This window comes from Erinaceus europaeus (genome assembly GCF_950295315.1).
Source record: "Erinaceus europaeus chromosome 6 unlocalized genomic scaffold, mEriEur2.1 SUPER_6_unloc_10, whole genome shotgun sequence".
Taxonomy (NCBI): domain Eukaryota; kingdom Metazoa; phylum Chordata; class Mammalia; order Eulipotyphla; family Erinaceidae; genus Erinaceus; species Erinaceus europaeus.
In genome coordinates, this window is record NW_026647115.1 from 702,915 (window position 1) to 847,093 (window position 144,179).

The window sequence follows — 144,179 nt, forward strand, 5'->3', positions numbered from 1 at the left end:
ACAAAAACCTCTCTCTCTTCAGTGTCTTTACATCTGAAAATAAGAAAAGTGACCAAGGGCCAAGGAGAGCTACAATGGTGTCAACATTGAGTTGTGAATCAGAATGTGCCAAGTGTTTTGCACAAAATCACCTGTGCCACAGTGATTCTGTTGTTCTCTCTGTCTCTCTCTTCCTCACACACACACAAAAACACACACTCTCACAGTTACACACACGCACACATACACAGAGGCACATGCACAGACATAATTATACATATGCACACTGGACAGCTTCTGCAAGGGTTGGTCCGGCGTGAACCCTGCTTCGCACTTCCTGGAAGCACGCCCAGACTTTTAAGGCTAGCTCTGAGCTCCCATTGTCGGGCTTAATTCAGAAGGCCTGCAGACAGGGCACCAGCCATGCTCTGATATGCCAGAGGCCTAGGCCACGCCCAGAACCCTTGCCAGCAATATCATTGGCCAGTGTGCTAGGACACGCCCAGGAGGTTCAAGGCCCCTAGTCAGTGTTTGGACAGCAACCTTGAGCACCGTCCACAGAGCCCTGCAGCACGCTCATTGGGCAGCCTCTGGAAGGCCCGCCCACCAGCCACTTCTGCTGGAAAGAGATGAGAATTCAAAAACCTCCTACACTGTGTTAATTGATGACAGGTTTAATGCTGGCTTGTAGTGATTGTAAGGCAGCAGCTCTCATGCCCACAGATCCCAGACAGCCCCAGCCTTCACCATATGCTGTACTACCAGACCTCACAGTAATGTGTGTGTGTGTGTCTGTCTGTCTGTCTGTGTCTGTGTGTGCTCAGAGCTCACCTATAGTATTCTCAGAACAAGAGTGGGAAGGTAGCCAGGCTCACCTGCAACTTATATACAGAGAACCTAACTGGTCAGGGCAAGCTAGCTAGCCCAGATTATGGCTAAGCAAGAATGCACATGCAAAGGGACTCTCATATATCCCCTCCTCAGTTCCCAATTCAATCTCATGCCTCACTATCATCCACACACTGCCAACGGGGTAATCTGGCTCACCCCTCAGAATTCAAGGGCAGGAGCCTGTCCAGTCACTTTTGGCTGCCTACTCAGCCTCCAGACTCTCAGTCCACTGCTCAGGGAAGCTGATTACAATCACAGAATGAACCCAGAAATAGCTTTGTTTCAACATAGATGGGAACTGTGTTTGACAAAACAATAGTGGATGAACCCGGGCCCTTACACCTACCCTTTGGGTCCGGCTAAGGCAATTGGTCCTGTGGACTCACAATCCCTGATCATGGTGACCTGGTGTCCACACATCACACTCAGAGAGATTCCCAGAAGTAGGCTTGCATGAGTGTCCCATACAAAGTCACTCTGTTTGCAGGAAGCAAACTCTCCCTGGGCCCTTGCTATGGAGAGATAAAATTAAGATGGATGCCTCCATTGGCTGAATTCGGAGCTTCCAGAGGAGATCACAGCCCCACCCCTCACCTGAGGACCTGGCTGCTGCTAATAAAGGCAATTGGAAACACCTTTTGCCACTTGAGGCCTGAGGACATACTCAGGAATCCCTCCAGGAGCTAGCAGGCTGGCAGACCTCCTGACCCCAGGATAGCTGTGTTCCTATTTGGGAGGGCCTTCGGGCCAGAGGTGAGAATATTCCCTAGATACAAGAACTTCAGGTTCCAAAGGATTTGAAACCCCAGGAGGCACTAGGAAAAGACATTTCACAGCCATCAAAACACCCTCTTTCAGAACCCAGGAAGCTTCTGTTTTGCGTGTAAAATCTGGACACTGTTGTGGCCATCAGTACCACTGGCCCATTTGCAACCTACCTATGCATCGTTGTTTGTCTTCACCATTCAAGGAGAGAACTCCTTTTGTACTTAGCTTGGTTGACTGGTGGATGGATGGATGGATAGCTGGATGAATAGCTGGATGGGTGGATGGATGGATGGACAGGTCAATGGATTGTTTTTGTAGAGGCAGAGTACCATCTAGGGGTACTTGAGACCGTTGGTGTCACAGCCCTAGTCTATATCAAATGGAAGACATGAATTCATCAATAACAAAAATGAAAAACCACCTCACTAAATAAATAAATATAAATACTGGGTTAAAAAATACATGGCGTCTTTGCCTTTCTGCATATGGTATGCTGTGAGGATCTTAACAAGGAAAGCATTGTCCTGAGTAGCCCCTTTAAAGTAGTGGAATATTTCATTTTCCTTTTTCTTTTTTGACTTTCCATTTTCTTGATTATTTATTGGAATAAAAAGACAGGAATTGAGAGTGAATGGAGGGATAGAGAGTTTGAGACACAGAGAGAGACAGCTGCAGCACTTCTGCACCATTTGTAAAGATTTCCCCCGGCAGGTGGGGACCAGGGTCTTGAAGCCCAGTCCTCCTGCATTGAAACATGAGTGCTTAACTGGGTGTGGCACCACCTGGTACCCTTGATGGGACACTGTTCTTAGCAAGGAATAGAAATTTTCGTGGCAAGGTAATAAATAAATGAAGAAATAAATAAAAGTGCATTGACATTAACTCAGTGGAAACACACTGGGACATATACATCTCTGTTACCTGTATTACTTATTCATTGATTGATTGATTGCCTCAAGGGGTTATTGCCACAGCTCAGTGCCTGCTCCACTGATAATAGACAGCTCCTGCACTCAATTTGTTCTCCTTTCGCTGCCCTTGTTGCTTGGTCACTGTGGCGGTTATTGTTGCTGTTGTTGTTCTTACTGATACTTGCATCGGACAGAGAGAAAAGGAGAGGGCAGGGGAAATACAGATTGGGAGAGAAACATAGAGCCCCTAAAGACCTGCTTCACCCCCTGTAAAGCGACTCCCCTGCAGGTGGGGGTCTGGGCGCCACATCCAGTCCCTTCCACCTGCCCCCTCTTTTCGTGAGCGCCACAAGGCCTTAACACTCTGACATACCGCCAAACCTCCCTGCATTTACTTTTTAAGGCAATATGACCTGCCTCGTTTTGAATCCTCATTATCTTGAGGATCAGTCCTGGAGACAGTGTCATGAAACGACACACAGAGATATCTGGTATCAGAGATCACCTGGAACAGCAGCTGGGGCTCTAGTGCCAGGGCAGGAGCAACTCCCCATCCACCTTCCATGGAGTCCACCTGCCTGCATTTTGGTCCTTTTCCCTCCAAAATAGGTTTTTCCCTTTTTTCACTGAGAAACAGGCAGCAGACAGGTTACCCAGGCAGGGGAAAAAATAAATAAAAAGCTTTTATTATTTTTTTTTGAACAGTAAGTAATGACCATCTTCTGGGAAGTTCAGGTTTTGATCCTGAAAACTCTGTCTGTCTGTCTCCTAGTCCACTGAAAGAGCCACTTGCCCAGCCAGATCTCACGCTCAGATGGGGTGTTTTTGCTAGTCAAAGGTCTGCACAGCGCACTAGGGATTGGGCGGCCTGAGACCCAAATGTTACATTGTAGATGGACTGTTTGCAGTTCTTGCTCCCCAGGACATGGGACTGTCTCAACTCCCTTCCTTACAGCATGAAAAGACTGTTGACAACCTTCGAGCAAATGGAGTGGGGGCTAGGGGAGCTGGTTGCATGTCTGCGCTGCTCAAGCCCAGGTGTCTGTGGGGTGCCGTGGCAGAGGCTGTTAGGGTGCTAGGGGGCAGAAGGATACTGTTTCAGAGGCAGCTGCAGGAAGGGGAGCCCGTGAGTGTGTGCAGGGCTGTGTGTGGGTGTGGTGGCAGGGGGTTATGGCAGGGCCCCTGCTGGATGGATAGAAGGCAGCTGGGCTGGTCCTGGGCCCCCAGGGCTGAAGGGCAGAAGTAGGGTGGCAGTAAAGTATTGCAGGGAGGCACACAGTAGATGTTAGTTGGGGAGCTGGGGAACAGAGCACAAGGGGAAAGGGGGCATCCCTGAGTAGGTTGCTGGACTAGACAGTGGAGGGAGCTGGAGGCATGGAAGGTCCCTGGAACCAGGGACTGTCAGGAACAAATTCCTGCACCCCCCACTGGATAGAAGCTGCAGCAGCCAGAGCAGGAGCCCTGGCTTGCCTAGGCCAAAGGCCCTGAGTGAGTCCCTATGAGATTGAGGAAGAGGAGGAAGATGTGGAGGAGGAGGCGTAGGAGGCAGATGAGGAGGAAGAGGAGGAGGAAAAAAAGGAGGAGGAACAGGAGGAGGAGGAGGGGTAGGAGGGCAGCTGTCAGTAGGCAACGGGATTAATAGAGGCCTCCATTACGGAGGCATGTGTCCAGGCAGGCACCCACCACCTCTCAGGGGCAGCTCACGGCACCCAGGCACCTGGTGTTGGTGACTCTGTGGCGAGGACTGTCAGTCAGTCAGCAAGACTGTGTGTCGGTGCACATGGTGGGACACGCGCCAGTCGGAACTTGGTCCCCAGCCCTGGGCTGTGAGATGCCAGCCTCTTTCCCAGACACAGACCAATCTGCCCAAAGCCCCTTGGCCCGTCTGAACTGCACCTGCTTTGGTTGGGGCTCTGCCTCTGGTGGCTGGACACCACCCCTCAGGTCAAGTTCAGGGTGGGGGTCATGGCTGCTGCTCAAATGGATGGGCGGGGTCCCCGTGGCCTAGCAACCACAGGAGCCCTCTGTGATGTCCTAACCCCTGGCATTCTGTGCTGGCCACACTGCCAATGGGCAGGCTAACCGCCCTGCCACTAGGTCAGCCAGCAGCGCCCAGACGCCTGGGCCCTGGCACAGAGGGACGGAAGGATGGGAAGACAGTGCTTACTGACGAGGGACCTCAGGGCTGGCAGCCAAGAGAAGACAGGTGGAGGTGTGGCCAGGATCCAGGGAGCCCAAGCCAGAGCTGCCTGCATGCCTGCCTGCCTTCCTGGATGTCTGTATGCTGCCTTTACCAGGTAGGTTTCTCAGGTCCCCTCCACTCCTGTCCTCTCCTGTCCTCACCTGTCCTCACCATCCACTCCCTTATCCTCTCCTCTGCACTTTGCTTCTCACCTTTGTCTGTCCTCTCTTCTGTGTGCAGTGCTCAACAGCTCCAGCACTGTGATGGTTCTCCAGTGACAGCTGTTCGCAACCCCTTCCACCCCCTCCCTGCCCCGGATGTGACCCAGCTCACAGGGTCTCCGGCTCACCCCACCCACACCCACTCCCACCAACACATTCCCTGGTTCAGCCCCTCTGCCCTATTCAGCCGACCTGGCCCGTTTGCAACCTACCTCTGCATCGTTGTTTATCTTCACCATTCAACAAGAGATCTCCTTTTGTACTTAGCTTGGTTGACTGGTGGATGGATGGATGCATGGATGGATGGATGGATAGCTGTATGGATAGCTGTATGGGTGGATGGATGGTTGGACAGGTCAATGGATTGGTTTTGTAGAGGCAGAGTACCATCTAGGGGTACTTGAGACCTTTGGTGTCACAGCCCTAGTCTATGTCAAATGGAAGACATGAATTCATCAATAACAAAAATGAATAACACCTCAATAAATAAATAAATATAAATACTGGGTTAAAAAATACATGGCGTCTTTGCCTTTCTGCATATGGTATGCTGTGAGGATCTTAACAAGGAAAGCATTGTCCTGAGTAGCCCCTTTTAAGTAGTGGAATATTTCATTTTCATTTTTCTTTTTTGACTTTCCATTTTCTTGATTATTTATTGGAATAAAAAGACAGGAATTGAGAGTGAAGGGAGGGATAGAGAGTTTGAGACACAGATAGAGACAGCTGCAGCACTTCTGCACCACTTGTAAAGATTTCCCCCGGCAGGTGGGGACCAGGGTCTTGAACCCAGTCCCCCTGCATTGTAACATGAGTGCTTAACTGGGTGTGGCACCACCTGGTACCCTTGATGGGACACTGTTTTAAGCAAGGAATAGAAATTCTCGTGGCAAGGTAATAAATAAATAAATGAAGAAATAAATAAAAGTGCATTGACATTAACTTAGTGGAAACACACAGGGACATATACATCTCTGTTACCTGTATTACTTATTCATTGATTGATTGATTGCCTCAAGGGGTTATTTCCACAGCTCAGTGCCTGCTCCACTAATAATCCACAGTTCCTGCACTCCATTTGTTCCCCTTTCGCTGCCCTTGTTGCTTGGTCATTGTGGTGGTTGTTGTTGCTGTTGTTGTTCTTACTGACACTTGCATCAGACAGAGAGAAAAGGAGAGAGCAGGGGAAATACAGAGTGGGAGAGAAACATAGAGCCCCTAAAGACCTGCTTCACCCCCTGTAAAGCGACTCCCCTGCAGGTGGGGGTCTGGGTGAGACACCCCAGACCCTTCCACATGTCCCCTCTTTTCTTGAGCTCCACAAGCCCTTAACCCTCTGGCATACCGCCAAACCTCCCTGCATTTACTTTTTAAGGCAATATGACCTGCCTCGTTTTGAATCCTCATTATCCTGAGGATCACTCCTGGAGACAGTGTCATGACACGACACACAGAGATCTCTGGTATCAGAGAGCACCTGGAACAGCAGCTGGGGCTCTAGTGCCAGGGCAGGAGCAACTCCCCATCCACCTTCCATGGAGTCCACAGGCCATTGCTATGGAGAAACAAAATGAAGATGGATGCCTGCATTGGCTGAATTAGGAGTTTCCAGTGGAGATCACAGCCCCGCCCCTCACCTGAGCGCCTGGCTGCTGCTAATCAAGGCAATTGGAAACACGTGTTACCACTTGGGCCCTGAGGACATACTCAGGAATCCCTCCAGGAGCTAGCAATCTGGCAGACCTCCTGACCCAGGATAGCTGTGCTCCGTGTTGGGAGGGCCTTCTGGCCAGAGGTGAGAATATTCCCCAGAAACAAGAAAGAAATTCAGGTTTCAAATGGATTTTAAACCCCATGAGGCACATGGAAAAGAATTTTCACAGCCATCAAAACACCCTCTTTATTAGCATCAGCCAGGCCCTCAGGTGAGGGGTGGGACTGTGATCTCCACTGGAAGCTCCTAATTTAGCCAATGGAGGCATACATCTTCCTTTTGTCTCTCCATAGCAAGGGCCCAGGGAGTTTGTGCTTCCTTCAAGCAGAGCGACTTTGTATGGGACACTCATGCATGCCTACTTCTGGGAATCTCTCTGAGTGTGATGAGTGGACACTAGTACACCATGATCAGGGCTTGTGAGGCCACAGGAGCAATTGCCTTAGCCGGACTCAAAAGGTAGGTGTAAGAGGCCGGGTTCATCCACTATTTTTTGGTCAAACACAGTTCCCATCTGTATTGAAACACAGATCTCTCTGGGTTCTTTCTGGGCTTGTAATCTGAAGCCCTGAGCAGTGCACTGAGTGCCTGGAGGCTGAGTAGGCAGTCAAACATGACTGGCCATGCTCATGCCCCTGAATTCTAAGGGTTTCGCCAGCTTCCCTCAATGGCAGTGTTTGGTTGATAGTGAGGCATGGGATTGAATGGGGAACTCAGGAGAAGGAGACATGAGAGTCCTTTTGCATATGCATTCTAGCTTAGCCAGAATCTGGAATAGCTGGCTTGCGCTGATCAGCTAGGTTCTCTGTACATAAGTTGCAGGTGAGGCTGGCTACCTAGACACCCATGCTCTGAGACTACTATAGGTGAACTCAGAGCACACACAGATACACACAAACAGACAGACAGACAGACACACACATATTACTGTCAGGTCTGGTAGTACAGCTTATGTTGAAGGCTGGGGCTGTCTGGGGTCTGTGGGCATGAGAGCTGCTGCCTTACAATTTCTAAAAGCCAGCTTTGAACCTGTCATCAATGAACACAGTGTAGGAGGTGTTTGACTTCTGGTCACTTTCCAACTCATCTATTTATTTTCTCTCCTTCTGTGTCTCTGACTCTCACAGGCTCTCACTCACTCTGTCTGCACTCAGTAATATTTTACTTATATCCGTATTTTATTGACAGGCACAGATATACAAAGAGAATTGCCAGAGCATTGCTGAGCTCTGGCTTGTTGTGTTGGTGATTTCACCTAGGGTACTGGAGCCTCAGCTTTGTATGTCTCTCTGACACAATCCATATTCTGTCTCCTCATATCCATGGCAGTATCTCTCAGACTTTATAATAAAAATATACATCCATATATATATATATATATATATATATATATATATGGATGTATATGTTTATATACATATAAACATATACAAACATAGTTGGAGCAGGAATCACTACAATTATAAATTATAAGCCTTCCAGGAGCATTTCCAATAGCCTTTCTATCAGTATCCTCATTGTAATTATCATAGCATAGAACTTGCCTCCATTTTCTAGTGTAAGCTTCAATACATATGGCTTTCTTTTCATTCTTGGGAATTCTTAATATGCCTGGACCCTGAAGTGTTAGGGAAGTTTTGAAGCAGCCCTCAGTTTCTCAGCAGACATTTTCTATATTTCTGCTGTAATCAGGTCTTCCTATGGTTTTTGTTTTTATTTTTTTCAAATCCTCCTAGATCATCCCCATTCATTTGCATATTTATTTATTTATTTAGTCCCATGTCACATGAGGGGTCATTTCTTCTTCCTGATAGATTTTCTCTTACAATTGAAGGGAACTTTTAACACACAATACATTTCCTTTTGGACATACTACACACTACAACTACTACTGTACTTTTTTTTGACAGTGACATCAAATGCACAATGGATTATTATTGCATGGCTCTAAAGAATGTTCACTATTTAACCTACAATGTTTTTAACCTCACAAATATTTATTCTGTTCTTTCGCGGGGGATGAATGGTTTACCATGAACAGTTACATGTAATAGTGGGTATGGGGGTTATTTTCCCACTTTCCCTGTATTTCCGTACATCATTTGAATGTACATCATTTGTATGAACCCAGCTATTTCTGGGTTCATTCTGGGCTTGTAATCTGCTGCCCTGAACAGTGGAATGAGAGTCTGGAGGCTGAGTAGGCATTGAAACATGACTGAACAGGCTCCTGCCCCTGAATTCTGAGGGGTGCCCCAGCTTACCCTTTGGCAGTGTTTGGATGATAGTGAGGCAATAGATTGAATCAGGAACTCAGGAGAGGGTGAAATGAGAGTCCCTTTGCATGTGCATTCTTGCTTAGCTAGAATCTGGGCTAGCTGGCTTGCCCTGACCAGCTAGGTTCTCTGTACATAAATTGCAGGTGAGACTGGATACCTTCCCACCCATGCACTGATTCTACTATAGTTGAGCTCTGAGCACACACAGACACAGACAGACAGACAGACAGACAGACACACACTCATTACTGTCATGTCTGGTAGTACAGCATATGATGAGGGCAGGGGCTCTCTGGGGTCTGTGGGCATGAGAGCTGCTGCCTTACAATCTCTACAAGCCAGGTTTGAACCCGTCATCAATGAACACAGTGTAGGAGGTTTTTGAATTCTCATCTTTTTCCAGCAGAAGTGGCTGGTGTGCAGGCCTTCTAGAGGCTGCCCAATGAGTGTGCTGCATTGCCGTGTGGGTGGTGCTCATGGCTGCTGGCCAACCACAGACAAGGGGCCTTGACACTCCTCGTCGTGTCCTAGCACACCGGCCAATGATATTGCTGGCAAGGGTTCTGGGAAGGCCTAGGCATCTGGCCTATCAGAGCACAGCTGGTGCCCTGTCTGTGGGCTTTCTGAAGTAAGTCCAACAATGGGAGCTCATAGCTGGCCTTAAAAGGCTGTGCGTGGGAGTCGGGCTGTAGTGCAGCGGGTTAGGCGCAGGTGGCGCTAAACTCAAGGACCGGCGTCAGGATCCCGGTTCGAGCCCCCGGCTCCCCACATGCAGGCAGGTCCCTTCACAGGCGGTGAAGCAGGTCTGCAGGTGTCTGTCTTTCACTCCCCCTCTCTGTCTTCCCCTCCTCTCTCCATTTCTCTCTGTCCTATCCAACAACAACGACATCACTAATAACTACAACAATAAAACAACAAGGGCAACAAAAGGGAATTAAAAAAAAGGCTGTGCGTGCTTCCAGGAAGTGCAAAGCAGGTTTTACCCAGGGCCCTGCCTTGCAGAAGCTGTCCAGTGTGCATGTGTATAACTCTGTGCCTGTGCCTCTGGATGTGTGCGTGTGTGTAACTGTGAGAGTGTGTGTTTGTGTGTGTTTTGTGTGTGTGTGAGGGAGGGAGAGACAGAGAGAACAACCGAATCACTGTGGCACAGGTGATTTTGTGCAAAACACTAGGCACATTCTGATTTACAGCTCAATATTGACACCATTGTAGCTCTCCTTGGATCTTGGTCACTTTTCTTCTTTCCAGATGTAAAGACACTGAATAGGGAGAGGTTTTTGCTGTGAGGCTTGCACTGGGAACTAGCAGCTGCCCTCTGTGTGTTGCCAGACTAGTAAACTTGTGGTGCCTGTCCATGTGGAGAGTCTCCTGGATGAGTTCCTTCTCTACCCTTTTTAGCTAGGTCCTGTTGGAGCTGCATATAGCTAATGATTTGGAGATTTTACTCCTTTGGAAATTTCTTTTCCTGATGCACAGTTTCTCTCCCGGTTTTAGCAATCAACTGTCTGAATGTCATATCGCATCCATTGTAGAAAATGATTACATCATTGTGTTGCTCTCTCTCTCTCTCTCTCTCTCTCTCTATATATATATATATATATATATATATATATATATACATATATATATATATATATATATATGCAACATGTAGAGGTCTGAAAATATATTTTAGCTAGATACCTGCACAGCTCTGGATTCGGCTAATAATGCGGATACACCTGACCCTTCTGAGCCACAGTCATGAGAGACATCTCACAGAGCCATTCGTTTACCTCTTGTCACTCTACAAATCTCTCTCAGCACAAACTACAGCTGCCAAATCATCTACTTCACTATTGCTCTTTTTGTCCACCGAGTCCTATCCCAAAACTGTAAATCTAAGAAGAAATAGACATAGTGCAGTTGACTGCACACAGGACTGGCTGAGGCTGAACCGGGGAGATGAGATACGCCAGCCTGCATCTTGGCTGGAGCATCACTAAAACTACTTGCAATTTGGAGAGTCAAGGGCAGATTTGGAGAGTGGGCTGCAGGCCAAGTGTTGCTTCTCATAAGACCTAGATGTTCTAAGTGTAACCTTTCCTCACAAACACAGGGTCAGAAATTGTCCTTTTCAGTCACTGTCATTCTGTCTTTCTGACTGTCTCTAAGTGTCTTCTTCCCTGGACCCTTTGTGGAAGTCAGTGAATTCATCCTGAACTCGGGCTTCCTGGTGTTGAAATTTTCCTTTCTTTCACTTTTGATTAGTTAGTCTCGTGTATATGGCGTAGTACAGTGGGGAACTGAGGAGACAGCGTTCCTGCTGCAAGTAACAGGCATATGTCCATCTCCAGCTGCAGCTGTCCAGGGCCACTGTGCTTGACTCCCATTCTCCAGGGCCCTGTGGCTGACACTCAGCCTAAATGAAGCCCTCCTCAATTTCCTGCAAGCATCCTTGTCCTTATTCCACGGAGCCCAGGTCAAGAGAAGTGAAACTCTACCACCCTGCACACACACTGTGCTTTCCCTCTATTGGGCCGAATGTAAAGGCTCTGTGGTACTGATGGCCACACCAGTGTCTAGAATTTCCATGCAAACGGAAGCTTCCATGGATCATAAAGAGGGTGTTTTGATGGCTGTGAAATGTCTTTTCCAAGTGCCTCATGGGATTTCAAATCCTTTTGAAACCCGAAGTTCGTTCTTGTATCTAGGGGATGTTCTCACCTCTGACCCAAAGGCCCTCCCAACTAGGAGCACAGCTATCTGGGGGTCAGGAGGTTTGCCAGCCTGCTAGCTCCTGGACGGATTCCTGAGTATGTCCTCAGGCACCAATTTGTAACAGGTGTTTCCAATTGCCTTCATTAGCAGCAGCCAGGCCCTCAGGTGAGGGGCGGGGATGTGGTCTCCCCTAGAAGCTCCTAATTCAGCCAATGGAGGCATCCATCTTCCTTTTGTCTCTCCAAAGCAAGGGCCTGGGGAGTTTGTGCTTACTGCAAGCAGAGCGACTTTGTATGGGACACTCATGCATGCCTACTTCTGGGAATCTCTCTGAGTTTGATGTGTGGACACCAGAACACCATGATCAGGGATTGTGAGGCCACAGGAGCAATTGCCTTCGCCGGACCCAATGGGTAGGTGTAACGGGCCGAGTTCATCCACTATTGTTTGGTCAAACACAGTTCCCATCTATGTTGGAACTCTTTCTGGGTTCTTTCAGGCCGTGTTCTAGCACACTGGCCAATGATATTTTTGGCAGGGGTTCTGGGCTTGGCCTAGGCCTATGGCATATCAGAGCATGGCTGGTGCCCTGTCTGTGGGCCTTCTGAAGTAAGCCCAACAATGGGAGCTCAGAGCTGGCCTTAAAAGGCTGGGCGTGCTTCCAGGAAGTGTGAAGCAGGGTTTACCCTGGACCCTGCCTTGCAGAAGCTGTCCAGTGTGCATGTGTATAACTCTGTTTGTTCCTGTGCCTCTGTGGATTTGTGCGTGTGTGTAACTGTGAGAGTGTGTGTTTGTGTGTGTGTGTGAGGGAGGGAGAGACAGAGAGAACAACAGAATCACTGTGGCACAGGTGATTTTGTGCAAAACACTTGGAACATTCTAATTTACAACTCAATATTGACACCTTTATAGCTCTCCTTGGCCCTTGGTCACTTTTCTTATTTTCGGATGTGAGGACATTGAACAGGGAGAGGTTTTTACCATGAGGCTTGCACTGGGATCTAGTAGCAGCCCTGTGTGTGTTGCCAGACTAGGAAAATTGTGGTGCCTGTCCATGTGGAGAGTGTCCTGGATGAGTTCCTTCTCAATCCTTTTTAGCTAGGTCCCGTTGGATCTGCATATAGCTAATGATTCGGAGATTTTACTCCATTGGACAATTCTTTTCCTGATTCACAGTTTCTCTCAATGTTTTATCAATCAATTGTCTGAATGTCATATCGCATCCATTGTAGAAAATGACTACATCAGTGTCTTGCTGTCTCTCTCTCTCTCTCTCTCTCTCTCTATATATATATATATATATAACATAGAGAGGTCTGAAAATATATTTTAGCTAGAGACCTGCACAGCTCTGGATTAGGGTAGTAATGCGGGTACACCTGGCGCTTCTGAGCCACAGTCATGAGAGACATCTCACAAAGCCATTTGTTTACCTCTTGTCACTCTACAAATCTCTCTCTGCACAAACTACAGCTGTCAAATCATCTACTTCACTATTGCTCTTTCTATCCACCGAGTCCTATCCCAAAATTAAATCAAATAAGAAATAGACATAGTGCAGTTCCCTGCACACAGGATAGGCTGAGGCTGGACCAGGGAGATGAAATATGCCAACCTGCATTTGGCTGGTGGATCACTAAAACTACTTGCAATTTGGAGCGGCAAGGGCAGTTTTGGAGAGTGGGCTGCAGGCCAATTGTTGCTTCTCAGAGTGGGCTAAGACCTAGATATTCTAAGGGTAACCTTTCCTCACAAACATAAAATAACAATGCCTCTTGTAAGAAGTATGCATGGGAATGGAGGATTTGTCTTCAGTCCCTCTATTGGGCCGAATGTAAAGGATCTGTGGTACTATTGGCCACACCAGTGTCCAGATTTTCCATGCAAATCGGAAGCTTCCAGGGTTCTGAATGAGGGTGTTTTGATGGCTGTGAAATGTCTTTTCCAAGTGCCTCCTGGGGTTTCAAATCCTTTTGAAACCTGAAGTTCTTTCTTCTATCTAGGGAATATTCTCACCTCTGGCCAGAAGGCCCTCCCAACTAGGAGCACAGCTATGTTGGGGTCAGGAGTTCTGCCAGCCTGCTAGCTCCTGGAGGAATTCCTGAGTATGTCCTCAGGCCACAAGTGGTAACAGGTGTTTCCAATTGCCTTTATTAGCAGCAGCCATGCCCTCAGGTGAGGGGCGGGGCTGTGATCTCCACTGGCAGCTCCTAATTGAGCCAATGGAGGCATCCATCTTCCTTTTGTCTCTCCATTGCAAGGGCCCGGGGATTTTTTGTTTCCTGCAGGCAGAGCGACTTTTTATGGGACACACATGCATGCCCACTTCTGGGAATCTCTCTGAGAATGATGTGTAGACAAGAGGACACCATGTTCAGGGATTTTGAGGCCACAGGAGCAATTGCCTTAGCCGGACCCAAAGGGTAGGTGTAAGGGGCCGGGTTCATCCACTATTGTTTGTTCAAACACAGTTCCCATCTATGTTGAAACACAGCTCTTTCTGTGTTCATTCTGGGCTTGTAATCAGCTGACCTAAGCAGTGGACTGAGAGCCTGGAGGCTGAGTAGGCAGCCAAACGTGACTGGACAGGCTCCTGCCCTTGAATTCTGAGGGGTGCCCCAGCTTACACTGTTGGCAGTGTTTGGATGATAGAGAGGCATGAGATTGAATCAGGACCTCAGGAGAGCGAGACATGAGAGTCCCTTTGCATGTGCATTCTTGCTTAGCCAGAATCTGGGCTAGCTGGCTTGCCCTGACCAGCTAGGTTCTCTGTAAATAAGTTGCAGGTGAGGCTGGCTACATTCCCACCCATGCTTTTAGACTACTATAGTTGAGCTCTGAGCACAAAAAGACACAGACAGACAGACAGACACACACACACAGACATTACTGTCAGGTCTGGTGTACAGCATATGGTGAGGGCTGGGGCTGTCTGTGGTCGGTGGGCATGAGAGCTGCTGCCTTACAATCTCTACAAGCCTGATTTGAACCTGTCATCAATGAACACAGTGTAGGAGGTTTTTGAATTCTCATCTCTTTCCAGCAGAGGTGGCTGGTGGGCTGGAATTCCAGAGGCTGACTTATGAGCATGCTGCAGGGCCCTTTGGAGGGTGATCAAGGTTACTGGCCAATCACTGACTAGGGGCCTTGACACTTCTGGGCATGTCCTAACACATTGGCCAATGATATTGCTGACAGGGATTCTGGGCATGGCCTAGGCCTCTGGCATATCTGGGCATGGCCTAGGCCTCTGGCATATCAGAGCATGGCTGATGCCCTGTCTGCGGGCCTTCTGAAGTAAGCCCAGCAATGGGAGCTCAGAGCTGGCCTTAAAAGGCTGGGCGTGCTTCCAGAAAATGCGAAGCAGTGTTCACCCAGGGCCCTGCCTTGCAGAAGCTGTCCAGTGTGCATTGTATAACTCCGTTTGTGCCTGTGCCTCTGTGGATGTGTGCGTGTGTGTACCTGAGAGTGTGTGTTTGTGTGTGTTTCTGTGTGTGTGTGAGGGATGGATAGACAGAGAGAACAACAGAATCACTGTGGCACAGGTGATTTTGTGCAAAACACTTGGCACATTCTGATTTACAGCTCAATATTGACACCATTGTAGCTCTCCTTGGCCCTTGATAACTTTTCTTATTTTCAGATGTAAAGACACTGAAGAGGATGAGTGTTTTGCCCTGAGGCTTGCACTGGGAACTAGCAGCTGCCCTGTGTGTGTTGCCAGAGTAGGAAACTTGTTGTGCCTGTCCATGTGCTGAGTGTCCTGGATGAGTTCCTTCTCGAGCCTTTTTAGCTAAGTCCCGTTGGAGCTGCATATAGCTAATGATTTGGAGATTTTACTCCTTTGAACAATTCTTTTCCTGATGCACAGTATCTCCCCAGGTTTTAGCAATAAATTGAATGTCATATCGCATCCATTGTAGAAAATGACTACATCAGTGTCTTGCTCTCTCTCTCTCTCTCTCTTTATATATATATGTAACATGTAGAGGTCTGAAAATCTATTTTAGCTTGAGACCTGCACAGCTCTGGATTAGAGTAGTAATACAGATACACCTGGCCTTTCAGAGCCAGAGTCATGAGAGACATCTCACAGACCCATTCTTTTACTTCCTGTCACTCTGCAAATTTCTCTCGCCACAAACTACAGCTTCGAAATCATGTACTTCACTCTTGCGTTCTTTGTCCACCGAGTCCTATCCCAAAACTGTAAATTAAAGAAGAAATAGACAAAGTTCAGTTCCCTGCACACAGGACAGGCTGAGCTGGACCAGGGAGATGAAATAAGCCAGCATGCATTTGGCTGGAGCATCACTAAAACTACTTCCTTTTTGGAGGGGCAAGGACAGTTTTTTAGACTGGGCTGCAGCCCCTTTGTTGCTTCTCAGAGTGGGCTAAGACCTAGATGTTCTAAGAGTAACCTTTTTTCACAAACATAAAATAACAATGCCACTTGGAAGACGTACACATGGGCATGGAGGGTTTGTCTTTAGTGCTCTGGCACTGATCAACACAGGGCCAGAATTTGTCCTTTTCATTCACTGTCATTCTATCTCTCTGACTTTCTCTACGTGCCTTCTTCCCTGGACCCTTCGTGGAAGTCAGTGCATGAATCATGTACTAGGTCTTCCTGGTGTTGAAATTTTCCTTTCTTTGCCCTTTGGATTACTTAGTGTCGTGCATATGGCATAGTACTGAGGAGAACTTGGGAGACAGCGCTCCTGCTGCAGGTAACAGGTATATGTCCATAGCCAGCTGCAGCTCTTCAGGCCCTCTGTGCTTGACTCCCATTCTCCAGGGCCCTGTGGCTGACACTCAGCCTAAATGCAGCCCACCTCACTTTCCTACACAGCATCCTAGTCCTTATTCCAGGAGAGCCCAGGTCAAGAGAAGTGAAACAGTATCCATTTGGCACACGCATTGTACTTTCCTCCTATTGGGCCGAATGTAAAAGATCTGTGGTCCTGATGGCCACACCAGTGTCCAGATTTTCCATGCAAAACGGAAGCTTCCAGTGATCAGAAAGAGGGTGTTTTGATGGCTGTGAAATGTCTTTTCCAAGTGCCTCCTGGGGTTTCAAATCCTTTTGAAACCTGAAGTTCTTTCTTGTATCTAGTGAATATTCTCACCTCTGGTCAGAAGGGCCGCCGAACTAGGAGCACAGCTATCCCAGTGTCAGGAGGTCTGCCAGCCTCCATGCTCCTGGAGGGATTCCTGAGTATGTCCTCAGGCCCCCAGTGATAACAAGTGTTTCTAATTGCCTTTATTAGCTGCAGCCAGGCCCTCAGGTGAGGGGCGCGGCTGTGATCTCCACTGGAAGCTCCTAATTCAGCTAATGGAGGCATCCACCTTCCTTTTGTCTCTCCATAGCAAGGGCCTGGGGAGTTTGTGCTTCCTGCAAGCAGAGCGACTTTGTATGGTACACTCACGCATGCCTACTTCTGGGAATCTCTCTGAGTGTCATGAGTGGATACCAGTAAACCATGATCAGGGATTGTGAGGCCACAGGCGCAGTTGCCTTAGCCGGACCCAAAGAGTAGGTGTAAGGGGCCAGGTTCATCCACTATTGTTTGCTCAAACACAGTTCCCATCTATGTTGAAACACAGCTCTTTCTGGGTTCTTTCTGGGATTGTAATCTGCTGCATTGAGCAGTGGACTGAGATTCTGGAGGCTGAGTAGGCAACCAAACATGACTGGACAGGCTCATGCCCCTGAATTCTAAGAGTTGCCCCAGCTTCCCCCATTGGCAGTGTTTGGATGATAGTGAGGCATGTGATTGAATGGGGAACTCAGGAGAGCGAGACATGAATTTCCCGTTGCATATGCATTCTTGCTTAACCAGAAGCTGGGCTAGCTGGCTTGCCCTGACCAGCTAGGTTCTCTGTATATAAGTTGCAGGTGAGGCTCATGCTCTGAGATTACTATAGGTGAGCTCAGAGCACACACAGACACACACATAGACAGACAGACACACTCACACACATTAATGTCAGGTTTGTTAGTACAGCATATGGTGAAGGCTGGGGCTCTCTGGGTTCTGTGGGCATGAGAGCTGCTGCCTTACAATCTCTACAAGCCAGGTAATCAATGAACACAGAGTAGGAGGTTTTTGAATTCTGGTCTCTTTCCAACTCATGTTTTTCTCTTCTCGCCTTCTCTGTCTCTAATTCTCACATGCTCTCATACCCTCTGTCTTCACTCATTTATATTTTACTAATATACTTATTTTACTGATAGGCCTAGATAAACAAAGAGAGTTACCAGAGCACTGCTGAGCTCTGGTTTGTTGTGTTGGCGATTTCACCTAGGCTACTGGAGCATCAGTTTGTAAGTCTTTCTGACACAATCCATATGCTGTCTTCTCATTTCCATGCCAGTATCACTCAGTTTTTATAATAAAGAGATAAATACATATATATAAACATATATATTTATATATCTGTCATTTTTTTGAATTGTCGACCTATGTATTTGACCTTAATTCAGAATTACCACATTTAAAAGACTAGTTTTTCAGAAATAAGTTTCCATATAGTTGGAGCAGGATTCAATACAATTATAAATAATAGAACCTTCCAGTAGCATTTCTAATCCTGTTTCGATCAGCATCCTTATTGTAATTATCAAAGCCCAGAACTTTCCTCCTTTTTCTAGTGTAAGCTTCAATATGTATGTGTTTGTTTTCTATTTCCAGAAATCTTAATTTCTTTGGACCCTGCAGTGTTAGGGAATTTTTGAAGCAGCCCTCTGTTTCTCAGCAGATGGTTCTATGTTTCTGCTGTAATCAGGTCTTCTTGTGGTTTTTGTTTTCATTATTTTTAATTTTTTCAAGTCCTCCTAAATCATACCCATTTATTTTCATATTTATTTATTTAGTCAGGTATCACATGAGGGTCATTTCTTCTGCTTGGTATATTTTCTTTTATAATTGAAGGGAACTTTTGACGCACAATACATTTCCTGTTGCAAATAGTACACACATATGGTGAAGGCTTGGTTTGTCTGGGGTCTGTGGGCATTAGAGCTGCTGCCTTACAATATCTACAATCCAGGTTTGAACCTGTCATGAATGAACACAGTCTAGGGGGTTTTTGATTTCTGGTCTATTTCCAACTCCTCTATTTCTTTTCTCTCCTTCTCTGTGTCTGACTCTCACAGGCTCTCACTCACTCTGTCTGCACTCAGTAATATTTTACTTATATCCTTATTTTATTGACAGGCCCAGATATTCAAAGAGAGTTGCCAGAGCACTGCTGAGCTCTGGCTTGTTTTGTTGGTGACTTTACCTAGGCTACTGGAGCCTCAGCTTTGTACCTCTCTCTGACACAAGCCATATTCTGTCTCCTCATATCCATGGCAGTATCTCTCAGACTTTATAATGAAGATATCATTCCATATACATATATAAATAAATAAATATATATATATATATATATATATATATATATATATATATATATATATATATATATGTCATTTTTAGAATTGTCGACCTATGGTCTTCCTGTGGTTTTTATTATTTTTTAATTTTTTCAAATCCTCCTAGATCATCCCCATATATTTGCATATTCGTTTATATATTTAGTCCAATATCACATGGGGGGTCATTTCTTCTGCCAGATAGATTTTCTCTTATAATTGAAGGGAACTTTGGATACACAATACATTTCCTTCTGCAGATACTACACACTACTACAACTACTACTGCCCTGTTTTTGACAGAGACATCCAATGCACAATGGATTATTATTGCATGGCTCTAAAGAATGTTCCCTATTTAACCTACAAGACACTGAAGAGGGAGAGGTTTTTGCACTGAGGCTTGCACTGGGAACTAGCAGCTGCCCTGTGTGTGTTGCAAGACTAGGAAACTTGAGGTGCCTGTCCATGTGTAGTGTCTCCTGGATGAGTTCATTCTCAAGCCTTTTTCGCTAGGTCCCATTGGAGCTCCATATAGCTAATAATTTGGAGATTTTACTCCTTTGGACAATTCTTTTCCTGATGCACAGTTTCTCTCCAGGTTTTAGTAATCAATTGTCTGAATGTCATATCGCATCCATTGTAGAAAATGACTACATCAGTGTCTTGCTCTCTCTCTCTCTCTCTCTCTCTCTCTCTCTCTCTCTATATATATATATATATATATATATATATATTTATATATATATATATATAACATGTAGAGGTATGAAAATATATTTTAGCTAGAGACCTGCACAGCTCTGGATTAGGGTAGTAATGCGGATACACCTGGCCCTTCTGAGCCAGAGTCATGAAAGACATCTCACAGAACCATTCGTTTACCTCTTGTCATTCTACAAAATTCTCTCAGCACAAACTACAGCTGCCAAATCATCTACTTCACTCTTGCTGTTTTTGTCCACCAAGTCCTATCACAAAACTGTAACTCAAAGAAGAAATAGACATAGTGCAGTTCCCTGCACACAGGACAGGCTGAGGCTGGACCAGGTATATGCAATATACCAGCCTTCATCTTGGCTGGAGCATCACTAAGACTACTTCCAATTTGGAGAGACAAGGGCAGTATTGGAGAGTGGGCTGCAGGCCATGTGTTGCTTCTCAGAGTGGGCTAAGTCCTAGATATTATACGTGTAACCTTTCCTCACAAAAATAAAATAACAATGCCAATTGTAAGAAGTATGCATGGGCATGGAGGCTTTGTCTTCAGTGCTCTGGCACTGATCAAAAGCGGGCCAGAATTTCAGTCCATTTCTGTCTCTGTCATCCTGTCTCTCTGTCTCTACGTTCCTTCCTCACTGGGCCCTTACTGGAAGTCAGTGCATGCATTGTAGACTCAGTCTTCCTGGAGTTGAAATTTTCCATATTTTGCCATTTTGGATTATTTACTCTCATGGATTTGGCATAGTACAGAGAGGAACTAAGAAGAAAGTGATCCTGCTGCAGGTAACAGGCATATGTCCATCTCAAGCTGAAGCTGTCCAGGCCCTCTGTGCTTGACTCCCATTCTCCAGGGCCCTGTGGCTGACACTAAGCCTAAATATAGCCCTCTTGAATTGCCTGCACCACACTTGTCCTTATTCCATGAGAGCCCAGGTCAAGAGAAGTGAAACTCTATCCACCTGGAACACACATTTTGCTTTCAGTCTATTGGGCTGAATGTACTTATGGCCACACCAGTGTCCATATTTTCCACGCAAAACAGAAGCTTTTAGGGTTCAGAAAGAGGGTGTTTTGATCGCTGTGCAATGTCTTTTCCAAGTTCCTCATGGGGTTTCAAATCCTTTTGAAACCTGAAGTTCGTTCCTGTATCTAGGTAATATACTCACCTCTGGCCAGAAGGCCTTCCCAACTTGGAGCACACCTATCCCGGGGTCAGGAGGTCTGCCAGCCTGCTAGCTCCTGGAGGGATCCTGAGTATGTCCTCAGGCCCCAAGTGGTAACAAATGTTTCCAATTGCCTTTAATAGCAACAGCCAGGCCCTCAGATGAGGGGCGGGACTGTGATCTCCACTGGAAGCTCCTAATTCAGCCAATGGAGGCATCCATCTTCCTTTTGTCTCTCCATAGCAAGGGCCCAGGGAGTTTGTGCTTCCTGCAAGCAGGGGGACTTTGTATGGGACACTCATGCATGCCTATCTGGAAATCTCTCTTAGTGTGATGAGTGGACACCAGTACACCATGATCAGGGATTGTGAGGCCACAGGAGCAATTGACTTAGCTGGACCCAAAGGGTAGGTGTAAGGGACCTGGTTCATTCACTATTGTTTGGTCGAACACAGTTCCCCTCTATGTTGAAATACGGCTCTTTCTGGGTACTTTCTGTCCTTGTAATCTGCTGCACTGAGCAGTGGACTGAGAGCCTGTAGGCTGAGTAGGCAGCCAAACATAACTGGAAAGGCTCATGCCCCTGAATTCTGAGGGGTGCCCCAGCTTCCCACGTTGGCAGTGTTTGATTGATAGTGAAGCATGGGATTGAATGGGCACCTCAGGAGAGCAAGACATGAGAGCCCCTTTGCATATGCATTCTTGCTTAGCCAGAATCTGGGCTAGCTGGCTTGCACTGACCAGCTAGGTTCTCTGTACATAAGTTGCAGGTGATGCTGGCTACTTTGACACCCATACTCTGAGACTACTATAGGTGAGCTCAGAGCACACACAGACACACACAGATAGACAGACAGACACACACACACACACACATTACTGTCAGGTTTGGTAGTACAGCATATGGTGAAGGCTGGGGCTGTCTGGGGTCTGTGAGCATGAGAGCTGCTGCTTTACAATCTAAAAGCCAGCTTTGAACCTGTCATCAATGAACAGAGTGTAGGAGGTTTTTGAATTCTGGTCTCTTTCCAACTCATGTATTTCTCTTCTCGCCTTCTCTGTCTGTAACTCTCACATGCTCTCATACCCTCTGTCTTCACTCATTTATATTTTACTTATATACTTATTTTACTGACAGGCCCAGATATACAAAGGAAGTTACAAGAGCACTGCTGAGCTCTGGTTTGTTGTGTTGGCGATTTCACCTAGGCTACTGGAGCATCAGTTTGTAAGTCTTTCTGACACAATCCATATGCTGTCTCCTCATTTCCATGCCAGTATAACTCAGAGATTATAATACAGAGATAAATACACATATATATATAAACATATATATTTATATATCTGTCATTTTTTGAATTGTCGACCTATGTATTTGACCTTAATTCAGAATTACCACATTTATAAAAGCCTAGTTTTTCAGAAATAATTTTCCACATAGTTGGAGCAGGATTCAATACAATTATAAATAATAGAAACTTCCAGTAGCATTACTAATCCTGTTTCTGTCAGCATCCTTATTGTAGTTATCATAGCCCAGAACTTCCCTCCTTTTTCTAGTGTAAGCTACAATAAGTATGTGTTTGTTTTCTATTTCCAGAAATCTTAATTTCTTTGGACCCTGCAGTGTTAGGGAATTTTGAAGCAGCCCTCTGTTTCTCAGCAGATGGTTCTATGTTTCTGCTGTAATCAGGTCTTCTTGTGGTTTTTGTTTTCATTATTTTTAATTTTTTCAAGTCCTCCTAAATCATACCCATTTATTTTCATATTTATTTATTTAGTCAGGTATCACATGAGGGTCATTTCTTCTGCTTGGTATATTTTCTTTTATAATTGAAGGGAACTTTTGACGCACAATACATTTCCTGTTGCAAATAGTACACACATATGGTGAAGGCTTGGTTTGTCTGGGGTCTGTGGGCATTAGAGCTGCTGCCTTACAATATCTACAATCCAGGTTTGAACCTGTCATGAATGAACACAGTCTAGGGGGTTTTTGACTTCTGGTCTATTTCCAACTCCTCTATTTCTTTTCTCTCCTTCTCTGTGTCTGACTCTCACAGGCTCTCACTCACTCTGTCTGCACTCAGTAATATTTTACTTATATCCTTATTTTATTGACAGGCCCAGATATACAAAGAGAGTTGCCAGAGCACTGCTGAGCTCTGGCTTGTTTTGTTGGTGATTTTACCTAGGCTACTGGAGCCTCAGCTTTGTACGTCTCTCTGACACAAGCCATATTCTGTCTCCTCATATCCATGGCAGTATCTCTCAGACTTTATAATAAAGATATACATCCATATACATATATAAATATAAATATAAATATAAATATAAATATAAATATATATATATATATATATATATATATATCTGTCATTTTTAGAATTGTCGACCTATGGTCTTCCTGTAGTTTTTATTATTTTTTAATTTTTTAAATCCTCCTAGATCATCCCCATATATTTGCATATTCATTTATATATTTAGTCCAATATCACATGGGGGGGTCATTTCTTCTGCCGGATAGATTTTCTCTTATAATTGAAGGGAACTTTGGATACACAATGTATTTCCTTCTGCAGATACTACACACTACTACAACTACTACTGCCCTGTTTTTGACAGTGGCATCCAATGCACAATGGATTACTATTGCATGGTTCTAAAGAATGTTCCCTATTTAACCTACAAGACACTGAAGAGAGAGAGGATTTTGCACTGAGGCTTGCACTGGGAACAAGCAGCTGCCCTGTGTGTGTTGCCAGACTAGGAAACTTGCGGTGCCTGTCCATGTGTAGTGTCTCCTGGATGAGATAATTCTCAAGCCTTTTTCGCTAGGTCCCGTTGGAGCTGCATATAGCTAATGATTTGGAGATTTTACTCCTTTGGACAATTCTTTTCCTGATGCACAGTTTCTCTCCAGGTTTTAGCAATCAATTGTCTGAATGTCATATCGCATACATTGTAGAAAATGACTACATCAGTGTCTTGCTGTCTCTCTTTCTCTCTCTCTCTATATATATATATATGTATATATATGTAACATGTAGAGGTATGAAAATATATTTTAGCTAGACACCTGCACAGCTCTGGATTAGGGTAGTAATGCGGATACACCTGGCCCTTCTGAGCCAGAGTCATGAGAGACATCTCACAGAACTATTCATTTACCTCTTGTAATTCTACAAATCTCTCTCAGCACAAACTACAGCTGCCAAATCATCTACTTCACTCTTGTTCTTTTTGTCCAATTCCTACCCCAAAACTGTAACTCAAAGAATAAATAGACATAGTGCAGTTCCCTGCACACAGGACAGGCTGAGGCTGGACCAGGTATATGCAATAAGCCAGCCTGCATCTTGGCTGGAGCATCACTAAGACTACTTCCAATTTGGAGATGCGAGGGCAGTTTTGGAGAGTGGGCTGCAGGCCAAGTGTTGCTTCTCAGAGTGGGCTAAGACATAGATGTTCTAAGTGTAACCTTTCCTCACAAACATATAATAACAATGCCACTTGTAAGAAGTATGCATGGGCATGGAGGGTTTGTCTTCTGTGCTCTGGCACTGATCAACACAGGGCCAGAATTTCTTTCCTTTTCAGTCACTGTAATTCTGTCTCTCTGACTGTCTCTACGTGCCTTCTTCCCTGGACCCTTCGTGGAAGTCAGTGCATGCATCTTGAACTGGGGCTTCCTGGTGTTGAAATTTTCCTTTCTTTGCCCTTTGGATTACTTAGTTGTTGTTGAGGTGGTCTGGTGTCGGGCTGCACCGCAGAGAAGTGAGCGGACGTCCAGAGCAAAGGGGTACACAGATCTTTATTATAGGATGTGGGGGAGGTATGGTTCAGACCACGTGGAGCCAGCCAGCAATGGCCGACCACGGGGGGAGAGCAGGGAGCAAGACCTCAGAGAGGGAGAGCCGAGAGCCCAGAGAGAGCGAGGGGAGGGGTGAGGGGGCTTTTTATTGGGCCACAACCAGGGGTGACGTGTAGGGCCAGGATTGGTTGAAAGGGGGCACTCTAGGATTTTGCGGGGCATAGAAAAACCTGGGGGCGGAGACTGCATCAGAATAAGTCCTCAGCAACATCTCCTCCTATCCCTTTATATCTAAATGGACACAGTAAAGGAAAATGGAGCATGCTTAAATGTTTTAGAGGAATGCCATGCTCAGGTGGGAAGATGTAGGACTTTCTGTGGAGGAGGGAAGGCTTAAATGGCTGCCAACCTTGTGAGATTTAAACGTCCTCCTGTGCTCAACCCCTTTTCAGAGAGAGAGACTTACCTGGAGTGACTCATCTCATAGGTTTAAGCGCAGCCTGCTCAACCATCTCTTCACAGTATCTCTACATCTTTTCTATCTTTCTATCTAGTAATTTCATAAGATGTACAAAGTCTATAAAAGACTATCATGGGGCAGAAACCTTTTGGACATAAGCCTAAATGACATAACAAAATAGGAAGGGACATGAAGGGGAGAAGTGAAAGTCAGTGTGGTGTGAAGGGAAGGATTGGTGTGTAAAGGAACATTCCCTGCTTGAGTGGGGAAAAGGGCAAGGGTACATAATGAGGGGGAGGCGGGAGGCATGACCCACCAAACAGAGGGGCTATTTGGCATTGTATAGTCCTCAAGGCAACAGTCTGTAAAGTCTATGAATTACTCAGGATTAGTCTATGAAAAACCAGCAGCGTGAAGGTAAATAAGCTGCTTCAAAATTGTGTAAAATGTATATAGGGTATGTCAGAAAGTCCGATACAAGTCTCAGTCCGAAGTAGATGGCTAGGGGAGGAATTGGCAGGGGATGCAACGCTGCATGAGGGAGGTCAGCCGCTGGAATGTTGCTCTTTTGTAGATAGCTAGCTGGAACTGCCAACACGTAACAAGCAGGTCAGAAGCAGGAACGGTAACCAGGCATGAAGAAAGTTCTGTCCTTGTAATTCGTGTATCAGGTTCTTCAGATCACGTTGAGTGACATCTAGGGTTTCGGGGGGTGTGCCACGGTAGTCGTGCCATCTAGTGAGTGACGTCAGGGTGTGCAGGGGTTCAGATGGTTTTTCCGGGATTCCTGTGAAAGAAACACAAACAATCTGCTTCTCGTGGTTAATTTGAACTGGTAACAAGTTATAGGTTTGTTATAGTTGGTACCTCGATGATTATAATTGGTTTAGAATCTCTTTATGATTTATTAAAAGGTCATCTAATGTTACCTCCTGTAGCAGCCTCTACCGCAGGATCTTGAGATCAATTTTAGCTAAAATATGTATTTTAAACAGACTCAAATTGCTTAGAGAGTTAACGCATATTCGTGACAATGATTTTAACGTTTACAGTGCCAGATTGATGCCAGATCTGTTGTGGATTAATTTCCACAAGATAGTTTACAGGGCACCTTTGGGGGACCTTCAAAGGTGTCCTGTATATAAAATTTATATAGTTTAGTTTTGGGAATGAATAGTCACGTTGAACATTTAGACTTTTACCTAAATAGTAAGTTACCTTAACAATTAATTTTTACCTTGTCTGGTAAAAGTGTAGCTGTAGGGTTACACTTCTGACTGTTATGTTAGTGTTACCAAACTTGAGACATACCCATAAACATTTAGTTATAACAAACTGGAGGAAAAAGAACTTTTGTTATAAAAACACATTATTTAAAAACAATTTTAAATCTGTCATTAGTCACACAGTTTAAGACTAAACACTTACATATATACCAAAACTATATATAAAATTCAAAAGAGGGAGAAAGAAAAAAAATTTGGAATGTTTCTGGACGACTCCAGAAACTTTGGCTGCGTCCAGCATTTTTATATAAGGCCAATAACCTTTTAGAGTACTCCAAGCAGATGGGTTATGCAAAAAAAAAGAAAAAAAAATTGTCATTTAACACACTCACTCACAAAAACAACTGGCCAGTTATAACATAAGACATACAGGGAAAGGGTAGGAGAGAGGTCTCTGTGAGCCAGACTTTGCAGGTTCTGCCATGTCTTATTACGGGTCCTGGGATGTATCCTGCATCTGGTCCTCTTGTAGTATTTCTTGTTCTTCAGGAATAACAGCGCCATCCTGCGGGTATTGTGGGACATGGCGGGCAGGAACCCAGACAGGTTTAGAGAAATTTTGAGGGAAAATGCATGTGAAACCCCTTCCCATGGTCAATAATGGGTCAGGCCCTTTCCAAACTTTATCGAGTGGGTCTCTCCATTTCACCTTAATAGATGGGAGGGTAGATGGTGTTTGCCAGTGAAGAATAATAGGGGGTAAGGCTGAGTTATTGTAAATATTAAAGATATTTAACGTAGTTAAGGCCTGTGCTAGCTGGATATTGGGGGGATATGTTCCTCATTTATCTTTATTTAGTTGAGCCTTCAGTGTTTGATGGGCCCTTTCGACAATGCCTTGTCCCTGTGGATTGTAGGGAATGCCCGTGGTATGAGTAATATTCCAGAGGGAACAAAAATCTTTAAATTGTTTGCTTGAAAACATAGGTGCATTGTCTGTTTTCAAAAGTAATGGGACCCCCATAACGGAAAAACAAGAGAGCATATTGCTTACAAGCTTTTTAGCACTTTCTCCTGTCTGAGTTGTAGCCCACATAAATTTAGAAAAGGTATCAATTGAGACAAACACATATTTTTGTTTGCCAAAGTTTGGTATGTGGGTGACATCAATTTGCCAAATAGCATTAGCTTTTAAACCTCGGGGGTTAACCCCAAGGGTCTGGATAGCAGGTGTCTTTATGAGATTTGCACAAGAAGAGCATGTAGCAAGGATATGTTTTAACTGTGGTGCAGGAACATCAGGGAATCGAGCTTGAAGGCCTTTAAGATTAACATGGGTTAGAGAGTGAAAATTAGCAGGATCAGAGACAGACTGGGAAAGTTCCTGTGGAGGCAAGGCGGTCAACTGCGGCATTCCCTTCGGACAGGGAACCAGGAAGAGGGCTGTGGGAACGAAGGTGTTGAATATACAGTGGTTGGGTTCGAGAACAGAGCATAGAGGCGATTTGAATCAAGAGAGGGGAAAGTGGGTTGTCATCAATTTTCACATACGAACGAGCAAGCCATGGAAGTAAGTTAACAGTATACACACTGTCAGAAAAAAGGTTGAAGGATTGTGGTACAGCTTTTAGTGCAAGAAAAACAGCATAAAGTTCTTTGTACTGAGGGGAATTATCAGGAAGCTCAGTAAAGAGAGGTTTAGGAGATTGTTTGTCTGGGTAATATATAAGGGCAGCAGCTCCCCTTTTTCCGCCATCAGTAAAGATTGTAGGAGCAGAGGGAATGGGATCCCGAGAGAAAAGTTTAGGTGCTAGTAGAGGCAGAAGAGGTAAAGAAGCTATCAATTTACTAGAAGGAATATGGTTATCTATTTGTCCTGGAAACCCCACTAAGCTTATGGCAAAGCGGGAATGATGGCGTATAAGCCACTCTGTATCTGTGAGAGAAAAGGGCAGAATGATTAAATCCGGTTCTTTCCCTAAGACCTGCACAGACCTATTTCTCCCTTGGCGAACCATGAATGCTAATGCGTCTATCTCAGTGAGGAGTCTTGGAGCTCCTCCTACTGGCATGTGAAGCCATTCGAGAACCCCATGGTCTTGCAACAGTGCCCCTACTACTGTGGGGGTGGAGTTGAAGATTAGAAGGTTTACCGGAGAGGAGGGGGAGAATCGAACAAGGTGCATGTCCTGGAGGGCCTGGTTAACCCTTTCCAGTGCCAAGGAGGCCTCAGGAGTTAACTTACGTTTTGAAGAGGGCTGTTTGTTTCCTTTCAACAGGTCAAACAGTGGTTGGAGGCAGCTTGTGGGCAGATACAGATACTGCCTAAGCCAATTTAAATTTCCTAGAAAACTTTGTAAAGAAGCAAGAGTAAGCTTAGAAGGGAAGGTAACATTAGGTTTTAAGGGACGAATTTGCGTTAGAGAAATCTCTGAACCTAGGAAGTATATTGGAGGGATTAGCTGTATCTTCTCAGGGGATACATTAAGGCCTCTTTTCTTTAATGCAGGAATGAGAAAATCACGTAAGGCATAGAGATCTGTATCTGATTTTCCCCATATTAATATATCATCTGTATAATGAAAAATATTAAGGCCCTTATGAATATATGGGACAAGGGCAGATTTAACAGCTTCCTGACAAATTGTAGGACTATTGGCCATACCCTGGGGCAGCACCACCCATTCAAATCTATCAGCGGGGCTGGCATTAATAATAGACGGAACCGAGAAGGCAAAACGTTTACAATCTCGCGGATGCAAGGGGATAGAGAAAAAACAATCTTGTATATCAATAGCTATGATTGGAATTCCCGTGGGAATTGCAGAAGCAAGAGGCAAACCCCTTTGGGGGGAGCCCCAGACCTGCATGGTTTTATTTACTGCACGGAGATCTTGAAGGAGGCGCCATTTTCCCAAGCGCTTTTTAATCACAAAGACAGGAGTATTCCATGGGCTTTGAGAATGACGAAAGTGTCCCAAGGACAACTGCTCTCGGACGAGCTCTTTTAAAATTTTTAGCTTATCCCTAGGTAATGGCCACTGTTCCACCCAGACAGGCTCATTAGAAAGCCAGCATAAGCGGGGTGTTTGGCTAAGAACAGTGGCATTTAGTATTGGGGGTGCTGAATAGACCTGGTATCGCGGGAATGAGTTTTATGCTCTGCAGAGGCGTCTGTGGATATCCTAACATTAAGACATTCCAGAAGATCCCTGCCCAGTAAGTTGGTGCTAATATTAGCTACCAAAGGGCGGAAGTGTCCGGTAGAACCTTCTGGGTCTTCCCACATAAGCGAGTCTCATGTGCAAATTTCTCTTGTCATCCCTCCTATTCCATGTAAACTGGGTCCAGGGATGAGTTCCCAATCTTGGGGAACGTCTTCTTGCCTTAAAATCGTCTTTGCTGCCCCCGTGTCAATCAAAAATTTAAAAGGAATATTTCCAATCTTTACTGTCATAGAAGGGTGTCCTTGTTCTAAAACAGGAGTGGTCCACAAAATCTCAGGCCCCGAATTTGTACTATTCAGGGGCGAACCATCTTTATGAAATTGGGACCAACAATCTCTCTTCCAATGAAACCCCTTACGACATTTTGGACTAACAGTACGTGGTCTCTGGCTCCCTGACTGAGAGCGGGGTTGCTCTGGCTGGAGGCATGGTTTCCCTGACTGGAGGCGTGGTCACAACTTATCAGGACATTGGTTACGCCAATGTCCTTGGCGACCGCACTGAAAGCAGGCCCTGTTTTGCTTACGTGGGGCAACTGCATAGACCTGCGTTGTAGCGGGTGTCCCATAATTGCCTGATGTAATTTCCAGTGTCGCTAGAATCCAATTATCTGGGTTTAGGTGTTTAAGATTAAGGCAAAACTGATAGAAATGTGGTGTCATGCCTTCCCAGACAATAGAGTGCAGGAGTAGTGTGCAGACGTCAGGATTATAAACCTTTCTCTCTAAGCTTCTCTTCACCCTTGAGATGAAGCTCGCCAATGACTCATCAGAGCCTTGGTGAAAAGAGTTAATGGGAGCTGATGGATCTACATCAGGTGTGGTCACCCTTTCCCATGCTTGTGTTGCACAGATGCATACCTGTTCAAAATAACCAGTTGGAAACCTGGCTTCTGCCTGCTGAGCTCCAGATTCATAAGCTCCTGCTCCAAACAAAGCATCAGAATTCCATTCTATCTGTTTGTTACTATTTTCCTGCGATTGCCTAGAGCACTCATCGCGGAAACATGCCTGCCACTGAAGATAGAGAGGGTCTGGGAGTGCAGCACGAGCCAGTTCTTTCCAGTCTTGTGGTGTATTTAAATGCTGGTAAAAGCTTCTCAAAACGGACTTGGTCCATGGAGAGTGCATACCGTCCTCCCTGACTGCTTGTCTGAGCTTTCCAAGTTATTTCGAGGAATATGGCTGCCAAGCCTGAGGGTTTTGTTTAGAAGGGGCCAAGTTTACAGGGAATGTGTGGATTTGGTCTGGTGGTGCGGGAGAGGGAGCTACAGAAGTGGAAAGTTCAGGAGAAACTGCTGTAGTGGCTGCAGGGGAGACTAAACGCATATCTACGGGGACGGAGCTCCCATGGTGGACTGCACATGGTTTAAAATCCTTAAATGCTGAAAAAATATCCTTTAGCTCTAGTATCTCAGCCACTAGGTCCCTTAATGGTGATGTATCAGCAGGGGGCGGGGTCAGGGACGAGGAAGCCTCAGGCGGAGCTGAAACCGCAGCAGCATGGGCCTGGGTCGGGGTCAGGAAAATGGAAGCTGCAGGCGGAGCTGAAACCGGGACAGCAGGGGCAGGGGCGGGGTTCAGGAACGCAGAAGCTGCAGGCAGAGTTGAAACCGCGGCTGCAGGGGCCATGGGCGAAGCTGAAACCGGGACGGAAGGGGCAGGGTTCAGGAACGCAGGCGGAGCTGAAACTGAAAAGGAAGGGGCGGGGTTCAGGAACGCAGGCGCCTCAGGCGGAGCTGAAACAGAAGCTGAAACCAGGACTGAAGGGGCGGGGTTCAGGAACGCAGGCGGAGCTGAAACCGGAACGGAAGGGGCGGGGTTCAGGAACACAGGCGGAGCTGAAACCGGAAAGGCGGAAGGGGGTGGGGTCAGAGGAGGAGCGTCCAAACACGTGTGCATGTCTGTGGGAACGGAATTCTTGGGTTTAGCCGCTGATCGCTTAGGATGTCTAAGTCTTAAGCACATGTGATTTAACTCTCGTACCTCAGGCTCAAGGTCACTTATCCTTATCGCATACCACGTTTTACATATCTTGAAAGTGGCGACCACAGTTAAAAAATCCAAGGGGTAGCGAAAATTAAACCTTTTATGACAGCTGGAATCTGTCCCTGGTCAAGAGATAATGACTGGGACACCTCCTCATAAAACGAGAAATTTCTCATGGTGGAGGGAAACACGGGGCCACAGAAGTGGGCGGATGCCACTTACCTGTGTCTGGGCTGTTTCGGAGACCTCAGGCCGGGCTTGGTGTGGGTACGGAACACGATGGGCGCCAGATGTTGTTGAGGTGGTCTGGTGTCGGGCTGCACCGCAGAGAAGAGAGCGGACGTCCAGAGCAAAGGGGTACACAGATCTTTATTATAGAATGGGGGGGAGGTTTGGTTCAGACCACGTGGAGCCAGCCAGCAATGGCCGACCACAGGGGGAGAGCAGGGAGCGAGACCTCAGAGAGGGAGAGCCGACAGCCCAGAGAGAGCGAGGGGAGGGGTGAGGGGGCTTTTTATTGGGCGACAACCAGGGGTGACGTGTAGGGCCAGGATTGGTTGAAAGGGGGCACTCTAGGATTTAGCAAGGTATAGAAAAACCTGGGGGCGGAGCCAGGATTGGTTGAAAGGGGGCACTCTAGGATTTAGCGGGGCAGAGAAAAACCTGGGGGCGGAGACTGCATCAGAATAAGTCCTCAGCAACATTTAGTCTCCTGCATATGGCATAGTACAGAGGGGAACTGAGGAGACAGCGTTCCTGCTGCAGGTAACAGGCATATGTCCATCTCCAGCAACAGCTGCCCAGGCCCTCTGTGCTTGACTCCCATTCTCCAGGGACCTGAGGCAGACACTCAGCCTAAATGCAGCCCTCCTCAATTTCCTGCACCGCATCCTTGTCCTTATTCCATGAGAGCCCAGGTCAAGAGAAGTGAAACTCTATCCTCCTGGAAAACACATTGTGCTTTCCCTCTACTGGGCCGAATGTAAAGGATCTGTGGTACTGATTGCCACACCAGTGTCCTAATTTTCCATGCAAAACGGAAGCTTTTAGGGTTCAGAAAGAGGGCGTTTTGATGGCTGTGAATAGTCTTTTCCTAGTTCCTCCTGGGGTTTCAAATCCTTTTGAAACCTAAAGTTCTTTGTTGTATCTAGGTAATATTGTCATCTCTGGCCAGAAGGCCTGCCTAACTAGGAGCACAGCTATCCCGGGGTCAGGAAGTCTTCCAGCCTGCTAGCTCCTGGAGGGATTCCTGATTATGTCCTCAGGGCCCAAGTGCTAACATCTGTTTCCAATAGCCTTTATTAGCAGCAGCCAGGCCCTCAGGTGAGGGGCGTGGCTGTGATATCCACTGGAAGCTCCGAATTCAGCAATGGAGGCATCCATCTTTCTATTGTCTGTCCATAGCTAGGGCCCGGGGAGTTTGTGCTTCCTGCAAGCAGAGCGACTTTGTATGGGACACTCATGCATGCCTACATCTGGTAATCTCTCTGATTGTGATGTGTGGACACCAGAACACCATGATCAGGGATGTGAGGACACAGGAGCAATTGCCTTAGCCGGACCCAAAGTGTAGGTGTAAGGGACCAGGTTCATCCACTATTGTTTGGTCAAACACAGTTCCCATCTATGTTGAAACACAGCTCTTTCTGGGTACTTTCTGTGCTTGTAAAGTGCTGACGTGAGCAGTGGACTGAGAGCTTGGAGGCTGAGTAGGCAGTCAAACATGACTTGACAGGCTCATGCCCCTGAATTCTGAGGGGTACCCCAGCTTCCCTGGATGATAGATAGTGAGGCATGGGATTTAATAGAGAACTCAGAAAATTCAGACATGAGAGTTCCTTTGCATATGCATTCTTGCTTAGCCAGAATCTGGGGCAACTGGCTTGCCCTTACCAGCTAGGTTCTCTGTACATAAGTTGCAGGGGAGGCTCCCTACCTTGCCATCCATGCTCTGAGACTACTACCGTTGAGATTTAGCACACACAGACACACACAGGCAGACAGACAGACAGACAGACAGACAGACAAACAGACACATTACTGTCAGGTCTGGTAGTAGAGCATATAGTGAAGGCTGGGGCTCTCTGGGGTCTGTGGGTATGAGAACTGCTACCTTACAATCTCTACAAGCCAGGTTTGATCCTGTCATCAATGAACCCAGTGTAGGAGGTTTTTGAATTCTGAGACACTGAAGAGGGAGAGGTTTTTGCTCCGTGGCTTGCACTGGGAACTAGCAGCTGCACTGTGTGTGTTGCCAGACTAGGAAATTTTTGGTTCCTGTCCATGTGGAGAGTCTCCTGGATGAGTTCCTTCTGGAGCCTTTTTCGATCTGTCCCCTTGGAGCTGCATATAGCTAATGATTTGGAGATTTTACTCCTCTGGACAGTTCTTTCCCTGATGCACAGCTTCTCTCCAGGTTTTAGAAATCAATTGTCTGAATGGCATATCGAATCCATTGTAGAAAATGACTGCATCAGTCTCTCTCTCATATATATATATGTGTGTGTGTGTGTGTGTGTGTGTGTGTGTGTAACATGTAGAGGTCTGAAAATATTTTTTTTAATTTTTTATTTAAGAAAAGATTAGTGAACAAAAGCATAAGGTAGGAGGGGTACAACTCCACACAATTCCCACCACCCAATCCCCATACCCACTCCCTCCCATGGTAGCTTTCCAATTCTCTATCCCTCTGGGAGCATAGTCGTTGAGTGTTGCAGAAGGTAGAAGGTCTGGCTTCTGTAGTTGCTTCCCCGCTGAACATGGGCGTTGACTGGTCGGTCCATACCCCCAGTCTGCCTCTCTCTTTCCCTAGTCGGGTGTGTCTCTGGGGAAGCTGAGCTCCAGGACACATTGGTGGGGTCTTCAATCCAGGGAAGCCTAGCCAGCATCGTGTTGGCATCTGGAACCTGGTGATTGAGAAGAGAGTTAACATATGAAGCCAAACAATTTGTTGAGCAATCATGGATCCCAAGCTTGGAATAGTGGAGAGGAAGTGTTAGGGAGGTACTCACTGCAAACTCTAGTGTAATCCTGCTTTCAGGTATATATTTTGCAGTAGTTTATGGATACGTGTGCACATAAGCTCTCTCTCACAGAAACTGGTGTATATCTAGGTTATGGGACTTTGTTAGAAAGTGAACTACCTGAGATGAAATTAGAGTGTACTATTAAAGGAAAGGGCTCACCCGAGTAATGAAGCTGAAGGGTTGTCATTCCACACGTGAAGTCTCTGGATACAGTCTGAGGTGAAACATGTTGAGATGGCAATCGTTGCTTTGGTTAGGTTGTGATCGGCGGATGCAATATTATTTGGTTTAGATTGGGAGATGTATACGGGAAAGTGGCCCCTATCCAAGGGTTCCAGGACTGGGGGAAGTAGGGGCTCTATAGTGAAGATGTGAGGTTCCTGCTGTCTTAGGGTTCAAAAAGACAATCAATAGTTAATATTATCATCACATTATTTGTTAATTGGGTTAACTTTGAAAAGTCCCTTTGTTATGGTTTGCTGGACAGTACCCAGTATCTTGTATATAGCTGTGCTATTGGAAGCTTCTAATCTACTTGGTCTAGGCTTTTGAGAGAGTCCGTCTATCAAATACATAGCCTATATATTAAAAAGATTCAGTTTGTGTTTTGAGAAACTTTGAGACATACAATTGATTTCCCCCTCTCATATTAATTAACTACTGATTTATATGTCTACATTTTGCTATATATATATATATATATATATATATATATATATATATATATATATATGTAACATGTAGACGTCTGAAAATATTTTTTAGCTAGAGAACTGCACAGCTCTGGATTAGGGTAGTAAAGTGGATACACCTGGCCCTTCTGAGCCACAGTCATGAGAGACAACTCACAGAGCCATATCGTTTATCACTCTACATTTCTCTCTCAGCACAAACTACCGCTGCCAAATCATCTACTTCCCTCTTGCTCATTTTGTCCACCGAGTCCTGTCCCAAAACTGTAAATCAAAGAAGAAATAGACAGAGTGCAGTTCCCTGTACACAGGACAGGCTGAGGCTGGACCAGGGAGATGCAATAAGCCAGCCTGCATCTTGGATGGAGCATCACTAAGACTACTTCCAAATTGGAGAGGTGAGGACAGATTTGGAGAGTGGGCTGCAGGCCAAGTGTTGCTTCTCAGAATGGGCTAAAACCTAGATGTTCTAAGTGGAAACTTTCCTCACAAACATAAAATAACAATGCCACTTGTTAGAAGTATGCATGGGAATGGAGGGTCTGTCTTCAGTGCTCTGGCACAGATCAACACAGGGCCAGAATTTCTGTCCTTTTCCGTCACTGTCATTCTGTCTCTCTGACTGTCTCTGCGTGCCTTCTTCCCTGGACCCTTCGTGTAAGTCAGTGCATGCATCGTGAAATTCGTCTTCCTGGTGTTGAAATTATCCTTTCTTTTCCCGTTGGATTACTTAGTCTTGTGCATATGGGGTAGTACATTGGGGAACTGAGGAGACAGCAGTCCTGCTGCAGGTAACAGGCATATGTACATCTCCAGCTGCAGCTGTCCAGGCCCTCTGTGCTTGACTCCCATTCTCCAGGGCCCTGTGGATAACACTCAGCCTAAATGCAGCCCTCCTCAATTTCCTGCACCGCATCCTTGTCCTTATTCCATGAGAGCCCAGATGAAGAGAAGTGAAACTCTACCACACTGGCACACACATTGTGCTTTCCCTCTATTGGGCCGAATGTAAAGGATCTGGGGTATTGATGGCCACAACAGTGTCCAGATTTTCCACGCAAAATGGAAGCTTCCAGGGTTCTGAAAGAGGGTGTTTTGATGGCTGTGAAATGTCTTTTCCAAGTGCCTCATGGAGTTTCTAATCCTTTTGAAACCTGAATTTCTTTGTTGTATCTAGGGAATATTCTCACCTCTGGCCAGAATGCCCTCCCAACTAGGAGCACAGCTATCCTGGGGTCAGGAGGTCTGCAAGCCTGCTAGCTCCTGGAGAGATTCCTGAGTATGTCCTCATGTCCCAAGTGGTAAGAGGTTTTTCCAATTGTCTGTATTAGCAGCAGCCAGGCCCTCAGGTGAGGGCCGGGGCTGTGATCTCCACTGGAACCTCCTAATTCAGCGAATGGAGGCATCCATCTACCATTTGTCTCTCCATAGCAAGGGCCTGGGGAGTTTATGCTTCCTGCAAGCAGAGCGACATTGTATGGGACACTCATGGATGCCTACTTCTGGGAATCTCTCTGAGTGTGATGTGTGGACACCAGGACACCATGATCATGGATTGTGAGGCCATAGGAGCAATTGCCTTAGCCGGACCCAAAGAGGAGGAGTAAGGGGCTGGGTTCATCCACTATTGTTTGGTCAAACACAGTTCCCATCTATGTTGGAACTCTTTCTAGATTCATTCTGGGATTGTAATCTGCTGTCCATTGAGAAGTGGACTGGTAGCCTGGAGGCTGAGTATGCAGCCAAACATGACTGGACAGGGTCCTGCCCATGAATTCTGAGAGGTGCCCCAGCTTCTCCCATTGGCAGTGTTTGGATGATAGTGAGGCATGAGATTGAATGGGGAACTCAGGAGAGCGAGACATGAGATTCCCTTTGCATATGCATTCTTGCTGTGCCAAAATTTGGGCTAGCTGGCTAGCTCGCTTTCCCTGCTAGGTTCTGTGTACATAAGTTGCAGGTGACGCTGGATACCTTGCCACCCATGCTCTGAGACTACAATAGGTGAGTTCTGAGCACACACAGACACAGACAGACAGACAGACACACACACACACATTACTCTCAGGTCTGGTAGTACAGCATATGGTGAAGGCTGGGGCTGTCTGGGTCTGTGGTCATGATAGCTGCTGCCTTCAATCTCTACAAGCCAGGTTTGAACCTGTCATCAATGAACACAGTGTAGGAGGTTTTTGAATTCTGGTCTCTTTCCAACTCATCTATTTCTCTTCTCGCCTTCTCTGTCTCTAAATCTCACATGCTCTCACACACTCTGTCTTCACTCATTAATATTTTACTTATATACTTATTTCATGACAGGCCTAGATATACAAAGAGAGTTACCACAGCACTGCTGAGCTCTGGCTTGTTGTTTTGGCGATTTCACCTAGGCTACTGGAGCCTCATTTTGTAAGTCTTTCTGACACAAGCCATATTCTGCCTCCTCATTTCCATGCCAGTATCACTCACAGTTTATAATAAACTGATTTTATTTGCAAAACACTTGGTACATTCTGATTTTCAGATCAATATTGACACCACTGTAGCTCTCTTTGGCCCTTGGTCACTTTTCTTCTTTTCAGATGTAAAAACACTGAAGAGGGAGACGTTTTTGCCCTGAGGCTTGCAATAGGAACTACCAGATGCACTGTGTCAGTTGCCAGACTAGGAAACTTGTGGTGCCTGTCCATGTGGAGAGTCTCCTTGAATAGTTCCTTCGCAAGCCTTTTTCGCTATGTCCGGTTTGAGCTGCTTATAGCTAATGATTTTGAGATTTTACTTTTTTGGACAATACTTTTCCTGATGCAGTTTCTCTCCAGGTTTTAGCAATCAGTTGTCTAAATGTCATATCAAAACCATTGTAGAAAATGACTACATCAGTGTCTCTCTCTCTCTCTCTCTCTCTATATATATATATATATATATATATATATATATATATATATATATACATATATATATGTAACATGTAGAGATCTGAAAATATTTTTTAGCTAGAGAACTGTACAGCTCTGGATTAGGGTAAGAATGCGGATACACTTGGCCCTTCTGAGCCACAGTCATGGGAGACAACTCACAGAGCCATTCATATACCTCTTATCACTCTACAAATCTGTCTCAGCACAAACTACTGCTGCAAAATCATCTACTTACCTCTTGCTCTTTTTGTCCACTGAGTCTTTTCCCAAAACTGTAAATCAAAGAAGAAATAGACATAGTGCAGTTCCCTGCACACAGCACAGTCTGAGGCTGGACAAGGGAGATGCAATACACCAGCCTGCATCTTAGCTGGAGCATCACTAAGACTACTTCCAAATGGAGAGGCGAGGGCAGTTTTGGAGAGTGGTCGCAGGCTAAGTGTTGCTTCTCAGAGTGGGCTAAGACCTAGATGTTCTAAGTGTAACCTTTCCTCACAAACATAAATTAACAATGCCACTTGTAAGAAGTATGCATGGGCATGGAGGTTTTGTTTGCAGTGCTCTGGCCCTGATCAACACAGGGTCAGAATTTAGTCCTTTTCTGTCTCTGTCATCCTGTGTCTCTTTGACTGTCTCTACGTGCCTTCTTCACTGGGCCCTTATGGAAGTCAGTGCATGGATCCTGTTTATTTCGCGGGCCTGCTTGGCCCCGCTCCAAGGAACCCCGAGGGAGGGTTCCTGAGTTCCTGAGTTCGAGAGATTGAGAGTGACAGAGTAAGAGAGAGTTCCACAGTGGAAGAGTTTCAGAGGGTTCCCAAGTACTAGAGTTCCAGAGTGCCAGAGTTGGAGAGTTCCTGAGTTCCAGAGTAAGAGATAGAGTGCTTGTGCCACCGCAAAGAGACAGCCTAGTTCTGTTTGGTGATTAGTTTGTCTTAGTTTATGAATCGTTGTTCCTGAATAAATAAATACTGCTTCCCTGCCCAGCCATTGTCTCCGCGTCTCTGTTACCCGCCGTGAAGCAAGCTGGCTGGCAAGAGCCTCCGAAATTTTAACAACAGAAGTGAGGGATAGAGAGTTTAAGACACAGAGAGAGGCAGCTGGAGCACTTCTACACCACTTATAAAGATTTCCCCCGGCAGGTGGGGGCCAGGGTCTTGAAGACCAGTCCTCCTGCATTGTAACTTGAGTGCTTAACTGGGTGTGGCACCACCTGGTACCCTTGACAGGACACTGTTTTTAGCAAGGAATAGAAATTCTCGTGGCAAGGTAATAAATAAATGAAGAAAAAAATAAAAGTGCATTGACATTAACTCAGTGGAAACACACAGGGACACATACATCTCTGTTACCTGTATTACTTATTCATTGATTGATTGATTGCCTCAAGGGGTTATTGCCACAACTCAGTGCCTGTGCCATGAATAATCCACAGATCCTGCACTCCATTTGTTCCCCTTTCGCTGCCCTTGTTGCTTGGTCACTGTGGTGGTTATTGTTGCTGTTGTTGTTCTTACTGACACTTGCATCGGACAGAGAGAAAAGGAGAGAGCAGGGGAAATACAGAGTGGGAGAGAAACATAGAGCCCCTAAAGACCTGCTTCACCCCTGTAAAGCGACTCCCCTGCAGGTGGGGGTCTGGGCGCCACACCCCAGACCCTTCCACCTGTCCCCTCTTTTCGTGAGCGCCACAAGCCCTTAACCCTCTGACATACTGCCAAACCACCCTGCATTTACTTTTTAAGGCAATATGACCTGCCTCGTTTTGAATCCTCATTATCCTGAGGATCAGTCCTGGAGACAGTGTCATGACATGACACACGGAGATCTCTGGTATCAGAGAGCACCTGGAACAGCAGCTAGGGCTCTAGTGCCAGGGCAGGAGCAACTCCCCATCCACCCGCCATGGAGTCCACCTGCCTGCATGTTGGTCCTTTTCCCTCCAAAAAAGGTTTTTCCCTTTTTTCACTGAGAAACTGGCAGCAGACAGTTTACCCAGGCAGGGGAAAATGTAAATAAAAGCCTTATTTTACTTTTTTTTTAACTGTAGCGAATGACCAACTTCTGGGAAGTACAGGTTTTGAACCTGAAAACTCTGTCTGTCTGTCTCCTAGTCCACTGAAAGAGCCCAGCCAGATCTCACGCTCAGATGGGGTGTTTTTGCCAATCAAAGGTCTGCACAGCGCACTAGGGATTGGGCGGCCTGAGACCCAAATGTTACATTGTAGATGGATTGTTTGCAGTTCTTGCTCCCCAGGGCATTGGACTGTCTCAACTCCCTCCCCTACAGCATGAAAATAAAGACTCTTGACAACCTTGGAGCAAATGGAGTGGGGGCGAGGGGAGCTGGTTGCATGTCTGCGCTGCTCAAGCCCAGGTGTCTGTGGGGGACCGTGGCAGAGGCTGTAAGTGGCCTAGGGGGCAGAAGGAGACTGTATGAGAGGCAGGCTGCAGGCAGGGGAGCCCGTGAGTGTGTGCAGGGCTGTGTGTGGGTGTGGTGGCAGGGGTTAGGGCAATTCCTCCTGCTGTATGTTGAGATGGCAGCTGGGCTGGCCCTGGGCCCCCTGGGCTGAAGGTCAGAAGCAAGGTGGCAGTACAGTAGTGCAGGGAGGCACACAGTATATGTTAGTTGGGGAGCTGGGGGAAAGAGGGCAAGGGGAAAGGGGGCATCCTTGAGGAGGGTATGTGTCGTATGCTTTACATTGGTTTGTTCTAGCCCTCCCCCGCCAAGAGAATTGGATCAGTCCTGTTAATTTCGCGGGCCTGTTTGGCCCCGCCCCATGGAAACCCTAGAGATGGTTCCTGAGTCCGAGAGTTCCTGAGTGCCTGAGTTCGAGAGTTTCAAAGTTACAGAGTAAGAGAGAGTTCCACAGTAGAAGAGTTTTCAGAGGGTTCCCCAGTACGAGAGTTCCAGAGTTGGAGAGTTCCCAAGTTACAGAGTAAGTGGGAGTGCTTCTGCAGCCGCAAAGAGCTAGCCGAGTTCTGTTTGGTGATTAGTTTGTCTTAGTTTGTGAATCGTTGTTCCTGAATAAAGAAATACAGCTGCCCTGCCCAGCAGTTGTCTCCGCATCTCTGTTACCCACCGTGAAGCAAGCCAGCCTGGCCAGAGCCTCTGAAATTTTAACAACAAATGGCGCCCACGTGGATCTGACCTGCACATCTCTCAGACAAGTAAAGACAATTTGGCTACCTATGCACTATGGCCTTCTCTTCTGCTTGTGAAGAGATCTCCAAAGGCCTCGGCTCTTTCTTCACGAGACTGTTTTGCTGTTTCTGGAACATTTATCTCTGGACCACTCTGTGGTTTCTACTCGCAAGGGCAAACTCCTAACAGCCAGCGGGAAGAGCCAGCGGGCTAGAGGCGAGGCGCGAAGCTGCTGTTTCCACCTGGCTAAACATCCAGCCAGCTGGCTGCGTCCAGAAAACCCGGCACACCATGCCCGCAGCCCCACAGCCCTGCAGCCTGCAGGAGGCCGATGCCAGCACACAAGGGCCCCTGGAGCCCGAAGCCAACACGCAAGAGCCCGAGGCCAGCCCACAGGAGCCGGCTCTCCACCATGTGGCGCAGGGCACTGGACGCGTGGTCCCTCCACACTGCTCAGCCACTGCGAACAGAGCAGCAGACATGGTAGGGCCATGGGGCAGGGCTGCGGCGGCCTATCATGGCCGCCACCCCTGGGCACCTAGGCCCACGCCTTCTGCAAATCTGGCCTTCTGCAAATTCTGGAACGATCTTGAACCTCCCGGACCCCCGAGCTCCCTGCCAAAACTGGGCACACGAGATCTCGAGCCGCCGGTCCGGTCTGAAGCCAGAAAAGCTGGAGTACGCAGAGATTTGTGCAGAGATCGCAACTGCAATTCCTAGAAGTGGAGCTGTACGGGAAGCCACCTGCAGATGGTGAACCCCCCCCAACAACTAAGACAGTACAGATTTAAATTCGTGTTTAAAATGACATGTCTTCGTAACAAAGGTTTCTCTCCTAGTGTATTAATGACCATATTTATGTGTATGTTTAAAGTTTGGTAAACAGTAGCTTTAAGGCTAAATTTTTACTAGTCAAAGTTAAATGAAAAATGTTTTCAACGTAATTCTCATAAAGATAAAATTAACTTACATTTAAAGTCTAAGGTAAAAATTAGTTAACAAGCAATATATTTTAACTAAGTTAGGCTAAACAAAAGGTTAAATAGACTTGTTGATATGTAAAACTCTCCACTACTTTCTCTATTAGAAATGGTAGATTGTACAATGGCTATGCTAATTATTCTCATGCCTGAGGTTTCCTCTCCAGCCCACACCTAGGGTGTGTCTCCATCTTGAATGGGTGTAACAAAAGGTTAAAAGACGTTGTTGATATGTAAAAGTCTCAAATTCCCTCTCTATTAGAAACGTTGGATCGTGCATTAGATATGCTAATAACAATTTTTGTTTCATAGTAAGTAAGTTGCAGCCAGCTGCCTTTAGGACTCTAGGCCGTTCCCCGCCCTCATGCAAATGCCCATCAAAGAAAGTACGCCCCCCAGAGGCAAGAAATGTTTTTTAAGCTGATAAAGTTTAGTTCGTGCCAGTTTCTTTTTTAAAAAAATGCCTGTAATGCCTGTACGATATAGGTTTCTGTTCACCCCACACCCTTGATACTATAGTCATTTAGTTAAAAAGAAAAGGGGGAATTGTCGTTTGCTTTACATTAGTTTTTTCTAGCCCTCCCCCCACAAGAGAATTGGATCAGTCCTGTTAATTTCGCGGGCCTGCTTGGCCCCGCCCCAAGGAAACCCGAGAGAGGGTTCCTGATTCCGAGAGTTCCTGAGTTCCTGAGTTTGAGAGTTTCAGAGTTACAGAGTAAGAGAGAGTTCCACAGTAGAAGAGTTTTCAGAGGGTTCCCCAGTATGAGAGTTCCAGAGTTCCAGAGTTAGAGAGTTCCCGAGTTACAGAGTAAAAGGGAGTGATTGTGCCACAGCAAAGAGACAGCTGAGTTCTGTTTGGTGATTAGTTTGTATTAGTTTGTGAATCGTTGTTCTTGAATAAAGAAATAGAGCTTCCATGCCCAGCCATTGTCTCCGCGTCTCTGTTCACAACTGAGAAGCTAACTCAGCCAGCAAGAGCCTTCCGAAATTTTAACAACAGTTATGGACTAGAGAGTGGGAGGAGCTGGAGGCATGGAAGGTCCCAGGAACCAGGGACTGACAGGAACAGATTCCTGCACCCACCCACTGGATAGAAGCTGCAGCAGCCAGAGCAGCAGCGCTGGCTTGCCTAGGCCAAGGGCCCTAGTGAGGCCCTCTGAGGATGAGGGAGAGGAGAAGGAGGTGCAGCTGGAGGAGTAGGAGGAGGAAGAGGAAAAGGAGGAGGAAGAAGATGAGGAAGAGGAGGGGTGGAGGGGCAGGAGGGCAGCTGTCAGTAGGCAACGGGATTAATAGAGGCCTCCATTATGGAGGCATGTGTCCAGGCAGGGACCCACCAACCCTCAGGGGCAGCTCAGGGCACCCAGGGACCTGGAGTGGGTATCTCTGGGTCAGGGACTATCAGTCAGTCAGCAAAACTGTGTGTCAGTGCACATGGTGGGATAGGGGCCTGGCGGAACTTGGTCCCCAGCCCTGGGCTGTCAGATGCCAGCCCCTTGCCAAGACACACACAAATCTACCCATAGCCCCTTGGCCCAGCCGACCTGCACCTACTTTGGCCTGGGGCTCTGCCTCGGGTGGTTGGTCACCACCCCTCAGGTCAAGTTCAGGGTGGGGGTCATGGCTGCTGGTCAACTGGATGGGCGCGGTCCCCGTGGCCTAGCAACCACAGGAGCCCTCTGTGATGTCCTAGCCGCTGGCATTCTGTGCTGGACACACTGGAACCTGGCAGCCCAACTGCCCTGCCACTAGGTCAGCCAGCAGCGCTCAGAAGCCTGGGCCCTGGCACAGAGGGAAGGATGCATGGGAAGATAGTGCTGACCAGCGATGGACCTCAGGGCTGGCAGCCAAGAGAATACAGGTGGAGGTGTAAGCGGGATCCAGGGAGCCCAGGCCAGAGCTGCCTGCATGCCTACCTGCCTTCCCGGATGTCTGTATTCTGCCTTTGTCCAGGTAGGTTTCTCAGGTCCCCTCCACTCCTGTCCTCTCCTGTCCTCTCCTGTCCTTACCATCCACTCCCCTCTCTTCTCCTCTGCACTTTGCTTCTCTCCTTTGTCTGTCCTCTCTTCTGGGTGCCCTGCTCAACAGCTCCAGCACCTGTGATGGTTCTCCAGTGACAGCTGTTCGCAACCCCTTCCACCCACACCCTGCCCCTGAAGTGACCCAGGTCACAGGGTCTCCGGATCACCACACCCACACCCACACCCCCAAACACATTCCCTGGTTCAGCCCCTCTGCCCTATTCAGCCGAACTGGCTCCTTTGTAACCTATATATGCATCGTTGTTTGTCTTCACCATTCAACGAGAGATGTCCTTTTGTACTTTGGTTGGTTGACTGGTGGATGGATGGATGGATGGACAGATGGATGGATGGATAGCTGGATGGATAGCTGGATGGGTGGATGGATGGATGGACAGGTCAATGGATTCGTTTTTTAGAGGCAGAGTACCATTTAGGGGTAATTGTGACCATTGGTGTCAGAGCCCTAGTCTATGTCTAATGGAAAACATGAATTCATCAATAACAAAAATGAATAACCACAAAAATAAATAAATAAATATAAAAACTGGGTTAAAAATACATGGCGTCTTTCCTTTCTGCATATGGTATGCTGTGAGGATCTTAATGAGGAAAGCATTGTCCTGAGTAGCTCCTTTGAAGAAGTGGAATATTTCATTTTCCTTTTTCTTTTTTGACTTTCCATTTTCTTCATTATTTATTGGAAGAAAAAGACAGGAATTGAGAGGGAAGGGAGGGATAGAGAGTTTGATACACAGAGAGAGAAACCTGCAGCAGTTCTGCACCACTTGTAAAGATTTCCCCAGCAGGTGGGGACAGGGTCTTGAAGCACGGTCCTCCTGCATTGTAACATGAGTGCTTCACTGGGTGTGGCACCACCTGGTACCATTGATGGGACACTGTTTTTAGCAAGGAACAGGAAATCTCGTGGCAATGTAATAAATACATAAATGAAGAAAAAAATAAAAGTGCATTGACATTAACTCAGTGGAAACACACAGGGACATATACATGTCTGTTACCTGTATTACTTATTCATTGATTGATTGATTGCCTCAAGGGGTTATTGCCACAGCTCAGTGCCTACGCCACAAATAATCCACAGCTCCTGCACTCCATTTGTTCCCCTTTCGCTGTCCTTGTTGCTTGGTCACTGTGGTGGTTATTGTTGCTGTTGTTATTCTTACTGACACTTGCATCGGACAGAGAGAAAAGGAGAGAGCAGGGGAAATACAGAGTGGGAGAGAAACATAGAGCCCCTAAAGACCTGCTTCACCCCCTGTAAAGCGACTCCCCTGCAGTTGGGGGTCTGGGCGCCACACCCCAGACCCTTCCACCTGTCCCCCCTTTTCGTGAGCGCCACAAGCCCTTAACCCTCTGACATACCGACAAACCTCCCTGCATTTAATTTTTAAGGCAATATGACCTGCCTCGTTTTGAATCCTCATTATCTTGAGGATCAGTCCTGGAGACAGTGTCATGACACGACACATGGAGATCTCAGGTATCAGAGAGCACCTGGAACAGCAGCTGGGGCTCTAGTGCCAGGGCAGGAGCAACTCTCCATCCACCCACCTTGGAGTCCACCTGCCTGCATTTTGGTCCTTTTCCCTCCAAAAAAGGTTTTTCCCTTTTTTCACTGAGAAACAGGCAGCAGACAGGTTACCCAAGCAGGGGAAAAAATAAATAAAAACTTTAATTTTTTTTTGAACAGTAATGAATGACCATCTTCTGGGAAGTACAGGTTTTGAACCTGAAATCTCTGTCTGTCTGTCTTCTAGTCCACTGAAAGCTCCACTAGCCCAGCCAGATCTCACGCTCAGATGGGGTGTTTTTGCTATTCAAAGGTCTGCACAGCGCACTAGGAATTGGGCGGCCTGAGACCCAAATGTTACATTGTACATAGACTGTTTGCAGTTCTTGCTCCCCAGGACATTGGACTGTCTCAACTCCATCCCTTACAACATGAAAAAAAGACTCTTGACAACCTTTGAGCAAATGGAGTGGGGGCGAGGGGAGCTGATTGCATGTCTGTGCTGCTCAAGCACAGGTGTCTGTGGGGAGCCGTGGCAGAGGCTGTAAGGGGGCTAGGGGGCAGAAGGAGAAGGAGACTGTTTGAGAGGCAGCTGCAGGCAGGGGAGCCTGTGAGTGTATGCAGGGCTGTGTGTGGGTGTGGTGGCAGGGGGTTAGGGCGGGTCCCCATGCTTGATGGTGAAATGGCAACTGGGATGGCCCTGGGCCCTCAGGGCTGAAGGGCAGAAGCAGGTTGGCAGTAAAGTAGCGCAGGGAGGCACACAGTAGATGTTAGTTGGAGAGCTGGGGGACAGAAGGCATGGGGAAAGGGGGCAACCTTGAGGAGGGGTCTGGACTAGAGTGTGGGGGGGGCTGGAGGCAGGGAAGGTCCCAGGAATCAGTAACTGACAGGAACAGATTCCGGCACCCACCCACTGGATAGAAGCTGCAGCAGCCAGAGCAGCAGCCCTGGCTTGCCTAGGCCAAGGGCCCTGAGTGAGTCCCTCTGAGGATGAGGAAGAGGAGGAGGATGTTGCTGAGGACTTATTCTGATGCAATCTCCGCCCCCAGGTTTTTCTATGCCCCGCTAAATCCTAGAGTGCCCCCTTTCAACGAATCCAGGCCCTACATGTCACCCCTGGTTGTCGCCCAATAAAAAGCCCCCTCACCCCTCCCCTCGCTCTCTCTGGGCTCTCGGCTCTCCCTCTCTGAGATTTGTGTACCCCTTTGCTCTGGACGTCCGCTCTCTTCTCCATGGTGCAGCCCGACACCAGACCACCGCAACAATATCTGGCGCCCAACGTGGGGCACGAACCCACGACCCTGAGATTAAGAGTCTCATGCTCTACCGACTGAGCATGCTCTCCCCCCGTGGTCGGCCATTGCCGGCTGGCTCCATGTGGTCTGAACCAAACCTCCCCCCCCATCCTATTATAAAGATTTGTGTACCCCTTTGCTCTGGACGTCCGCTCTCTACTCCATGGTGCAGTCGACACCAGACCGCCGCAACAACATCTGGCGCCCATCGTGTTATGTACCCACACCATGCCTGGCCTGAGGTCTCCGAAACTGCCCATACACAGGTAGTGGCATCCGCCCACTTCTGTGGCCCCGCGTTTCCCTCCACCATGGGATTTTTTCCGTTTTATGAGGAGGTGTCCCAGACATTCTATCTTTCTCTCCTGGGACAGGCTTGCGATCTCAGAGACGTTTTAATTTTTGCTACACCATGGGTTTTCATGGCTATATTTACTATTTTCAGGATATGTACAAGGCCTCCTGCCAAAAGGTTAAGTGACCTTGAGGCTGAGATACAGGAGTCAAAGGATATTTGCTTAGGACTTAAACACCCTAAGCAATCTGCAGTCAGCCCCAAAACCACTGCCTCCGGAGACACGTGTTCGGTTTCTCCTGGGGCAGCTTCCACTTCCACGAGCCCTCCCCCCACTGCCCCTGAAGACACGTGTTTGGCCGCTCCTTTGACCCCTCCCCCAGCTGTCCCCACAGACACGTGTTCGGCTCCTTCTGCAGACAAGTGTTTGGTCCCTTCTGTGGCAGATATGTGTTCAGTTCCCTCTGCTTCTCTGGCCCTGCCCCGTTTCCCCTGAGGCTTCCGGTTCTCTAGCCCCTCCCCCTGCCGTTCTGGTTTCAGCTCCACCTGAGGCTTCCTCATCCCTGACCCTGCCCCCTGCTGATACGTCACCATTAAGGGACCTAGTGGCTGAGATACGAGAGCTAAAGGATATTTTTTCAGCATTTAAGGATTTTAAACCATGTGCAGTCCACCCCGGGAGCTCCGTCCCCGTAGATATGCGTTTAGTCTCCCCTGCTTCTGACGCTTTGTTTGGAGCAGGAGCTTATGAATCTGGACCTCAGCAGGCAGAAGCCAGGTTTCCAACCGGTTATTTTGAACAGGTACGCATCTGTGCAACACAAGGATGGGAAAGGGTGACCACACCTGATGTAGATCCATCAGCTCCCATTAACTCTTTTCACCAAGGCTCTGATGAGTCATTGGCGAGCTTCATCTCAAGGGTGAAGAGAAGCTTAGAGAGAAAGGTTTATAATCCTGACGTCCGCAAACTACTCCTGCACTCTATTGTCTGGGAAGGCATGACACCACAATCCCGTCAGGTATGCCTTAATCTTAAACACCTACACCCAGATAATTGGATTCTAGCGACACAGGAACTTACATCAGACAATTATGGGACACCCGCTATGACGCAGATCTATGCAGTTGCCCCACGTAAGCAAAACGGGGCCTGCCTTCAATGCGGTCACCAAGACATTGGCGTAACCAATGTCCTGATAAGTTGCGACCACGCCTCCAGTCAGGGAAACCATGCCTCCAGCCAGAGCAACCCCGCTTTCAGTCAGGGAGCCAGAGACCACGTACTGTTTGTCCAAAATGTCGTAACGGGTTTCATTGGAAGAGAGATTGTCGGTCCCAATTTCATAAAGATGGTTCGCCCCTGAATGGTACAAATTCGGGGCCTGAGATTTTGTGGACCACTCCTGTTTTAGAACAAGGTCACCCTTCTATGACAGTAAAGATTGGCAATATTCCTTTTAAATTTTTGATTGACACGGGGGCAGCAAAGACGATTTTAAGGCAAGAAGACGTTCCCCAAGATTGGGAACTCATCCCTGGACCGTTTACATGGAATAGGAGGGATGACGAGAGCATTTTACACAGGAGACTTGCTTATGTGGGAAGACCCAGAAGGTTCTACCGGACACTTCTGCCCTTTGGTAGCTAATATTAGCACCAACTTACTGGGCAGGGATCTTCTGGAATGCCTTAATGTTAGGATATCCACAGACGCCTCTGCAGAGTGTAAAACTCATTCCCGCGATACCAGGTCTATTCAGCACCCCCAATACTAAGTGCCACTGTTCGTAGCCAAACACCCCGCTTAAGCTGGCTTTCTAATGAGCCTGTCTTGGTGGAACAGTGGCCTTTACCTAGGGATAAGCTAAAAATTTTAAAAGAGCTCGTCCGAGAGCAGTTGTCCTTGGGACACTTTCGTCATTCTCCAAGCCCATGGAATACTCCTGACTGTGAATAAAAAGCGCTCGGGAAAATGTCGCCTCCTTCAAGATCTCCGTGCAGTAAATAAAACCATGCAGGTCTGGGGCTCCCCCCAAAGGGGTTTGCCTCTTGCTTCTGCAATTCCCACGGGAATTCCAATCATAGCTATTGATATACAAGATTGTTTTTTCTCTATCCCCTTGCATCTGCGAGATTGTAAACGTTTTGCCTTCTCGGTTCCGTCTATTATTAATGCCAGCCCCGCTGATAGATTTGAATGGGTGGTGCTGCCCCAGGGTATGGCCAATAGTCCTACAATTTGTCAGGAAGCTGTTAAATCTGCCCTTGTCCCATATATTCATAAGGGCCTTAATATTTTTCATTATACAGATGATATATTAATATGGGGAAAATCAGATACAGATCTCTATGCCTTACATGATTTTCTCATTCCTGCATTAAAGAAAAGCAGCCTTAATGTAGCCCCTGAGAAGATACTGCTAATCCCTCCAATATCCTTCCTAGGTTCAGAGATTTCTCTAGCGCAAATTCGTCCCTTAAAACCTAATGTTGCCTTCCCTTCTAACCTTACTCTTGCTTCTTCACAAAGTTTTCTAGTAAATTTAAATTGGCTTAGGCAGTATCTCTATCTGCCCACAAGCTGCCTCCAACCACTGTTTGACCTGTTGAAAGGAAACAAACAGCCCTCCTCAAAACGTAAGTTAATTCCTGAGGCCTCCTTGGCACTGGAAAGGGTTAACCAGGCCCTCCAGGACATGCACCTTGTTCGATTCTCCCCCTCCTCTCCGGTAAACCTTCTAATCTTCGACTCCACCCCCACAGTAGTAGGGACACTGTTGCAAGACCATGGGGTTCTCGAATGGCTTCACACGCCAGTAGGAGGAGCTCCAAGACTCCTCACTGAGATAGACGCATTAGCATTCATGGTTCGCCAAGGGATAAATAGGTCTGTGCAGGTCTTAGTGAAAGAACCGGATTTAATCATTCTGCCCTTTTCTCTCACAGATACAGAGTGGCTTATACGCCATCATCCCCACTTTGCGATAAGCTTCGTGGTGTTTCCAGGACAAATAGATAACCATTTTCCTTCTAATAAATTGATAGCTTCTTTACCACTTCTGCACTCTACTAGCACCTAAACTTTTCTCTCGGGATCCCATTACCTCTGCTCCTACAATATTTACTGATGGCAGAAAAAGGGGAGCTGCTGCCCTTATATATTACCCAGACAAACAATCTCCTAAACCTCTCTTTACTGAGCTTCCTGATAATTCCCCTCAGTACAAAGAACTTTATGCTGTTTTTCTTGCACTAAAAGCTGTACCAGAATCCTTCAACCTTTTTTCTGACAGTGTGATACTGTTAACTTACTTCCATGGCCTGCTCGTTCATATGTGAAAATTGATGACAACCCCCTTTCCACTCTCTTGATTCAAATCGCCTCTATGCTCTGTTCTCTAACCCAACCACTGTATATTCAACACCTTCATTCCCACAGCCCTCTTCCTAGTTCCCTGTCCGAAGGGAATGCCACAGTTGACCGCCTTGCCTCCACAGGAACTTTCCCAGTCTCTGTCTCTGATCCTGCTAATTTTCACTCTCTAACCCATGTTAATCTTAAAGGCCTTCAAGCTCGATTCCCTGATGTTCCTGTATCACAGTTAAAACATATCCTCGCTACATGCTCTTCTTGTGCAAGTCTCATAAAGACACCTGCTATCCAGAACCTTGGGGTTAACGCGCGAGGTTTAAAAGCTAATGCTATTTGGCAAATTGATGTCACCCACATACCAAATTTTGGCAAACAAAAATATGTGTTTGTCTCAATTGATACCTTTTCTAAATTTATGTGGGCTACAGCTGAGACAGGAAAAAGTGCTAAAAAGCTTGAAAGGCATATGCTCTCTTGTTTTGCCATTATGGGGGTCCCATTATTTTTGTAAACAGACAATGCACCTATGTTTACAAGCAAACAATTTAAAGATTTTTGTTCCCTCTGGAATATTAATCATACCACGGGCATTCCCTACAATCAAGAGGGACAAAGCATTGTCGAGAGGGCCCATAAAATTCTGAAGGCTCAACTAAATAAAGATAAAGGAGGAACATATCCCCCAAATATCCAGCTAGCAAAAGCCTTATCTACGTTAAATCTCTTTAATATTTACAATAACTCGGCCTTACCCCCTATTATTCTTCCCTGGCAAACACCATCTACCCTCCCATCTATTAAGGTCAAATGGAGAGACCCAATTGATAAAGTTTGGAAAGGGCCTGACCCATTATTGACCATGGGAAGGGGTTTCGCATGCATTTTCCCTCAAAATTTCTCTAAACCTGTCTGGGTTCCTGCCCGCCATGTCCGACAATACCCGCAGGATGGCACTGTTATTCCTGAAGAACAAGAAATACTACAAGAGGACTAGATGCAGGATACATCCCAGGATCCATAATATGGCATGGCAGAACCTACAAAAGTTGGCTCACAGAGCCCTCTTTCCTACCCCTTCCCTGAATGTCTTATGTTATGAATGGCCAGTTGTGTTTTGTGAGTGAGTGTGCTGAATGACCAAAAATTTTTGTATGACCCATCTGCTCAGAAGTACTCTAAATGTTAAAACCATTGTTACTAACATGCATTAACTCTCTAAGTAACCTGAGTCTGCTTATAGTCCAAAGTCAATTATAGTAAACCTCTAACTTGTTACAAGTTTTATTGTTTTTCACAAGTAAGAGATTACAGCTATCAAGCCTTCATATGAGGAATCATCTGTTCATATGGTAAGGTATTAAACTGTAAGAAGTTCCTCCATATCCAACCTATGTGAATTAGCAACATTCACATATTCTTGTAAACTTAACTGGTGTATCTTGTCTTGCCACCATAGGCCTGCCTTTGTCAGCCAACAATTTAAAGATGTTTCTCTTTATAAGATCACCCATGCCACGGACATCCTTTACTACCCCCAAAGACAAATGGCTGTTCCCCTGGACATCACATTCACTGACTGCTTCCCTTAGACTTGAGATATGATCATACCTCTTCATATCAATGGATACATTCCCCCTTCCTTACCTGTATACCCTTAGTTGTGGGACCCTAGCTTGTTTTACTTCTTCTGCTCACAATAGGTCCTATAATTCTTTTTTTCAACATTTTAAATTTATTTATTAATGAGAAAGAGAGAAATAACCAGACTCACTCTGGTACATGTGCTGCCAGGGATCGAACTCAGGACCTCATGCCTAAGAGTCCAAGGCTTTAGTCACTGCATCACCTCCCGGACCACAGTCCTATAATTATTAACAAGCTCATAGCCTTTTGCGGCAACAGACTGATGCCATAAGGATGCAACCTATACAAAGTCACTATCATAGGCTGGGCATGGCAGATTATTGAGTTGCTGTGGAGGATTTGCCCCCCTCCATCAGAACATCCACCATATAGAGGGCTGGCTAGCCAATGATGGGTAAGAGGAAACTAGCGCTATCCAGTCAACCTAAGACAGGGCATCTGGTACTACTGGGCAAAAATGACCAGGTGTTCCAATGACGGGTAAGACGGAAGACTGATCCCCAACCTAAGACAGGCACAGTCCACCCTGCCACAAAACAAAGTCCGCCAAACATCAAAACATGATATAAGACAGGGGGACATGTGGGGAGCCACATGTGCCCTCAAGGTTGCTATTGGCATGGCCATAGAGTTTATGTTAAAAGATAGTTCCTGGGTGATTGGGTGGTGGCACAGCGGGTTTAGCAAGAAATGGCTTGAGGATCCCAGTTTGAGCCCCCGGCTCCTCACCTGCAGGGGAATCACTTCACAGGCGGTGAAGCACGTCTACAGGTATCTTTCTCTCCCTCTGTCTTTCCCTACTCTCTCCATTTCTCTCTGTTCTATGCAACAAACACAATATCAGCAATAATAACAATATAAGTACAACAAGAACAACTAGGGCAACAAAAGGCAAGATACAAAAAAAAAGGGATAAGATAGTTCCCGCTTCCCTACACCTTAGAGTCTTTGTTAAAAGATAAGGTCTTTTTCCCCATGAATCACCCAGGACCTTCCAGATAAACCGCTGACTACCATGACAAATAATATAAAATATAATCATAAATGAATAGGAAAGATACATCCCCCAATACTCAGTTGGTCAAGGCACCAAACCTCTTTTTCTATAAAGCATTCAAATCAGATGCCCTGCTAACCACGAGAAGCAGATTGTTTATGTTTCTTTCACAGGAATCCTGGAAAAACCATCTGAACCCCTGCACACCCTGACATCACTCACTAGATGGCACGACTGCCGTGGCACACCCCCCGAAACCCTAGATGTCACTCAACGCGATCTGACGAACCTGATACACAAACTCCAAGGACAGAACTTTCTTCATGCCTGGTTACCGTTCCTGCTTCTGACCTGCTTGTTACGTGTTGGTAGTTCCAGTTAGCTATCTACAAAAGAACAACATTTAGCGACTGACCTCCCTCATGCAGCGTTGCATCCCCTGCCAATTCTCCCCCTAGCCATCTACTTCAGACTGAGACTTGTATAGGACTTTCTGACATACCCTATATACCTTTTACACAATTTTGAAGCAGCTTATTTACCTTCACGCTGCGGGTTTTTCATAGACTGATCCTGAGTAATTCATAGACGTTACAGACTGTTGCCTTGAGGACTATACAATGCCAAATAGCCCCTCTGTTTGATGGGTCATGCCTCCCGCCTCCCCCTCATTATGTACCCTTGCCCCTTTCCCCACCCAAACAGGGAATGCTCCTTTACACAGCAATCCTTCCCTTCACACCACACTGGCTTTTACTTCTCCCCTACTTGTATCTTCCTATTTTGTTATATCATTTAGGCTTATGCCCAAAAGGTTTCTGCCCCATGATAGTCTTTTATAGACTTTGTACATCTTATGCTATTACTAGGTAGAAAGATAGAAAAGATGTAGAGATATTGTGAAGAGATGGTTGAGCAGGCTGCGCTTAAACCTATGAGATGATTCTCTCCAGGTAAGTCTCTCTCTCTAAAGAGGGGTTGAGCACAGGAGGACGCATAAATCTCACAAGGTTGGCAGCCATTTAAGCCTTCCCTCCTCCACAGAAAGTCCTACATCTTCCCACCTGAGCATGGCATTCCTCTAAAACATTTAAGCCTGCTCCATTCCATTTTTCTTTACTGTGTCCATTTAGATATAAAGGGATAGGACGAGATGTTGCTGAGGACTTATTCTGATTCAATCTCCGCACCCAGGTTTTTCTATGCCCCGCTAAATCCTAGCGTGCCCCCTTTCAACCAATCCTGGCTCCGCCACCAGGTTTTTCTATGCCCCTCTAAATCCTAGAGTGCCCCCTTTCAACCAATCCTGGCCCTACACGTCACCCCTGGTTGTCGCCCAATAAAAATCCCCCTCACCCCTCCCCTCGCTCTCTCTGGGCTCTCGGCTCTCCCTCTCTGAGATTTGTGTACCCCTTTGCTCTGGACGACCTCTCTCTTCTCCGTGGTGCAGCCCGACACCAGACCACCTCAACAACAGGAGGAGGTGGAGGAGGAGGAGTAGGAGGAGGAGGAAGAGGAGGAGGAAGAAGAGGAGGAGGAGGAGGAGGAGGGGCAGGTAGGCAGTTGTCAGTAGGCAATGGGATATAATCGAGGCCTCCATTATGGAGGCATGTGTACAGTCAGGCACCCACCAACACTCAGGGGAAGCTCAGGGCACCCAGGGACCTGGTGTCAGTATCTCTGGGGCAGGGATTGTCAGTCAGTCAGCAAGACTGTGTGTCAGTGCACATGGTGGGACAGGGGCCTGGCGGACCTTGGTCCCCAGCCCTGGGTTGTCAGATGCCAGCCCCTTGCCCAGACACACAACTATCTGCCCATAGCCCCTTGGCCCGGCCGACGTGCAACTGCTTTGGCCTGGGGCTCTAGCTCTGGTGGCTCTCCACCACTCCTCAGGTCAAGTTAAGGCTAGGGGTCATGGCTGCTGGTCAACTGGATGGGCGGGGTCCCCGTGGCCTAGCAACCACAGGAGACCTCTGTGATGTCCTAGCCCCTGGCATTCTGTGCTGGCCACACTGGCACTGGGCAGCCCAACTCCCCTGCCACTAGGTCAGCCAGCAGCACCTAGACGCCTGGGCCCTGGCACATAGGGACGGAATAGTGGGAAGCCAGTGTTGACCGATGAGGGACCTCAGGGCTGGCAGCCAAGAGAAGACAGGTGGAGGTGTGGCCAGGATCCAGGGAGCCCAGGCCAGAGCTGCCTGCATGCCTGCCTGCCTTCCTGGATGTCTGTATGCTGCTTTTGTCCAGGTAGGTTTCTCAGGTCCCCTCCAATCCTGTCCTCTCCTGTCCTCACCATCCACTCCCCTCTCCTCTCCTCTGTACTTTGCTTCTCTCCTTTGTCTGTCCTCTCTTACGGGTGACCTGCTCAACAGCTCCAGCACTTGTGACGGTTCTCCAGTGACAGATGTATGCAACCCCTTCCAACCCCTCCCTGCCGCTGAAGTGACCCAGGTCACAGGGTCTCTGGCTCACCCCATGCACACCACTACCCCCCAATACATTTGCTTGTTCAGTCCCTCTGCCCTATTCAGCCGAACTGGCCCCTTTGCAACCTACCTATGCATCGTTGTTTGTCTTCACCATTCAAGGAGAGAAATCCTTTTGTACTTAGCTTGGTTGAGTGGTGGATGGATGGATGGATGGATAGCTGGATGAATAGCTGGATGGGTGGGTGTATGGATGGACAGGTCAATGGATTGGTTTTGTAGAGGCAGAGTACCATCTAGGGGTACTTGAGACCGTTGGTGTCAGAGCCCTAGTCTATGTCAAATGGAAAACATGAATCCATCAATAACAAAAATGAATAACCACCTAAATAAATAAATAAATATAAACTCCGTTAAAATACATGGCGTCTTTGCTTTCCTGCATATGGTATGCTGTGAGGATCTTAAAAAGGAAAGCATTGTCCTGAGTAGCCCCTTTGAAGTAGTGGAATATTTCATTTTCCATTTTCTTTTTTGACTTTCCATTTTCTTGATTATTTACTGGAATAAAAAGACAGGAATTTAGAGGGAAGGGAGGGATAGAAAGTTTGAGACACAGAGAGAGACAGCTGCAGCACTTCTGCACCACTTGTAAAGATTTCCCCCGGCAGGTGGAAACCAGGATCTTGAAGCCCAGTCCTCCTGCATTGAAACATGAGTGCTCAACTGGGTGTGGCACCACCTGGTACCCTTGATGGGACACTGTTTTTAGCAAGGAATAGAAATTCTCGTGGCAAGGTAATAAATTAATAAACGAAGAAATAAATAAAAGTGCATTGACATTAACTCAGTGGAAACACACAAGGACATATACATCTCTGTTACCTGTATTACTTATTCATTGATTGATTGATTGCCTCAAGGGGTTATTGCCACAGCTCAGTTCCTGCGCCACGAATAATCCACAGCTCCTGCACTCCATTTGTTGCCCTTTCGCTGCCCTTGTTGCTTGGTCACTGGTGGTTATTGTTGCTGTTGTTCTTACTGACACTTGCATCGGATAGAGAGAAAAGGAGAGAGCAGGGGAAATACAGAGTGGGAGAGAAACATAGAGCCCCTAAAGACCTGCTTCACCCCCTGTACAGCGACTCCCCTGCAGGTGGGGGTCTGGGTGATATACCCCAGACCCTTCAACCTGTCCCCTCTTTTCGTGAGCGCCACAAGCCCTTAACCCTCTGACATACAGCCATACCTCCCTGCATTTAGTTTTTAAGGCAATATTACCTGCCTCGTTTTGAAATCTCATTATCCTGAGGATCAGTCCTAGAGACAGTCTCATGACACGACACACGGAGATCTCTGGAATCAGAGAGCACCTGGAACAGCAGTTGTGGCTCTAGTGCCAGGGCAGGAGCAACTCCCCATACACCCTCCATAGAGTCCACCTGCCTGCATTTTGGTCCTTTTCCCTCCAAAAAAGGTTTTTCCCTTTTCTCACTGAGAAACGGGCAGCAGTCAGGTTACCCAGGCAGGGGAAAAAATAAATAAAAAGCACTTTTTTTTTTAACCGTAGCGAATGACCATCTTCTGGGAAGTACTGGTTTTGAACCTGAAAAGTCTGTCTGTCTGTCTCCGAGTGCACAGAAAGAGCCACTAGCCCAGCCAGATCTCACGCTCAGATGGGATGTTTTTCCCAGTCAAAGGTCTGCACAGCTCACTAGGGATTGGGCGGCCTGAGACCCAAATGTTACATTGTCGATGGACTGTTTGCAGTTCTTGCTCCCCAGGACATTGGAATGTCTCAACTCCCTCCCCTACAGCATGAAAAATGACTCTTGACAACCTTGGACAAATGGAGTGGGAGCGAGAGGTGCTGGTTGCATGTCTGTGCTGCTCAAGCCCAGGTGTCTGCAGAGGGCCATGGGATACACTGTACGGGGTATAGGGGGCAGAAAGAGACTCTTTGAGAGGCAGGCTGCAGTCAGCGGAGCCCGTGAGTGTGTGCAGGGCTGTGTGTGTGTGTGTGTGTGTGTGTGGTGACAGGGGGTTATGGCAAGTCCCCCTGCTGGATGGAGAGAAGGCAGCTGGGCTGGCCCTGGGACCCCAGGTCTGAATGGTAGAAGCAGGGTGGCAGTAAAGTAGCGCAGGAAGGCACACAGTAGATGTTAGTTGGGGAGCTGGGGGACAGAGGGCAAGGGGAAAGGGGGCATCCTTGAGGAGGGCTCTGGACTAGAGAGTGGGGGGAGCTGGAGGCATGGAAGGTCCCAGGCATCAGGGACTGACAGGATCAGATTCCTGCACCCACCCACTGGATAGAAGCTGCAGCATCCAGAGCAGCAGTGCTGGCTTGCCTAGGCCAAGGGCCCTGAGTGAGTACCTCTGAGGATGAGGAAGAAGAGGACGAGGTGGAGGGGGAGGAGGAGGAGGAGGAGGAGAGGAGGAGGAAAAAGAGGAGGAGGAGGATGAGGGGCAGGAGGGCAGCTGTCAGTAGGCAACAGGATTAATAGAGGCCTCCATTATGGAGGCATGTGTCCAGGCAGGCACCCACTGACCCTCAGGGGCAGCCCAGGGCACCCGTGGACCTGGAGTCGGTATCTCAGGGACAGGGACTGTCTGTCAGTCAGCAAAACTGTGTGTCCGTGCACATGGTGGGACAAGGGCCTGGCGGAACTTGGTCCCCAGCCCTGGGCTGTAAGATGCCAGCCCCTTGCCCAGACACACACCAATCTGCCCAGTGCCCCTTGGCCCGGCCGACCTGCAATTGCTTTGGCCTGAGGCTCTGGCTCTGGTGCCTGCCCACCAGGTCAAGTTAAGGTCAAGTTCAGGGTGGGGGTCATGGCTGCTGGTCAACTGGATGGGCTGGGTCCCCGTGTCCTAGCAACCACAGGAGCCCTCTGTGATGTCCTAACCCCTGGCATTCTGTGCTGGCTACACTGGCACTGGGCAGCCCAACTGCCCTGCCACTAGGTCAGCCAGCAGCGCCCAGACGCCTGGGCCCTGGCACAGAGGGATGGAAGGATGGGAAGACAGTGCTGACCGACAAGGGACCTCAGGTCTGGCAGCCAAGAGAAGACAGGTGGAGGTTTGCCCGGGATCCAGGGAGCCCAGGCCAGAGCTGCCTGCATGCCTTCCTGCCTTACTGGATGTCTGTATGCTGCCTTTGTCCAGGTAGGTTTCTTAGGTCCCCTCCACTCCTGTCCTCTCCTGTACTCACCATCCACTCCCCTCTTCTCTGCACTTTGCTTCTCTCCTTTGTCTGTCCTCTCTTCCGGGTGCCCTGCTAAACAGCTCCAGCACTTGTGATGGTTCTCCAGTGACAGCTGTTCGCAACCCCTTCCACCCCCCCTCTGCCCCTGTCATGACCCAGCTCACAGGGTCTCCGGCTCACCCCACCCACACCCACACCCCCAACACATTCCCTGGTTCAGCCACTCTGCCCTATTCTGCCGAACTGGCCCCTTTGCAACCTACCTATGCATCCTTGTTTGTCTTCACCATTCAAGGAGAGTTCTCCTTTCCTACGTAGCTTGGTTCTCTGGTGGATGGATGGATGGATGGAAGGATGGACGGAAGCATGGACAGATGGATGGATGGATAGCTGGATGGTTGTTGGATGGATGGACAGGTCAATGGATTGGTTTTGTAGAGGCAGAGTACCATCTAGGGGTACTTGAGACCGCTGGTGTCAGAACCCTAGTCTATTTCAAATGGAAAACATGAATTCATCAATAACAAAAATGAATAACCACCTAAATAAATAAATAAATATCAAAACTGGGTTAAAAATACATGGCGTCTTTGCCTTTCTGCATATGGTATGCTGTGAGGATCTTAAGAAGGAAAGCATTGTCCTGAGTAGCCCCTTTTAAGTAGTGGAATATTTCATTTTGCTTTTTCTTTTTTGACTTTCCATTTTCTTGATTATTTATTGCCTCATTATCATCCAAACACTGCCAACCATGGAAGCTGGGGCACCCCTCAGAATTCAGGGGCAGGACCCTGTCCAGTCACGTTTGGCTGCATACTCAGCCTCCAGGCTACAAGTCAACTTCTCAGTGGAAGCAGATTACAAGCCCAGAAAGTACCCAGAAAGAGCGGTGTTTCAACATAGATGGGAACTGTGTTTGACCAAATAATAGTGGATGAACCCGGCCCCTTACAACTCCCCTTTGAGACCGGTTAAGGCAATTGCTCCTGTGGCCTCAAATCCCTGATCATGGTCTACTGGTGTCCACACATCACAATCAGAAAGGTTCAGAAGTAGGCATACATGAGTGTCCCATACAAAGTCGCTCTGCTTGCAGGAAGCACAAAATCCCCAGGCCATTGCTATGGAGAAACAAAATGAAGATGGATGCCTCCATTGGCTGAATTAGGAGTTTCCAGTGGAGATCACAGCCCCGCCCCTCACCTGAGCACCTGGCTGCTGCTAATAAAGGCAATTGGAAACACCTGTTACCACTTGGGCCATGAGGACATACTCAGGAATCCCTCCAGGAGCTAGCAATCTGGCAGACCTCCTGACCCAGGATAGCTGTGCTCTGAGCTGGGAGGGCCTTCTGGCCAGAGGTGAGAATATTCCCCAGAAACAAGAAAGAAATTCAGGTTTCAAATGGATTTTAAACCCCATGAGGCACATGGAAAAGAATTTTCACAGCCATCAAAACACCCTCTTTCTGAACCCTGGAAGCTTCTGTTTTGCGTGGAAAATCTGGAAACTGGTGTGGTCATCAGTACCACAGATACTTTACATAAGGCCCAATAGACGGAAAGCACAATTTGTGTGCCAGGTGGATAGAGTTTCACTTCTCTTGACCTGGGCTCTCATGGAATAAGGCCAAGGATGCGGTGTAGGAAATTTTGGAGGGCTGCATTTAGGCTAAGTGTTAGCTGCAGGACCCTGGAGAATCGGAGTCAAACATAGAGGGCCTGGACAGATGTAGCCAGAGATGGACATATGCCTGTAACCTGCAGCAGAATTGCTGTCTCCTCAGTTCCCCAATATACTATGCCATATGCAAGAGACTGAATAATCCAAAGTTCAAAGAAAGAAAAATTTTAACACCAGGAAGTCCGAGTTCACGATTCATGCACTGAATTCCAGAAGGGCCCAGTGAAGAAGGAATGTAGAGACAGTCAGACAGACAGAATGACAGTGGCAGAAAAGGACTGAAATTCTGGCCCTGTGTTGATCAGTGCCAGAGCACTGAAGACAAACCCTCCATGCCTATGCATACTTCTTACAAGTGGCATTGTTATTTTATGTTTGTGAGGAAAGGTTTCACTTAGAACATCTAGGTCTTAGCCCACTCTGAGAAGCAACACTTGGCTTGCAGCCCACTCTCCAAAATTGCCCTCGCCTCTCCAATTTGTACGTATTCTTAGTGATGCTCCATCCAATATGCAGGCTGGCATATTGCACTCCCTGGTCCAGCCTCAGACTGTCCTGTATGTAGGGAACTGCACAATGTCTATTTCTTCTTTGATTTACAGTTTAGGGATAGGACTCGGTGGACAAAAAGAGCAAGAGGGAAGTAGATGATTTGGCAGCGGTAGTTTGTGCTGAGAGAGATTTGTATAGTGATAAGAGGTATATGAATGCCTCTGTGAGATGTATCTCATGACCATGGCTCAGAAGGGCCTTCTATATCCGCATTCTTACCCTAATCCATAGCTGTGCAGGTCTCTAGCTAAAAAATATTTGCAGACCTCTACATGTTACATATATATACATATATATGTATATATATATATATATATATATATATATATATATATATATATATATATATAAATAGAGAGAGAGAGAGAGAGAATGATGTAGTCATTTTCTACAATAGATTCAATATGACATTCAGACAACTGATTGCTAAAACCTGGAGAGAAACTTTGCATCAGGAAAAGAATTGTGCTAAGGAGTAAACTCTCAAAATCATTAGCTATATGCAGCTCCAAAGGGACAGAGTGAAAAAGGCTTTAGAAGGAACTCATCAAGGAGACTCTCCACATGGACAGGGACCACAAGTTTCCTAGTCTGGCAACAGACACAGTGCATTTGGTAGTTCCAATTGCAAGCCTCAGGGCAAAAACCTCTCCCTCTTCAGTGTTTTTACATCTGAAAAGAAGCAAAGTGACCAGGGCCAAAAAGAGCTACTATGGTGTCAATTTTGACCTGTAAATCAGAATGTACCAAGTGTTTTGCAAAAAATCACTTTATTATAAATTGTGAGTGATACTGGCATGGAAATGAGGAGGCAGAATATGGCTTGTGTCAGAAAGACTTACAAACTGAGGCTGCAGTATTCTAGGTGAATTCGCCAACACAACAAGCCAGAGCTCAGCAGTGCTCTGGTAACTCTCTTTGTATATCTGGGCCTGTCAGTAAAATAAGTATATAAGTAAAATATTAATGAGTGAAGACAGAGTGTGTGAGAGCATGTGAGAGTTAGAGACAGAGAAGGCTAGAAGAGAAATAGATGAGTTGAAAGAGACCAGAATTCAAAAACTTCCTACATTGTGTTCATTCATGACAGGTTCAAACCTGGCTTGTACAGATTGTAAGGCAGCAGCTCTCATGCCCACAGACCCAGACAGCCCCAGCCTTCACCATATGCTGTACTACCAGACCTGACAGTAATGTGTGTGTGTCTGTCTTTCTGTCACTGTGTGTCTGTGTATGCTCAGAATTCACCTATAGTAGTCTCAGAGCATGGGTGGCAAGGTAGCCAGCCTCACCTGCAACTTATGTACAGAGAAACTAGCTGGTTAGGGAAAGCCAGCAAGCCAAGATTCTGGCTCAGCAAGAATGCATATGCAAAGGGACTCTCATGTCTCGCTCTTCTGAGTTCCCCATTCAATCTCATGTCTCACTATCATCCAAACACTGCCAATGGGGGAAGCTGTGGCACCCCTCAGAATTCAGGGGCATGAGCCTGTCCAGTCATGTTTGGCTGCCTACTCAGCCTCCAGGGTCTCAGTCCACTGATCATGGCAGCAGATTACAAGCAAAGAAAGGTCCCAGAAAGAGCTGTGTTTCAACATAGATGGGAACTGTGTTCGACCAAACAATTGTGGATGAACCCGGTCCCTTACACCTACCCTTTGGGTCCAGCTAAGGCAATTGCTCCTGTGGCCTCATATCCCTGATCATGGTGTCCTGGTGTCCACACATCACACTCAGAGAGATTCCCAGAAGTAGGCATGCATGAGTGTCCCATACAAAGTCTCTCTGCTTGCAGAAAGCACAAACTCCCCGGGCCCTTGCTATGGAAAGACAAAAGAAAGATGGATACCTCCATTGGCTGAATTCGGAGCTTCCATTGGAGATCACAGCCCCGCATCTCACCTGAGGGCCTTGCTGCTGCTAATAAAGGCAACTGGAAACACCTGTTACCAATTGGACCCTGAGGACATACTCAGGAATCCCTCCAGGAGCTAACAGGCTGGCAGACCTCCTGATCCCAGGATAGCTGTGCTACTAGTTGGGAGGGCATTCTGGCCAGAGGTGAGAATATTCCCTAGATACAAGAAAGAACTTCAGGTTTCAAAAAGATTTCAAACCTCATGAGGCACTTGGAAAAGACATTAAACAGCCATCAAAAACCCTCTTTCTGAACCCTGGAAGCTTCTGTTTTGCGTGGAAAATATGGACACTGGTGGGGCCATCAGTACCATAGATCCTTTACATTCGGCCAATATGGGAAAGCACAATGTGTGTGCCAGGGGGATAGAGTTTCACTTCTCTTGACCTGGGCTCTCATGGAATAAGGACAGGTGCAGGAAATTGAGGAGGGCTGCATTTAGGCTGAGTGTCAGCCTCAGGGCCCTGGAGAATGGGAGTCAAGCAGAGAGGGCATGGACAGCTGCAGCTGGACATAGACATATGCCTGTTACCTGCAGCAAGATCACCGTCTCCTCTGTTCTCCAATGTACTATGCCATATGCAGGAGACTGAATAATCCAAAGGGCAAAGAAAGGAAAATTTCAACTCCAGGCAGTCTGAGTTCATGATCCATGCACTGACTTCCATAAGGGCCCAGTGAAGAAGGCACGTAGAGACAGTCAAAGAGACACAGGATGACAGAGACAGAAAACGTCTAAATTCTGGCCCTGTGTTGATCAGGGCCAGAAAACAAACCCTCCGTGCCCATGCATACTTCTTACAAGTGGGATTGTTATTTTATGTTTGTGAGGAAAGGTTACACTTAGAACATTTAGGTCTTAGCCCATTCTGAGAAGCAACACTTAGCCTGCGACCACTCTCCAAAACTGCCCTCGCCTCTCCATTTGGAAGTAGTCTTAGTGAAGCTCCAGCTAAGATGCAGGCTGGTGTATTGCATCTCCCTTGTCCAGCCTCAGACAGTGCTGTGTGCAGGGAACTGCACTATTTCTATTTCTTCATTGATTTACAGTTTTGGGAAAAGACTCAGTGGACAAAAATAGCAAGAGGGAAGTAGATTATTTTGCAGCAGTAGTTTGTGCTGAGACAGATTTGTAGAGTGATAAGAGGTACATGAATGGCTCTGTGAGTTGTCTCTCATGACTGTGGCTCAGAAGGGCCTAGTGTATCCTCATTCTTACCCTAATCCAGAGCTGTACAGTTATCTAGCTAAAAATATTTTCAGATCACTACATGTTACATATATATATATATATAGAGAGAGAGACATTGATGTAGTCATTTTCTACAATGGTTTCGATATGACATTCAGACAATTGATTGCTAAAACCTGGAGAGAAACTGTGCATCAGGAAAAGAATTGTCCAAAAAAGTAAAATCTCAAAATCATTAGCTATAAGCAGCTCAAACGGGACGTAGCGAAAAAGGCTTGCGAAGGAACTATTCAAGGAGACTCTCCACATGGACAGGCACCACAAGTTTCCTAGTATGGCAACAGACAAAGTGCATCTGGTAGTTCCTATTGCAAGCCTCAGGGCAAAAACCTCTCCCTCTTCAGTGTTTTTACATCTGAAAAGAATAAAAGTGACCAAGGGCCAAAGAGAGCTACAGTGGTGTCAATATTGAGCTGTAAATCAGAATGTACCAAGTGTTTTGCAAAAAAATCACTTTTTATAAACTCTGAGTGATACTGGTATGGAAATGAGGAGGCAGAATATGGCTTGTGTCAGAAAGACTTACAAACTGAGGCTCCAGTAGCCTAGGTGAAATCGCCAAAATAACAAGCCAGAGCTCATCAGTGCTCTGGTAACTCTCTTTGTATATCTGGGCCTGTCAGTAAAATAAGTATATAAGTAAAATATTAATGAGTGAAGACAGAGTGTGTGAGAGCATGTGAGAGTTAGAGACAGAAGGCGAGAAGAGAAATAGATGAGTTGGAAAGAGACCAGAATTCAAAAACCACCTACAGTGTGTTCATTGATGACAGGTTCAAACCTGGCTTGTAGAGATTGTAAGGCAGCAGCTCTCATGCCCACAGACCCAGACAGCCCCAGCCTTCACCATATGCTGTACTACCAGACCTGACAGTAATGTGTGTGTGTGTGTGTGTGTGTGTGTGTGTGTGTGTCTGTCTGTCTGTCTGTTTGTGTCTGTGGGTGCTCAGAACTCACCTATTGTAGTCTCAGAGCTTGGGTGTCAAGGTAGCCATCCTCACCTGCAACTTATGTACAGAGAACCTAGCAGGGAAATCCAGCTAGCCAGCTAGCCCTAATTCTGGCTCAGCAAGAATGCATATGCAAAGGGACTCTTATGTCTCGCTCTCCTGAGTTCCTGATTCAATCTCATGCCTCACTATCATCCAAACACTGACAATGGGAGAAGCTGGGGCACCCATCAGAATTCAGGGGCAGGACCATGTCCAGTCACATTTGTTGCGTACTCAGCCTCCAGGCTCCCAGTCCACTGTTGGTATGCATGAGACCCCTTCTGTTTCATTTGGTTTAAATCCCCCCTGCTTAACACTATTTTATTTACATAACCACTGTTAACAAGTTCCACCCTCCCTCCAGGGCATTTGTGGTTCAGTGATAGGATTCTCGCCTAATCTGCCCCCTCTTTGTCACACTCTGATTTTCACCAGTCACTTTTCTCTCCACCCTCTCTATGTCACATCCTGTTTCCACCCTACTTGGCAAGTATATATAAAGACAGCATTGTGAGTTTTAGAGTACTTTACCTTGAGTTTAGCTTAGCTCATCTTAGATTGTGCTGCGTCCTGCATGAATAAAGAGATACTGCCTACAGCTCATCTATGAGTCCCTGGTCGTCTGTTACCCGCCCGTGAAGCCAGCCCAGCGAAAACAACCTAACCCGTCGAAAACAACAGTCCACTTCTCAGTGGACAGCAGATTACAATCCCAGAATGAACCTAGAAAGAGTTCCAACATAGATGGGAACTGTGTTTGACCAAACAATAGTGGATGAACCCAGCCCCTTACACCTCCCCTTTGGGTCCGGCTAAGGCAATTGCTCCTGTGGCCTCACAATCCCTGATCATGGTATCCTGGTGTCCACACATCACACTCAGAGAGATTCCCAGAAGTAGGCATCCATGTGTGTCCCATACAATGTCGCTCTGCTTACAGAAAGCACAAACTCCCCAGGCCCTTGCTATGGAGAGACAAAAGGTAGATGGATTCCTCCATTTGCTGAATTAGGAGTTTCCAGTGGAGATCACAGCCCCGGCCCTCACCTGAGGGCCTGGCTGCTGCTAATAAAGACAATTGGAAAAACCTGTTACCACTTGGGACCTGAGGACATACTCAGGAATCCCTCCAGGAGCTAACAGGGCTGGCAGACCTCCTGACCCCAGGATAGCTGTGCTCCTAGTTGGGAGGGCATTCTGGCCAGAGGTGAGAATATTCCCTAGATACAACAAAGAAATTCAGGTTTCAAAAGGATTAGAAACCCCATGAGGCACTTGGAAAAGACATTTCACAGCCATCAAAACACCCTCTTTCAGAACCCTGGAAGCTTCTGTTTTCCGTGGAAAATCTGGACACTGTTGTGGCCATCAGTACCACAGATCCTTTACATTCGGCCCAATAGAGGGAAAGCACAATGAGTGTGCCAGTGGGATAGAGTTTCACTACTCTTGACCTGGACTATCATGGAATAAGGACAAGGATGTGGTGCAGGAAATTGAGGAGGGCTGCATTTAGGCTGAGTGTCAGACTCAGGGCCCTGGAGAATGGGAGACAAGCACAGAGGGCCTGGATAGCTGCAGCAGGAGATGGACATATGCCTGTTACCTGCAGCATGATCGCTGTCTCCTCAGGTCCCTAATGTACTATGCCATATGCAGGAGACTGAATAATCCAAAGGGCAAAGAAAGGAAAATTTCAACACCAGGAATTCATGTTCACGATGCATGCACTGACTTCCATAAGGGCCCAGTGAAGAAGGCACGTAGAGACAGTCAGAGAGACAGGATGACAGAGACAGAAAAGGACTGAAATTCTAGCCCTGTGTGGATCAGTGCCAGAGTACTGAACACAAACCCTCCATGCCCATGCATACTTCTAACAAGTGGCATTGTTATTTTATGTTTGTGAGGAAAGGTTACACTTAGAACATCTAGGTCTTAGCCCACTCTGAGAAGCAACACTTGGCCTGCAGCCCACTCTCCAAAACTGCCCTCGCCTCTCCAGTTTCGAAGTAGTCTTAGTGATGCTCCAGCCAAGATGCAGGCTGGCTTATTGCATCGCCCTAGTTCAGCCTCAGACTGTCCTGTGTGCAGGGAACTGCACTATGTCTATTTCTTCTTTGATTTACAGTTTTGGGATAGGACTCAGTGGACAAAAAGAGCAAGATGGAAGTAGATGATTTGGCAGTGGTAGTTTATGCTGAGAGAGATTTGTAGAGTGATAAGAGTTATAGGAATGGCTCTGTGAGATGTCTCTCAGGACTGTGGCTCAGAAGGGCCGGGTGTATCTGCATTACTACCCTAATCCCGAGCTGTGCAGGTCTCTAGCTAAAAATATTTTCAAATATCTACATGTTACATATATATATATATATATATATATATATATATATATATATGGAGAGAGAGAGATAAACACTGATGTAGTCATTTTCTACAATGGATTAGATATGACATTCAGACAATTGATTGCTAAAACCTGGAGAGAAACTGCATCAGGAAAAGAATTGTCCAAAGTAGTAAAATCTCCAAATTATTAGCTATATGCAGCTCCAAGGGGACCGAGGGAAAGTGGCTCGAGAAGGCACTCATCCAGGAGACTCTGCACATGGACAGGCACCACAAGTTTCCTAGTCTGGCCTCACACACAGGGCAGCTGCTAGTTCCTTGTCCTAGCCTCATGGCAAAAACCTATCCCTCTTCAGAGTATTTACATCTGAAAACAAAAAAAGTGTCCAATGGCCAAGGAGAGCTACAATGGTGTCAATATTGTGTGGTAAATCACAATGTGCCAAGTGTTTTGCACTAAATCACCTGTGCCACAGTGATTCTGTTGTTCTCTCTCTCTCCCTACCACACACACAAACAAACACAAAAACACACTCTCACAGTCACTCACGCACACATCTTCAGACACACAGGCATAAACGGAGTGATACACATGTGCACTGGACAGCTTCTGCAAGGCAGGGCCCTGGGATGAACCCTGATTCGTACTTCCTGGTAGCATGCCCAGCCTTTTAAGGCCATCTCTGAGCTCTGATTGTTGGGCTTCCTTCAGAAGGCTGCCTTCTGAGTCCCGCCCTCGCAACTTCTCCTCTGTTCTCATTGGCCAGCTCTTGGTTCACCCCCCTGAGGGTGATGTTCTTCTTCTCTAATTGGCCTGCTGTCTCTATGAATGCATACTGGGACCTCCCCTCAGGCTCAGAGGGCACAGTCTCTTAGACAGTCCCCTGGGGACTGTCTGACTTCCTCTGAAGGCCCTGCTTCTGCCAACACGACCCACACAGCTCCCGTCTGGACCCGTCCTTAGGACACTGCCTGCCTGAGCTAGGCTGGCCATGCTCTTGGGGCACACCCATAAACACTATATCCACTCTTGCCCCATGGAGCCTTAGTCCAGCACTCGTGCTGCCCTCTTGTGTACACCCAGCAGAATGCAGCTGAGCACAGGTATTCACAAGCTCCCAGTAGAGTCATCCCAGACAAAGAGAGAAACCCCTTCCACTTGCAAAGCCAAATGGGGTATCCCCCCCACTGGAAAGAACAGATGTCTAGGGCACTCTAAGTCAATTTCAACCTTGCTGTCCATGGGCCACAAATCCCAGAGTTCTCCTCATTCCACAGAATCACTACACTCAACTATGGGCTTTGCTGCCACCTTGTGGACAAACAGCAGAATGCAGCTGAGCTCCCCCATGACACTCCTCTTTGAGTCTACACAGAAAATTACATACAGCATGGGACTAGCAAAGGAAAGAACCCATCTGAGGACCACCTGGGAGAATGCACAACAGTGTCCAGAATATCCAATGTGCCATTCATATTTGAAAAACCACTTGTACAGTGGAAACTTCCTTTGTCATAGCACAACCCAGTTCCTAAGACCCTGCGTCAGGAATAAAGAAACAACAGTGGTAATCATAACTGAAACACACTCATGTACACATACACACACACAAACCTTCCCACAGAGACGCACACACTTTTCCCTGAAATAACGTGGATTGGTGTTGCTGTTTTGCACTCAAGTAAAAGGTCAAAGTTTCATGGGTGCAGGGGAGAAGTGTTAAGTTTCTGGCATATGAAGGTGAAAAGTGCCTAGAGCAGATCAAAAGTTACATGGACAACTAAGGGAGCATGGGTTGCAGGCACAGCTGTTGGAGATGCCAGGGAACTATGTGGAAGCCAAGGACCCCTTTTTGAGCCCCTGCTCACCACTTACCCAGCTAGGGAAAAGTTGGGCTAGTATCAAATCAGAACTGTCTCTCTTTCTCTCTTCCTGTTTGGGCCCTGCTCTCTCAATTTACGACTGTTTCCTTCTCCTCAGTAAGAAAGTTACAAATGATGTACAGAAATACAGGGAAAGTGGAAAAAATTACCCCTGTGACCACTATGACATGTAATTGTTGACTGTAAACCATTCATCCCTCAAGAAAGAACAGAATAAATATTTGTGAGGTTAAAAACATTGTAGGTTAAATAGGGAACATTCTTTAGAGCCATGCAATACCAATCCATTGTGCATTGGATGTCACTGTCAAAAACAGTGTAGTAATAGTTGTAGTAGTGTGTAGTATCTGCAAAAGGAAATGTATTGTGTGTCAAAAGTTCCCTTCAATTTAAGAGAAAATCTATCAGCAGAAGAAATGACCCCTCATGTGATATGGGACTAAATAAATAAATAAATATGCAAATGAATGGGGATGATCTAGGAGGATTTGAATAAAATAAAACCAAAAACCACAGGAAGACCTGATTACAGCAGAAATATAGAAAACGTCTGCTGAGAAACAGAGGGCTTCTTCAAAACTTCCCTGACACTTCAGGGTCCAGGCAAATTAAGAATTCCCAAGAATGAAAAGAAAGACATACGTATTGAAGCTTACACTAGCAAATGGAGGCAAGTTCTGTGCTATGATAACTACAATGAGGATACTGATAGAAAGGCTATTGGAAATGCTCCTGGACGGTTTATAATTTATAATTGTAGTGAATCCTGCTCCAACTATGTGACCAATTATTTATGAATAAGAAAGCTGTTATAAATGTGGTAATTCTGCATTAAGATCAAATAAAAAGGTCAACAACTCTAAAAATGACTGATATATATATATATGTATATATTTACATATATTTATGTGTATCTTTATTATAAACTCTTTGGGATACTGGCATGGCTATGCAGAGACAGAGTATGGCTTGTGTCAGAGAGGCTTACAAAGCTGAGGCTCCAGAAACCTAGGTGAAATCGCCAACAAAACAAGTGACTCTCTTTGTATATCAGGGCCTGTCAGTAAAATAAGTATGTAAGTAAAATATTAATGAGTGCAGACAGAGAGAGTGAGAGCCCGTGAGAGTCAGAGACAGAGAAGGCAAGAAGAGAAATAGAAGAGTGGGAAAGAGATCAGAATTCAAAAACCTCACACTCTGTGTTCATACATGACAGGTTCAAACCTGGGTTGTCAAGATTGTAAGGCAGCAGTCTCATGTCCACAGACACCAGAACACCCTAGCCTTCACCATATGTGTGTAGTATTTACGACAAGAAATGTATTGTGAGTGTAAACTTCCCTTCAATTATAAGAGAAAAATCTATCAAGCAGAATAAATGACCCCTCATGTAATATAGGACTAAATAAAAAAATAAATATGCAAATAAATGGGGATGATCTAGGAGGATTTGAAAAAAAAATGAAAAATAAAAACAAAAAGCACAAGAAGACCTGATTACAGTAGAAAATGGAAACCATCTGCTGAGAAACAGAGGGCTGCTTCAAAAATTCAGAGACACTTCAGAGTCCAGGGAAATTAATATGTCAGGAGAATGAAAACAAACTCATATGTACTGAAGCTTACACTAGTGAAAGGAGGCAAGTTCTGTACTATGATAATTACAATAAGGATGCTGATAGAAATGCTATTAGAAATGCTACTGGAAGGTTCTATTATTTATATGTGTATTGTATCCTGCTCCAACTAGGTGGCCAATTATTAATGAAAAAGGAAGCTGTTATAAATGTGTTAATTCTGATAAAGATCAATTACATAGGACGACAATTCTAACAATGACAGATATATATATATATATATATATATATATATATATACATATATGGATGTATATGTTTATTATAAAGTCTGAGAGATACTGCAATGGATATGAGGAGACAGAATATGGCTTGTGTCAGAAAGATACAAAACTGTGGCTCCAGAAGCCTAGGTTATATCACCAACAAAACAAGCCAGATCTCAGCAGTGCTCTAGTAACTCTCTTTATATATCTGGGCCTGTCAGTAAAATAAGTATATAAGTAAAATATCAATGATTGAATACAGAGTGTGTGAGAGCATGTGAGAGTTAGAGACAGAGAAGGCGAGAAGAGAAATAGATGAGTTGGAAAGTGACCAGAAGTCAAAAACCTCCTACAATGTGTTCATTGATGACAGGTTCAAACCTGGCTTGGAGAGATTGTAAGGCAGCAGCTCTCATGCCCACAGACCCCATACAGCCCCAGCCTTCACCATATGCTGTACTACCAGACCTGACAGTAATGTGTGTGTGAGTGTGTGTCTGTCTGTCTCTGTGTGTCTGTGTGTACTCAGAGCTCACCTATAGTAGTCTCCGAGCATGGGTGTCAAGGTAGCCAGCCTCACCTGCAACTTATGTACAGAGAACGTAGCTGGACAGGGCAAGCCAGCTAGCCCAGATTGTGGCTAAGCAAGAATGCACATGCAAAGGGACTCTCATGTCTCCCTCTCCTGAGTTCCTGATTCAATCCCATGCCTCACTATCATCCAAACACAGACAACTGGGTAAGCTGGGGCACCCCACAGAATTCAGGGGTATGAGGCTGAGTAGGCAGTCACGTTTGGCTGCCTAATCAGCCTCCAGACTCTCAGTCCACTGCTCAGGGCAGCAGATTACAAGCCCAGAATGAACCCAGAAAGAGCTGTGTTTCAACATAGATGGGAACTGTGTTTGACCAAATAATAGTGGATGAATCCGGCCCCTTACACCTACCCTTTGGGTCCAGCTAAGGCAATTGCTCCTTGTCCTCACAATCCCTGATCATGGTGTCCTGGTGTCCACACATCACACTCAGAGAGATTCCCAGAAATAGGCATGCATGAGTGTCCCATACAAAGTTGCTCTGCTTGCAGGAAGCACAAACTCCATGGGCCCTTGCTATGATGAGAGACAAAAGGAAGATGGATGCCTCCATTGGATGAATTAGTAGTTTCCAGTGGAGATCACAGACCTGCCCCTCACCTTATGGCCTGGCTTCTGCTAATAAAGGCAATTGGAAACACCTGTTACCACTTGGCGCCTGAGGACATACTCAGGAATCCCTCCAGGAGTTAGGAGGCTGGCAGACCTCCTGACCCCGGGAAAGCTGTGCTCCTAGCTGGGAGGGCTTTTGGGCCGGAGGTGAGAATATTCCCTAGATACAAGAAAGAACTTCAGGTTTCAAAAGGATTTGAAACCCCAGGAGGCACTTGGAAAAGACATTTCACAGCCATCAAAACACCCTCTTTCTGAACCCTGGAAGCTTCCGTTTTGCGTGGAAAATCAGGACACTGGTGTGGCCATCAGTACCACAGATCATTTACATTTGGCCCAATAGAGGGAAAGAACAATGTGTGTGCCAGGGTGGTAGAGTTTCACTTCTCTTCACCTGGGCTCTCATGGAATAAGGACAAGGATGTGGTGCAGGAAATTGAGGAGGGCTGCATTTAGGCTGAGTGTTAGCCACAGGGCCCTGGAGAATGGGAGTCAAGCACAGAGGGCCGGGACAGCTGCAGCTGGAGATGTACATATGCCTGTTACCTGCAGCAGGAACGCTTTCTCCTCAGTTCCCCTCTGTAATACACCATATGCACAAGACTAAGTAATCTAAAGGGAAAAGAAAGGATAATTTAAACACCAGGAAGACGAAGTTCACGATGCATGCACTGACTTACACGAAGGGTCCAGTGAAGAAGGCACGCAGAGACAGTCAGAGAGACAGAATGACAGTGACGGATAAGGACAGAAGTTCTGGCCCTGTGTTGATCTGTGCCAGAGCACTGAAGACAAACCCTCCATGCCCATGCATACTTCTAACAAGTGGCATTGTTATTTTATGTTTGTGAGGAAAGTTTCCACTTAGAAAATCTAGGTCTTAGCCCACTCTGAGAAGCAACACTTGGCCTGCAGCCCACTCTCCAAAACTGCCCTCGCCTCTCCAATTTGGGAGTAGTATTAGTGATGCTCCAGCCAAGATGCAGCCTGGCATATTGCATCTTCCTGGTCGAGCCTCAGACTGTCCTGTGTGCAGGGAACTGCACTCTGTCTATTTCTTCTTTGATTTAGTTTTGGGATAGGACTAGGTGGACAAAATGAGCAAGAGGGAAGTAGATGATTTGGCAGCGGTAGTTTGTGCTGAGAGAGATATGTAGAGTGATAAACGATATGGCTCTGTGAGTTGTCTCTCATGACTGTGGCTCAGAAGGACCAGGTGTATCCACTTTACTACCCTAATCCAGAGCTGTGCAGGTCTCTAGCTAAAAAATATTTTCAGACGTCTACATGTTACATATATATATATGAGAGAGAGAGAGAGAAAGACTGATGCAGTCATTTTCTACAATGGATTCGATATGCCATTCAGACAATTGATTTCTAAAACCTGGAGACAAACTGTGCATCAGGGAAAGAACTGTCCAGAGGAGTAAAATCTCCAAATCATTAGCTATATGCAGCTCCATCGGGACAGATCGAAAAAGGCTCCAGAAGGAAGTCATCCAGGAGACTCTCCACATGGACAGGAACCACAAGTTTTCTAGTCTGGCAACACACACAGGGCAGCTGCTAGTTCTCAGTTCAAGCCACGGGGCAAAAACCTCTCCCTCTTCAGTGTCTCAGAATTCAAAAACCTCCTACACTGGGTTCATTGATGACAGGATCAAACCTGGCTTGTAGAGATTGTAAGGTAGCAGTTCTCATACCCACAGATCCCTGACAGCCCCAGCCTTCACCATATAGTCTACTACCAGACCTGACAGTAATGTGTGTGTTTGTCTGTCTGTCTGCCTGTGTGTGTCTGTGTGTGCTAAGTCTCACCTGTAGTATTCTCAGAGACTGGATGGCAAGGTAGCCAGCCTCACCTGCAACTTATGTACAGAGAACCTAGCTGGTCAGGGCAAGCCAGTTAGCCCAGATTCTGGCTAAGCAAGAATGCACATGCAAAGGGACTCTCATGTCTGAATCTCCTGAGTTCTCTATTCAATCCCATGCCTCACTATCTATCATCCAGGGAAGCTGGGGTACCCCTCAGAATTCAGGGGCATGAGCCTGTCAAGTCACGTTTGGCTGCTTACTCAGCCTCCAAGCTCTCAGTCCACTGCTCAGGGCAGCAGTTTACAAGCACAGAAAGTACCCAGAAAGAGCTGTGTTTCAACATAGATGGGAACTGTGTTTGACCAAACAATAGTGGATGAACCCGGTCCCTTACACCTACTCTTTGGCCTCACATCCCTGATAATGGTGTCCTGGTGTCCGCACATCACACTCAGAGAGATTCCCAGATGTAGGCATGCATGAGTGTCCCATACAAAGTCGCTCTGCTTGCAGGAAGCACAAACTCCCCGGGCCCTAGCTATGGACAGACAATAGAAAGATGGATGCCTCCATATGCTGAATTCGGAGCTTCCAGGGGATATCACAGCCCAGCCCCTCACCTGAGGGACTGGTTGCTGCTAATAAAGGCTATTGGAAACAGATGTTAGCACTTGGGCCCTGAGGACATACTCAGGAATCCCTCCAGGAGCTAGTGGGATGGCAGACCTCCTGACCCCGGGATAGCTGTGCTCCTAGTTGGGCAGGCCTTCTGGCAAGAGGTGAGAATATTACCTAGATACAAGAAAGAACTTCAGGTTTCAAAAGGATTTGAAACCCCATGAGGAAGTAGGAAAAGAATTTTCACAGCCTTCAAAACACCCTCTTTCTGAACCCTAAAAGCTTCCATTTTGCATGGAAAATATGGACACTGGTGTGGCAATCAGTACCACAGATACTTTACATTCGACCCAATAGAGGAAAAGCACAATGTGTGTGCCAGGTGGATAGAGTTTCACTTCTCTTGACCTGGGCTCTCATGGAATAAGGAGAAGGATGCGGTGCAGGCAATAAAAGAGGACTGCATTTAGGCTGAGTGTCAGCCTCAGGGCCCTGGAGAATGGGAGTCAAGCACAGAGGGTCTGGAGAGCTGCAGCTGGAGATGGACATATGCCTGTTACCTGAAGCAGGATCGCTGTCTCCTCAGTTCCCCAATGTACTACGCCATATGCAGGAGACTGAATAATCCAAAGGACAAAGAAAGGAAAATTTCAACACCAGGAAGTCCGAGTTCACGATGCATGCACTGACTTCCATAAGGGCCCAGTGAAGAAGGCACATAGAGACAGTAAGAGAGACAGGAAGACAGAGACACAAAAGGACTGAAATTCTGGCCCTGTGTTGATCAGTGCCAGAGCACTGAGGACAAACCCTCCATGCCTATGCATACTTCTTACAAGTGGCATTGCTATTTTAGGTTTTTGAGGGAAGGTAACACTTAGAACATCTAGGTATTAGCCACTCTGAGAAGCAACACTTGGCCTGCAGCCCACTCTCCAAAACTGCCCCTTCCTCTCCAAATTGGAAGTAGTCTTAGTGATGCTCCAGCCAACATGCAGGCTGTCATATTGCATCTCCCTGGTCCAGACTCAGCCTGTCCTGTGTCCAGGGAACTGCACTTTGTCTATTTATCTTTGATTTACAGTTTTGGTATAGGACTCGGTGGACAAAATGAGCAAGAGGGAAGTAGATGATTTGGCAGCGGTAGTTTGTGCTGAGAGAGATTTGTAGAGTGATAAATGATATTGCTCTGTGAGACATCTCTCATGACTGTGGCTCAGAAGGGCCAAGTTTATCCGCATTACTACCCTAATCCAGAGCTGTGCAGGTCTCTAGCTAAAAATAGTTTCAGATCTCTCCATGTTACATATATATATATATATATATATATATATATATATATAGAGAGAGAGAGAGAGAGAGAGAGAGAGAGCGACAGAAAGAAACTGATGTAGTCATTTTCTACAATGGATTCGATATGACATTCAGACAATTGATTGCTAAAACCTGGAGAGAAACTGAGCATAGGAAAAGAATTGTCCAAAGGAGTAAAATCTCCAAATCATTCGCTATATGCAGCTCCAATGGGACCTAGTGAAAAAGGCTTGAGAAGGAACTCATCCAGGAGACTCTCTACATGGACTGGCACCACAAGTTTCCTAGTCTGGCTACACACACAGGGCAGCTGCTAGTTCCCAGTGCAAGCCTCAGGGCAAAAACCTCTCCCTCTTCAGTGTCTTTACATCTGAAAATAAGAATAGTGACCATTGGCCAAGGAGAGCTACAATGTTGTCAATATTGAGCTGTAAATCAGAATGTGCCAAGTGTTTTGCACAAAAACACCTGTGCCACAGTGATTCTGTTGTTCTCTCTCTCTCTCCTTTCCTCACATACACACACAAACACACACTCTCAGAGTTACACATACGCACACATCCACAGAGGCACAGGCACAAACGGAGTTATACACACGTACACTTGCCAGCTTCTGCAAGGCAGGGCCCTGGGTGAACTCTGCTTCGCACTTCCTGCAAGCACGCCCAGCCTTTTAAGGCCAGCTCTGAGCTCCCATTGTCGGGCTTACTTCAGAAGGCCCGCAGACAGGGCACCAGCCATGCTCTGATATGCCAGAGGCCTAGGCCACACCCAGAACACCTGCCAGAAATATAATTGGCCAGTGTGCTAGGACACACCCAGGAGACCCCAGACAGCCCCAGCAGAATGCAGCTATGTTTACAAGCAAACAATTTAAAGATTTTTGTTCCCTCTGGAATATTACTCATACCATGGGCATTCCCTACAATCCACAGGGACAAGGCATTGTCAAGAGGGCCCATCAAACTCTGAAGGCTCAACTAAATAAAGATAAGGGAGGAACATATCCCCCAAATATCCAGCTAGCAAAAGCCTTAACTACATTAAATCTCTTTAATATTTACAATAACTCGGCCTTACCCCCTATTATTCTTCACTGGCAAACACCATCTACCCTCCCATCTATTAAGGTCAAATGGAGAGACCCACTCAATAAAGTTTGGAAAGGGCCTGACCCATTATTGACCATGGGAAGGGGTTTCGCATGCATTTTCCCTGAAAATTTCTCTAAACCTGTCTGGGTTCCTGCCCTCCATGTCCGACAATACCGGCAGGATGGCGCTGTTATTCCTGAAGAACAAGAAATACTACAAGAGGACCAGATGCAGGATACATCCCAGGATACATAATATGGCATGGCAGAACCTACAAAAGTTGGCTCACAGAGCCCTCTTTCCTACCCCTTCCCTGAATGTCTTATGTTATGAATGGCCAGTTGTGTTTTGTGAGTGTGCTGAATGACCAAAAATTTTTGTTTGACCCATCTGCTCAGAAGTACTCTAAATGTTAAAACCATTGATACTAACATGCATAAACTCTCTAAGTAACCTGATTCTGCTTATAGTCCAAAGTCAATTATAGTAAACCTCTAACTTGTTACAAGTTTTATTGTTTTTCACAAGTAAGTGATTACAGCTATCAAGCCTTCATATGAGGAATCATCTGTTCATATGATAAGGTATTAAACTGTAAGAAGTTCCTCCATATCCAACCTATGTGAATTAGCAACATTCACATATTCTTGTAAACTTAACTGGTGTATCTTGTCTTGCCACCATAGGCCTGCCTTTGTCAGCCAACAATTTAAAGATGTTTCTCTTTATAAGATCACCCATGCCACGGACATCCTTTACTACCCCCAAAGACAAATGGCTGTTCCCCTGGACATCACATTCACTGACTGCTTCCCTTAGACTTGAGATATGATCATACCTCTTCATATCAATGGATACATTCCCCCTTCCTTACCTGTATACCCTTAGTTGTGGGACCCTAGCTTGTTTTACTTCTTCTGCTCACAATAGGTCCTATAATTCTTTTTTTTCAACATTTTAAATTTATTTATTAATGAGAAAGAGAGAAAGAACCAGACTCACTCTGGTACATGTGCTGCTAGGGATTGAACTCAGGACCTCATGCTTAAGAGTCCAAGGCTTTAGTCACTGTATCACCTCCCGGACCACAGTCCTATAATTCTTAACAAGCTCATGGCCTTTTGCAGCAACAGATTGATGCCATAAAGATGCAACCTATACAAAGTCACTATCATAGGCTGGACATGGCAGAATATTGAGTTGCTGTGGAGGATTTGCCCCCCTCCATCAGAACGTCCATCATGTAGAGGGCTGGCTAGCCAATGACGGGTAAGAGGAAACTAGCGCTATCCAGTCAATCTAAGACAGGGCATCTGGTACTACTGGGCAAAAATGACCAGGTGTTCCAATGACGGGTAAGACGGAAGGCTGATCCCCAACCTAAGACAGGCACAGTCCACCCTGCTACAAAACAAAGTCAGCCAAACATCAAAACATGATATAAGACAGGGGGACATGTGGGGAGCCACATGTGCCCTCAAGGTTGCTATTGGCATGGCCATAGAGTTTATGTTAAAAGATAGTTCCTGGGTGATTGGGTGGTGGCACAGCGGGTTTAGCAAGAAATGGCTTGAGGATCCCAGTTTGAGCCCCCGGCTCCTCACCTGCAGGGGAATCACTTCACAGGCGGTGAAGCACGTCTACAGGTATCTTTCTCTCCCTCTGTCTTTCCCTACTCTCTCCATTTCTCTCTGTTCTATGCAACAAACACAATATCAGCAATAATAACAATATAAGTACAACAAGAACAACTAGGGCAACAAAAGGCAAGATACAAAAAAAAAGGGATAAGATAGTTCCCGCTTCACTACACCTTAGAGTCTTTGTTAAAAGATAAGGTCTTTTTCCCCATGAATCACCTAGGACCTTCCAGATAAACCGCTGACTACCATGACAAATAATATAAAATATAATCATAAATGAATAGGAAAGATACATCCCCCAATACTCAGTTGGTCAAGGCACCAAACCTCTTTTTCTATAAAGCATTCAAATCAGATGCCCTGCTAACCACGAGAAGCAGATTGTTTATGTTTCTTTCACAGGAATCCCGGAAAAACCATCTGAACCCCTGCACACCCTGACGTCACTCACTAGATGGCACGACTACCGTGGCACACCCCCCGAAACCCTAGATGTCACTCAACGCAATCTGAAGAACCTGATACACAAACTCCAAGGACAGAACTTTCTTCATGTCTGGTTACCGTTCCTGCTTCTGACCTGCTTGTTACCTTTTGGCAGTTACAGCTAGCTATCTACAAAAGAACAACATTTAGCGGCTGACCTCCCTCATGCAGCATTGCATCCCATGCCAATTCTTCCCCTAGCCATCTACTTCGGACTGAGACTTGTATCGGACTTTCTGACATACCCTATATACATTTTACACAATTTTGAAGCAGCTTATTTCCCTTCACGCGGCTGGTTTTTCATAGACTGATCCTGAGTAATTCATAGACTTTACAGACTGTTGCCTTGAGGACTATACAATGCCAAATAGCCCCTCTGTTTAGTGGGTCATGCCTCCTGCCTCCCCCTCATTATGTACCCTTGCCCCTTTCCCGACCCAAACAGGGAATGCTCCTTTACACACCAATGCTTCCCTTCACACCACACCGGCTTTTACTTCTCCCCTACTTGTCTCTTCCTGTTTTGTTATATCATTTAGGCTTATGCCCAAAAGGTTTATGCCCCATGATAGTCTTTTATAGACTTTGTACATATTATGCTATTACTAGGTAGAAAGATAAAAAAGATGTAGAGATATTGTGAAGAGATGGTTGAGCAGGCTGCGCTTAAACCTATGAGATGAGTCTCTCCAGGTAAGTCTCTCTCTCTAAAGAGGGGTTGAGCACAGGAGGACGCATAAATCTCACAAGGTTGGCAGCCATTTAAGCCTTCCCTCCCCCACAGAAAGTCCTACATCTTCCCACCTGAGCATGGCATTCGTCTAAAACATTTAAGCCTGCTCCATTCCATTTTTCTTTACTGGGTCCATTTAGATATAAAGGGATAGGAGGAGATGTTGAAAACAGACTTCAACATATGCTCTACTACCAGACTAGACAGTAATGTGTGTGTGTATGTGTGTGTGTGTGTGTGTGTGTCTGTCTGTCTGTCTGTCTGTGTCTGTGTGTGGTCAGAGCTCACCTATAGTATTCTCAGAGCATGGTTGGAAGGTAGCCAGCCTCACCTGCAACTTATGTACAGAGAACCTAGCTGGTCAGGGAAAGCCAGCTAGCCCAGATTCTGGCTAAGCAATAATGCACATGCAAAGGGACTCTTATGTCTCCCTCTCTTGAATTCCCGATTAAATCTCATGCCTCACTATCATCCAAACTGCCAACGGGGTAAGGTGGGGCACCCCTCAGAATTCAAGGGCAGCAGCCTGTCCATTCACGTTTGGCTGCCTAATCAGCCTCCAGACTCTCAGTCCACTGCTCAGGGCAGCAGATTACAAGCCAAGAATGAACCCAGAAAGAGCTGTGTTTCAACATAGATGGGAACTGTGTTTGACAAAACAATAGTGGATGAACCCGTCCCCTTACACCTACCCTTTGGGTTCGGCTAAGGAAATTGCTCCTATGGCCTCACAATCTCGGATCATTGTGTCCTGGTTTCCACACATCACACTCAGAGAGATTCCAAGAAGTAGGCAGGCATGAGTGTCCCATACAAAGTCGCTCTGCTTGCAGGAAGCACAAACTCCCTGGGTCCTTGCTATGGAGAGACAAAAGGAAGATGGATGCCTCCATTGGATGAATTAGGAGCTTACAGTGGAGATCACAGCCCCGACCCCTACTTCAGGGCCTGGCTGCTGCTAATAAAGGTAATTGGAAATACCTGTTACCACTTGGAGCCTGAGATCATACTCAAGAATCCCTCCAGGAGCTAGCAGACTGGCAGACATCCTGACCCCGGGATAGCTGTGCTCTGAGTTGGGAGGGCCTTTGGGCCAGAGGTGAGAATATTCCCTAGATACAAGAACGAACTTCAGGTTTCAAATGGATTTGAAACCCCAGGAGGCACTTGGAGAAGACATTTCACAGCCATAAAAACATGCTCTGTCTGAACCATGGAAGCTTCCGTTTTGCAAGGAAAATCTGGACACTGGTGTGGCCATCAGTACCAGAGATCCTTTACATTCGGCCCAATAGAGGAAAAGCACAATGTGTGTGCCAGGGTGGTAGAGTTTCACTTCTCTCAACCTGGGCTCTCATGGAATAAGTACAAGTATGTGGTGCAGGAAATTGAGGAGGGCTGCATTTAGGCTGATTGTCAGCCACAGGGCCCTGGAGAATGGGAGTCAAGCACAGAGGGCCTGGACAGCTTCAGCTGGAGATGGACATATGCCTGTTAGCTGCAGCAGGAACGCTGTCTCCTAAGTTCTCCTCTGTACTACGCCATATGCACAAGACTAAGTATTCCAAAGGGCAAAGAAAGGAAAATTTCAACACCAGGAAGACCGAGTTCACGGTGCATGCACTGAATTCCACGAAGGGTCCAGGGGAAAAGGCACATAGAGACAGAGAGACAGGATGACAGTGACTGAAAAGGACAAATTCTGGCCCTGTGTTAATCAGTGTCAGAGCACTGAAGACAAACCCTCCATGCCCATGCATACTTCTTACAAGTGGCATTGTTATTTTATGTTTGTGAGGAAAGGTTACACTTAGAACATCTAGATCTTAGCCCACTCTGATAAGCAACACTTGGCCTGCAGTCCACTCTCCAAAACTGTCTTTGCCTCTCCAAATTGGAAGTAGTTTTAGTGATGCTCCAGACAAATGCAAGCTGGCGTATTTCATCTCCCTGGTCCAGCCTCAGCCTGTCCTGTGTGCAGGGAAGTGCACTATGTCTATTTCTTCTTTGATTTACAGTTTTGGGATAGGACTCGGTGGACAAAAAGAGCAAGAGGGAAGTAGATGATTTGGCAACTGTAGTTTGTGCTGAGAGAGATTTGTAGAGTGACAAGAGGTAAAGGAATGGCTCTGTGAGATGTCTCTCATGACTGTGGCTCAGAAAGGCCAGGTGTATCCAAATTACTACCCGAATCCAGAGCTGTGCAGGTCTCTAGCTAAAATATATTTTCAGACCTCTATATGTTATATATATATATATATATATATATATATATATATATATATATATATATATATATATAGAGAGAGAGAGAGAGAGAGAGAGAGAGAGAGAGAGAGCAAGACATTGATGTAGTCATTTTCTACTATGGACGAGATATGACATTCAGACAATTGATTGCTAAAACCTGGAGAGTAACTGTGCATCAGGAAAAGAATTGTCCAAAGGAGTAAAATCTCATCCAGGAGACCCTCCACATAGACAGGCACCACAAGTTTCCTAGTCTGGCAACACACACAGGACAGCTCCTAGTACCCAGTGCAAGCCTCAGGGCAAAATCCTCTCCCTCTTCAGTGTCTTTACATCTGAAAAGAAGAAAAGTGACCAAGGGCCAAGGAGAGCTACAATGGTGACAATATTGAGATGTAAATCAGAATGTGCCAATTGTTTTGCACAAAATCACCTGTGCCACAGTGATTCTGTTGTTCTCTCTCTCTCTCCCTCCCTCACATACACACACGAACACACACTCTCACAGTTACACACACTCACAAATCCACAGAGGCACAGGCACAAACGGAGTTATACACATGCACACTGGACAGATTCTGCAAGGCAGGGCCCTGGGTGAACCCTGCTTCGCACTTCCTGCAAGTACACCCTGCCTTTTAAGGCCAGCTCTGAGCTCCCATTGTAGGGCTTACTTCAGAAGGCCTGCAGACAGGGCACCAGCCATGCTCTGATATGCCAGAGGCCTAGGCCACGTCCAGAAACCCTGCCAGCCTTATCATTGACCAGTTTGCAAGGACAAGCCCAGGAGTGTCAAGGCTACTAGTCAGTGATTGGCCAGCAATTTGCGCACCGCCCACACGGTCCTGTAGCAGGCTCATTGGGAAGCCTCTGGAACGCACCCCAACAGTCACTTCTGCTGGAAAGAGATGAGAATTCAAAAACCTCCTACACGGTGTTCATTGATGACACGTTCAAATTTGGCTTGTAGAGATTGTAAGGCAGCAGCTCTCAGGTCTACAGACCCCCGACAGCCCCAGCCTTCACCATATTGTGTACTAACAGACCTGAGAGTAATGTGTGTGTGTGTGTGTGTGTGTCTGTCTGTCTGTCTGTCTCTCTGTGTCTGTGTTTGCTGAGAGCTCACCTATAGTAGTCTCAGAGCATGGGTGAGAAGGTAGCCAGCCTCACCTGCAACTTATGTACAGAGAACCTAGCGGGTAGGGAAAGCAATAATGCACATGCAAAGGGAATCTCATGTCTCCCTCTCCTGAATTCCCGATTCAATCTCATGCCTCACTATCATCCAAACACTGCCAACAGGTTAAGCTATGGCAACCCTCAGAATTCAAGAGCAGGAGCCTGTCCAGTCACATTTGGATGCCTACTCAGCCTACAGACTCTCAGTCCACTGCTCATGGCAGCAGATTACAATCCCAGACTGAACCCAGAAAGAGCTGTGTTTCAACATGGATGGGAACTGTGTTTGACCAAACAATAGTTGATGAACCCGGCCCTTCACAACTACCCTTTGGGTCCGGTTAAGGCAATTGCTCCTGTGGCCTCACAATCCCTGATCATGGTGTCCTGATGTCCACACTTCACACTCAGAGAGATTCCCAGAAGTAGGCATGCATGAGTGTCCCATACAAAGTCACTCTGCTTGCACGATGCACAAGCTCCCAGGGCCCTTGCTATGGAGAGACAAAAGGAAGAAGGATGCCTCCATTGGCTGAATTAGGAGCTTCCAGTGAGATCACAGCAGGGCCCCTGAACAGAGGGCATGGCTGATGTTAATAAAGGCAGTTGGAAACACCTGTTACAACTTGGGGCCTGAGGACATACTCAGGAATCCCTCCAGGAGCTAGCAGGCTGGCAGAACTCCGGACCCAGCGATAGCTGTGCTCCTAGTTGGGATGGACTTCGGGCCAGAGGTGAGAATATTCACTAGATACAAGAATGAACTTCAGGTTTCAAAATGAATTGAAACCCCAGGAGGCACTTGGAAAGACATTTCACAGCCATCAAAACACCCTCTTTCTGAATCCTGGAAGCTTCCGTTTTGCATGGAAAATCTGGATACTGGTGTGGCCATCAGTACCACAGATCCTTTAAATTCTGCCCAATAGAGGGAAAGCACAATGTGTGTGTCAGGGTGGTAGAGTTTCACTTCTCTTGACCTGCGCTCTCATGGAATAAGGACAAGGATGTGGTGCAGGAAATTGGGAGGGCTGCATTTAGGCTGAGTGACAGCCACAGGGCCCTGGAGAATGGGAGTCAAGCACAGAGGGCCTGGACAGCTGCAGATGGAGATGGACATATGCCTGTTACCTGCAGCAGGAAAGCTGTCTCCTAAGTTCTCCCCTGTACTTCGCCATATGCACGAGACTAAGTAATGCAAAGGGTAAAGAAAGGAAAATTTCAACACCAGGAAGACAGAGTTCACGATGCATGCACTGACTTCCACAAAGTGTCCAGGGAAGAAGGCACGTAGAGACAGTCCGAGAGGCAGAATGACAGTGTCAGAAATGGACAAATTCTGGCCCTGTGTTGCTCAGTTCCAGAGCACTGAAGACAAACCCTCCATGCCCATGCATACTTCTTACAAGTGGCATTGTTATTTTATGTTTGTGAGGAAAGGTTACACTTAGAACATCTAGGTCTTAGCCCACTCTGATAAGCAACAATGGCCTGCAGCCCACTCTCCAAAACTGCCCTCGCCTCTCGAATTTGGAAGTAGTCTTAGTGATGCTACAACCAGCATGCAGGCTGGCGTATTGCAGCTTCCTGGTCCAGCCTCAGACTGTCCTATGTGCAGGAAACTGCACTATGTTTGTTTCTTCTTTGATTTACAGTTTGCGGATAGGATTCGGGGGACAAAAAGAGCAAGAGGGAGATATAGGATTTGGCAGCGGTAGTTTGGGCTGAGAGAGAATTGTAGAGTGATTAGAGGAATACGAATGGCTCTGTGAGATGACTCTCATGACTGTGGCTCAGAAGGGCCAGGTATATCCGCATTACTACCCTAATCCAGAGGTGTGCAGGTCTCTAGCTAAAAAATATTTTCATATCACTACTTGTTACATATATATATATATATATATATATATATAGAGAGAGAGAGAGAGAGAGAGAGAGAGAGAGAGCGAGTGATGTAGTCATTTTCTACAATGGATTCTATATGACATTCAGAAAATTGATTGTTAAAACCTGGAGAGAAACTGTGCATCAGGAAAAGAATTGTCCAAAGAAGTAAAATCTCAAAATCATTAGCTATATGCTGCTCCAACGGGACAGAGCAAAAAAGGTTCGAGAAGGAACTCATCAAGGAGACTCTCCACATGGACAGACACCACAAGTTTCCTAGTATGGCAACAGAAACAGTGAATCTCGTAGTTCCCAGTGCAAGCCTCAGTGCAAAAACCTCTCCCTCTTCAGTGTCTTTATATCTAAAAAGAAGAAAAGTGACCAAGGGGCAAAGACAGCTACAATGGTGTCAATATTGAGCTGTAAATCAGAATGTACCAAGTGTTTTGCAAAAAATATCACTTTATTATAAACTCTGAGTGATACTGGCATGGAAATGAGGAGACAGAATATGGCTTGTGTCAGAAAGACTTACAAACTGAGGCTCCAGTAACCTAGGTGATATCGCCAACAAAACAAGCCAGAGCTCAGCACTGCTCTGGTAACTCTCTTTGTATATCTGGGCCTGTCAGTAAAATAAGTATATAAGTAAAATTTTAATGAGTGAAGACAGAGTGTGTGAGAGCATGTGAGAGTTAGAGACAGAGAAGGCGTGAAGAGAAATAGATGAGTTGGAAAGAGACCATAATTCAAAAACCTCCTACACTGTGTTCATTGATGACAGGTTCAAACCTGGCTTGTAGATATTGTAAGGCAGCAGCTCTCATGCCCACAGACCCCAGACAGCTCCATCCTTCACCATATGCTGTACTACCAGAACTGACAGTAATGTGTGTGTGTGTGTCTGTCTGGCTGTATGTGTGTGTCTGTGTGTGCTCAGACACACCTATAGTAGTCTCTGAGCATGGGTGGCAAGGTAGCCAGCCTCACCTGCAACTTATGTACAGAGAACCTAGCTGGTTAGGGAAAGCCAGCTAGCCCAGATTATGGCTAATCAAGAATGCATATGCAAAAGGACTCCCATGTCTCTCTCTCCTGAGTTCCCGATTCAATCTCATGCCTCAATATCATCCAAACACTGCCAATGGGGGAAACTGGGGCACCCCTCAGAATTCAGGGGCAGGACCCTGTCTAGTCACGTTTGGCTGCATACTCACCCTCCAGGCTCACAGTACACTTCTCAGAAGACAGCAGAATACAAGCCCATAAAGAACCCAGAAAGAGCTGTTTCTCAACATAGATGGGAACTGTGTTTGATCAAACAGTAGTGGATGAACTTGGCCCATTACACCTCCCATTTGGGTCCTGCTAAGGAAAATGCACCTGTGGCTTCACAATCCCTGATCATTGTGTCCTGGTGTCCACACATCACACTCAGAGATATCCAGAAGTAGGCATCCATGAGTGTCCCATACAAAGTCGCTCTGCTTGCAGGAAGCACAAACTCCCAGGCCCTTGCTATGGAGAGATAAAAGGAAGATGGATGCCTCCATTGGATGAATTAGGAGTTTCCAGTGGAGATCACAGCCCTGCACCTCACCTGAGGGCCTGGCTGCTGCTAATAAAGGCAATTGAAAACACCTGTTACCACTTGGGACCTGAGGACATAATACTCAGGAATCCTCCAGGAGCTAGCAGGCTGGCAGACCTCCTGACCCCAGGATAGTTGTGCTTCTAGTTGGGAGGGCCTTCTGGCCAGAGGTGAGAATATTCCTTAGATACAAGAAAGAACTTCAGGTTTCAAAAGAACTTGAAACCCCAAGAGGCACTTGGAAAAGACATTGCACAGCCATCAAAAGACCCTCTTTCAGAACCCTGAAGCTTCCGTTTTGCGTGGAAAATCTGGACACTGGTGTGGCCATCAGTACCACAGATCCTTTACATTTGGACCAATAGAGGGAAAGCACAATGTGTGTGGCAGGGGGATAGAGTTTCACTTCTCTTGACCTGGGCTCTCATGGAATAAGGACAAGGATATGTTGCAGGAAATTGAGGAGGGTTGCATTTACGCTGATTGTCAGCCTCAGGGCCCTGGAGAATGGGAGTCAAGCACAGAGAGCTTGGACAGCTGCATATATGCCTGTTACCTGCAGCAGGATCGTTGTCTCCTCAGTTCCCCCATGTACTACGCCATATGCAGGAGACTGAATAATCTGAAGGGCAAAGAAAGGAAAATTTCAACACCAGGAAGTCCAAGTTCGCGATGCATGCACTGACTGCCATAAGGGCCCAGTGAAGAAGGCACATAGAGACAGTCAGAGGGACAGGATGACAGAGACAGAAACGGACTGAAATTCAGGCCCTGTTTTTATCAGTGCCAGAGTACTGTAGACAAACCCTCCATGCCCATGCATACTTCTTACAAATCACTTTGTAATTTTATGTTTGTGAGGAAAGGTTACACTTAGAATATCTAGGTCTTAGCCCACTCTGAGAAGCAACACTAGGCCTGCAGCCCTCTCTCCAAAACTGCCCTCGCCTCTCCAATTTGGAAGTATTCTTAGTGATGCTCCAGCCACGTTGGAGGCTGGCGTATTGCAGCTTCCTGGTCCAGCCTCAGACTGTGCTGTTTGCAGGGAACTGCACTATGTCTATTTCCTCTTTGATTTACAGTTTTGGGATAGGACTCGGTGGACAAAAAGAGCAAGAGGGAAGTAGATGATTTGCAGCGGTAGTTTGTGCTGAAGGAGATTTGTAGAGTGTTAAGAGGTATACGAATGGCTCTGTGAGATGTCTCTCATGACTGTGGCTCAGAAGGGCCAGGTGTATCCGCATTACTACCCTAATCTAGAGGTGTGAAGGTCTCTAGCTAAATAATATTTTCAGATCTCTACATGTTATATATATATATATATATATATATATATATATAGAGAGAGAGAGAGAGAGAGAGAAGAGAAAGAGAGAGAGACTGATGTAGTCATTTTCTACAATGGATTCGATATGCCATTCAGACAATTGATTTCTAAAACCTGGAGAGAAACAGTGCATCGGGAAAATAATTTTCCAAAGGAGTAAAATCTCAAAATCATTAGCTATATGCAGCTCCAACCAGACATAGCGAAAAAGGCTCAGGAAGGAACTCATCTAGGAGACTCTCCACATGGACAGACACCACAAGTTTCCTAGTCTGGCAACAGACACAGTGCATCTGGTAGTTCCCAGTGCAATCCTCAGGGCAAAAACCTCTCCCTCTTCAGTGTTTTTTTTTTTACATCTGAAAAGAAGAAAAGTGACCAAGGGCCAAAGAGAGCTACAATGGTGTCAATATTGAGCTGTAAATCAGAATGTACATAGTGTTTTGCAAAAAAAATCACTTTATTATAAACTCTGAGTAATACTGGCATGGAAATGAGGAGACAGAATATGGCTTGTGTCAGAAAAACTTACAAACTGAGACTCCAGTAGCCTAGGTGAAATCGCCAACACAACAAGACAGAGCTCAGCAGTGCTCTGGTAACTCTCTTGTTATATCTGGGCCTGTCAGTAATATAAGTATATAAGTAAAATATTAATGAGTGAAGACAGAGTGTGTGAGAGTTAGAGACAGAGAAGGCGAGAAGAAAATAGAGGAGTTGGAAAGAGACCAGAATTCAAAATCCTCCTACACCGTGTTCATTGATGACAGGTTCAAAGCTGGCTTGTAGAGATTATAAGGCAGCAGCTCTCATGCCCACAGACCTCAGACAGCCCCAGCCTTCACCATATTCTGTACTACCAGACCTGACATGAATGTGTGTGAGTGTGTCTGTCTATCTCTCTGTCTGTCAGTGTGTGTCTGTGTGTGCTCAGAAGTCAACTATAGTAGTCTCAGAGCATGGGTGGCAAGGTAGCCAGCCTCACCTGCAACTTATGTACAGAGAACCTAGATGGTTAGGGAAATCCAGCTAGCCCAGATTCTGGCTAAGCAAGAATGCATATGCAAAGGGATTCTCATGTCTCACTCTACTGAGTTCCTGATTCAAACTCATGCCACACTATGATCCAAAAACTGCCAATGGGGGAAGCTGGAGCACCCCTCAGAATTCAGGGGCAGGACACTGTCCAGTCATGTTTGGTAGCATACTCAGCCTCCAGGCTCCCAGTCCACTTCTCAGTGGACAGCAGATTACAAAGCCAGAAAGAACCCAGAAAGAGCTGTTACTCAACATAGATGGGAACTGTGTTTGACCAAACAATAGTGGATGAACCCGGCCCCTAACACCTCCCCTTTGGGTCGGGCTAAGGCAATTGCTCCTTGTCCTCACAATCCCTGATCATGGTGTCCTGGTGTCCACACATCACACTCAGAGAGATTCCCAGAAGTCGGCATGCATGAGTGTCCCATACAAAGTTTCTCTGCTTGCAGGAAGCACAAAGTCCCCGGGCCATTGCTATGGAGAGACAAAAGGAAGATGGATGCCTCCATTGGCTGAATAAGGAGATTCCAGTGGAGACCAGAGCCCCGCCTCTCACCTGAGGGCCTGGCTGCTGCTAATAAAGGCAATGGGAAACACTGTTACCACTTGGGGCCTGAGGACATACTCAGGAATCCCTCCAGGAGCTAGCAGGCTGGCAGACCTCCTAACCCCGGGTTAGCTGTGCTCCTAGTTGGGAGGGACTTCGGGCCAGAGGTGAGAGTACTCCCTAGATACAAGAATGAACTTCAGGTTTCAAAAGGATTTGAAACCCCATGAGGCACTTGGAAAAGAAATTTCACAGCCAACAAAACACCCTCTTTCTGAACCCTGGAATCTTCTGTTTTGCATGGAATATCTGGACACTGGTGTGGCCATCAGTACCACAGATCCTTTACATTCGGCCCTATAGAGGGAAAGCACAATGTGTGTGCCATGGTGGTAGAGTTTCACTTCTATTGACCTTTGCTCTCATGGAATAAGGACAAGAATGCGGTGCAGGAAATTGAGGAGTGCTGCATTTAGGCTGAGTGTCAGCCACAGGGCCCTGGAGAATGGGAGTCAAGCACAGAGGGCCTGGACAGCTGCAGATGGAGATGGACATATGCCTGTTACCTGCAGCAGGAACGCTGTCTTCTAAGTTATCCTCTGTACTACGCCATATGCAGGAGACTAACTAATCCAAAGGGCAAAGAAAGGAAAATTTCAACACTAGGAAGACAGAGTTCACGATGCATGCACTGACTTCCACGAAAGGTCCAGGGAAGAAGGCATGAGACAGTCAGTGAGACAGAATAACAGTGACGGAAAAGGACAAATTCTGGCCCTGTGATGATCAGTGACAGTGCACTGAAGACAAACCCTCCATGCCCATGCATACTTCTTAAGTGGCATTGTTATTTTATGTTTGAGAGGAAAGGTTACACTTAGAACATCTAGGTCTTATCCCACTCTGTGAATCAACTCTTGGCCTGCAGCCCACTATCCAAAACTGTCCTTGCCTCTCAAATATGGAAGAGTGATGCTCCAGCCAAGATGCAGCCTGGCAATTACAACTCCCTGGTCCAGCCTCAGACTGTCTTTTGTGTAGATAACTGAACTATGTCTATTTCTTCTTTGATTTACAGTTTTGGGATAGGACTCTGTGGACAGAAAGAGCAAGAGTGAAGTAGATGATTTGGCAGCAGTAGTTTGTGTTGAGAGAGATTTGTAGAGTGAGAAAAGGTAAGCGAATGGCTCTGTGAGATGAATCTCATGACTGTGGCTCAGAAGGGCCAGGTGTATCCGCATTACTAACTGAATCCAGAGCTGTGCAGGTCTCTAGATAAAATATATTTTCAGACCTCTACATGTTATATATATATATATATATATATATATATATATATATATATATATATATATAGAGAGAGAGAGAGAGAGAGAGAGAGAGAGTGAGAGAGAGAGAGATAGAGAGAGAGAGAGAGAGAAAGCAAGACACTGATGTAGTCATTTTCTACAAAGGATTCGATATGATATTCAGAGAAATCATTGCTAAAACCTGGTGAGAAACTGTGCATCAGGAAAATAATTGTCCAAAGGAGTAAAATCTCCAAATCATTAGCTATATGCAGCTCCAACGGGACCTAGAGAAAAAGGCTTGGGAATGAACTCATCCAGGAGACTCTCCACATGGACAGGCACCACAAGTTTCCTAGTCTGGAAACACACACAGGGCAGCTTCTAATTCCCAGTGCAAGCATCAGTGCAAAAACCTCTCCCTCTTCAGTGTCTTTACATGTGAAAAGAAGAAAAGTGACCAAGGGCCAAGGAGAGCTACAATGGTGTCAATATTGAGCTGTAAATCAGAATGTGCCAAGTGTTTTGCACAAAATCACCTGTGCCACAGTGATTCTGTTGTTCTCTCTCCCTCCCTCACACACAAACACACACAAACACACAAAAACACACACTCTCACATTTACACACACGCACACACCCACAGAGGCACAGGCAAAAAGGGAGTTATACACATGCACACTGGACAGCTTCTGCAAGGCAAGGCTCTGTGTGAACCCTGCTTTGCAATTCCTAAAATCACGCCCAGCCTTTAAAGGCTAGCTCTGACCTCCCATTGGCGGGATTACTTCAAAAGGCCTGCAGACAGGGCACCAGCCATGCTCTGATATGCCAGAGGCCTAGGCCATGCCTAGAACCCCTGCCAGCAATATCTTTGGCCAGTGTGCTAGGACACGCCCAGTAGTGTCAAGGCCCCTACTCAGTGATTGTCCAGCAACCTTGAGCACCGCCCACATGGCCCTGTAGCACGCTCATTGGGCAGCCCCTGGAAGGCCCGCCCACCAGCCACTTCTGCTCAAAGAGATGAGAATTCAAAAACCTCCTACACTGTGTTCATTGATGACAGGTTCAAACCTGGCTTGTAGAGATTGTAAGGCAGCAACTATTATGCCCACAGACCCCAGACAGCACCAGCCTTCACCATATGCTGTACTACCAGACCTGACAGTAATGTGTGTGTGTGTTTGTCTGTCTATCTGTCTGTCTGTCTGTCTGTGTCTGTGTTGTGCTTAGAACTCACCTATAGTAGTCTCAGAGCATGGTTGGTAAGGTAGCCAGCCCCTATCTGCAACTTATGTACAGAGAACCTAGCTTGTTAGGGAAAGTCACCTAGCCCTGATTCTGGCTAAGCAAGAATGCATATGCAAAGGGACTCTCATGTCTCGCCCTCCTGAGGTCCCGATTCAATCTCATGCCTCACTATCATCCAAACACTGCCAAATGAGGAAGCAGGGGCACCCCTCAGAATTCAGGGGCAGGACCCTGTCCAGTCACGTTTGGCTGCATACTCAGCCTCCAGACTCCCAATCCACTTCTCAGTGGACAGCAGATTACAAGCCCAGAAGGAACCTTGAAAGAGCTGTGTCTCAACATAGATGGGAACTGTGTTTGACCAAACAATAGTGGATGAACCCGTCCTCTTACAACTACCATTTGGGTCCGGCTAACGCAATTGCTCCTGTGGACTCACAAAATGATCATGGTGTCCTGATGTCCACACATCATACTAAGAGTGTTTCCCAGTAGTAGGATGCGTGAATGTCCCATACAAAGTCGATCTGCTTGCAGGAAGCACAAACTCCCCGGGCCCTTGGTATGGAGACACAAAAGGAAGATGGATGCCTCCATTGGATGAATTATGAGCTTCCAGTGGAGATCACAGCCCCGCACCTCACCTGAGGGCCTTGCTGCTGCTAATAAAGACAATTGGAAACACCTGTTAACACTTGGTGCCTGAGGAAATACTCTGGAATCCCTCCAGGAGCTAGCAGGCTGTCAGACCTCCTGACCCCGGGATAGCTGTGCTCCTAGTTGGAAGGACCTTCGGGGCAGAGTTGAGAATATTCCCTAGATACCAGAAGGAACTTCAGGTTTCAAAAGGATTTGAAACCCCAGGAGGCACTTGGAAAAGACATTTCACAGCCATCAAAACATCATCTTTCTGAACCCTGGAAGCTTCCGTTTTGCGTGGAAAATCTGGACACTCCATACCCATGCATACTTCTAACAAGTGCCATTGTTATTTTATGTTTGTGAGGAAAGGTTACACTTAGAATATCTAGGTCTTAGCCTACACTGAGAAGCAACACTTGGCCTGCAGCCCACTCTCCAAAACTGCCCTTGTCTCTCAAAATAGGAAGTAGTTTTAGTGATGCTCCAGCCAAATGCAGGCTGGCGTATTTGATCTCCCTGGTCCTGCCTCAGCCTGTCCTGTGTGCAGGGAACTACACTATGTCTATTTCTACTTTGATTTAAAGTTTTGGGATAGTTCTCGGTGGACAGAAAGAGCAAGAGTGAAATAGATGATTTGGAAGCTATAGTTTGTGCTGAGAGAGATTTGTAGAGTGACAGTAGGTAAACGAATGACTCTGTGCGAAGTCTCTCATGACTGTGGCTCGAAGGGCCAGGTGTATCCGCATATCCGAATTACTACAATAATCCAGAGCTTTGCAGGTCTCTAGGTAAAAATATTTTCAAATCTCTACATGATATATATATATGTTGCTGAGGACTTATTCTGATGCAGTCTCCGCCCCCAGGTTTTTCTATGCCCCGCTAAATCCTAGAGTGCCCCCTTTCAACCAATCCTGGCTCTGCCCCCAGGTTTTCCTATGCCTCGCTAAATCCTAGAGTGCCCCCTTTCAACCAATCCTGGCCCTACACGTCACCCCTGGTTGTCGCCCAATAAAAAGCCCCCTCACCCCTCCCCTCGCTCTCTCTGGGCTCTCGGCTCTCCCTCTCTGAGGTCTCGCTCCCTGCTCTCCCCCCGTGGTCGGCCATTGCTGGCTGGCTCCACGTGGTCTGAACCAAACCTCCCCCCATCCTATAATAAAGATCTGTGTACCCCTTTGCTCTGGACGTCCGCTCTCTTCTCCGCGGTGCAGCCCGACACCAGACCACCTCAACAACATCTGGCGCCCATCGTGTTCCGTACCCACACCACGGCCGGCCTGAGGTCTCCGAAACCGCCCAGACACAGGTAAGTGGCATCCGCCCACTTCTGTGGCCCCGCGTTTCCCTCCACTATGGGAAATTTCTCGTTTTATGAGGAGGTGTCCCAGTCATTATCTCTTGACCTGGGACAGATTCCCGCTGTCATAAAAGGTATAATTTTCGCTACCCCTTGGATTTTTTTAACTGTGGTCGCCACTTTCAAGATATGTAAAACGTGGTATGCCATAAGGATAAGTGACCTTGAGGCTGAGGTACGAGAGTTAAATCACATGTGCTTAAGACTTAGACATCCTAAGCGATCAGCGGCTAAACCTAAGAATTCCGTTCCCACAGACACGCACACGTGTTCGGACACTCCTCCTCTGACCCCACCCCCTTCCACCTTTCAGGTTTCAGCTCAGCCTGCGTTCCTGAACCCTGCCCCTTCCGTCCCGGTTTCAGCTTCCGTTTCAGCTCCGCCTGAGGTGCCTGCGTTCCTGAACCCCGCCCCTTCCGTCCCGGTTTCAGCTCCACCTGCGTTCCTGAACCCTGCCCCTTCTGTCCCGGTTTCAGCTTCCGTTTCAGCTCCGCCTGAGGTGCCTGCGTTCCTGAACCCCGCCCCTTCCATCCCGGTTTCAGCTCCGCCTGCGTTCCTGAACCCTGCCCCTTCCGTCCCGGTTTCAGCTTCGCCCACGGCCCCTGCCTCTGCGGTTTCAACTCTGCCTGCAGCTTCTGCGTTCCTGAACCCCGCCCCTGCCCCTGCTGTCCCAGTTTCAGCTCCGCCTGCAGCTTCCATTTTCCTGACCCCACCCCCGGCCCCTGCTGCCGCGGTTTCAGCTCCGCCTGAGGCTTCCTCGTCCCTGACCCCGCCCCCTGCTGATACATCACCATTAAGAGATCTAGTGGCTGAGATCCGAGAGCTAAAGGATATTTTTTCAGCATTTAAGGATTTTAAACCATGTGCAGTCCACCCCGGGAGCTCCGTCCCCGTAGATATGCATTTAGTCTCCCCTGCAGCCACTACAGCAGTTTCTACTGAACTTTCCACTTCTGTAGCTCCCTCTCCCGTGCCACCGGACCAAATCCACACATTCCCGGTAAACTTGGCCCCTTCTAAACAAAACCCTCAGCCGTGGCAGCCATATTCCTCGAAAGAACTTGGAACGCTCAGACAAGTAGTCAGGGAGGACGGTATGCACTCTCCATGGACCAAGTCCGTTTTGAGAAGCTTTTACCAGCATTTAAATACACCACAAGACTGGAAAGAACTGGCTCGTGCTGCACTCCCAGACCCTCTCTATCTTCAGTGGCAGGCATGTTTCCACGATGAGTGCTCTAGGCAATCGCAGGAAAATAGTAACAAACAGATAGAATGGAATTCTGATGCTTTGTTTGGAGCAGGAGCTTATGAATCTGGAGCTCAGCAGGCAGAAGCCAGGTTTCCAACTGGTTATTTTGAACAGGTACGCATCTGTACAACACAAGCATGGGAAAGGGTGACCACACCTGATGTAGATCCATCAGCTCCCATTAACTCTTTTCACCAAGGCTCTGATGAGTCATTGGCGAGCTTCATCTCAAGGGTGAAGAGAAGCTTAGAGAGAAAGGTTTATAGTCCTGACGTCCGCACACTACTCCTGCGCTCTATTGTCTGGGAAGGCATGACACCACAATTCCGTCAGGTATGCCTTAATCTTAAACACCTACACCCAGATAATTGGATTCTAGCGACACAGGAGCTTACATCAGGCAATTATGGGACACCCGCTACAACGCAGGTCTATGCAGTTGCCCCACGTAAGCAAAACGGGGCCTGCTTTCAGTGCGGTCGCCAAGGACATTGGCGTAACCAATGTCCTGATAAGTTGCGACCACGCCTCCAGTCAGGGAAACCACGCCTCCAGCCAGAGCAACCCCGCTTTCAGTCAGGGAGCCAGAGACCACGTACTGTTTGTCCAAAATGTCGTAACGGGTTTCATTGGAAGAGAGATTGTTGGTCCCAATTTCATAAAGATGGTTCGCCCCTGAATGGTACAAATTCGGGGCCTGAGATTTTGTGGACCACTCCTGTTTTAGAACAAGGTCACCCTTCTATGACAGTAAAGATTGGCAATATTCCTTTTAAATTTTTGATTGACACGGGGGCAGCAAAGACGATTTTAAGGCAAGAAGAGGTTCCCCAAGATTGGGAACTCATCCCTGGACCCAGTTTACATGGAATAGGAGGGATGACAAGAGCATTTTGCACACGAGACTCGCTTATGTGGGAAGACCCAGAAGGTTCTACCGGACACTTCCGCCCTTTGGTAGCTAATATTAGCACCAACTTACTGGGCAGGGATCTTCTGGAATGTCTTAATGTTAGGATATCCACAGACGCCTCTGCAGAGCGTAAAACTCATTCCCGCGATACCAGGTCTATTCAGCACCCCCAATACTAAATGCCACTGTTCGTAGCCAAACACCCCGCTTAAGCTGGCTTTCTAATGAGCCTGTCTGGGTGGAACAGTGGCCTTTACCTAGGGATAAGCTAAAAATTTTAAAAGAGCTCGTCCGAGAGCAGTTTTCCTTGGGACATATTCGTCATTCTCGAAGCCCATGGAATACTCCTGTCTTTGTGATTAAAAAGCGCTCGGGAAAATGGCGCCTCCTTCAAGATCTCCGTGCAGTAAATAAAACCATGCAGGTCTGGGGCTCCCCCCAAAGGGGTTTGCCTCTTGCTTCTGCAATTCCCACGGGAATTCCAATCCCTGGTGCTGCCCCAGGGTATGGCCAATAGTCCTACAATTTGGCAGCACCACCCATTCAAATCTGTCAGCGGGGCTGGCATTATTAATAGACGGAACAGAGAAGGCAAAACGTTTACAATCTCGCGGATGCAAGGGGATAGAGAAAAAACAATCTTGTATATCAATAGCTATGATTGGAATTCCCATGAGAATTGCAGAAGCAAGAGGAAAACCCCTTTGGGGGGAGCCCCAGACCTGCATGGTTTTATTTACTGCACGGAGATCTTGAAGGAGGCGCCATTTTTCTGATCGCTTTTTAATCACAAAGACAGGAGTATTCCATGGGCTTGAAGATTGATGAATGTGTCCCAAGGACAACTGCTCTCAGACGAGCTCTTTTAAATTTTTTAGCTTATCCCTAGGTAAAGGCCACTGTTCCACCAAGACAGGCTCATTAGAAAGCCATCTTAAGAGGGGTGTTTGGCTACGAACTATGGCAGTTAGTATTGGGGGTGCTGAATAGACCTGGTATCGCGGGAATGAGTTTTATGCTCTGCAGAGGCATCTGTGGATATCATAATATTAACACATTCCAGACGATCCCTGCCCAGTAAGTTGGTGCTAATATTAGCTACCAAATGGTGGAAGTGTCCGGTAGAACCTTCTTGGACTTCCCACATAAGCGAGTCTTCTGTGCAAAATGCTCTTGTCATCCCTCCTAATCCATATAAACTGGGTCCAGGGATGAGTTCCCAATCTTGGGGAACCTCTTCTTGCCTTAAAATCGTCTTTTCTGCCCCCATGTCAATCAAAAATTCAAAAGGAATATTGCCAATCTTTACTGTCATAGAAGGGTGTCCTTGTTCTAAAACAGGAGTGGTCCACAAAATCTCAGGCCCTGGATTTGTACCATTCAGGGGTGAACCATCTTATGAAATTGGGACCGACAATATCTCTTCCAATGAAACCCCTTATGACATTTTGGTCAAACAGTATGTGGTCTCTGGCTCCCTGACTGAAAGCGGGGTTGCTCTGGCTGGAGGCGTGGTTTCCCTGACTGGAGGCGTGGTCGCAACTTATCAGGACATTGGTTATGCCAATGTCCTTGGCGACCGCCCTGAAAGCAGGCCCTGTTTTGCTTACGTGGGGTAACTGCATAGACCTGCTTCATAGCGGGTGCCCCATAATTGCCTGATGTAAGTTCCTGTGTCGCTAGAATCCAATTATCTGGGTGTAGGTGTTTAAGATTAAGGCAAACCTGATGGAACTGTGGTGTCATGCCTTCCCAGACAATATAGTGCAGGAGTAGTGTGCAGACGTCAGGATTATAAACCTTTCTCTCTAAGCTTCTCTTCACCCTTGAGATGAAGCTCGCCAATGATTCATCAGAGCCTTGGTGAAAAGAGTTAATGGGAGCTGACAGATCTACTTCGGGTGTGGAAACCCTTTTCCATGCTTGTGTTGCACAGATGCGTACCTGTTCAAAATAACCGGTTGGATTCCTGGCTTCTGCCTGCTGAGCTCCAGATTCATAAGCTCCTGCTCCACACAAAGCATCGGAATTCCATTCTACCTGTTTGTTACTATTTTCCTGCAATTTCCTAGAGCACTCATCCCGGAAGCATGCCTGCCACTGAAGATAGAGTGGGTCTGGGAGTGCAGCACGAGCCAGACATTTCCAGTCTTGTGGTGTATTTAAATGCTGGTAAAAACTCCTCAAGACTGACTTGGTCCATGGAGATTGCATTCCATCCTCCCTGACTGCTTCTCTGAGTGTTTGAAGGTGTTTAGAGAAATATGGCTGCCATGGCTGAGGGTTTTGTTTAGAAGGGGCCAAGTTTACCTGGAATGTGTGTATTTGGTCCTATGGCACGGTAGAGGGAGCTACAGAAGTGGAAAGTGCCATAGAAACTACTGTAGTGGCTGCAGGGGAGACTAAACGCATATCTACGGGACTGAGCTCCCAGGGTGGACTGCACATTGTTTAAAATCCTTAAATGCTGAAAAAATATCCTTTAGCTCTCATATCTCAGCCACTAGGTCCCTTAATGGTGACATATCAGCAGGGGGCACGGTCAGGAACACGGTAGCTGCAGGCGGAGCTGAAACTGGGGCAAAAGGGGCAGGGGGTTTCAGGGTCGCAGAAACCTCAGGTGGAGCTGAAACCGGGGCAGAAGGGGGCGGGGTCAGAGGAGGAGCATCGGAACACGTGTGCATGTCTGTGGGAATGGAATTCTTGGGTTTAGCCACTGATCGCTTAGGACGTCTAAGTCTTAAGCACATGTGATTTAACTCTTGTACCTCAGCCTCAAGCTCACTTATCCTTATGGCATACCACCTTTTACATATCTTGAAAATGGCGACCACAGTTAAAAAAAATCCAAGGGGTAGCGAAAATTAAACCGTTAATGACAGCGCGAATCTGTCCCAGGTCAAGAGATAATGACTGGGGCACTGCAGAGAAGACAGCAGACGTCCAGAGCAAAGGGGTACACAAATCTTTATTATAGGATGGGGGGTTTGATTCAGACCACGTGGAGCCAGCAGGCAATGGCTGTCCCCATTATCTGACCACGGGGGGTAGAACAGGGAGCCAGACCTCAGAGAGCGAGAGCTGAGAGCCCAGAGAGAGGGGGTGAGGGGGCTTTTTTATTGGGCGACAACCAGGGGTGATGTGTAGGGTCAGGATGGGTTGAAAGGGGGCACTCGAGGATTTTGCGGGGCGTAGAAAAACCTGGGTGCGGAGACTGCATCAGAATAACACCTCAGAAACAATATATAAATAAATATGCAAATATATGGGGATGATCTAGGAGGATTTGAAAATATAAAAAAATAATAAAAAACACAGGAAGACCATAGGTCGACAATTGTAAAAATGGCAGATATATATGTATATTTATATATGTATATGGATGTATATCTTTATTATAAAGTCTGAGAGACATTGCCATGGATATGAGGACACAGAATTTGGCTTGTGTCAGAGAGACTTACAAAGCTGAGGTTCCAGTAGCCTAGGTAAAATCACCAACAAAACAAGCCAGAGCTCAGCAGTGCTCTGGCAACTCTCTTTGCATATCTGGGCCTGTCAATAAAATAATGATATAAGTAAAATATTACTGAGTGCAGACAGAGTGAGTGAGAGACTTTGAGAGTCAGAGACTGAGAAGGCGAGAAAAGAAATAGAGGAGTTGGAAATAGACCAGAAGTCAAAACCCCCCTAGACTGTGTTCATTCATGACAGGTTCAAACGTGGGTTGTAGAGATTGTAAGGCAGCAGCTCTAATGCCCACAGACCCCAGATAACCCAAGCCTTCACCATATGTGTGTAGTATTTGTCCCAGGAAATGCATTGTGCATCAAGAGTTCCCTTCAATTATAAGAGAAAATCTATCAAGCAGAAGAAATGACCCTCATGTGATACCTGACTAAATAAATAAATATGAAAATAAATTTGGATGATTTAAGAGGACTTGAAAAAATATAAAATAATAAAAACAAAAACCACAAGAAGACCTGATTACAGCAGAAACATATAAACCATCTGCTTAGAAACAGAGGGCTGCTTCAAAAATTCCCTAACACTTCAGGGTTCAAGGAAATTAAGATTTCTGGAAAAAGAAAACAAACACATACGTATTGAAGCTTAAACTAGAAAAAGGAGGGAAGTTCTGGGCTATGATAATTACAGTAAGGATGCGGATAGAAACATGATTAGAAATGCTACTGGAAGGTTCTATTATTTATAATTGTATTGAATCCAGCTCCACGTATATGGCCAATTATTTCTGAAAAACTAGGATGTAATAAATGTGTAATTCTGAATTAAGGTCAAATACATAGGTCAACAATTCTAAAAATGACATATATATATGTATATCTTTATTATAAACTCTGAGTGCTACTGGCATGGAAATGAGGAGACAGAATATGGCTTGTTTCAGAAAGACTTACAAACTGCGGCTCCAGTAACCTAGGAGAAATCGCCAACACAGGAAACCAGAGCTCAGCAGTGCTCTGGTAACTCTCTTTGTATATCTGGGCCTGTCAGTAAAGTAAGTATATAAATAAAATATAAATGAGTGAAGACAGAGTGTATGAGAGCATGTGAGAGTTAGAGACAGAGAAGGCTAGAAGAGAAATACATGAATTGGAAAGAGACCAGAATTCAATAACCTCCTACACTGTGTTCATTGATGACAGGTACAAACCTAGCTTGTAGAGATTGTAAGGCAGCAGCTCTCATTCCCACAGAACCCAGACAGCCCCAGCCTTCACCATATGCTGTACTACCAGACCTGACATTAATGTGTGTGTGTGTGTCTCTCTGTCTGCCTGTGTGTATCTGTGTGTGCTCTGAGGTCAACTATAGTAGTCTCACAGCATGGGTGTCAAGGTAGCCAGCCTCACCTGCAACTTATGAACAGAGAACCTAGATGGCCAGGGAAGCCAGCTAGCCCAGATTCTGGCTAAGCAAGAATTCATATGCAAAGGGACTCTCATGTCTCACTCTCCTAAGTTCCCCATTCAATCCATGCCTCACTATCATCCAAACACTGCAAATGGGGTAGATGGGACACCCCTTAGAATTCAGGGGCATGAGCCTGTCCAGTCATGTTTGCCTGCCTACTCAGCCTCCAGGCTCTCAGTCCACTGCTCAGCGCAGCAGAATACTAGCCTGGAAAGAACACAGAGACAGCTGTCTTTCAACATAGATGGAAACTGTGTTTGACCAAACAATAGTGGATGAACCCGGCCCCTTACACCCACCATTTGGGTCCGGCAAAGGCAATTGCTGCTGTGGCCTCACAAGCCCTGATCATGGTGTCCTGGTGTCCACACATCACACTCAGAGAGATTCCCAGAAGTAGGCATGCATAAGTGTCCCATACAAAGTCGCTCTGCTTGCAGGAAGCACAAACTCCCCAGGACCTTGCTATGGAGAGACAAAAGGAAGATGGATGCCTCCATTGGCTGAAGAGGGAGCTTCCAGTGGAGATCACAGCCCTGCACCTCACCTGAGAGCCTGGCTGCTGCTAATGAAGGCAATTGGAAACACCTGTTACCACTTGGGGCCTGACACATACTCAGGAATCCCTCCAGGAGCTAGTAGGCTGGTAGACCTCCTGACCCCGGGATAGCTGTGCTCCTAGTTGGGAGGGCCTTCAGGCCAGAGGTGAGAATATTCCCTAGATACAAGTACAAACTTCAGGTTTCAAAAGGATTTGAAACCCCATGAGGCACTTGGAAAAGACATTTCACAGCCATCAAAACACCCTCTTTCTGAACCCTGGAAGCTTCCATTTTGCGTGGAAAATCTGGACACTGGTGTGGCCATAAGTACCACAGATCCTTTACATTTGGCCCATATAGGGAAAACACAATGTGTGTGCCAGGGGGATAGAGTTTCACTACTCTTGACCTGGGCTCTCATGGAATAAGGACAAGGATGCAGTGCAGGAAATTGAGGAGGGCTGCATTAAGGCTGAATGTCAGCCACAGGGCCCTGCAGAATGGGAGTCAAGCACAGAGGGCTTGGACAGCTGCAGCTGGAGATGGACAGCTGCCTGTTACCTGCAGCAGGAAAACTCTCTCCTCAGTTCCCCTCTGTACTATGCCATATGCACGAGACTAAATAATCCAAAGGGAAAAGAAAGGAAAATTTCAACACCTGAAAAACCGAGTTCACGATGCATGCACTGACTTCCAAGAAGGGCCCAGGGAAGAAGGCACACAGAGACAGTCAGAGAGACAGAATGACAGTGACTGAAAAGGACAGAAATTCTGGCCCTAGTTTGATCAGTGCCAGAGCACTGAAGACAAACCCTCCATGCCCATGCATACTTCTTACAAGTGGCATTGCTATTTTATGTTTTTGAGGAAAGGTTACACTTAGAACATCTAGGTCTTACCCCACTCTGAGAAGCAACACTTGGCCTGCAGCCCACTCTCAAAAACTGCCCTTGCCTTTCCAAATTGGAAGTAATTTTAGTGATGCTCCAGCCAAAATGTAGGCTGGCGTATTGCATCTCCCTGGTCCAGCCTCAGCCTGTCCTGTGTGCAGGGAACTGAATTATGTCTATTTCTTATTTTATTTACAGTTTTGGGATAGGATCTGTGGACAAAAAGAGCAAGAGGGAAGTAGATTATTTGGCAGCTGTAGTTACTGCTGAGAGAGATTTGTAGAGTGACAAGAGGTATATGAATGGCTATATGAGATGTCTCTCATGACTGTGGTTCAGAAGGGCCAGGTGTATCCACATTACTACCTAATCCAGAGCTGTGCAGGTCTCTAACTAAAATATATTTTCAGACCTCTACATGTTACATATATACATACATATATATGTGTGTGTATATATATATATATATACATATATATATATATATATATATATATATATATATATATATATATATATAGAGAGAGAGAGAGAGAGAGAGAGAGAGAGAGAGGGAGATAGGGAGAGAGAGAGAAAGACACTGATGTAGTCATTTTCTACAGCGGATTAGATATGACATTCAGACAATTGATGGCTAAAACCTGGAGAGAAACTGTGCATCAGGAAAAGAATTGTCCAAAGGAGTAAAATCTCAAAATCATTAGCTAGATGCAGCTCCAGCGGGAACAAGCGAAAAAGGCTTGAGAAGGAACTCATCCAGGAGACTCTCCACAAGGACAGGCACCACAAGTTTCCTAGTCTGGCAACCCACACAGGGCAGCACTAGTTCCTTGTGAAAGCCTCAGGGCAAAAACCCTCTCCCTCTTCAGTGTGTTTACATCTGAAAAGAAAAAAAAGTTACCAAGGGCCAAGGAGAGCTACAATGTTGTCAATATTGAGAGGTAAATCAGAATGTGCCAAGTTTTTTGAACAAAATCACCTGTGCCACAGTGATTCTGTTGTTCTCTCTCTCTCCCTCCCACACACACACAAACACACACAAACACACACTCTCACAGTCACACACAATCCACATAAGCACAGGCACAAAAGGAGTTATACACATGCGCATGGGACAGCTTCTGCAAGGCAGGGCCCTGGGATGAACCCTGCTTCGCACTTCCTGGAAGCATACCCAGCCTTTTAAGGCCAGCTCTGAGCTCCCATTGGTGTGCGTCCTTCAGAAGGCTGCTCTCTGATTCCCGCCCTCACAACTTCTACTCTGTTCTCATTGGCCAGCTCTTGGTTCACGCCCTTGAGGGTGATGTTCCTCTTCTCTAACTGGACAGCTGTCTCTATGAATACGAACTGGGCCCTCCGCTCAGGATCAGTGGGCAAGGGCTCTTAGACTCGCCCCTTGGGACTGTCTGTCTTCCTATGAAGGCCCTGTTTCTGCCAATATGACCCACACAGCTCCTGTCTGGACCCGTCCTTAGGACACTGCCTGCTTGCGCTAGGCTGGCCATGCTCTTGGGGCACACCCAGAAACACTATCTCCACACTTGTAGCCCAGTGACTCAGGGCACTTGCCCATTAGAGCCTTAGTCCCGCACTGGTGCTGCCCTCTTGTGGACACACAGCAGAATGAAGCTGAGCACAGGGATTCACAAGCTCCCAGTAGAGTCATCCCAGACAAAGAGAGAAGCCCCTTCCACTTGCAAAGCCAAATGGGGGATCCCCCATCCCACAGGAAAGAACAGATGTCTAGGGCTCTCTACGTCAATTTCAACCTTGCTGTCCATGGGCCACAAATCCCAGAGTTCTCCTCATTGCACAGAATCACTACACTCAACTATGGGCTTTGCTGCCACCTTGTGGACAAACAGCAGAATGCAGCTGAGCTCCCCAATGCCACTACTTTTTGAGTCTACACAGAAAATTGCACACAGCATGGGAATAGTAAAGGAAAGAACCCATCTGAGGACCACCTGGGAGAATGCACAACAGTGTCCAGAATATCCAATGTGCTATTCATATTTGAAAAACCACTTGTGCAGTGGAAAATTACTTTTTCATAGCACAACCCAGTTCCTAAGACCCTGCGTCAGGAATAAAGAAAAAACAGTGGTAATCATAATGGAAACACACTTATGTAAACATACACACACACATACTCTCCCACAGAGACGCACACACTTTTCCCTGAAATAACGTGGATTGGGGTTGCTGTTTTGCACTCAAGAAAAATGTCAAAGTTTTATGGGTGGAGGGGAGTAGTGTTAAGTTTCTGGCATATGAAGGTGAGAAGTGCCTAGAGAAGATCGATAGTTACATGGACAACGAAGGGATCTTGGGTTGGAGGCACAGTTGGTCAAGATAACAGGGAACTATGTGGAAGCCCAGGACCCCGTTTTGAGCCCCTGGTCACCACTTACCCAGCTAGGGAAAAGCTGGGCTAGTGTCAAATCAGAACTGCAGCTGTTTCTCTATCACTCTTCCTGCTTGGGCCCTGCTCTCTCAATTTATGACTGTTTCCTTCTCCTCAGTAAGAAAGATACGAATGATGTACAGAAATACAGCGAAAGTGGGAAAAATTACACCTGTGCCCACTATTACATGTAACAGTTGACTGTAAAGCATTCATCCCCCCAGTAAGAACAGAATAAATAATTGTGAAGTTAAAAACATTGTAGGTTAAATAGTGAACATTCTTTAGAGCCATGCAATACTAATCCATTGTGCATTGGATGTCACTGTCAAAAACAGTGCAGTAATAGTTGTAGTAGTGTGTAGTATATGCAAAAGGAAATGTATTGTGTTTCAAAGTTCCCTTCAATTATAAGAGAAAATCTATCAGGCAGAAGAAATGACCCCTCATGTGATATGGGACTAAATAAATAAATAAATATGCAAATGAATGGGGATGATCTAGGAGGATTTGGAAAAAAATAAAAACAAAACCACAGGAAGACTTGATTACAGCATAAATACAGAAAATGTCTGCTGAGAAACAGAGGGCTGCTTCAAAACTTCCCTGACACTTCAGGGTCCAGGCAAATTAAGAATTCCGGAGAATGAAAAGAAAGCCATACATATTGAAGCTTACACTAGAAAATGGAGGCAAGTTCTGTGCAATGATAACTACAATGTGGATACTGATAGAAAGGCTATTGGAAATGCTCCTGGAAGGCTTATAATTTATAATTGTAGTGAAGCCTGCTCCAACTATGTGACCAATTATTTATGAGTAAGGAAGCTTTTATAAATGTGGTAATTCTGCATTAAGATCAAATAAAAAGGTCAACAATTCTAAAAATGACTGATATATATATATATATGTACACATATGTATGTGTATCTTTATTATAAACTCTGAGGGATACTGGCATGGCTATGCAGAGACAGAGTATGGCTTGTGTCAGAGAGACTTACAAAGCTGAGGCTACAGAAAACTAGGTGAAATCGCCAAAAAAACAAGCGACTCTCTTTGTATATCAGAGCCTGTCAGTAAAATAAGTATATAAGTAAAATATTAATGAGTGCTGACAGAGTGAGTGAGAGCCCGTGAGAGTCAGAGACAGAGAAGGCAAGAAGAGAAATAGAAGAGTGGGTAAGAGACCAGAAGTCAAAAACCTCCCACACTGTGTTAATACATGACAGGTTCAAACCTGGGCTGTTGAGATTGTAAGGCAGCAGTCTCATGTCCAAAGACTCCAGACCACCCCAGCCTTCACCATATGTGTGTAGTATTTATGACATGAAATATATTGTGAGTGTAAACTTCCCTTCAATTATAAGAGAAAAATCTAACAGAAGAAATGACCCCTCATGTAATATAGGACTAAATAAATATGCAAATAAATGGGGATGATCTAGGAGGATTTGAAAAAACTGAAAAATAAAAACAAAAAGCACAAGAAGACCTGATTACAGCAGAAAATGGAAACCACCTGCTGTGAAAATTCTGAGACACTTCAGTGTCCAGGGAAATTAAGATTTCAGGAGAATGAAAAGAAACTCATATGTACTGAAGCTTACACTAGAGAAAGGAGGCAAGTTCTCTACTATGATAGTTACAATAAGGATGCTGATAGAAATGCTATTAGAAATGCTACTGGAAGGTTCTATTATTTAGATTCTGGCTAAGCAAGAATGCACATGAAAAGGGACTCTCATGTCTCCCTCTCCTGAGTTCCCGATTCAATCTCTTGCCTCACTATTATCCAAACACTGCCAATGGGTAAGCTGTGACACCCCTCAGAATTCAGGGGAATGAGGCTGAGTAGGCAGTCACGTTTGGCTGCCTACTCAGCCTCCAGACTCTCAGTCCACTGTTCACGCCACCAGATTACAAGCACAGAAAGAACCCAGAAATAGCTGTGATTCAACATAGATGGGAACTGTGTTCGACCAAACCATAGTGGATGAACCCGGTCCCTTACACCTACGCTTTGGGTCCAGCTAAGGCAATTGATCCTGTTGCCTCACATCCCTGATCATGGTGTCCTGGTGTACACACATCACACTCATAGACATTCCGAGAAGTAGGCATGCATGAGTATCCCATACAAAGTCTCTCTGCTAGCAGGAAGCACAAACTCCCCGGGCCCTTGCTATGGGCAGACAAAAGAAATATGGATGCCTCCATTGGCTGAATTCAGAGCTTCCAGTGGAGATCACAGCACCGCCCCTCACCTGAGGGCCTGGCTGCTGCTAATAAAGGCAATTGGAAACACCTGTTAACACCTAGGCCCTGGAGACATACTCAGGAATCCCTCAAGGAGCTGGCAGACCTCAGGCTGGCAGACCTCCTGACCCCGGCATAGCTGTGTTCCTAGTTGGGCGGCCCTTCTGGCCAGAGGTGAGAATATTCCCTAGATACAACAAAGAACTTCAGGTTTCAAAAGGATTTGAAAAACCCATGAAGCACTTGGAAAATACATTTCACAGCCAGCAAAGCACCCTCTTTCTGAACGCTGGATGTTTCCATTTACCTTGGAAATCTGGACAATGGTGTGGCCATCAGTACCACAGATCCTTGACATTCAGCCCAATAGAGGGAAAGAACAATGTGTGTGCCAGGGTGGTAGAGTTTCACTTCTCTTCAGCAGGGCTCTCATGGTATAAGAACAATTATGCAGTGCAGGAAATTGAGGAGGGCTGCATTTAGGCTGAGTGTCAGCCACAGGGTCCTGGAGAATGGGAGTCAAGCACAGAGGGCCTGGACAGCTGCAGCTGCAGATGGACATATGCCTGTTACCTGCAGCAGGAATGCTGTCTCCTCAGTTCCCCTCTGTACCATGCCATATGCATGAGACTAAGTAATCCAAATGGCAAAGAAAGGAAATTTTCAACACCAGGAAGACCAAGTTCACGATGCATGCACTGAATTCCAGGAAGGGTCCAGAGAAGAAGGCACACAGAGACAGTCAGAGACACAGAATGACAGTGACTGAAAGGGACAGAAATTCTGGCCCTGTGTTGATCAGTTCCAGAGCACTGAAGACAAACCCTTCATGCCCATTCATACTTCTTACAAGTGGCATTGTTATTTTATGATTGTGAGGAAAGGTTACACTTAGAACATCTAGGTCTTAGCCCACTCTGAGAAGCAACACTTGGCCTGCAGTCCACTCTCCAAAACTGCCCTTGCCTCTCCAAATTGGAATTAGGTTTAGTGATGCTCCAGCTAAATGCAGGTTGGCGTATTTCATCTCCCTGGTCTAGCCTAAGCCTGTCCTGTGTGCAGGCAACTGCACTATGTCTATTTCTTCTTTGATTTACAGTTTTGGGATAGGAATTGGTGGACAAAATAGCAAGAGGGAAATAGATGATTTGGCAGTTGTAGTTTGTGCTGAGAGAGATGTGTAGAGTTACAAGAGGTAAAAAAATGGCTCTGTGAGATGTCTCTCATGACTGTGGCTCAGAAGGGCCAGGTGTATCCGCATTACTACCCGAATCCAGAGCTGTGCAGGTCTCTAGCTAAAATATATTTTCAGAACTCTAAATGTTACATACAAATATATATATATATATATATATATATATATATATATAGAGAGAGAGAGAGAGAGAGAGAGAGAGCGAGACACTGATGCAGTCATTTTCTACAATGGATGCGATATGATATTCAGACAATTGATTGTTCAAACCTGGAGAGAAACTGTGCATCAGGATAAGAATTGTCCAAAGGAGTAAAATCACCAAATCATTAGCTATATGCAGCTACAAAGGGACCGATTGAAAAAATCTTGATAAGGAACTCATTCAGGAGACTCTATACATGGAAAGGAACCAAAAGTTTCCTAGTCTGGCAACACACACAGGGCAGCTGCTACTTCCCAGTGCAGGCCTCAGGGCAAAAACCTATCCCTCTTCAATGTCTTTACATCTGAAAATATGAAAAGTGACCAAGGGCCAAGGAGAGCCACAATGGTGTCAATATTGAGCTGTAAATCAGAATGTGCCAAGTGTTTTGTACAAAATCACCTGTGCCACAGTGATTCTGTTGTTCTCTCTCTCTCTCCCTCCCTCACACACACACACAAACACACACAAACACACACTCTCACACTTACACACACGCACCCATCCACAGAGGCACAGGCACAAACGAAGTTATACACATGCACACTTGACAGCTTCTGCAAGTTTCGGCCCTGGGCTGAACCCTGCTTCGCACTTCCTGGAAGCATACCCAGCCTTTTAAGGCCATCTCTGAGCTCCCATTGTCTGGCTTACTTCAGAAGGCCCGCAGACAGGGCATCAGCCATGCTCTGATAGGCCAGAGGCCTAGGCCACACTCATAACCCCTGCCAGCAATATCATTGGCCAGTGTGCTAGGGCACGCCCAGGAATGTCAATGCCCCTAGTCAGTGATTGGCCAGCAACCTTGAGCACCGCCCACACGGCCCTGCAGCACTCTCATTGGGCAGCCTCTGGAAGGCCTGCCCACCAGCCATTTCTGCTGGAAAGAGATGAGAATTAAAAAACCTCCTACACTGTGTTCATTGATTACAGGTTCAAAGCTGGCTTGTAGAGATTGTAAGGCAGCAGCTATCATGCCCACAGACCCCAGACAGCCCCAGCATTCACCATATGCTATACTATCAGACCTGACAGTAATGTGTGTGTGGGGGTGTGTCTGTCTGTCTGTGTCTGTGTGTGCTCAAGCTCACCTATAGTAGTCTCAGAGCATGGGGGAAGGTAGCCAGCCTCACCAGCAACTTATATACAGAAAACCTAGATGGTCAGGGAAAGCCAGCTATCCCAGTTTCTGGCTAAGCAAGAATGCACATGCAAAGGGACTCTCATGGCTCCCTCTCCTGAGTTCCCGATTCAATCTCTTGCCTGACTATCATCCAAACACTGCCAATGGGGTTAGCTGGGGCACCCCTCAGAATTCAGGGGCATAAGCCTGTCCAGTCACGTTTGGCTGCCTACTCAGCCTCCTGACTCTCAGTCCACTGTTCAAGCCACCAGATTACAAGCACAGAAAGAACCCAGAAATAGCTGTGTCTCAACATAGATGGGAACTGTGTTCAACCAAACAATAGTGGATGAACCCGGCCCCTCACACCTACCCTTTGGGTCCGGCTAAGGCAATTGCTCCTGTGGCCTCACATCCCAGATCATGGTGTCCTGGTGTCCACACATCACACTCATAGAGATTCCCAGAAGTAGGCATGCATGAGTGTCCCATACAAAGTCTCTCTGATTGCAGGAAGCACAAACTCCCCAGGCCCTTGCTATGGACAGACAAAAGAAAGACGGATGCCTCCATTGGCTGAATTCGGAGCTTTCAGTGGAGATCACAGTCCCGCCCCTACCCTGAGGGCCTGGATTCTGATAATAAAGGCAATTGAAAACACCTGTTACCACCTGGGTCCTGAGGACATACTCAGGAATCCCTCTAGGAGCCTGTGGGATGGCAGACCTCCTGACCCCAGGATAGCTGTGCTCCTAATTGGGAGGGCCTTCGTGCCAGAGGTGAGAATATTCCCTAGATACAAGAACGAACTTCAGGTTTCAAAAGGATTTGAAACCCCAGGAGGCTTTTGGAGAAGACATTTCACATCCATCAAAACATCCTTTTTCTGAACCTTGGAAGCTTCCTTTTTGCGTAGAAAATATAGACACTGGTGTGACCATCAGTAACACAGATCCTTTACATTCGGCCCAATAGAGGGAAAGCACAATGTGTGTGCCAGGGTAGAGTTTCACTTCTCTTCACCTGGGCTCTCATAGAAAAAGAACAAGGATGCAGTGCAGGAAATTGAGGAGGACTGCATTTAGGCTGTGTCAGCCACAGGGACCTGGAGAATGGGAGTCAAGCACAGAGGGCCTGGACAGCTGCAGCTGGAGATGGACATATGCCTGTTTCCTTCAGCAGGAACGCTGTCTCCTCAATTCCACTCTGTACTACACCATGTGCATGAGACTAAGTAATCCAAAGGGCAAAGAAAGGAAAATTTCCACACCAGGAAGACCGAGTTCACGATGCATGCACTGAATTCCACAAATGGTCCAGGGAAGAAGGCACACAGAGACAGTCAGAGAGACAGAATGACAGTGACTGAAAAGGACAGAAATTCTGGCCCTATGTTATCAGTGCCGGAGCACTGAAGACAAAGCCTCCATTCCCATGCTAACTTCTTACAAGTGTCATTGTTATTTTATGTTTGTGATGAAAGGTTACACTTAGAACATCTAGGTCTTAGCCCACCCTGAGAAGAAACACTGGCCTGCAGCCCATTCCTCAAAACTGTCCATGCCTCTCCAAATTGGAAGTAGTTTTAGTGATGCTCCAGCCAATGCAGGCTGGTGTATTTCATCGCCCTGGTGCAGCCTCAGCTTGTCCTGTCTGCAGGGAACTGCACTATGTCTATTTCTTTTTTGATTTACAGTTTTGGGATAGGACTCGGTGGACAAAAAGAGCAAGAGGGAAATAGATGTTATGGCAGCGGTAGTTTGTGCTGAGAGAGTTTTGTAGATTGATAAACGATATGGCTCTGTGAGATGTCTCTCATGACTGTGGCTCAGAAGGGCCAGGTGTATCCATTTTAGTACCCTAATACAGACCTGTGCAGGTCACTAGCTAAAAATATTTTCAGTCCTCTACATGTTACATATATATATATATATATATAGAGAGAGAGAGAGAGAGAGACAGAGAGAGAGACAGTGATGTAGTCATTTTCTACAATGGATTCAATATGACATTCAGACAATTGATTGCTAAATCTTGGAGAGAAACTGTGCATCAGGAAAATAATTGTCCAAAGGAGTAAAATCTCCAAATCTTTAGCTATCTGTAGCTCCAACGGGACCAATCGAAAAAGGCTCCAGAAGGAACTCATCCAGGAGACTCTCCACATCGACAGACACCGCAAGTTTCCTAGTCTGGCTAAACACACAGGGCAGCTGCTAGTTCCCAGTGCAAACCTCAGGGCAAAATCCTCTCCCTCTTCAGAGTCTCAGAATTCAAAAACCTCCTACACTGTGTTCATTGATGAAAAGTTCAAACCTGGCTTGTAGAGATTGTAAGGCAGCAGCTCTCATGCCCACCGACCCCAGACAGCCCCAGCCTTCACCATATGCTGTACTACCAGACCTGACGGTAATGTGTGCCCTTGCCTCTCCAAATTGGAAGTAAGTTTAGTGATGCTCCAGCCAAATGCAGGCTGGCATATTTCATCTCCCTGGTCTAGCCTCAGCCTGTCCTGTGTGCAGGGAACTACACTAAGTCTATTTCTTCTTTGACTTACAGTTTTGGGATGGGACTCGGTGGACAAAAAGAGCAAGAGTGAAGTAGATGATTTGGCAGCTGTAGTTTGTGCTGAGAGAGATTTGTAGAGTGACAAGAGGTAAACTAATGTTCAGTGAGATATCTCTCATGATTGTGGCTCTGAAGGGCCAGGTGTATCTGTATTACTACCGGAATCCAAAGCTGTGCAGGTCTCTAGCTAAAATATATTTTCAGACCTCTACATCTTACATATATAGATAGATAGATAGAGAGAGAGACAGAGAGAGAGAGAGAGAGCAAGACACTGATGTAGTCATTTTCTACAATGGATGCAATATGACATTCAGACAATTGATTGCTAAAACCTGGAGAGAAACCGTGCATCAGGAAAATAATTGACCAAAGGAGTAAAATCTCCAAATCATTAGCTATATGCAGCTCCAACTGGACCTAGGGAAAAGGGATCAAGAAGGAACTCATCCACGAGACTCTCCACATGGACAGGCAGCACAAGTTTCCTAGTCTGGCAACACACACAGGGCAGCTGCTAGTTCCTTGTGCAAGCCTCAGGGCAAAAACCTCTCCCTCTTCAGTGTCTTTACTTCTGAAAAGAAAAATAATGTCCAAGGGCCAAGGAGAGCTACAATGGTGTCAATATTGAGCGTTAAATCAGAATGTGCCGTGTTTTGCACAAAATCTCCTGTGCCCCGGTGATTCTGTTGTTCTCTTTCTCTCCCTACCACACACATACACACACACAAACAAACACAAACACACACACTCACAGTCATGCACGCACACATCCACAGAGGCACAGGCACAAATGGAGTTATACGCATGCACACTGGACAGATTCTGCAAGACAGGGCCCTGAGCTGAACCCTGCTTCACACTTACTGGAAACACCCAGCGTTTTAAGACCATCTATGAGCTCCCATTGGCGGGCTTCCTTCAGAAGGCTGCTCTCTGAGTCCCGCCCTCGCAAATTCTCCCCTGTTCCCATTGGCCAGCTCTTGGTTCATGCCCCTGAGGGTGATGTTCTTCTTCTCTAATTGGCCAGCTGTCTCTATGAATACACACTGGGCCCTCCCCTCAGGCTCAGAGGGCATGGTCTCTTAGACCAGCCCCCTGGGAATGTCTGTCTTCCTCTAAAGGCCCTGTTTCTGCCAACACGACCCAACAGCTCCTGTCTGGACCCGTCCTTAGGACACTGCCTGCTTGAGCTAGGCTGGCCGTGCACTTGGGGCACACCCAGAAACTCTGTCTCCACTCTTGTAGCACAGAGCCTCAGGGCACTTGCCCCATGGAGCCTTAGTCCTGCACTTGTGCTGCCCTCTCGTGGACACCCAGCAGAATGAAGCTGAGCACAGGAATTCACAAGCTCCCAGTAGAGTCATCCCAGACAAAGAGAGAAACCCTTCCACTTCCAAAGACAAATGGGGGATACCCCCACCGCAAAGGAAAGAACAGATGTCTAGGGCTCTCTACGTCAATTTCAACCTTGCTGTCCATGGGCCACAAATCCCAGAGTTCTCCTCATTCCACAGAATCACTACACTCAACTATGGGCTTTGCTGCCACCTTGTGGAAACACAGCAGAAAACAGCTGAGCTCCCCTATGCCACTCCTCTTTGAGTCTACACAGAAAATTACACATATCATGGGAATAGCAAAGGAAAGAACCCATCTGAGGACCACCAGGGAGAATGCACAACAGTGTCCAGAATATCCAAAGTACCATTCATATTTGAAAAACCACTTGTGCAGTCGAAACTTCCTTTGTCATTGCACAACCCAGTTTCTAAGAATCTGAGTCAGGAATAAAGAAACAACAGCAGTAATCATAAATGAAACACACGTAGGTACACTTACACACACACAGACACACACACACACACACAGAGAGACGCACACACTTTTCCCTGAAATAATGTGGATTGGGGTTGCTTTTTAACACTCAAGTAAAAGGTCAAAGTTTCATGGGTGGAGGGGAGAAGTGTTAAGTTTCTGGCATATGAAGGTGAGACGTGGCTAGAGCAGATCTATAGTTACATGGACAACGAAGGAAGCATGGGTTGGAGGCACAGCTGGTGGAGATTCCAGGGAACTAAGTGGAAGCCCAGGACCCCGTTTTGAGCCCCTGCTCACCACTTACCCAGCTAGGGAAAAGCTGGGCTAGTGTCAAATCAGAACTGCAGCTGTATCTCTGTTTATCTTCCTGCTTGGGGCCTGCTCTCTTAATTTATGACTGTTTCCTTCTCCTCAGTAAGAATGTTACAAATGATGTACAGAAATACAGGGAAAGTGGAAAAAATTACCCCCGTTCCCACTATTACATGTAACTGTTGACTGTAACAATTCATCCCCCAAAAAAGAACAGAATAAATATTTGTGAGGTTAAAAACATTGTAGGTTAAATAGTGAACATTCTTTAGATCCATGCAATACTAATCCATTAAGCATTGGATGTCACTGTCAAAAACAGTGCAGTAATAGTTGTAGTAGCGTGTAGTATCTGCAAAAGGAAATGTATTGTGTGTCAAAAGTTCCCTTCCATTATAAGAGAAAATCTATCAGGAAGAAGAAATGACCCCTCATGTGATATGGGACTAAATAAATAAATAAATATGCAAATGAATGGGGATGATCTAGGAGGATTTGAAAAAAATAAAAACAAAAACCACAGGAAGATCTGATTACAGCAGAAATATAGAAAATGTCTGCTGAGAAACTGAGGGCGGCTTCAAAACTTCCCTGACACTTCAGGGTCCAGGCAAATTAAGAATTCCCAAGAATGAAAAGGAAGCCATACATATTGAAGCTTACACTAGAAAATGGAGGCAAGTTCTGTGCTATGATAATTACAATGAGGATACTGATAGAAAGGTTATTGGAAATGCTCCTGCAAGGCTTATAATTTATAATTGTAGTGAATCCTGCTCCAACTATGTGACCAATTATTTAAGAATAAGGAGGCTGTTATAAATGTGGTAATTCTGCATTAAGATCAGATAGAAAGGTCAACAATTCTATGACTGATATATATGTATATATATGTACATATATGTAAGTGTATCTTTATTATAGACTCTGAGGGATACTGGCATGGCTATGAGGAGACAGAGTATGGCTTGTGCCAGAGAGACTTACAAAGCTGAGGTTCCAGAAACCTAGGTGAAATCACCAAAAAACAGCCAGAGATCAGCAGTGTCCTGGTGATTACCTTTGTATATCTGGGCCTGTCAGTAAAATAATGTATAAGTAAAATATTAATGGGTGCAGACAGAGTGAGTGAGAGCCTGTGAGAGTTAGAGACAGAGAAGGCAAGAAGAGAAATAGAAGAGACCAGAAGTCAAAAACCTCCCACACTGTGTTCATACATGACAGGTTCAAACCTGGGTTGTAGAGATTGTAAGGCAGAAGTCTCAAGTCCACAAAACCCAGACCACCACAGCCTTCACCATATATGTGTAGTATTTACAACACGAAATGTATTGTGAGTGTAAACTACCCTTCAATTATAAGAGAAAAATCTATCAAGCAGAAGAAATGACCCCTCATGTAATATAGGACTAAATAAATAAATAAATATGCAAATAAATGGGATGATCTAGGAGAATTTGAAAAAAAACAAAAAGCACAAGAACCTGATTGCAGCAGAAAATGAAAACCATCTGCTGAGAAACAGAGGACTGCTTCAAAAATTCCGAGACACTTCAGAGTCCAGGGAAATTAAAATTTCAGGAGAATGAAAAGAAACTCATATGTACTGAAGCTTACACTAGAGAAATGAGGCAAGTTCTGTACTATGATAATTACAATAAGGATGCTGATAGAAATGCTATTAGAAATGCTACTGGAAGGTTCTATTATTTATAATTGTATTTAATACTGCTCCAACTAGGTGGACAATTATTAATGAAAAAGGAAGCTGTTATAAATGTGTTAATTCCGATAAAGATCAATTACATAGGTCGACAATTCTAAAAATAACATCCATATATATATATATATATATATATATATATATATATATATATATATATATATGGATGTATATGTTTATTCTAAAGTCGGAGAGATACTGCCATGGATATGAGGAGACACAATATGGCTTGTGTCAGAGCAACTTACAAAGATGTGGCTCCAGTAGCCTAGGTGAAATCACCAACACAACAAGCCAGAGCTCAGCAATGCTCTGGCAACTCTCTTTGTATATCTGGGCCTGTCAATAAAATAAGGATACAAGTAAAATATTACTGAGTGCAGACAGAGTGAGTGAGAGCCTGTGAGAGTCAGAGACAGAGAAGGAGAGAAAAGAAATAGATGAGTTGGAAAGTGACCAGAAGTCAAAAACCTCCTGCACTGTGTTCATTTATGACAGGTTCAAACCTGGCTTGTAGATATTGTAAGGCAGCAGATCTCATGCCCACAGACCCCATACAGCCCCATCCTTAACCATATGCTGTACTACCAGACCTGACAGTAATGTGTGTGTGAGTGTGTGTCTGTCTGTATGTCTGTGTGTGTCTGTGTGTGCTCAGAGCTCAACTATAGTAGTCTCAGACCATGGGTGTCAAGGTAGACAGCCTGACCTGCAACTTATGTACAGAGAACCTAGCTGGACAGGGCAAGTCAGCTCACCCAGATTCTCGCTAAGCAAGAATGCATATGCACAGGGACTCTCATGTCTCCCTCTCCTGAGTTCCCGATTCAATCCCATGCATCACTATCATCCAAAAACTGACAACAGGGTAAACGGGGGCACCCCTCAGAATTCAGGGGCAAGAGAATGAGTAGGCAGTCACTTTTGGATGCCTACTCAGCCTCCTGAATCTCAGTCCACTGCTCAGGACAGCAGATTACAAGCCCTGAAAGAACCCAGAAAGAGCTGTGTTTCAACATAGATGGGAACTGTGATTGACCTAACAATAGTGGATGAACCCAGCCCCTTACACATCCCCTTTGGGTCCGGCTAAGGCAATTGCTCCTGTGGCCTCACAATCCCTGATCATGGTGTCCTGGTGTCCACACATCACACTCAGAGAGAATCCCAGAAGTAGGCATGCATGAGTTTCCCATACAATGTTGCTCTGCTTGCAGGAAGCACAAACTCCCCGGGCCCTTGCTATGGAGAGACAAAAAGAAGATGGATGCCTCCATTGGCTGAATTAGGAGTTTCCAGTGCAGATCACAGCCCCACTCCTCACTTGAGGGCCTGGATGCTGCTAATAAAGGCAATTGGAAACACCTATTACCACATGGAGCCTGAGGACATACTCAGGAAACCCTCCAGGAGCTAGCAGGCTGACAGACCTCCTGACCCCTGGATAGTTGTGGTCCTAGTTGCGATGGCCTTCTGGCCAGAGGTGAGAATATTCCCTAGATACAAGAAAGAAATTCAGGTTTCAAAAGGATTTGAAACCCCATGAGGCACTTGGAAAAGACATTTCAGAGCCATCAAAACACCCTCTTTCTGAAATCTGGAAGCTTCCGGTTTGCGTCGAAAATTTGGACACTGGTGTGGCCATCATTACCAGAGATCCTTTACATTTGGCTAATTGAAGTAAAGCACAATGTGTGTGCCACGGGGATAGAGTTTCACTTCTCTTCACCTGGGCTCTCATGGAATAAGGACAAGGAAGCGGTGCAGGAAATTGAGGAAGGCTGCATTTAGGTTGAGTGTCAGCCACAGGGCCCTGGAGAATGGGAGTCAAGTACAGAGGGCCTGGACAGCTGCAGCTGTAGATGGACATATGCCTGTTACCTGCAGCAGGAACGATGTCTACTCAGTTCCCCTCTGTACTACGCCATATGCACGAGACTAAATAATCCAAAGGGCAAAGAAAGGAAAATTTCAACACCGTGAAGACCGAGTTCACAATGCATGCACTGACTTCCACGAAGGTTCCAGGGAAGAAGGCACACAGAGACAGTCTGAGAGACAGAATGACAGTGACTGAAAAGGACAGAAATTCTGTCCCTGTGTTGATCAGTGTCAGAGCACTGAAGACAAACTCTCCATGCCCATGCATACTTCTTACAAGTGGCATTGTTATTTTATGTTTGTGAGGAAAGATTACACTTAGAACATCTAGGTCTTAGCCCACTCTGAGAAGAAACACTTGTCCTGCAGCCCACACTCCAAAACTGCCCTTGCCTCTCCAAATTAGAAGTAGTTTTAGTGATGCTCCAGCCAAATGCAGGCTGGCGTATTGCATCTCCCTTTTCCAGCCTCAGCCAGTCCTGTGTGCAGGGAACTGCACTATGTCTATTTCTTCTTTGATTTACAGTTTTGGGATAGGACTCGGTGGACAAAAAGAGTAAGATTGAAGTAGATGTTTTGGCAGCTGTATTGTGTGCTAAGAGAGATTTGTAGAGTGATAAATGATATGGCTCTGTGAGATGTCTATCATGACTGTGTCTCAGAAGGGCCAGGTGTATCCACTTTACTACCCTAATCCAGAGCTGTGCAGGTCTCTAGCTAAAAAAATATTTTCAGACCTGTACATGTTATATATATACAGAGAGAGAGAGACTGTTGTAGTCATTTTGTACAATGGCTTCGATATGACATTCAACAATTGATTGCTGAATCCTGGAGAGAAACTGTGCATCAGCAAAATAATTGTCAAAAGGAATATAATCTCCAAATCATTAGCTATATGCTGCTCCAACGGGACGAATCGAAAAAAGCTCGAGAAGGAACTCATCCAGGAGACTCTCCACATGGACAGGCACCACAAGTTTCCTAGTCTGGAAACACACACAGGGCAGCTGCTAGTTCCCAGTGCAAGACTCAGGGCAATCCCATGCCTCACATCTATCATCAGGGGGAAGCTGGGCCACCCCTCAGAATTCAGGGGCATGAGCCTGTCCAGTCACATTTGGCTGCCTAGTCACCCTCCAGGCTCTCAGTCCACTGCTCAGCACAGAAGATTACAAGCACAGACAGTACCCAGAAAGAGATGTGTTTCAACATAGATGGGAACTCTGTTCGTCCAAACAATAGTGGATGAACCTGGTCCCTTACACCTACCCTTTGGGTCCGGCTAAGGCAATTGCTCCTGTGGCCTCACATCCCTGATCATGGTGTCCTGGTGTCCACACATCACACTCATAGAGATTCCCAGATGTAGGCATGCATCAGTGTCCCATACAATGCCGCTCTTCTTGCAGGAAGCACAAAATCCCCTGGCTCTTGCTATGGACAGACAGAAGAAAGATGGATGCCTCCATTGTGAATTCGTAGCTTCCTGTGGAGATCATAGCCCACACCTCACCTGAGGGCCTGGCTGATGCTAATAAAGGCAATTGGAAACACCTGTTACCACTTGGGCCCTGAGGATATACTCAGGAATCCCTCCAGGAGCTAGCAGGCTGGCAGACCTCCTGATCCCGAGATAGCTGTGCTCCGAGTTGGGCAGCCCTTCTGGCCAGAGGTGAGAATATTCCCTAGCTACAAGAAAGAACTTCAGGTTACAAAAGGATTTTTGAAAACCCCATGAGGCACTTGGAAAAGACATTTCACAGCCATTAAAACACACTCTTTCAGAAACCTGGAAGATTCCGTTTTGCGTGGAAAATCTGGACACTGCTTTGCCCATCAGTACCACAGATCCTTTACATTTGGCTTATTAGAGGGAAAGCACAATGTGTGTGCCATGGGGATAGAGTTTCACTTCTCTTGACCTGGTCTCTCATGGAATAAGTACAAGGACGCTGTGCAGGAAGGTGAGGAGGGCTGCATTTAGGCTGAGTGTCAGCCTCAGGACCCTGGAGAAAGGGAGTCAAGCACAGAGGGCCTGGACAGCTGCAGCTGCAGATGGACATATGCCTGGAACCTGCAGCATCAATGCTGTCTCCGCAGTTCCCCTCTGTACTACACCATGTGCAGGAGACTAAATAAAACAAAGGGCAAAGAAAGGAAAATTTCAACACCAGGATGACTGAGTTCACGATGCATGCACTGACTTCCAGTAAGGCCCCAGGGAAGAAGGCACGTAGAGACAGTCAGAGAGACAGAATGGTCCAGCCTCAGCCTGTCCTGTGTGCAGGGAACTGCACTATGTCTATTTCTCCTATATAAACGATATGGCTCTGTGAGATGTCTTTCATGACTGTGGCTCAGAAGAGCCAGGTATATTTAATTTACTACCCTAATACAGAGCTGTGCAGGTCTCTAGCTAAAAAATATTTTCAGACCTCTACAAGTTACATATATATAGAGAGAAATAGAGAGAGAGAGAGACACTGATATAGTCATTTTATACAATGGATTCGATATGACATTCAGACAATTGATTGCTGAATCCCGGAGAGAAACTGTGCATCAGGAAAATCATTGTCCAAAGGAATAAAATCTCCAAATCATTAGCTATATGCAGCTCCAATGGGACGAATCGAAAAAAGCTCGAGAAGGAACTCATCCATGAGACTCTCCACATCACCACAAGTTTCCTAGTCTGGAAACACACACAGGGCAGCTGCTAGTTCCCAGTGCAAGCCTCAGGGCAAAAACTTCTCCCTCTTCAGTGTCTCAGAATTCAAAAACCTCCTAAACTGTGTTCATTGATGACAGGATCAAACCTGGCTTGTAGAGATTGTAAGGCAGCAGCTCTCATGCCCACAGACCCCAGACAGCCCCAGCCTTCACCATATACTGAACTACCTGACCTGACAGTAGTGTGTGTGTGTGTGTCTGTCTGTCTGTCTGTCTGACTGTGTGTGTCTGTGTGTGCTTAGAGCTCACCTGTAGTAGTCTCAGAGCATGGGTTGCAAGGAAGCCAGCCTCACCTGAAACTTATGTACAGAAAACCTAGCTGGTCAGGGCAAGCCAGCTAGCCCAGATTCTCGCTAAGCAAGAATGCATATTCAAAGCGACTATCATGTCTAAATCTCCTGATTTCCCTATTCAATCTTATGCCTCACTATCTATCATCCAAACACTGCCAACGGGGAAAGCTGTGGCACCCCTCAGAATTCAGGGGCATGAGCCTGTCCAGTCACGTTTGGCTGCGTACTCAGCTTCCAGGCTCTCAGTCCACTGCTCAGGGCAGCAGGTTACAAGCCCAGAAAGAACCCAGAAAGAGCTGTGTCTCAACATAGACAGGAACTGTTTTCGACCAAACAATAGTAGATGAACTCGTTCCCTTACACCTACGCTTTTGGTCCGGCTAAGGCAATAGCTCCTGTGATACATGTTACATATATATATACATAGAGAGAGAGAGAGAGAAACACTGATGTAGTCATTTTCTACAATGGATTAGATATGACATTCAGACAATTGATTGCTAAAACCTGGAGAGAAACTGTGCATCAGGAAAAGAATTGTCCAAAAAAGTAAAATCTCCAAATTATTAGCTATATGCAGCTCAAGGGGACCGAGCGAAAGAGGCTCGAGAAGAAACTCATCCAGGAGACTCTGCACATGGACATGCACCACAAGTTTCCTAGTCTGGCCTCACACACAGGGCAGCTGCTAGTTCCTTGTGCTAGACTCAGAGCAAAAACCTCTCCCTCTTCAGAGTTTTTACATCTGAAAACAAAAAAAGTGTCCAATCGCCAAGGAGAGCTACAATGGTGTCAATATTGAGCGGTAAATCACAATGTGCCAAGTGTTTTGCACAAAATCACCTGTGCCACAGTGATTCTGTTGTTCTCTCTCTCTCCCTAACACACACATACACACACGCAAACAAACACAAACACACACTCTCACAGTCACACAGGCACACATCTCCAGACGCACAGGCATAAACGGAGTTATACACATGCACACTGGAGAGCTTCTGCAAGGCAGGGCCCTGGGCTGAACCCTGATTCCCACATCCTGGAAGCACGCCCAGCCTTTTAAGACCAGCTCTGAGCTCCCATTGCCGGGCTTCCTTAAGAAGGCTGCCTTCTGAGTCCCGCCCTCACAACTTTACCTCTGTTCTCATTGGCCAGCTCTTGGTTCACGCACCTGAGGGTGATGTTATTCTTCTCTAATTGGCCAGCTGTCTCTATGAATACACACTGGGCCCTCCCCTCAGGCTCAGAGGGCAAGGTCTCTTAGACATGCCCCTGGGGACTGTCTTCCTTCCTCTGAAGGCCCTGCTTCTGCCAACACGACCCACACAGCTCCTGTCTGGACCTGTCCTTAGGACACTGCCTGCCTGAGCTAAGCTGCCCATGCTCTTGGGGCACACCCATAAACACTGTCTCCACTCTTGCCCCATGGATCCTTAGTCCCGCACTGGTGCTGCACTCTTGTGGACACCCAGCACAATGCAGCTGAGCACAGGGATTCACAAGCTCCCAGTAGAGTCATCCCAGACAAAGAGAGAAACCCCTTCCACTTGCAAAGCCAAATGGGGGATCACCCCCACCAAAAGGAAAGAACATATGTCTAGGGCACTCTATGTCAATTTCAACCTTGCTGTCCATGGGCCACAAATCCCAGAGTTCTCCTCATTCCACAGAATCACTACACTCAATTATGGGCTTTGCTGCCACCTTGTGGACACACAGAAGAATGCAGCTGAGCTCCCCCATGCCACTCCTCTTTGAGTCTACACAGAAAATTACACACAGCATGGGAATAGCAAAAGAAAGAACCCATCTGAGGACCACCTGGGAGAATGCACAACAGTGTCCAGAATATACAATGTGCCATTCATATTTGAAAAACCACTTGTGCAGTGGAAACTTCCTTTGCCATAGCACAACCCAGTTCCTAAGACCCTGCATCAGGAATAAATTAACAACAGCGGTAATCATAACTGAAACACACTTACGTACACATACACACACACACACACACACACACACACACACACCTCCCCACAGAGATGCACACAATTTTCCCTGAAATAACGTGGATTGGGGTTGCTGTTTTGCACTCAAGTAAAAGGTCAAAGTTTCATGGGTGGAGGGGAGAAGTGTTAAGTTTCTGGCATATGAAGGTCAGAAGTGCCTAGAACAGATCAAAAGTTACATGGACAACGAAGGGAACATGGGTTGCAGGCACAGCTGTTGGAGATGCCAGGGAACTATGTGGAAGCCGAGGACCCCTTTTTGAGCCCCTGCTCACCACTTACCCAGCTAGGGAAAAGCTGGGCTAGTATCAAATCTGAACTGCAGCTGTCTCTCTTTCTCTCTTCCTGCTTGGGCCCTGCTCTCTCAATTTAAGACTGTTTCCTTCTCCTCAGTAAGAAAGTTACAAATGATGTACAGAAATACAGGGAAAGTGGGAAAAATTACCCCTGTGCACACTATGACATGTAACTGTTGACTGTAAACCATTCATCCCCCAAGAAAGAACAGAATAAATATTTGTGAGGTTAAAAACATTGTAGGTTAAATAGGAAACATTCTTTAGAGCCATGCAATACTAATCCATTGTGCATTGGATGTCACTGTCAAAAACAGTGCAGTAATAGTTGTAGTTGTGTGTAGTATCTGCAAAAGGAAATGTATTGTGTGTCAAAAGTTCCCTTCAATTTAAGAGAAAATCTATCAGCAGAAGAAATGAACCCTCATGTCATATGGGACTAAATAAATAAATAAATATGCAAATGAATGGGGATGATCTAGGAGGATTTGAAAAAAATAAAACCAAAAACCACAGGAAGACCTGATTCCAGCAGAAATATAGAAAACGTCTGCTGAGAAACCGAGGGCTTCTTTAAAACTTCCCTGACACTTCAGGGTCCACGGAAATTAAGAATTACCAAGAATGAAAAGAAAGACATACATATTGAAGCTTACACTAGCAAATGGAGGCAAGTTCTGTGCTATGATAACTACAATGAGGATACTGATAGAAAGGCTATTGGAAATGCTCCTGGAAGGTTTATAATTTATAATTGTAGTGAATCCTGCTCCAACTATTTGACCAATTATTTATGAATAAGAAGGCTGTTATAAATGTGGTAATTCTGCATTAAGATCAAATAAAAAGTTCAACAATTCTAAAAATGACTGATATATATATGTATATATATATTTACATATATGTATGTGTATCTTTATTATAAACTCTGAGGGATACTGGCATGGCTATGCAGAGACAGAGTATGGCTAGTGTCAGAGAGGCTTACAAAGCTGAGGCTCCAGAAACCTAGGGAAATCGCCAACAAAACAAGTGACTCTCTTTGTATATCAGGGCCTGTCAGTAAAAAAAGTATGTAAGTAAAATATTAATGAGTGCAGACATAGATAGTGAGAGCCTGTGAGAGTCAGAGACAGAGAAGGCAAGAAGAGAAATAGAAGAGTGGGAAAGAGACCAGAATTCAAAAACCTCCCACACTGTGTTCATATATGACAGGTTCAAACCTGGGTTGTCAAGATTGTAAGGCAGCAGTCTCATGTCCACAGACACCAGAACACCCTAGCCTTCACCATATGTGTGTAGTATTTACGACAAGAAATGTATTGTGAGTGTAAACTTCCCTTCAATTATAAGAGAAAAATCTATCAAGCAGAAGAAATGACCCCTCATGTAATATAGGACTAAATAAAAAATAAATATGCAAATAAATGGGGATGATCTAGGAGGGTTTGAAAAAAATGAAAAATAAAAACAAAAAGCACAAGAAGACCTGATTACAGTAGAAAATGGAAACCATCTGCTGAGAAACAGAGGGCTGCTTCAAAAATTCAGAGACACTTCAGAGTCCAGGGAAATTAAGATGTCAGGAGAATGACAACAAACTCATATGTACTGAAGCTTACACCAGTGAAAGGAGGCAATTTCTGTACTATGATAATTACAATAAGGATGCTGATAGAAATGCTATTAGAAATGCTACTGGAGGGTGTCAGGCTGTAGCTCAGCGGGTTAAGTGCAGGTGGCCCTAAGCACAAGGACCTGCATAAAGATCCTGGTTCAAGCCTTTGCTCCCCACCTGCAGGGGTGTCTTTTCACAAGCGGTGAAACAGGTCTGCAGTTGTCTATCTTTCTCTCCCTCTCTCTGTCTTCCCCCTCCCCTCTCCATTTCTCTCTGTCCTATCCAACAACAATGACAAAAATAATAACTACAACAATAAAACAAGGGCAACAAAAGGGAATAAATAAATAAAAATAAATATTAAAAAAAAGAAATGCTACTGGAAGGTTCTATTATTTATAAGTGTATTGTATCCTGCTCCAACTAGGTGGCCAATTATTAATGAAAAAGGAAGCTGTTATAAATGTGTTAATTCTGATAAAGATCAATTACATAGGAAGACAATTCTAAAAATGACAGATATATATATATATATATGTATATTAATATATACATATATGGATGTATATGTTTATTATAAAGTCTGAGAGATACTGCAATGGATATGAGGAGACAGAATATGGCTTGTGTCAGAGAGATACAAAACTGTGGCTCCAGAAGCCTAGGCTATATCACCAACAAAACAAGCCAGATCTCAGCAGTGCTCTAGTAACTCTCTTTATATATCTGGGCCTGTCAGTAAAATAAGCATATAAGTAAAATATCAATGATTGAATACAGAGTGTGTGAGAGCATGTGAGAGTTAGAGACAGAGAAGGCGAAAAGAGAAATAGATGAGTTGGAAAGTGACCAGAAGTAAAAAAAACCTCCTACAATGTGTTCATTGATGACAGGTTCAAACCTGGCTTGTAGAGATTGTAAGGCAGCAGCTCTCATGCCCATAGACCCCATACAGCCCCAGCCTTCACCATATGCTGTACTACCAGACCTGACAGTAATGTGTGTGTGAGTGTGTGTCTGTCTGTCTGTGTGTGTCTGTGTGTGCTTAGAGCTCACCTATAGTAGTCTCAGAGCATGGGTGTCAAGGTAGCCAGCCTCACCTGCAACTTATGTATAGAGAACCTAGCTGGACAGGGCAAGCCAGCTAGCCCAGATTGTGGCTAAGCAAGAATGCATATGCAAAGGGATTCTCATGTCTCCCTCTCCTGAGTACCTGATTCAATCCCATGCCTCACTATCAACCAAACACTGACAACGGGGTAAGCTGGGACACCCCTCAGAATTCAGGGGCATGAGGCTGAGTAGGCAGTCACGTTTGGCTGCCTCCTCATCCTCCAGAATCTCAGTCCACTGCTCAGGGCAGCAGATTACAAGCCCAGAATGAACCCAGAAAAAGCTGTGTTTCAACATAGATGGGAACTGTGTTTGACCAAACAATAGTGGATGAATCCGGCCCCTTACACCTACCCTTTGGGTTCAGCTACGGCAATTGCTCCTCATAATCCCTGATCACGGTGTCCTGGTGTCCACACATCACACTCAGAGAGATTCCCAGAAGTAGGCATGCATGAATGTCCCATACAAAGTCACTCTGCTTGCAGGAAGCACAAACTCCATGGGCCCTTGCTATGGAGAGACAAAAGGAAGATGGATGACTCCATTGGCTGAATTAGGAGATTCCAGTGAAGATAACAGCCCTGCCCCTCACCTTAGGGCCTGGCTGCTGCTAGTAAAGACAATTGGAAACACCTATTACCACTTGGGACCTGAGGACATACTCAGGAATCCCTCCAGGAGCTAGGAGGCTGGGAGACCTCCTGACCCTGGGATAGCTGTGCTCCTAGTTGGGAGTGCTTTTGGGCCAGAGGTGAGAATATTCCCTAGATACAAGAAAGAACTTCAGGTTTCAAAAGGATTTGAAACCCCAGGTGGCACTTGGAAAAGACATTTCACAGCCATCAAAACACCCTCTTTCAGAACCCTGGAAGCTTCCGTTTTGCGTGGAAAATCAGGACACTGGTGTGGCCATCAGTACCACAGATCCTTTACATTCGGCCCAACAGAGCGAAAGCACAATGTGTGTGCCAGGGTGGTAGAGTTTCACTTCTCTTCAACTGGGCTCTCATGGAATAAGGACAAGGATGCGGTGCAGGAAATTGAGGAGGGCTGCATTTAGGCTGAGTGTTAGCCACAGGGCCCTGGAGAATGGGAGTCAAGCCCAGAGGGCCGGGACAGCTGCACCTGGAGATGTACATATGCCTGTAACCTGCAGCAGGAACCATTTCTCCTCAGTTCCCATCTGTACTACCCCAAATGCACAAGACTAAGTAATCCAAAGGGAAAAGAAAGGATAATTTCAACACCAGGAAGACGAAGTTCATGATGCATGCACTGACTTACACGAAGGGTTCAGGGAAGAAGGCACGCAGAGACAGTCAGAGAGACAGAATGACAGTGATGGAAAGGACAGAAATTCTGGCCCTGTGTTGATCTGTGCCAGAGCACTGAAGACAAACCCTCCATGCCCATGAATACTTCTAACAAGTGGCATTGTTATTTTATGTTTGTGAGGAAAGTTTCCACTTAGAACATCTAGGTCTTAGCCCGCTCTGAGAAGCAACACTTGGCCTGCAGCCCACTCTCCAAAACTGCCCTCGCCTCTGCAATTTGGAAGTAGTCTTAGTGATGCTCCAGCCAAGATGCAGGCTGGCGTATTGCATCTCCCTGGTCCAGCCTCAGACTGTCCTGTGTGCAGGGAACTGCACTCTGTCTATTTCTTCTTTGATTTACAGTTTTGGGATAGGACTCGGTGGACAAAATGATCAAGAGGGAAGTAGATGATTTGGCAGCGGTAGTTTGAGCTGAGAGAGTTATGTAGAGTGATAAATGATATGGCTCTGTGAGTTGTCTCTCATGACTGTGGCTCAGAAGGGCCAGGTGTATCCACTTTACTACCCTAATCCAGAGCTGTGCAGGTCTCTAGCTAAAAAATATTTTCAGACCTCTACATGTTACATATATATATAGTGAGAGAGAGAGAGACTTATGCAGTCATTTTCTACAATGGATTCGATATGCCATTCAGACAATTGATTTCTAAAACGTGGAGAGAAACTGTGCATCATGGAAATAACTGTCCAGAGGAGTAAAATCTCCAAATCATTAGCTATATGCAGCTCCAACGGGACAGATCGAAAAAGGCTCCAGAAGGAACTCATCCAGGACACTCTCCACATGGACAGGCACCACAAGTTTCCTAGTCTGGCAACACACACAGGGCAGCTGCTAGTTCCCAGTGCAAGCCACGGAGCAAAAACCTCTCCCTCTTCAGTGTCTCAGAATTCAAAAACCTCCAACACTGTGTTCATTGATGACAGGTTCAAAGCTGGCTTGTAGAGATTGTAAGGTAGCAGTTCTCATACCCACAGATCCCAGACAACCGCAGCCTTAACCATATGCTGTACTACCAGACCTGACAGTAATTTGTGTGTTTGTCTGTCTGTCTGTCTGTCTGTCTGCCTGTGTGTGTCTGTGTGTGCTAAATCTCACCTGTAGTAGTCTCAGAGCATGGATGGCAAGGTAGCCAGCCTCACCTGCAACGTAGGTACAGAGAACCTTGCTGGTCAGGGCAAGCCAGTTAGCCCAGATTCTGGCTAAGCAAGAATGCATATGCAAAGGGACTCTCATGTCTGAATCTCCTGAGTTCTCTATTCAATCCCATGCCTCACTATCTATCCTCCAGGGATGCTGGGGTACCCCTCAGAATTCAGGGGCATGAGCCTGTCAAGTCATGTTTGGCTGCCTACTCAGCCTCCAAGCTCCCAGTCCACTGCTCAGGGCAGCAGTTTACAAGCACAGAAAGTACCCAGAAAGAGCTGTGTTTCAACATAGATGGGAACTGTGTTCGACCAAACAATAGTGGATGAACCCGGTCCCTTACACCTACACTTTGGGTCCGGCTAAGACAATTGCTCCTGTGGCCTCACATCCCTGATCATGGTGTCCTGGTGTCCACACATCACACTCAGAGAGATTACCAGATGTAGGCATGCATGAGTGTCACATACAAAGTCGCTCTGCTTGCAGGAAGCACAAACTCCCCGGGCCCTAGCTATGGACAGACAATAAAAAGATGGATGCCTCCATATGCTGAATTCAGAGCTTCCAGTGGATATCACAGCCTCGCCCCTCACCTGAGGGCCTGGCTGCTGCTAATAAAGGCTATTGGCAACAGATGTAAGCACTTGGGCCCTGAGGACATACTCAGGATTCCCTCCAGAAGCTAGCAGGCTGGCAGACTTCCTGACCCCGGGATAGCTGTGCTCCTAGTTGGGCAGGCCTTCTGGCCAGAGGTGAGAATATTACCTAGATACAAGAAATAACTTCAGGTTTCAAAAGGATATGAAACCCCATGAGGAACTAGGAAAAGACTTTTCACAGCCTTCAAAACACCCTCTTTCTGAACCCTAAAAGCTTCCGTTTTGCATGGAAAATATGGACACTGGTGTGGCAATCAGTACCAGAGATCCTTTACATTCGGCCCAATAGAGGAAGGCACAATGGGTGTGCCAGTTGGATAGAGTTTCACTTCTCTTGACCTGGGCTCTCATGGAATAAGGAGGTGGATGCGGTGCAGGCAATAGAAGAGGACTGCATTTAGGCTGAGTGTCAGACTCAGGGCCCTGGAGAATGGGAGACAAGCACAGAGGGCCCGGACACCTGCAGCTGGAGATGGACATATGCCTGTTACCTGCAGCAGCATCGTTGTCTCCTCAGTTCCCCAATGTAATACGCCATATGCAGGAGACTGAATAATCCAAAGGACAAAGAAAGGAAAATTTCAACACCAGGAAGTCCGAGTTCAGGATACATGCACTGATTTCCATAAGGGCCCAGTGAAGAAGGCACATAGAGACAGTAAGAGAGACAGGATGACAGAGACACAAAAGGACTGAAATTCTGACCCTGTGTTGATCAGTGCCAGAGCACTGAGGACAAATCCTCCATGCCTATGCATACTTCTTACAAGTGGCATTGCTATTTTAAGTTTTGGAGGAAACGTAACACTTAGAACATCTAGGTATTAGCCACTCTGTGGAGCAACACTTGGCCTGCAGCCCACTCTCCAAAACTGCCCCTTCCTCTCCAAATTGGAAGTAGTCTTATTGTTGCTCCAGCCAAGATGCAGGCTGGCTTATTGCATCTCCCTGGTCCAGACTCAGCCTTTCCTGTGTCCAGGGAACTGCACTATGTCTATTTATCTTTGATTTACAGTTTTGGGATAGGACTCGGTGGACAAAATGAGCAAAAGAGAAGTAGATGATTTGGCAGCGGTAGTTTGTGCTGAGAGAGATTTGTAGAGTGATGAATGATATTGCTCTGTGAGATGTCTCTCATGGCTGTGGCTCAGAAGGGCCAAGTTTATCCGCATTAATACCCTAATCCAGACACTGGTGTTGCCATCAGTACCACAGATCCTTTACATTCTGCCCAATAGAGGTAAAGCACAATGAGTGTGCCAGGGTGGTAGAGTTTCACTTCTCTTTACCTGGGCTCTCATGGAATAAGGACGAGGATGCGGTGCAGGAAATTGATGAGGGCTGCATTTAGGCTGAGTGTCAGCCTCAAGGCCCTGGAGAATGGTAGTCTTTCACAGAGGGCCTGGACAGCTGCAGTTGGAGATGGACATATGCCTGTTACCTTCAGCAGGAACGTTGTCTCCTCATTTCCCCTCTGTACTACGCCATATGCACAAGACTAAATAATCCAAAGAGCAAAGAAACGAAAATTTCAACACCAGGAAGACCGAGTTCACGATGCATGCACTGCTTTCAGTAAGGGCCCAGGGAAGAAATCACATAGAGACAGTCAAAGATACAGAATGACAGTGACTGAAAAGGACAGAAATTTTGGCCCTGTGTTTATCAGTGCCATAGCACTGAAAACAAACCCTCCATGCCCATGAATACTTTTTACAAATGGCATTGTTATTTTATGTTTGTGAGGATAGGTTACACTGCTCCTGGAAGGTTTATAATTTTTAATTGTAGTGAATCCTGCTCCAACTATGTGACCAATTATTTATGAATAAGGAGCCTGTTATCAATGTGGTAATTCTTCATTAAGATCAAATAAAAAGTTCAACAATTCTAAAAATTACTGATATATATATATGTATATATATATATATATATATGTACATATATGTAAGTGTTTCTTTATTATAGACTTGAGGGTTACTGGCATGGCTATGAGGTGACACGTATGGCTTGTGCCAGAGAGACTTACAAAGCTGATGCTACAGAAACCTAGGTGAAATCACCAAGAAAACAAGCCAGAGCTCAGCAGTGCCCTGGTGACTTTCTTTGTATATCAGGGCCTGTCAGTAAAATAAGTATATAAGTAAAATATTAATGAGTGCAGACTGAGTGAGTGAGAGCCTGTGAGAGTCAGAGACAGAGAAGGCAAGAAGAGAAATAGAAGAGTGGGAAAGAGACCAGAAGTCAAAAACCTCCCACACTGTGTTCATACATGACAGTTTCAAACCTGGGTTGTCGAGATTGTTGGGCAGCAGTCTCACATCCACAGACCCCAGACCACCCCAGCCTTCACCATATGTGTGTAGTATTTACCACACGAAATGTATTGTGAGTGTAAACTTCCCTTCAATTATAAAAGAAAAATCTATCAAGCAGAAGAAATGACCCCTCATGTAATATAGGACAAAATAAATAAATATGCAAATAAATGGGTATGATCTAGGAGGATTTGAAAAAAATGAAAAATAAAAACAAAAGCACGAGAAGACCTGATTACAGCAGAAAATGGAAACCAACTGCTGAGAAACAGAGGGCTGCTTCAAAAATTACGAGACACTTCAGAGTCCAGGGAAATTAAGATTTCAGGAGAATGAAAAGAAACTCATATGTACTGAAGCTGTACTATGATAATTACAATAAGGATGCTGATAGAAATGCTATTAGAAATGCTACTGGAAGGTTCTATTATTTATAATTGTATTGAAACTTGCTCCAACTAGGTGGACAATTATTAATGAAAAAGGAAGCTGTTATAAATGTATTAATTCTGATAAAGATCAATTACATAGGTCGACAATTCTATAAATGATATATATATATATATGTATATGTTTATTATAAAGTCTGAGATATACTGCCATGGAAATGAGGAGACAGAATAAGGCTTGTGTCAGAGAGACTTACAAAGCTGTGGCTCCTGTAGCCTAGGTGATATCACCAACAAAACAAGCCAGAGCTTAGCAGTGCTCTGGTAACTCTCTTTGTATATCTGGGCCTGTCAGTGTTTTGTACAAAATCACCTGTACCACAGTGATTCTGTTGTTCTCACTCTCGCTCCCTCACACACACACACAAACACACACTCTCACACGTACAGACACGCACACATCCACAGAGGCATAGGCACAAAGGGAGTTACACACATGCACACTGGACAGCTTCTGCAAGGCAGGGCACTGGGATGAACCCTGCTTCGCACTTCCTGGAATCACGCACAGCCTTTTAAGTCCAGCTCTGAGCTCCCATTGTTGGGCTTACTTCAGATTGCCTGCAGACAGGGCACCAGCCATGCTCTGATAGGCCAGAGGTCTATGCTCTGATAGGCCAGAGGTCTAGGCTATGGCCAATTATTTTGCTTCCAGAAATATAATTGGCCAGTGTGCTAGGACACGCCCAGGAGTGTCAATGTCCATAGTCAGTGATTGGCCAGCAACCTTGAGCACCGCCCACACGGCCCTGCATCACGCTCATTGGGCAGCCTCTGGAAGGCCGCCCACCAGCCATTTCTGCTGGAAAGAGTAAGAATTCAAAAACCTCCTATACTGTTTTCATTGATGACAAGTTCAAAGCTGGCTTGTAGAGATGGTAAGGCAGCAGCTCTCATGCCCACAGACCCCAGACAGCCCCAGCCTTCACCATATGCTGTACTATCAGACCTGACAGTAATGTGTATGTGGGTGTCTCTGTCTGTCTGTCTGTGTCTGTGTGTGCTCAGACCTCACCTATATTAGTCTCAGAGCATGGGGGAAGGTAGCCAGCCTCACCTGCTACTTATGTACAGAGAACCTAGCTGGTCAGGGCAAGTCAGCTAGCCCAGATTCTGGCTAAGCAAGAATGCACATGCAAAGGGACTCTCATGTCTCCCTCTCCTGAGTTCCCGATTCAATCTCTTGCCTCACTATTATCCAAACACTGCCAATGGGGTAAGCTGTGACACCCCTAAGAATTCAGGGGCAAGAGGCTGAGTAGGCAGTTACATTTGGCTGCGTACTCAGCCTCCAGACTCTCAGTCCACTGTTCACGCCACCAGATTACAAGCACAGAAAGAACCCAGAAATAGCTGTGATTCAACATAGATGGGAACTGTGTTCGACCAAACCATAGTGGATGAACCCGGTCTCTTACACCTACGCTTTGGGTCCGGCTAAGGCAATTGATCCTGTTGCCTCACATCCCTGATCATGGTGTCCTGGTGTACACACATCACACTCATAGAGATTCCCAGAAGTAGGCATGCATGAGTGTCCCATACAAAGTCTCTCTGCTTGCAGGAAGCACAAACTCCCCGGGCCCTTGCTATGGGCAGACAAAATAAATATGGATGCCTCCATTGGCTGAATTCAGACCTTCCAGTGGAGATCACAGCCCCGCACCTCACCTGAGGGCCTGGCTGCTGCTAATAAAGGCAATTGGAAACACCTGTTAACACTTGGGCCCTGAGGACATACTCAGGAATCCCTCCAGGAGCTGGCAGACCTCAGGCTGGCAGACCTCCTGACCCCGGCATAGCTGTGCTCCTAGTTGGGCAACCCTTCTGGCCAGAGGTGAGAATATTCCCTAGATACAACAAAGAACTTCAGGTTTCAAAAGGATTTGAAAACCCCATGAAGCACTTGGAAAATACATTTCACAGCCAGCAAAGCACCCTCTTTATGAACGCTGGATGTTTCCATTTACCTTGGAAATCTGGAAATGGTGTGACCATCAGTACCACAGATCCTTTACATTCAGCCCAATAGAGGGAAAGAACAATGTGTGTGCCAGGGTGGTAGAGTTTCACTTCTCTTCACCAGGGCTCTCATGGTATAAGAACAATTATGCAGTGCAGGAAATTGAGGAGGGCTGCATTTAGGCTGAGTGTCAGCCACAGGGCCCTGGAGAATGGGAGTCAAGCACAGAGGGCCTGGACAGCTGCAGCTGCAGATGGACATATGCCTGTTACCTGCAGCAGGAATGCTGTCTCCTCAGTTCCCCTCTGTACCATGCCATATGCACGAGACTAAGTAATCCAAAGGGCAAAGAAAGGAAAATTTCAACACCAGGAAGACCAAGTTCACGATGCATGCACTGAATTCCAGGAAGGGTCCAGAGAAGAAGGCACACAGAGACAGTCAGAGAGACATAATGACAGTGACTGAAAAGGACAGAAATTCTGGCCCTGTGTTGATCAGTTCCAGAGCACTGAAGAGAAACCCTTCATGCCCATGCATACGTCTTACAAGTGGCATTGTTATTTTATGATTGTGAGGAAAGGTTACACTTAGAACATCTAGGTCTTAGCCCACTCTGAGAAGCAACACTTGGCCTGCAGTCCACTCTCCAAAACTGCCATTGCCTCTCCAAATTGGAAGTAGGTTTAGTGATGCTCCAGCTAAATGCAGGCTGGCGTATTTCATCTCCCTGGTCTAGCCTGAGCCTGTCCTGTGTGCAGCGAACTGCACTATGTCTATTTCTTCTTTGATTTACAGTTTTGGGATAGGACTCGGTGGACAAAAAGAGCAAGAGGAAAGTAGATGATTTGGCAGCTGTAGTTTGTGCTGAGAGAGATGTGTAGAGTTACAAGAGGTAAACAAATGGCTCTTTGAGATGTCTCTCATGACTGTGGCTCAGAAGGGCCAGGTGTATCCGCATTACTACCCGAATCCAGAGCTGTGCAGGTCTCTAGCTAAAATATATTTTCATAACTCTGCATGTTACATATATATATATATATATATATATATATATATATATATAGAGAGAGAGAGAGAGAGAGGGAGGGAGCGAGACACTGATGTAGTCATTTTCAACAATGGATGCGATATGACATTCAGAAAATTGATTGTTCAAACCTGGAGAGAAACTGCATCAGGATAAGAATTGTCCAAAGGAGTAAAATCACCAAATCATTAGCTATATGCAGCTCCAAAGGGACCGATTGATAAAGGCTCGATAAGGAACTCATTCAGGAGACTCTACACATGGAAAGGAACCAAAAGTTTCCTAGTCTGGCAACACACACAGGGCAGATGCTACTTCCCAGTGCAGCCTAAGGGCAAAAACCTCTCCCTCTTCAATGTCTTTACATCTGAAAATATGAAAAGTGACCAAGTGCCAAGGAGAGCCACAATGGTGTCAATATTGAGCTGTAAATCAGAATGTGCCAAGTGTTTTGTACAAAATCACCTGTGCCACAGTGATTCTGTTGTTCTCTCTCTCTCCCTCCCTCGCACACACACACAAACACACACAAACACACACTCTCACACTTACACACATGCACCCATCCACAGAGGCACAGGCACAAACGGAGTTATACACATGCACACTGGACAGCTTCTGCAAGGTTCGGCCCTGGGCTGAACCCTGCTTCGCACTTCCTGGAAGCACGACCAGCCTTTTAAGTCCATCTCTGAGCTCCCATTGTCTGGCTTACTTCAGAAGGCCCGCAGACAGGGCATCAGCCATGCTCTGATAGGCCAGAGGCCAAGGCCACACCCATAACCCCTGCCAGCAATATCATTGGCCAGTGTGCTAGGGCACGCCCAGGAGTGTCAATGCCCCTAGTCAGTGATTGGCCAGCAACCTTGAGCACCGCCCACACGGCCCTGAAGCACGCTCATTGGGCAGCCTCTGGAAGGCCCGCCCACCAGCCGTGTCTGCTGGAAAGAGATGAGAATTCAAAAATCTCCTACACTGTGTTCATTGATGACAGGTTCAAAGCTGGCTTGTAGAGATTGTAAGGCAGCAGCTCTCATGCCCACAGACCCCAGACAGCCCCAGCATTCACCATATGCTATACTATCAGACCTGACAGTAATGTGTGTGTGTGGGTGTGTCTGTCTGTCTGTGTCTGTGTGTGCTCAAGCTCACCTATAGTAGTCTCAGAGCATGGGGGAAGGTAGCCAGCCTCACCAGCAACTTATGTACAGAAAACCTAGATGGTTAGGGCAAGCCAGCTATCCCAGTTTCTGGCTAAGCCAGAATGCACATGCAAAGGGACTCTCATGGCTCCCTCTCCTGAGTTTCCGATTCAATCTCTTGCCTCACTATCATCCAAACATTGCCAATGGGGTTAGCTGGGGCAACCCTCAGAATTCAGGGGCATAAGCCTGTCCAGTCCCGTTTGGCTGCCTACTCAGCCTCCAGATTCTCAGTCCACTGTTCAAGCCACCAGAGTACAGAAAGAACCCAGAAATAGCTGTGTCTCACCATAGATGGGAACTGTGTTCGACCAAACAATAGTGGATGAACCCGGTCCCTTATACCTACCCTTTGGGTCTGGCTAAGGCAATTGCTCCTGTGGCCTCACATCCCAGATCATGGTGTCCTGGTGTCCTCACACCACACTCATGGAGATTCCCAGAAGTAGGCAGGCATGAGTGTCCCATACAAAGTCTCTCTGCTTGCAGGAAGCACAAACTCCCCGGTCCTTTGCTATGGACAGACAAAAGAAAGACGGATGCCTCCATTGGCTGAATTCGGAGCTTCCAGTGGAGATCACAGCCCCGCCCCTCCCCTGAGGGCCTGGCTTCTGCTAATAAAGGCAATTGAAAACACCTGTTACCACCTGGGGCCTGAGGACATACTCAGGAATCCCTCTAGGATCTAGTGGGATGGAAGACCTCCTGACCCCTGGATAGCTGTGCTCCTAGTTGGGAGGGCCTTCGTGCCAGAATGTGAGAATATTCCCTAGATACAAGAACGAACTTCAGGTTTCAAAAGGATTTGAAACCCCAGGAGGCTTTTGGAGAAGACTATTCACATCCATCAAAACATCCTTTTTCTGAACCTTGGAAGCTTCCGTTTTGCGTGGAAAATATAGACACTGGTGTGACCATCAGTAACACAGATCCTTTACATTCGGCCCAATAGAGGGAAAGCACAATGTGTGTGCCAGGGTGGTAGAGTTTCACTTCTCTTCAACTGGGCTCTCATGGAAAAAGAACAAGGATGCGGTGCAGGAAATTGAGGAGTGCTGCATTTAGGCTGAGTGTCAGCCGCAGGGACCTGGAGAATGGGAGTCTAGCACAGAGGGCCTGGACAGCTGCAGCTGGAGATGGACATATGTCTGTTTCCTTCAGCAGGAATGCTGTCTCCTCAGTTCCACTCTGTACTACACCATGTGCATGAGACTAAGTAATCCAAAGGGCAAAGAAAGGAAAATTTCAACACCAGGAAGACCGAGTTTACGATGCATGCACTGAATTCCACAAATGGTCCAGGGAAGAAGGCACACAGAGACAGTCAGAGAGACAGAATGACAGTGACTGAAAAGGACAGAAATTCTGGCCCTATGTTATCAGTGCCAGAGCACTGAAGACAAACCCTCCATTCCCATGCATACTTCTTACAAGTGGCATTGTAATTTTATGTTTGTGAGGAAAGGTTACACTAAGAACATCTAGGTCTTAGCCCACTCTGAGAAGAAACACTGGCATGCAGCCCACTCCTCAAAACTGCCCATGCCTCTCCAAATTTGAAGTAGTTTTAGTGATGCTCCAGCCAATGCAGGCTGGCATATTTCATCTCCCTGGTCCATTCTCAGCTTGTCCTGTGTGCAGGGAACTGCAGTATGTATATTTCTTCTTTGATTTACATTTTTGGGATCAGACTCGGTGGACAAAAAGAGCAAGAGCGAAATAGATGTTATAGCAGCGGTAGTTTGTGCTGAGAGAGATTTGTAGAGTGATAAACGATATGGCTCTGTGAGATGTCTCTCATGACTGTGGCTCAGAAGGGCCAGGTGTATCCATTTTACTACCCTAATACAGACCTGTGCATGTCTCTAGCTAAAAATATTTTCAGTCCTCTACATGTTACATATATATATATAGAGAGAGAGAGACAGAGAGACAGAGAGAGAGACACTGATGTAGTCATTTTCTACAATGGATTCAATATGACATTCAGACAATTGATTGCTAAATCTTGGAGAGAAACTGTGCATCAGGAAAATAATTGTCCAAAGGAGTAAAATCCCCAAATCTTTAGCTATCTGTAGCTCCAACGGGACCAATCGAAAAAGGCTCCAGAAGGAACTCATCCAAGAAACTCTCCAAATCGACAGACACCACAAGTTTCCTAGTCTGGCTACACACACAGGGAAGCTGCTAGTTCCCATTGCAAGCCTCAGGGCAAAATCCTCTCCCTCTTCAGAGTCTCGGAATTCAAAAACCTCCTACACTGTGTTCATTGATGACAAGTTCAAACCTGGCGTGTAGAGATTGTAAGGCAGCAGCTCTCATGCCCACCGACCCCAGACAGCCCCAGCCTTCTCCATATGCTGTACTACCAGACCTGATAGTAATGTGTGCCCTTGCCTCTCCAAATTGGAAGTAAGTTTAGTGATGCTCCAGCCAAATGCAGGCTGGCATATTTCATCTCCCTGGTCTAGCCTCAGCCTGTCCTGTGTGCAGTCAACTGCACTATGTCTATTTCTTCTTTGATTTACAGTTTTGGGATGGGACTCGGTGGACAAAAAAAGCAACAGTGAAGTAGATGATTTGGCAGCTGTAGTTTGTGCTGAGAGAGATTTGTAGAGTGACAAAAGGTAAACTAATGTTCAGTGAGATGTCTCTCATGACTGTGGCTCTGAAGGGCCAGGTTTATCCGCATTACTACCCGAATCCAAAGCTGTGCAGGTCTCTAGCTAAAATATATTTTCAGACCTCTACATCTTACATATATATATAGATAGAGAGAGAGAGAGAGAGAGAAAGAGAGAGCAAGACACTGATGTAGTCATTTTCTACAATGGATGCAATATGACATTCAGACAATTGATTGCTAAAACCTGGAGAGAAACCGTGCATCAGGAAAAGAATTGACCAAAGGAGTAAAATCTCCAAATCATTAGCTATATGCAGCTCCAACGGGACCTAGGGAAAAGGGATCAAGAAGGAACTCATCCAGGAGACTCTCCACATGGACAGGCACCACAAGTTTCCTAGTCTGGCAACACACACAGGGCGGCTGCTAGTTCCTTGTGCAAGCCTCAGGGCAAAAACCTCTCCCTCTTCAGTGTCTTTACTTCTGAAAAGAAAAATAATGTCCAAGGGCCAAGGAGAGCTACAATTGTGTCAATATTGAGTGGTAAATCAGAATTTGCCGTGTTTTGCACAAAATCTCCTGTGCCACGGTGATTCTGTTGTTCTCTTTCTCTCCCTACCACACACATACACACACACACACACAAACAAACACAAACACACACACTCACAGTCTTGCACGCACACATCCACAGAGGCACAGGCACAAATGGAGTTATATGCATGCACACTGGACAGCTTCTGCAAGGCAGGGTCCTGGGCTGAACCCTGCTTCGCACTTCCTGGAAGCACACCCAACCTTTTAAGGCCAGCTCTGAGAACCCATTGGCAGGCTTTCTTCAGAAGGCTGCTCTATGAGTCCCGCCCTCGCACCTTCTCCTCTGTTCTCATTGGCCAGCTCTTGGTTCACGCCCCTGAGGGTGATGTTTTTCTTCTCTAATTGGCCAGCTGTCTCTATGAATACACACTGGGCCCTCCCCTCAGGCTCAGAGGGCACGGTCTCTTAGACCCGCCCCCGGGGAATGTCTGTCTTCCTCTGAAGGCCCTGTTTCTGCCAACACGACCCAACAGCTCCTGTCTGGACCCGTCCTTAGGACACTGCCTGCTTGAGCTAGGCTGGCCATGTCTTGGGGCACACCCAGAAACTCTGTCTCCACTCTTGTAGCACAGAGCCTCAGGGCACTTGCCCCATGGAGCCTTAGTCACGCACTTGTGCTGCCCTCTCGTGGACACGCAGCAGAATGCAGCTGAGCACAGGGATTCACAAGCTCCCAGTAGAGTCATCCCAGACAAAGAGAGAAACCCCTTCCACTTCCAAAGACAAATGGGGTGTACCCCCACCCCACAGGAAAGAACAGATGTCTAGGGCTCTCTACGTCAATTTCAACCTTGCTGTCCATGGGCCACAAATCCCAGAGTTCTCCTAATTCCACAGAATCACTACACTCAACTATGGGCTTTGCTGCCACCTTGTGGAAACACAGCAGAAAACAGCTGAGCTCCCCCATGACACTCCTCTTTGAGTCTACACAGAAAATTACACATAGCATGGGAATAGCAAAGGAAAGAACCCATCTGAGGACCACCTGGGAGAATGCACAACAGTGTCCAGAATATCCAATGTGCCATTCATATTTGAAAAACCACTTGTGCAGTGGAAACTTCCTTTGTCATTGCACAACCCAGTTTCTAAGAATCTGAGTCAGGAATAAAGAAACAACAGCAGTAATCATAAATGAAACACACTTAGGTACACTTACACACACAGACACGCACACACACACACACCCTCCCACAGAGACGCACACACTTTTCCCTGAAATAACGTGGATTGGGGTTGCTTTTTTACACTCAAGTAAAAGGTAAAAGTTTCATGGGTGGAGGGGAGAAGTGTTAAGTTTCTGGCATATGAAGGTGAGAAGTGGCTAGAGCAGGTCTATAGTTACATGGACAACGAAGGAAGCATGGGTTGGAGGCACAGCTGGTGGAGATGCCAGGGAACTAAGTGGAAGCCCAGGATCCCGTTTTGAGCTCCTGCTCACCACTTACCCAGCTAGGGAAAAGCTGGGCTAGTGTCAAATCAGAACTGCAGCTGTATCTCTGTCTCTCTTCGTGCTTGGGCCCTGCTCTCTCAATTTATGACTGTTTCCTTCTCCTCAGTAAGAACGTTACAAATGATGTACAGAAATACAGGGAAAGTGGAAAAAATTACCCCCATTCCCACTATTACATGTAACTGTTGACTGTAACAATTCATCCCCCAAAAAAGAACAGAATAAATATTTGTGAGGTTAAAAACATTGTAGATTAAATAGTATACATTCTTTAGAGCCATGCAATACTAATCCATTAAGCATTGGATGTCACTGTCAAAAACAGTGCAGTAATAGTTGTAGTAGTGTGTAGTATCTGCAAAAGGAAATGTATTGTGTGTCAAAAGTTCCCTTCAATTATTAGAGAAAATCTATCAGGAAGAAGAAATGACCCCTCATGTGATATGGGACTAAATAAATAAATAAATATGCAAATGAAAGGGGATGATCTAGGAGGATTTGAAAAAAATAAAAAGAAAAACCACAGGAAGATCTGATTACAGCAGAAATATAGAAAATGTCTGCTGAGAAACAGAGGGCTGCTTCAAAACTTCCCTGACACTTCAGGGTCCAGGCAAATTAAGAATTCCCAAGAATGAAAAGAAAGCCATACATATTGAAGCTTACACTAGAAAATGGAGGCAAGTTCTGTGCTATGATAATTACAATGAGGATACTGATAGAAAGGTTATTGGAAATGCTCCTGCAAGGCTTATAATTTATAATTGTAGTGAATCCTGCTCCAACTTTGTGAACAATTATTTAAGAATAAGGAGGCTGTTATAAATGTGGTAATTCTGCATTAAGATCAGATGAAAAGGTCAACAATTCCAAAAATGAATGATATATATGTTTATATATGTACATATATGTAAGTGTATCTTTATTATAGACTCTGAGGGATACTGGCATGTCTATGAGGAGACAGAGTATGGCTTGTGCCAGAGAGACTTACAAAGCTGAGGTTCGAGAAACCAAGGTGAAATCACCAAAAAACAGTCAGAGATCAGCAGTGTCCTGGTGATTCCCTTTGTATATCTTGGCCTGTCAGTAAAATAATGTATCAGTAAAATATTAATGAGTGCAGACAGAGTGAGTGAGAGCCTGTGAGAGTTAGAGACAGAGAAGGCAAGAAGAGAAATAGAAGAGTGGGAAAGAGACGAGAAGTCAAAAACCTCCCACACTGTGTTCATACATGAGAGGTTCAAACCTGGGTTGTAGAGATTGTAAGGCAGAAGTCTCAAGTCCACAGAACCCAGACCACCCCAGCCTTCACCATATGTGTGTAGTATTTACAACACGAAATGTATTGTGAGTGCAAACTACCCTTCAATTATAAGAGAAAAATCTATCAAGCAGAAGAAATGACCCCTCATGTAATATAGGACTAAATAAATAAATAAATATGCAAATAAATGGGGATGATCTAGGAGAATTTGAAAAAAAATGAAAAAAAAACAAAAAGCACAAGAACCTGATTGCAGCAGAAAATGAAAACCATCTGCTGAGAAACAGAGGGCTGCTTCAAAAATTCCGAGACACTTCAGAGTCCAGGGAAATTAAGATTTCAGGAGAATGAAAAGAAACTCATATGTACTGAAGCTTACACTAGATAAAGGAGGTAAGTTCTGTACTATGATAATTACAATAAGGATGCTGATAGAAATGCTATTAGAAATGCTACTGGAAGGTTCTATTATTTATAATTGTATTTAATACGGCTCCAACTAGGTAGACAATTATTAATGAAAAAGGAAGCTGCTATAAATGTGTTAATTCCGATAAAGATCAATTACATAGGTCGACAATTCTAAAAATAACATCCATATGTTTATTCTAAAGTCGGAGAGATACTGCCATGGATGAGGAGACACAATATGGCTTGTGTCAGAGCGACTTACAAAGCTGTGGCTCCAGTAGCCTAGGTGAAATCACCAACACAACAAGCCACAGCTCAGCAATGCTCTGACAACTCTCTTTGTATATCTGGGCCTGTCAATAAAATAAGGATACAAGTAAAATATTACTGAGTTCAGACAGAGTGAGTGAGAGCCTGTGAGAGTCAGAGACAGAGAAGGAGAGAAAAGAAATAGATGAGTTGGAAAGTGAGCAGAAGTCAAAAACCTCCTACACTGTGTTCATTTATGACAGGTTCAAACCTGACTTGTAGAGATTGTAAGGCAGCAGCTCTCATGCCCACAGACCACATACAGCCCCATCCTTAACCATATGCTGTACTACCAGACCTGACAGTAATGTGTGTGTGTGTGTGTGTGTGTGTGTGTCTG